This window comes from Cavia porcellus, unplaced genomic scaffold (assembly GCF_034190915.1).
Source record: "Cavia porcellus strain 051 isolate PalLab524CR breed Dunkin Hartley unplaced genomic scaffold, mCavPor4.1 scaffold_19, whole genome shotgun sequence".
Lineage (NCBI taxonomy): Eukaryota > Metazoa > Chordata > Mammalia > Rodentia > Caviidae > Cavia > Cavia porcellus.
In genome coordinates, this window is record NW_026947502.1 from 36,828,699 (window position 1) to 36,972,877 (window position 144,179).

A 144,179-nucleotide genomic window follows, 5' to 3' on the forward strand; every position below is an offset into this window, starting at 1 on the left:
CCTTAATGAACATAGATGTAAAAATTCTCAATAAAATACTAGTAAACAGAATGCAGCAAATTGTTGAGCAGATTACACATCATGACCAAATGGGATTAATCCCAGCAATGCAAGGATGGCTCAACATACGTAAATCAATAAATGTAATACACATCAACAGAACCAAAGGCAAAAATCACATGGTCATCCCAACAGATGCAGAAAAATCTTTTGATAAAGCCCAACACTCATTCATGATAAAATCTATAGAAAATTGGAATAGAGGGTCTCTGCTTCAATCTGATAAAAGCCATCTATAACAAACAAACAGCCAATATCATACTAAATGAATGAAAAAAAGAAAGCTTTCATTCTAAAATCAAGAACAAGAAAAAATAAAATAAAATCAGGAACAAGACAAGGATGTTCACTATCACCACTCCTATTCAATATAGTTCTGGAAATGTTAGCCAAAGCAGTGAGGCAAAAAAAAGAAATAAAAATAGGAAAGGAAGAAGTTAAATTATCATTATTTGCAGATGATGTGATACTCTACATAGAAGACCCCAAAATGCCACCAAAATACTACTAGAGTTAATAAGCAAATTCAGTATCAGAGCAGGAGATACAAAATCAACATTCAAAAATTAATAGCATTGCTGTACACAAACAACAAACTCACTGAGAGAGAAATAATGGAAGAGAGAATATGGAAATAATACCTTTCACAATAACAACCAAAAACAAATAAAATACTTAGGAATCAACCTAACAAAGGATGTAAAAGACCTAGATGTTAAAAACTATAGTACTCTGTAAAGAAGATTGAAGACAATGTCAGAAAATGGAAAGATAACCCTTGTGGAACATTGTGGAAAACATTGTGGAAATGACCATACTCTCAAAACTGTTATACAGATTTAATGCAATCCTGAGGAAAATACTATTAGTATACATCACAGAGCTACAGTTTTCTGCTCTGTGATATGCACTAATGGTATTTTCATGTAGTTCTGTGATGTATACTAATGGTATTTTCATCAGGATTACTCCCTAGATGTTTACAGCTGCACAGCTATATGTTTATAGCTGCACAATTTGTAGTATCCAGAGCTTGAAAGCAACCCACATGCCCATCAACTGTGGAATGGATGAAAAAGCTGTGGTATTTTTATACAATGGAGTATTACTTAGCTATAAAGAAGGATAAACTTGAGGCTTTTATGGGTAAATGCAACTAGATACCCTACTCATAAGTGAAATAAATCATATTTGCATGTGCAAATATTATATTGTCTCCCTCATGCAAAAAATATGAGTAAATAAGACCCAAAATGTACAATAGATACTGTGAAAACAAAGGGGAAAGAAAGTGCTCAAAAGGAAAGAATACCTAGGTTAGAGGAAAGGAGAAAAGAAAGAAGAGGGCTGGGGGATTTAGCTCAGCACCATAAGGGCCTGCTGGGCAAGTGCAAGGTTGTGAAATATATATATGTATGTATGTAAATGTATGTAAGAGAATTATATTAATAATCTGTTCATCAAAAAGAACAGATGTGTTTTCATTGTCTGATTGATCATTTTTTCATGCCTAAATCTTGTAATCTGAACAACTACTTTCAAGATAACAATATGCAATATGTTAACTAGTGTCAATTTCCTATTATTTTGAAATTGCATATTGTTTTTATCCTTTTGTTTTTAAAATAAAAAATTACTAAAAAAGGGGAACCAACAACAAGAAAATAACATGACAAAGAAAAGTCAATATATATCAGCTAGAACCATCTGTGTAAATGGTCTCAATTTTATCATTGAATTGTAAAAACTGTCTAATTTCTTCTTTAATTTCTTCTGTGACCCATTGATTGTTCAGTAGGGTGCCATTTAATTTCCATGTGTTGATGACGTTCTTGTGACTTCCTTTGACATGGATTTCCAATTTCATTGCACTGTGGTCTCTTAGTATGCATGGGATAATTTCAATTCCTTTACATTTACTTAAGCATTTTCTATGAGCCAGTACATGGCCTATTTTGGAGAATGTCCCATGTGCAGCTGAGAAGAATGTGTTTTCTGATGTTGTGTGGTGGAACACTCTATAGACATTCATGAAGTCCATTTGGTCAAAAGTTTGAGTTAATTCTAACTCATTACTGATTTTTATCTAATTGATCTGCCTTTTTGTGACAGCAGGGTACTGAGGTCTCCCAGTACAATTGTAGTATGGCTTATTTGGTATTTATGCCTATAAATAATTGTTTTATATAACTGGGTACACCAATATTTGTTGCATATTTATTTATGATTGTTATCTCCTCTTGGATTGTTCCCTTTACCAGAATGTAGTGACCTTCTTTATATCTCTTAGTCAGTCTTGGCTTGAAATTCACTTTATCTACAAATAGAATAGCAACCTCTGCTTTTTTTTTTCTGAATTCCTGGTGCACAAAATATTGTTTTCCAACTTTTGACTTTCAGTCTATGAATTTTTTTTTGGATCAAATGTGTTTCTTGTATACAACATATTGTTGGATTTTGATTCTTGATCCATTTTACCCGACTGTGTCTTTTGACTGGTGAATTGAGACCATTAATAGTTAAAACTGATATTCATTGATTTATCCTTGTCGTGTTTTTTTCCTATTATTGACTCCCCCCCGCCTTTTTTCTTTTTCCCTTCCCTCTAATTATTTGTTTCCTGGTGAATTCCTTCTGTTGGGTTTAACAAAGTTTTAGTCCTTTATTCTCTCTTTCTAGAATGTCCTTCAGAACATTTTGAAAGAATTTTTTTTTTTGTCTTTTTTGTTTTTATTGGTACCAGGGATCGAACTCACGACTGCCTGCTTGTAAGGCAAGCGCTTATGCCATTGAGCTAAATCCCCAGCCCTCTTCAGAACATTTTGGAGTGGACTGGGTGGTCACAAATTTCCTCAGATGTTCTTTGTCGTGGAAGTATCTTATTTCTCCAATTTTGAAAGAAATTTTGTGGGATATAGTAATCTGGGTTGAAAGTTATTTTCCTTTAGAACTTGAAGTATTGCACTCCAAGCTCTCCTTGACTTGAGAGTTTGTGCTGTGAAGTCAGCTGTAATTTTGATGGGCTTTCCTTTATAGGTGATGTTTCTTTTCCGTAACAGCTTTTAAAATTCTATTCTTGCGTTGAATTTCTGGGATCTTGTCTATGATATACTTGACTGTAAATGTTTTTGGATCATTGCTAACTGGAGTTCTATATACTTCACTTATTTATATATCAACTTATTTTTCTCTATCAGGAAAATTTTCTGTCATGACATCTGAACATGTTTTTAATGTCATTTGTGATATCTCCTGCTTGTTTATTCATGCCAATTAATCTTAAATTATTCTTCTTTGCCTCATCTAGCAGCTACTGGACTGATTTCTCATGTTCCCTTGCTAGTTTTGAGGAATCTTTCTTTTCCTGGTCACTAACTGCAAGCCTGTCTTCAATATCTGAGAGCCTGTCCTCACATTGGCCTAATCTGCTTTGAATACTTTTAATGGAGTTTTTATTCTCCTGGATATCTGCTTGAATCTGCTTTATGGATTCTGTTTCCTACATTGTGCTTTCATAATTTGCTTAAGCTCATCTATTATTTTTTTTGTCTCTGTCTGCTCTAACATCACTAAGCATGGTGTATAGTTTGGTAATCTCTGTAGTTATTTGAGAGATTATTTCTGATTTCATTTCTTCCAGAGCCTCAATTGCTTTGTTACCATTTTGCAGAGACCTGGTAGGGGCTTTCAGATCTTCCAGCCTCACTGCCCACTGGGTTTGCCTTTGGTGTACTGGGTGTCTGAGGTTGTGTCTTGTTTAAAGGTCTTCTCATATCTTTTCAACAAAATGCAAAACAATAATATACAATATGTAAGTCTGTAATGTATCAATTCTGTAATCAAGGGTTAAGATTCAAAATGGATTAAAGACAAAACAGAAAAGTGAGAAAAGGAAGAGATTATAAGTAGGTTGGAGAACAAAGCTGGATCCCACCAACTTGGGGAAACTGATGCAGAAGACTGAAGGAAAAGAGTGCTAGAAGAAATAAAAGTACAACAGAACAAAATCACACCTTCAAGGAGGTTAGAAATCTCACTCACACTCAAAAAAGAGAGAAAGAATAAAAGAGAAAGAGAAAAAACAAACTAAATAAAATGAACAAGAAGAAAAAACAACAAAACAAAACAGCCTACTTTCAGGATTCTCTCTGGACTCACTAGTAGACAGCTATGGAGACAGCATCTTGAATCATGCCACTGTATCCCTGCAAGCTAGCAGTTGCTTTATGACAGAGTAGAAGACAACCTTAGCAGGCCTGCCCTGAGATCAGACTCATTGGGTTTGCCACAGTCAAAGCTATTTCCACAGGTCTGTGCCCATCTAGGATCTGCTGGAGGAAGCCTGCAACAGTTCTGGCTCTGGGCTTATCTGGCCTGACTCCAAAATGGCTTCTGGCCAATCTCTCCCTCCCGCAGGAGGGAGAGTCCTCTGCACTCACTGCCAGCCAGTACAGTGTGCAATGTCTGCCCCTCCTCTCCACGGCCGAGTCTCTCTGCAGAGGCCGCTGCAGTAACCAGCCACCACCATCACCGTGACCGTGCATCCTCACGTTCCAACAGCTCCCCTCACACAGTGAGTCCAGCTCCAGGTGAAGGCACCACCAGCTACTGCCTTCTTCTTTGAAGTTTTCTCTTTACTCTCTCTGTGGGCTTTGATTCAGACTTGACTCTTCCTGGGTCCAGGGGACCCACTTCTTTCCTTCTTGTCTTCCTCACAATGGTATATTCTCACTTCTAGATGGCGTCTCTCGGAGAGGTTGCTTTCTCTGATGCTTACTATTTTACCATCTTCCCAGAAGTCCAACAAAGAAATATCAGAAATAAACCAAATTTTTGAAAAAATGGACTGAGTAGGTATTATAGTGTTCTATCCTACAACATACACTCTTCAGCTACACGTGGAACAGTATCCAAAATAAAACCCATCCTAGCTCATAGAACATGCTTAAGTAAATGTAAAAGAATTGAAATTACCCCATATGTCATCAGACCACAGTGCAATGAAATTGGAATTCAATGATAAAAATCTCTCAAAAATTTCATGATCACATAGAAATTAAACACCACCCTCCTGAACAACCAGTGATCCAAAGATGAAGTTAAATAAGAAGGGAGACTGTTTCTATAATTAAATGATAATACCAGTACAACATAGTGGAACTTATGAGACACAGTGAAAGCAGTTCTACCAGGAAAATATATAGCAGCAAATTCCCACATCAAAAAAACAGAGCAAGCTCAAATAAACAACATAATGTTGAACCTCAACCTTCTAGAAAAAGAAGAGCAAGTCAAGCCCAAAGCTTGTACAATTGAGGAAATTATAAAAAGATTAGAGCTGAAATTAATTCAACACAGAATAAGAAAACAATACAAAAATCAATAAATCAAAGAGGTGGTTCTTTGAAAGATTAAATAAAATGGACAAACTTTTAGCCAACCTTATTACAAAAAGAACGACTCAAGTCCATGCAATTAGGAATAAAAAAGGGTAAAATTACAATAAATCCTGCAGAAATCCAGAACATTAACAATATCTATTTTGAGAACCTGTATTCTAATAAGATGGAAAATACAAAATCACATCCTAGATACATATGAATTCAGATTCCTAGATACATATGAATTAGTCAAGATCAAGAAGATGTAAAATTCTAAATAAACCAATATCAATTATTAAAATTAAAGATGTAATTAAAAACCTACCAGTATGTCTCAGTATCACGGTGCACATCTGAAATCTCAGCACTCAGAAGGCTGTCAGGAGGATCACTGCAAGCTTGAGGCCACCCTGAGCTGCAAAATGAGTTTAAGACAAGCCTAAACTGCATAACAAAATTCTGTCTCAAAAACAACAACAAAACTACCAAGAAAGAAAGGCCCAAGTCCTGACACATTCACTGCTGAATTCTACAAGAAATTTAGAAGAGTCTTAATGCCACTACTCCTCAAACTCTTTAATGAAAAGGAAAAGGAGCAACAGTCTCACATTCATTCCTGAAAGTATGTATTACCTTGATATCAAAACCAGAGAAGTGTCCAATGAAAATAAAGAACTACAGGCCAAGCTCCCTAATGAATATACTATCCCTCAATATGATATTGACTAATAGAAGGCCACAAGTTATCAAGATCATACACCATAAACAACTAGCATTCACCCCAGGGATGTAGGAATGTGTTCAACATATACAAATCAATAAATGTAATATACAATATTAACAGAGGCAAGAACAAAAAACTATTATCTCAATAGATGCAGAAAAGGAATTGATAAGGTCTAAAACCCACATTTCACGATTTAAAACCCCTATAGAAAATTAAAGTAGATGTTTATCTTAACTTGATAAAAACCATCTATGATAAAACAATAGCCAAAATCATACTAAATGGACAAAAACTGAAAGCTTTCATTCTAAAATCAGAAAAAAGATAAGGATGTCCACTATCATAACTCCTATTAATACAGTTCTGGAAACATTAGCCAGCACAAGTAGACCCAAAAGGAAGAAATAAAAAGAACAAGGATAAAAAGGAAGAAGTTAAATTATCATGTTATTTGTGGGTGACAAACGTCTTACTTTTCTCATTGCGGAGACACTGTACCCAATGCCCAAAGCTAAAAAGAGGAAAGGTTTATTTAGCTCAGTTCATAGGGGGTTCAGTCCATACTCAGCTGGCTCTAAGCAGATGGCAGAGGGGCAACAGTTCATGGTGGCAGAAGACAGCAAAAGCAATGAGAGGGGACAGAAAACCCTTTTTAAAAAATCCCTTATAAATAGACTGCATCAAGTTTACCAGGATCAGAGTGGTGCCAATTAGTGAACTATTCCAGCAATTATCTACTCTTAATCCTAGCACCCTTATCCCAGCATTGTACTACAAATCAATTACATATTATAAATTTGGTCACCTCCAAATAACAAAACAAAACAAAACCTTATGATCACATTAGGCTTTGGGTGACATCAAATTCAACCAATGACATTTTGCCACTGGCCCTTTAAAGACTCATGCACATCCCTTTACACAAGACATTTAGTATATCTCCAAGATTTTCCAAAGTCCTGTGAAAAGTCTGGGTCAAATGTCTCCTCTCTTGTGAGCCCCTTTACAAATGCAAAGAAAATTAAACACTGTAACATTCAATGCCATAATATAATCATTTCCATCCCAAAAGTCACTAACCAGGGGACACAAAAGAATGAGATCAAAGCAAGTCTAAAATCTAGCAGGGCAAATGTTAAGTCCTCTAGTTCTACATGCAGTATCTGAGACAATCTATAGCAAAATGTGAACTCTAAAGGTATTGCGTGGCTCTGCCTTATGGAAATTGTGGTGGTTGTAGGCCCCATGCTTTCTCTCTTGGGGTCACTCTGCTCACTGCCATGTTTTCCTCACATACTCTACATTACTGGCTTCTCCAAACTTCTTGGGTCTCCAGTGCACCTCTGACTTAACACTCACAGCTTCACACACTGCCCTTTCTGAGGCACACTGCCTGGCTTCTCAGGCCTTCCTCCAAAATCTGAGTAGAAGCCTGCCTGATCCCACAACTCTTGCATTCTGCGTGCACTTCAAAACCAGTGTCACATGGATGAAGCCAAGATCTGCCGCCAGCTGGAACAGTAGCCAGGCTTCCCTCTCTCTTGGTTGTATGGGTCAAGTGCTTGGATAGCTGAGCACTCTGAATCCAATTCTGAGGAAGAATTAGGGTGCTACCATTCTGGAGTTCTGGGGCAGTCATCCCAAAGCAAAAATTCACTTTTGCAAACTTCAAGGTTAAAAGGGTGGAGTCCTCCTGTTTGTTGTGATGCCCTAAGGCCATGTTTTCTACCTTCCTGTTCTTTCTCAGCAATGAATAACTCCTCTGCTCTATTTTTACAGTCCACAGCTTTATTAGAGTTTTCTTTCTGGACAAACTTGCAACATTTTAAATCATTCTGCTGCATTGTTTGCTCTTGACTCACAACATAAATCTAGCTATAAGCCACCAACAGTAGTCATGCCACTCCTTCAATATTTGACTGCCTTGAAATGTTTCTGTCAGATTAGTCTGCCACCCTTAATCTTAGTCTCAAGCAAAGTCTCTGAACATGTGTAAAATGCAGGCCCACTTTCTTCCAAGCTGTAACAGACATCATCTGAAGTCCTACAACCTGGAAAGTAGTCCTTCTTTCCAGCAGAAACCTCTGGAGCCTTGTCTTTACTAGCAGGATTTCTACCAGCCTTCTGGTCTTCTGAGCTCTGACCAGAATTTCCATCCAGTACTGCCCAAGGCATACGGCTCTACTTTTTTAGCCAGCAGCTCTGAATCATTTCAGACTCTCCCCACAAACCATTCCCAAAGTCTTCTGCACCACATGGTCAATATAGTCACAGCAATGACCCCTACCTGGCTGCAAAGTTTGTCTGTTATTTTTCTTGTTGATAAAACAAAACACTCAACACCCAAAGTGAAAGGGAGGAAAGGTTTATTTAGCTCAGTCTGCAGAGGTTTCAATCCACAATTGGCTGATTCCAAGCCAAAGTGGCAGATGGCAGAGGGGCAACAATTAATGGCAGTGGAAAGCAGCAAAAGCTATGAGAAGAGAGAGACAAACTTCGTTCTGTCCTTTATACTACATCCAGTCTACCAGGATTAGGTTGGTGTGAATCCACTCAGTGGACTGATTCAGCAATCACCCATCCTTAATCCTAGCACCTTTAATCCCAGGACTGCATGACAAATCACACACTCTAGATTCAGAAACCTCCAAAAAACCGCCTATGACTGTGAGGCTTTGGGGGGACATCTAGACACAAACCATCACATGATATTCTAAATAAAAGACCCTAAAAACCCCATAAAAAGACCTCTAGATTTCATAACCAAAATTCAATAGTGCAGGTAGACACAAAGTCAACACTAAAAAATCATAGCCTTCCTGTACATATATAACTCACTGAAAGAGCTAGTAGGAAAACCACACCTTTCACAATAGCATACAAAAAAAAAAAGAGGAAAGAAGGAAGACTTAGGTTCTTAGTAATCAGTCTGGGGCTGAGGATATAGCTCAGTGGGCATAGCACCTGCCTGGCAAGTGCAAGGTCCTGAGTTCAATTTCTGGGGTGTGTATGTGTGTGTGGAATCTTGATGATTAATCAGTCTAACAAATAAAATAGAAGACCTTTTGGAGATCAAAAAGGTATCAGAAAATGGAAAGCTATCCCTTGCTCTTGGGTAGAAAGAAGTAACATAGTGAAAATGGCCATAATTCCAAATTTTTATATATGTTTCATGCAATCCCAATCAAAATACTAATAGCTTCACAGAATTAGAGCAAAGAATTCCAAAATTTATTTGGAATCAGAAGAGACCCTGAATGGCAAAAGCAATGTTGGGCAACAAGACAAAGCAAGGGATATCACAGCCCTTTACTTTAAATTATACTGTAAAGCTACTGTGATAAAAACAGCATTGTACTGACTCCTCTCTCCCTAAAAAAATCCAAGAATCATGGAAGCAGACTGGAAGATGCAGAAACAACTCCAAACACAGTCATCTTATCTTTGACAAAGGAACCAAAGACCTTCACTGGAGGGAAGATAGCCTCTTTACCAAATGGTCCTGGAAAAACTGGCTTTCTACATGCCACAAATTAAACCTAGACCCATGTCTTGCACCATACAGTAAATTAAAATTGAAAGGGACCAGATATCTATGTATCAAAACAGAAACACTGAGTCTGCTAAGTGATAGGTTAGGTAGAAACCTTGAAGATATTGGTGTAGGCAAAAAGATATTTTGTTATTTTTATTTATTTATTTATTTTTTATCAGTGCCCAGGATCGAACTCACGACTGCCTGCTTGCAAGGCAGGTGCTTATGCCGCTGAGCTAAATCTCCAGCCCAAAAGATACTTTGAAATGTGTGTACATTCACAAGAATTTGTAAACATACCTTTCACCAGGCTCTCCAATGAAGCATCTGCTATGACAGCAGATTATCAGTTTTGGAAATCCAATATACTTTCTTAATGGCAACTCTTACTTCACTTAGCAGTTTAATGAAAGGTTAATGGAATTAAACATCAGGAAATATGTGAAGAGGCAAGAGGATGGGAGGAATAAATACCTCAGTTACAGAAATTGTGTGGTATGAAATGGAGAACCCTGTCCTGGAGACAGAAAATGTGCACTTCAGCTGTTACGGATGATGTATGCATGTGCACACCTGTGTAAACACACATGGTAATGCACAGACCGAGTTGATACATAATTGTGGCACATATTTAAAAGCTGTGCAATGAACATTGAGGAATTAAGCTGTTAAAATATTTTCCGATGCCACAATTGTTACAAGTAGTGTTTCATTATCAAAAGATTAGTTTATATTTAAAGTCTCAGTTTCAAGATGCCCTATTACAACTGAAAAACAATTCACCAGAAGTTACTCAAATTTAAAATATGCACTTTTTGCCTCAATGATTACTATTTAGCATAAATAAACACAAATAGGCAATGACTAATTTTCAAGGCTCTTATAGCTACATACTTGTCACTGTGAAAAGGCACTGTGTATAACTTCAGCAGTGTGATACTGTTAATACTGTCTTAATAACTTAAAAAGTATGGATATTAAAAGGCATTTGTAACATATTGTTAGAGAAACATTACCTTATCGAATCCATCTATGTAGTACGCATATGTACACATATGTGCATACCTCTCTAAGTATGGAGGTGAGCAATGTACAAATACAGTCACAGATGTATTTTATGTAGTGATGGCGGTCACCTCTAGGTCAAGATGTGAGTAGGGAGTAGGGAGAGGAGAACACGAGAACACTATCACTTTCTATTTTTAAATTATAAAATATCCAGTACAAAAATCAAAAATTCAAAACAAATAAAGTTATACATTTAAAAATATGGGAATATCTGAATAAGCAGTAGACATCCCCAAAAGTACTTAGTTAAAAGTTCATTTTCTCACTGATTTGAGGTGTTACCTTTATTGTATTTTAACATGCCACTGAGACTACTGATGGAATTTTTCTGTTCCACTGGACTGCCTATTACTTACCAATACTAAACTTTTAACTCACTCAGCAATTTATCAATGTCTTTTTTGTTCATACCTTAATAATGCATAGAATTGCTATCATAAATGCAATCTCAATCAGTGCCTTTTAACAGCTTACAAAATTACAAGATCCTTGCAACTGTATCATTGCCTATTTGGAAATGTCAGCTAAATTTGTAGATATGAAATTGTTAGGAGAGAGTGCATATTTTAAATTGTGATGCTAAGGAAGATTTAGAGTATGTTGTAATGTTTGGTAGTTGGTCTTCACTCATTACGGCCAATTTTTCTCTTCAATGAAAATGTTATTAATTAGAATAGCATTAAAATTACAAATTAAAAAAAATTTAAAAGACTTTAAAAATTACAAATTAACTTAAGGAGAAAACCGCGCTTGGATGTTGTCTTCCATTCCAATATAATATATAGTTTTGCTTGTTTGAGTCTACTTTTTTTTATTAGGAGTTTTATTCTTTTTAAAAAAGTATTTTCTCATATAAAATTTAAACACGCTAAAAAAAAGATGTAGACATGCCAAAAAAATTTAGACATGCCTTAGTAAGTTTATATCTTTATATATATATTTTTTACCATCACAACGAGATCTTCTCTTGAAGTGCATCTTTTAATTATTTTAGGCTTGTATACAGACAGAAAGTCTTTTACTTTTTTTAACTAAATATTTTTATTGAAGTATAATTATAGAAGAGTGCACAAATCATAAGTGTACAGCTTGATGAATATTCATAAAATGAATGCACCTATGTAACCAGCACCTGGATCATGAAACAGAACATTACCAGCACCAGAGTCCCCTTGTATTGTTTTCCAGAGCCAAAGAAGCTAGGTTAAAAAATAATGGACACAATATACACTTACATAAAGTTCAAAAAAGGTAAAACTGATGATGAATTAAGTCATAATAGCACTTGCCTTGGGAAGGGAAGAGGTGAACAAGAGGCTGACTTCTGATAGCGTATGTAAACTCTGCCTACCCAATACTGTATTTCTACTAAATGGAATCAGAATATGTGCCCTTATTTGGTGAAGGCTAATGTCACTTGATCAACTAAGTTTTTAAAATAGTTTTTCAACAAATCCCTCTGGGATTTCCAGAAATATAATGTCTGCAGATAGTTTTTTTTTAAATTCCTGTTTGTTTTGTCTAATTTCCTTGGCTCAAACTCCCAACACAATGTTAAATAGTAAAGGATAGTGGGCTTAATGTTGTTCCTGACTTTAGTTGAAATGCCTCTTTTGTTTCAATATTAAGGTGCTGGCTTTTAAGCAGAGGTATAATGTTGATACATTACTCATCAATTTCTACTTACAGAGTATATTTACTAAGTTCTCAATTATATCAAATCTCTTATGTACAGAGATAATCACATAATTTAAAATCTCAATATGAATATTAAGATCATCTAATATCAAATTCTTGCATTCCTGTAATAAACTCAGCTTAGTCATGATTATTTTCCTTTGAAAGGGCTGCTGGGTTACTTGCTACTAAATCATTAGAACTTTTTTTTGGACTGGCCTATAATTTCTTTTGATACAATCTTTGTCAGATTTTTCAATCAACACTATTATATTCATTTTACAAAATGAATTTGGAATTCTTTCTTTTCTTGGCAATTTAAGGCTCGAGATTTTTTTCTAGTCTCCGGATTGTTTGAGCAACAGTAGGATTATTTAATCTTAAAAGTTTGCTAGATTTACAGTGTGGGACTGAATTATTGTTTTTTTTTTTTTTTTTTTGGCAATTTGGACTTTTGTTTAAAAAGTTAATATTCTAATTTCTTTCTTTTTCTTTTCTTTCCTTTCTTTCTGAGAAAAAGTGTTGCTATGCAGTTCAGGCTGGCCTTGAGCTCACTTTGTACCCCAGGCTGGTCTCAAACTTGCAATGCTCCTCATGCCTCAGCCTCCCAAGTGCTGAGATTACAGGAGTGAGCCACCATGCCCAGCTTGCTCTTGTTTACTGTATAAAATTTCTTAAAGTAGCCTACTCAAAAAATTTCCTGTTTTATGGTTAGGTCCTCCTTATCATTTAAGTTTTTCTGGTTGTGCTTCTCATTTTGTTCTTACATAGGTTAGGTGGCAGTTTGTCTCTGAGTTCCGCCCGCCAGCTCTACCAAAAAACCAGCTTTTGAATTACAGGTAGGTTCCACTTTTTTGATTTTTCTATTAATTCTTTTACTTTTGATCTGGACTAATTTCTGCTTGTTTTTTGTTACTGTTATTTCATACTGTAGGTTTTAAGGTTCCTGACAGCACAATAAATTACTATTAACTTCCTACTGTTAACTACTTTTGAAGTATTACATTTTCATCTGTCTTTTAGTCATGTCTCTGCAAGTGTTTTTTGTCTTTTGGGCGTGGGGAGCTACTTATTTTCTTCTTACACTAACTTTGAGAACTGCAATCCTGCTCATTTTTTTAAGTGGAAATGGATTTTTTTGTGCTTTTAGCATGAAGGGACACTCCAGTTTCTGTCTCTAGATACTGCCTCTTCTAGTTCCATGGAGCTAGAGCTACCTTTTTTTTTTCACAGTGATTTGCATGATTATGCATGTCCACATTAATGTGCCTACTGGCCTTCCTTCCAACATTTACCTTGGCCATTTCTTTCTTCCTTCTGTCATATTGCACTTGTCCTGTTCAATCTGGATTTTACTTGTAGCAATTTCTCCCCAGTTCTGGGCTCTCTCATGAATTTCAAGAGGAACATAGTATAGTATGAGGCTCAGACAGCTCTCATTTGTCATCAGATCTTACCGTACAGCTTTAACCCCTGAAGGTGGAAACCCTTCCCACTTTCAGCAGGGTTCTCAGACTGGCCTACTGTACTTTGCAGTGAGAAACTGGGTAATACAGTTCTACAGCTTGAGGCTTTACAAACCAGTTGTCTTCTACTTCCACAAAAATGCAGAAACGCTATGGGTATGGTTTGTTCTCATTTATTTGTATTTTAAGATTCATAATTTGTCATCCTGTTCTGTAGACAATGTCTGTGGCTGTCCTAGTTATTCTGTGTTTTTATAAGTAGATTAAATTACTGTACTGCTATCACGTTCCCTGAGTTTAAACTGTGAAGACCTTTATTGTAGAAAAGAGGTTTTACACTAACTTTATGAGAATTATGACAGAAAGCATGACTAGGCATTTGCTCTATTTCAGATACTCTGCTACCTGCTTCTTATGCACTGTCTCATTTAGTCCTCTATCAACCTGGTGAGCTGTTTTACTACTTTCCTGTTGAACTGGCACATGCGGGATGTAAAGCAGCTCGTCTGATTCCAGTGCTGCTGCTGCTTCCTCACTGTCTATTAACTATGTTCAGGTCCAACAGTTATCAAACTATGACCACTATCAGCACCATCTATTTGACTTTATTTTACTTATAAGTAAGAATCTAACAAATACCAAATATGTATCACTGGTCAACTCTAAAAACACTGTACATGATAAATAGGTTAACAGCAGCTTTTCTTGTTATAAAAAAAATACTGCTAAGCAGGAAGGGGAGAAGTTAGACTAGGGGACAGTTGTTTGAGATGGTGAGTCTTTTCTTATTATGTCACTACTGCTAAAGGATGGAGCATATATGTGGAATATTGCTTATAATTTATTAATAAATATTTTTCTTCTAAGTAACTATTTAGAAACAAGAAGAGCTTTTTCCACAATCCATAAAGTCCTAGTATTTTTTGGTCAATGTTTCTGTGAAACATGAACATTCACTGGTCCATAAAGTTTCCGAAGGGTCTGAATCCCAAGTATATCAACTAGAACAATTCTATCACTAATATTCCTTTGCTATTAAATTACTCAAGGAGTTAAAAAATATGTAATAGTTTTATGAATTACTTGAGCTAGAATTATTTTCTAACTTTCATTCATAAACATAATTAATATTATTTTATTACCTTTTAATCTCATAGGGTAACTCAGAAAAAACAATGTGGGCTTTATAAACTCCTAAAGTCATTATACACAAGTTGTTTTAACTCTCAGTGTCTAAAGGATGGCTTAGTTTGAGATACAGATGTAATAATCTGTGGAAAGATAACATATTGTTAATCCTACTTTTTCATCTTTGGAAGATTTGTAATTTTAAAAAAAATTGTTTTTAGTGGTGCTGAGGATTGAACCCAGGGCCTCACACATGCTAGTTAAGTGCTCTACCACTGAGCATCATCCCAGACCTATTAACATTTTTTAACATTAAAAGTTAAAAAAATAGTTGCCTTTACAATTCAGCATTAAACTAAGCATGCCAATAACAAGCACTTTTCTAAGTATATACTAGATTTCCCTTGGGAAGAATGATTATGTTAGGGTATTTTCCCTCTAATTTAGGAAATAAATTTAAAATGTTACAATCTGATATAATTTTTATATTGACATCCATAAAATAATTCAATTTTAATTTTACCAAGACTAACTTAAACCCAGTTCCTTCAGTGAGATTTCCTTCTCCTTTTCAGTATGAGACTCAAACTTCTGAATGCCATCACACAAAGGATGTGATCTGACAAGCTGGTTACTAATGAAGAGATTTTATACCATCTCTTTTATGATTAGCCAGTTCATAGAATTAAGAACAAAACAAACCAGTAAGCAAAGTGAAACCCTAGTTATTACCCTCTTAAAGGGTTACCTTTCCCTCCCACTGATCTGGAATTATAAAAATATGTGACTATGTGTGAAGTTGTACCACTGAATTTACTTGACTGGTTTTATTTTTGTATTTACATGTTTTTATTTACTTACTTTGAAAAAAATTATGCAATTATTACAGGCTGAGTATCTCTTATTCAAAATGATAGGGACCATTTCAGAAGTGTTTGAGATTTTAAATGGCTTTAAAATTTTAAAATATTTACTTACACACACCTGAAGATGAGACCCAAGTCTAAATACAGAATAAATTCATGTTTCATTCATTACTCACACACATGGCTGAAGGCAATTTTCTATAATCTATTTTGGGTCCCTCTGTTTTGACTATGACCCGTCACATAAGGTCAAATGTGGAATTTTCCACTTTTAGTGCCAAAGTTTGAATGTTGATCTTTTCAGATTTCGGATTTTTGTACTAGGGATGCTCAACCCAATAGTTTGAAATTAGACTGGCTGACAAACTGGTGGCAATGAAATAAAAAAAAAGAAATAACCCAAATGGCTAAAAATAACTCAGCTATAAAAGTACAGTTTATAGTATCACAAATCTCAGAAAAACAAACAGAAACACTAAATGTCTTTCCTGCTAGATAAGAAAGACTCACTTCTTTGTGTCCACAAAAGGCAACTAATGATTGAGATTTTAAAGAGTTAACTGATACTCACCCCAGCAATGTCTAATTAAGGACACTGACACAATAAAACTTTCTCATTCATAGTATCACAGATAATTCAATTACTTCCCCTATAATACATAATAGACTTCTCTCTAGAAAATTATCGTATTAGTTAAACCTATTTATTCTTACTACGAAGTTATTACTTTCATTTATATAAGTCACATAAGTTTAATTGGCACACTTTAGACAAAATACATCATTCTTTAAAAAAATTATATGATCATTTGTTTTCAATTAATAATGTTACATGATTAATTCATTAAAGCAAATTTTTACCATTATTAGTCAATATTTTTAAATATTCTCTAAGGGCTCACCTGAAGATTATCAATGCTATTTGAACTGTAAACTTGTTTTGAAGATTTGTGTTCATTTTATAAGATAAAATTTGTACTGAAGGGTTTTAAAAAAAGATAACCTACATATATAGTTTTGTTTTCCTCAAAGAACTTCTTAGAAATACAGTATAAACATTTATGAGCCATAATAGAATCCACTGTGGTTCAAACTTCACAAAGATTTTCTTGAAACCTAGTACAAAGGTTACTGGCTTGAGACCATATCAAGTGGTATCAGTACAAGCTTTGATTGTAACTCTACCCCTTAAAAAACAGAGCACACATGATTATACATGGCTTTTAACCTTGAGCTACAGTTATGCTACAAACCCCTACCACCCCTACCTCCCCATTTAAAGTAAGTCATTTGGAGTCATGGACATCCTCTGAGCTTTGTTTAGAGTCCTTGGATTCCCAGCTTTGATGGAGATCACGAAGGCGTTCAGAAGTTCGTGTGCTTACATTCAGAGCAGGATGAACTTTACAAATCCCACTTTCCTCCATTAGTGACAGGCCACAGATCCCGAAGTATGCATGCAAAGCATCTGTAAAAGGAGACATTTTTTCCCCTTAAACTAGGCATTCTTACTAATTATGCTACAAAATATTTTAGTTTCCAGACTATTAATACATTAAGAATAAATGTAGAAAAATGCTAAACACATTTTTGGAAACATTTAATTTCTCCAAGTCTTAAACTCTAATTAAAAAACAAACAAAACAAAAAATCCAAAAAACAGATAATCAGAATTAAAAATATGATGAAATCATTTTTTTTTCTTTGCTTTTTTTGAGACAGGGTCTCACTATGCAGTTCAGGCTGGCCTTGAGGTCACTTTGTAGCCCAGTCTGGTCTTGAACTCCCAACGATACCCCATCTCAGCCTCCCGAGTGCTGGGATTGCAGGCGTGAGCCACCACATCCGGCTCCAATGAAATCATTATTAACCAGTATCTCCTAACTGAAGAGATGACACTATTAGCATTCTCTTAAGGACAGAGAGGAAGAATAGCAATAACATGAAAGTCTTTTCTCACTTTAGTATGCCTTCTTTTTTGGTTACTGTAGAACACAGAAACAAGTGACTTTATAGTTTTTTCCCCCTTTAAGTGAAAATAAACCTACCTCTGAATTTAAGAGGTAATACATCCCATCCTTCTACGTCCTAGCTTTATTAATGACAGTTCCTGAACTATTTTAAGAAGCAAAAATAACCACCTTGAAATGCTATGTTATTTTTAACATTCTCCTATTTAAGATGTCAGTTATTCTAAAAATACTTGATCTGACAATAAAAACAAACTCATATTCTATTTGGTTATAATAACAATTTTTCTGCACTGGCCTCACTACAGTTTCCCTTTTTCCATGAGACAGCAACCCTCTTCTACTAAAGTGGTCACTGAATTCATGTGAGCACTGGCTGTCTCACAGCCTTATATAGACTTCTAAAGAGCTAAGAATCCTTAGCTATGGGAACACTAATAAAAAAAACAGCTTGGTAGCAGTTAAAATTTTTTTTTATTTTTGAATTAGGCAACATTTGTAATCTCAAGAGCTATTAAAGTTCAAAAGATTTTACCAAGTTAAACTTTGTCAAAAAAAGTTAACAATTAGACTTTTTCTGATTTACTTTTCTCTAATTTTTAGATTCCAAAACAAATTTGATTTTTTCTATACTACTGCATCATTTTATATAGCTATCCTAAAATGACAAAGGGCATTAAGAGACATTACACTTTGTTTATTTATTTATTTTTTGGTACTGGGGATTGAACTCTGGACCAGGGCAGGTGCTTATACTACTAAGCTAAACTCCCTGCCCCTAAACTTTACTTTTAGAAACTGAAAGCTTTCTCAGGAAATAATGCAATAGAAAGATGCATACTATATGTCCAGAATAACATCAAATAGAATCTTATGAAAATGAAAATCTCTCCAGATGAAGTGATGGTTCTATTTTTCATCAGAAGGAATTTTATTGAAGCTAGAGACCAGAACTTATTTGTTTCAAATTTCAGTAGTTTTAAAAAACACCTCCTTATCTGTAGTGACACACTGAAGTATTTAGAAATATGTATTTATTTTATAATATAATGTTACTCTTTTCAAATGTTTCTTCTATAAATGCATATTAAAATCTCTGCATCAAATCTGTTATTTGATTTACTAGAACTAAAACTTAATTTTAAAGAATATTATTAAAATGATTTTCTTAAAGGCTCTGAGAATAGTTCTTTCCATATTCAATTTATCACACAAAGATTTTCTATGCCTGCTAGTGTACAGAGTTCAAAGATGATCTACTATATCTGTGAAAATTGAGCATCCTATACGATTACTTACACAAATGTTAAAGTTCGTCACTGATCTCTCCGGGAACAAAGCTTCAAGTATTTTCTTTTGAAAATATATGACATTCTGTAAGTAAGCTTATTCAAGAGATACTTTCTGAGAGACTGTAATTTCAATTATTTAATTAAGATAGTATCATACACTGATTTTTAAAATATTAAAAGCAGATGGGTATGGTGGCACATGCCCGTAATTCTAGCATTTGGGAGGCTGAGACAGGAGTATTGCTGCAAGTTTGTGGCCAATCTGGGCTACAAAGTGAGTTTAAGACTAGAATGAACTGCAGAGTGAATATCTTATCTCAAAAAGACAAAACAAAAACCCAAAATAACCTTCAGCTTTCTTGAGGCATTTTTAAGCATGTAAAGCTATGTATTATTTTAGAGCGATGCACTGTACATACTAAAAATTAAAATATTTTGCTTTAGAAATTAATTTATGAGTGTGAGGAAATATTCCTGCTTCTTTAAGTACAAAAATATGATTTTATCCGTCTTTTATGTTTTGATTCAAGTACACATTCCCACCAGTATTATGACAGAAGATGAGCTGAAGAGGTAACTTTTTAGACTGAAAATAAAAACTGTAATTCTACTGCAATGCTTTAAAAACAATTATTCCTTGTATCTGGTTTATATATTGATTGTACTTCTTTGACAACTTGCTAGCAAAAGTATCAATGCTCTGAATTATTTTCACTCTTACACTGATTTTAATGGAAAGGTAAATGGACAGCTTAGCCTGTGTACATGGCTGGTCAGGTTGGAGAATAGCACTAGTGGTGGGAGAAGAGGCAGACTCTGGGTGTTGTTCACACTGTTTGAATGTATCTGGTTCTTGAGTTTTAGACAGTGAACAGTGCAAGTTGAGATATTAAGCACTCACCTAGAAAAGTTACCTGAATCTACTGAAACCTGGAGAACAACAACATGGGAAGTGAGATATAAAGCCCTTTTCCTGTCCATGTCATGGTCCAGGAAGTCTGTATTTATAACCCCATGGAAACATGATTGGAATTCTAGCAAATTAATTTCAAAGTACCACCTCCAGTGCAACCCATGGCGAGAATAAAAACACCAATACATATTTATAGTTAAGGGCAGCCAATGGGTCCTGAGTCTGGTCCAGGTGAGGGTTCATGGAACAAAGACCACGGTCCAGGGCCTAACCCAGATTTTATTCATTCCTAAAGAAGGGAGTGGCTAGAGAATGAGTGATTGTACGAAAGGTGGGAATTACCTGAGTACTGTGAGCTGGGATAGTTAGGAAGCCAGAAAGCACCTCTGCACTATGCAGAGAGAAGGGTATGCAGAAAGACCAACCTGCACAACACAATTGAGGTAGCATTTAATGTTTAGGAGGCTGTTGCTTCAGTTTCTGATATGTAAACTTTTCAGCCCTAAGAAGTCATAGCCTCTTATCTTGAGGCTTAAGCCCAGCTGCCAGCCCTGGAGCTGTGTGGCTCTGCCACATTGTTGGGCTCAACCATTTAGAGAGACTCTGAGGTGGGGAAACAGCGACTGTGAGCCGGCTTCAAAGCTTATGCATCATTACTTTGGCTGGCCCCATTTACATTGCTTAGAGCCAGCTGACGGGAAAAAGAAATGGCTTAGCCAGGTCTGTACGCATCAGTATGAGGAGACAGGGCCAGGTATAGCCAAAGTGGAGTTAACAGCTCTGTATTCAAGGAGAGCCATCCAGGTGGTCTTCTCCAGTGAGGAATACCTGTATTCAGAATTTGATACATTTTTCAATTAATGACTTATAAAATGAATAAGAATAGCTTTTCTTTAGAATTGCGAGCAGTTTGTCCTACTTAGCTCCAATAATGCCTAACAATTCTGAATGAGACAAATATTTTCCTATTTTGTAAAGGTCCCATTCAGGTCATCTGCCATACTATCACAAATGAAATAAGATATTGCTAAGAATTTTGAGGAAAATGCCCACCATACCTCTACATCTTGATAACCTTTTCCTTTATAATGGTCACTACCCTAAATCTATCTCAAATAATCTATCTTTTAAAAAATAGACTTAAGCTATCTTTTAAAAAATACACTATTTAATTTAACTTTAAAAATGTGATATTTTCTGACAAAGATGCTTAAAGATTTCAGGAAATAAAAGAAATATTATTCTGGATTCATAAAGAAAATAATTACCTGGATGACTGTCTGGCCATTTGGCAAAGCCTCCTACAAGGCGATCTTGAGTTGATAAGATGTAATTTCTATTTTTCTCAAAGTTAGTGTACTGGAAAATTTTCAGAAGCTGAAATGAAACATGAAAATGTTTATGCTGAACTTTGCCTTACATTTCAGATATGTATCATTTAAATATGTTTTTCTGTAGTTAAGGCCTCTCAAGAGCAAATCTGTGAGGATTTCAACATTTAAACTTCATCAGCTACAATGTCTTTTTTCTCTTCTTGCCAAGTCCACTCTCCTTTTCTTAACCAAAAGGGAACTTTAGCTCTTTGTATCACATTAAGCTAGATCAAACACAATTTCTCTAATCAGCTCAAAATAATCATTTAAAAGTATCACATTTTAACTTTTATTATAGGTTCTTAATACATGTGTTACAAACTGATATAACTGAAATTAAAAATATTTCAGAAAGGAGCACGAAAAATCATTATTAACCAAAAGCTAGAGATAATTTTATATAAGTATATTAAAAACTTACAGTGCTTTAAAAGATAAAGCTGATACAAGTATGATTAGAATATAAAAAACTGTAAACAGTCATGTAGGACATATATTTTATATTCTATCTCAAAATCTCATTAAGAAGATGAAAAAGACCTATGAAGAAAATGGAGTCAAGGAATAAAAGACAAAAGAGTTCAAGAAAGTTTTGAAGATAAGGTGGTATAAAGTGTGCTAATAGTCATAGGAAGATACTAGTGGTGATGAACAACATTTCTCCAAAAAACAAAACAAAATAAAACAAAACAAAAGAAAGATAAAGCTTAAAGAAAATTATGATAGAAATAAAGAACAAATTTGCTCATTTATTTTCACTTAACTAGTAGAATATAAAGAAAGAAACTTTTTGAAATCCTGACGTTAGGGACACTTCCCATCATGTAGCACATGTGCTGTCACATAAAAAACAATTATAACCTCAGTGCTCTACTTTCTAGATCAGTCTTGTGAAGGACATTCATAACCGCTAAACAACTTCAGGGCCCATTAGATTAGCTCTCTGGAGAAGGCCACTGACTGTGGTCTCTCCTGTACTGACCCTTATGGCTCAAAGCAGCTAGATGGAAACTGCTCCCCCTTTCCCCTAATTGCAGTTAGGGGTACCTTTTAGGGGTGGGGTGGGAATACTATGGACAGCTGAGTTAGGTAGAAATATTACAGGCAGTCAGACAGGGCTGGGCTTCAGGGGAGTCGAAGAGGATGAGAACACATGGGAACTGTGACTGGAGAGGAATCTGAAGACAGAAGTCACAATGGCCACATTTACACAAGATAAACACAAGTTCGAGATTATTGGTATCACCCTTTTGAAATTTCCCTTATAAATAAAGTGTTATCTCATTGGGGTGGGCCATCCTCTTCCACCCACTAAAACCAAGACTAAAATGAAGTCTGAAACTGAGACTACTAAACCTAAGACTAAACACAAGCTAATCTACAGATTGATGACTATGTCATCCACATGCACTTGCTACTGGTCAATCAATTATTATCCAATTGTTGACTCACGTTGTAGCTACCTCATGACTTTACTCTATAAAACCTAAGAAAGGTAGGCTGGCTGGCAACCCAATCAGGGCCCTTTCCTATCTCCCAGGAGCTAGTCCTATTTCCCATTATTTCTCAATAAATTTTCCTATTCTTAAAAAAGAATGATGTTTAATAAAATATTGTCAATAAATGCTAACTACTGATTTTCAAATTTCAGAACCCTTAGGCAAAAAATAAGATTTGATTATTGTTACCAAACAAAATATGAATGTTATCTAATGTAACATTTAGAAGTAAAAGCAAGCATACAGCTTTGAAAAGAAATAAAAGGGTCAAATTCAAAACTAATAATAAAATAATCATTAACATTTTGCTGGAAAAAAGTGAAGGTAAATCTAGTTAGGAATCAAAGATACCTAAAAATAAAGACATTTAAAAATAGACCAAGATGTCTAAAATGTTTCTATGGCTGGGAAGTCAAGAAATTGATACATCATTTAAAATTAAGGTAATGGTCATAAAAATGAAAATTAAAAAATGTTTAGAAGTGGTTTCCTTCAGGAATTGTCAAATGTTAAGACTGTATCAGTAAGATTCAAGGACCAAATACAGGTTAAAGATGGGACAATCTGATTATTGAAAAGAAACAAGTTCACAATGATACTCAAAAGAAAACCCCAACATTTCCCTGGGAATCTTGAGAGGATGCTTCAGAATCAACTCACTGTGCTGAACTGAACTAACATTGACAGAGAGAACTGTTTAACTGTTTTCTGTACAAATTATGCCTTAGGGCCAGTAAAGTTCTTAAATGAATGTTAGTGAATAAATTTAGCAGTAATGGTAGAATGTCACCATTTTTAATCCCTTAATAATATAAAGAATCATGCTGGATTTTATATGGTACAAAAATTAACTCAAGTCTAATGAAAAGACCTAAACACCATATGACTACACAACTATTAGAAGACAAATTTAGGGAAAGTCTTCATGTCACTGATTTGGCAATTATTTCATAAATGCGATACAAAAAGAACAAGAAAAAATTACTAAATTGCACTGCATCAAAACTAAAAACTTTTGTGCATCCAAGGACACTATGAACTGTTAGAAGGCAATTCAAGGGGCTGGGAATTTAGCTTAGTGGCATAAGTACCTGCCTGGCAAGTGCAAGGTCGTGAGTTCAATCCCCGGTACAACAAAAAAAACAAAACAAAACAAAACAAAACAAAAAAAACAAACCCAAAAAACAACTAAAAGGCAATTCAAGTAATGGGAGAAAAACATTTCCTATCCATGTACTGTTAAGGGACTAACATCCAGAATAAACGATAATATCCACAATAAACGAATATAATGAAAAACTCCTAAAATCCAACAAAATCTGACTAAAAAGGGAGGAAGAAAGTAAAACAGACATTTCTCCCTAAAAGATATACAAATCAACAATGAGCACATGAAAAGATGTTTGAGCATCACTACATATTAGGGAAATGCAAATCACAGCCATGATGAGATATCCTCCAAACTTATGAGGATAGCTATTTCCTAAAAACAAATGAACAAACAAACACACCAGAAAAAAAAAGTGTTGATGTGGATGTAAAGAAATTAGAACCCTTACACATTGTTGATAGAAATGTAAAATGGTGCAGTTGTTGTGGAAAAGTTCAGTAGTTCTTCAAAAAGTTAAAGATAAAGCTCTCATATGAGGAGCATTTTCACATCGGGGCATGTAAGTCCGGAAAGATAAAGGCAGGAATCTGTACATACCGTGTACATCACAACATTAGTCACAACAGTCAATAGGTGCAAACAACTCACTGACCACTGATAGAAGTATGAATAAGAAAAATGTAGCACATCCATGCAATAAAGTATTATTTAGCCATAAGAGGAATAACATTTTGATATGTATTACAACATAGGTGAACTATGAAAATAAGCTAAGTGAAATACAGTAGACAGAGAAGAAATATTTCACAATTCCACAAGGACCTAGAATAGGCAAACTCACACAGAGCAGTACAGAGGTTAGTTCCCAGGAGGTAGGCAAGGCGGCAATGGAGTGGCTGGGAAGTTAACATTTACCCATTAAAGAACTTTCATGTTTGGGGATGATAAAAAAGTGCACATAAATAGTGGAGGTGATTATACAACACTGTGAATACAACAAGTATCTGCATGTTAGGCTTACTTTACTACAATAAAAAAGTTTTTTAAAAAGCCAATAGCAACTTAATAAAGAAAAAAGCATGTTGACAATTCTGAAGCCCTTTGATCCAAAGGAGAGACAACCAAACATTAGGTGCTTCTTGATATGATTCATCACTGACTGGATGTTTAATAAGAAAAAATGAGTAATTTTTTAGATGTGATATGTACATATCCATGTTTTTCCATATATCCATATATATTTACATAGACGATATTTAAATGCACATATGTATTTATATACACACACAAATTTCTAAGTGACTCAGGTAGGACTCAAATTTGTAATCTTTCTGCCTTAGCTTCCTAGAGTGCTAAGATTACAGTTGTGTGTGTGCTACCATGCTCAGTTTAAGGTTGTCTTTAAAAAGTTATTGTCATTAAGAGATTACCTTATCTTGAAGAATTCTACATAGTATAAAAATTGTTTCTAGGATTTACCTTAAAATAACAAAATGAATACAAGAAAGTACTTTAAGAGTACAGATGATTGCTCTGAGCTGCTAACTACTGACATTGGTTGATGGATATATGGGAGCCATTACATCAGTCTCTCTCCGTTTGAATGAATGTTCTGATTACAGAAAAATCACATGCTGAGAAATGGCACTAGATGTCAGGAGAAACAGGAGTCTACTGCTATCATTTTTGTTTGAACTTATTTCAGTCACAGTGTTATGAGTCTTGTTTATGAGAGAAAATAAGGGTATCAATAGAAAATGAATAAAAATCCTTGTTGATTTTAGAATACATGAGCTACACAATATTTCTTAAAGGTGAAAAGGTATTTAGACAGAGAACTTGTGGGATTACTGCCTCAATAACTTTATGCAGTTAGTATATTAAAAGGTATTAAAAACAAGAAAATTCAAAAATATACAAAAAGATTTTTAAAAAATTAAGTAGTTTTTTTTCTAAATATCCTGTAATTCTTTCATTCTCTTGAATAGCTTCATACTGTCTTGATATGCTTGATGCTATAGTATACGAAGTTATGTCAAATAATTCAAGGAAAGAGGCACTATGGTGACTACTATTATGTTAAATTATCTGGTGGTGAAACACAAATGATGCTTAAATTGTTCGGTTCTGACCTGTGTTGTTCTGTTACAATGTCCTCTTTTATCTCAATCCCCCCCTTTTTAAATTAATCTATTTTTTTCTTATTTTTTTTTCAATTAAGGGAAAACTAAATTAAAAAATAGCGGGATATATTATAGTAACTTTTTTGTTTTCCTATTAGCCTGATTTGAACCCCAGTATTGCTCTCCCCATCTTGTTCTGTCTGATTTTACTATATTCTATTTTTTTGATAATACCAAGTTTGAGGGTATAGGCAACCACTTTGAAGGCAATAAGATTTACTATGATGCCCATTAGGGTTTGACTATTATCTTCTTCTGAAGTCCTGTAAGGTCTCCAGTGTAAGTTTATTGGTCTTGTTCTGTACTGTTTTGATCAATTCTATTATACCTGATGATATAGGCAACTCTTTTTAAAAATAGCAAGAGGCACAATGGTAACCATTTTTGATCACCTGGTATTCTATTTTGCATCATGTACTATGGCCATCCTTCTGTTCTAACTGACTCTGTTTTGTATAGTCACGTTTGGTTTTATTCTCTTCAAAAAAAAGTAATAAGAACTGTGGAAGTAATAAAACCCAAAAAGTGTAATTGTTATTGTAAAAAAGAGAGGAAAGGAAGGTGGTTTAAGGGATATAACTGCATGTATGTTTCAGTGTGTAGGATGGAAAACCATATTACTGAGCTTTTGTTGGATCATTGAACGGAACTGTCTGCAATCTCACTATATGAATGTCCACTTTATATGCCTTAATTTTATAATTTGGACAACTGTTTCTAAGATGACAATATGTAACCGATTAACTAGTGATTTCTTACTGTATATTTTTTTCTTGAAATTCTGTATTATTTGTACCCTTTTATTGCTTTATTTCTTTTTTCTCTTTAAATAAAAAAAATTAAGTAGTTTTTCAAGAAATGACCTATGATTACATTTAAGAATAATAACTTCCCATAAAATCTTTACTGGTATCACTTTCAGATGGACCCCTGTATTATATGGATTACTAGTCAGTTCCACTAACAGATTTTTGATATTAGATATATAAGAAAGTAGGCATATAACAAGTGTCAAAATATAAGTAGGTATAAAAAAACTTGAATTCTCAATCATTTTGAGTTTCGCAAGAAAGTTTTAATTAGTGCCACCAGACAAAATTTAGTAGCTTATTGCTAACAATATTTAACGTACAGTACAAATATCAAACCTTTAGCAGAATTTATACTAACAGAGTATAGGTTCCTCATTTTATTATTTCTCTTACCTTCAGAGTTGCGCCCACCCAAAATGAGTAACAGGTGTCCACTGGCTTATTAGGTCTTCCGTGATAACCATTTTGTTGCCTCATTATACACCACCTCTTTATCCTGTTCAGTTCTTTTTCTGAAAAAACTTCTTCTAGTTTACCCATTAGGCATAGGGATGCAATACCACAGAAGGTGGATCCTCCTGTTAATCAAAACCACACAGTGCTATAAACTTCAACTTAGATGACTCTGGAAACAGTACAAAATGGTTGGAGAAACAAATGGTTAAGTAATTCTACAAAACAATGAAATAAACAGCAATTTCACAATTACTAAACACTAAAATCTTCAATCTTAGTTTGCTGAGGATAGATTTTAAGATTGCTGAGGATAGATTTTAAGATAATTTAAAGCTAGAAAAAACATTTTACTCATGAAAAAGACTTGCAACAGATTTAAACAACTTGCTTAAAACTATATAGTTAATTAGGAGGTTTGGAACCAAATTCTATGACGAGCAAGTTCTTGTGCAGGACAGTCATGTGATTCTGGTTTTAGAGGAGGTGGTCCCTTATAACTTGTGAGTTCAGCAACTATGATATAATCAAATGAGGGTCAAAAATTTTTGGAAAAAAGCAGAGTACAGTGTTTGGTTCAGGAACACTTTGTTTGCAAACAATTTGGTTTACAGAAGTGTTCAGCAAAACTGTGTTTGCAAAATCTGCACTGAGTGACAAACACGATTGCAGTCAACTTTCTCAAATAAACACAAATGTGGCCATCTTTTCTACAATGATGGGACAAATTAAGCTAGTGAACTGAGGTACCACTGTATACTGAACAGACATTTTCCTTGTCATTATTCTCTAAACAATACAACATAACAAGTATTTATATGGCATTTACATTTTTAGATCTCATAATTTGTAAAGGATTTAAAGTTTACAGGAAGATGTACATAGATTATGTTCAAATACTGCATCATTTTATATGAGAGATTTAAGCACTTGAGTGCACAGAGGTCCTGAGATGAATACAAACTGTGAGACAAAATAAACCTTTCTTCATTTAACTCATGGATGTCAGGTATTTTTGTCTCAGCAACAAGAAAGTAATCAAGAGCTCTAAGGATTTTTATTAATTTCAGCAATTTAAATGGATTTTTTCTAATACATCTCATTCTCTATAATTTTCCTTCTAGTGTTCTACATGGTGTATGGATTCTTGGAGAATGGAAAAGTGACATCCTTTAAAAATTCATAGCAGCTATCATACTTCATATGTTCCTGCCTGTGAGAATTATTTAATCTTTAGAATTCTTGAGTGAACTAAAGTAGAAAAGTAAAACAAATTTATCCCATCCTTTTAGAGTAACTTCTATTAAGAAACTAACCACTGTATTTTCATGTCAATGACTCACTAGTTTCATTGTTTTGTTTTTTCTGGTTTTCTGAGGCAAGACTACTCATTAGATAGTCCAGGCTGGCCTTGAACTCCCAGTGATCCTTCTGTCCCAGGCTCCCAAGTACGTGGATTACAGGCATGTGCCCAACACTTGGCATGACTCACTAGTTTGAATTTCTCTTTCATGATGGGTATGGTTTTAGGTACTATTGTTATCATTACACATAATGTCTCTAATTGACATTATATCATTTTTAAAACCAACTACCCAAAAGAAAGCAAAGGTATTTAAGCATTACCATTTGAACTCCTTTTTAGGATTCTTGAAAGCAAACTGGTACAATTCAAACTAAAAACACTGAGCATTACATCAGCTTTTGAAAGTGGCTATTCCTGAAACAAAGTTGGGCTTTGCGTGGTCACAAATAACTTCATAGTACAGTCCATGCTTTAAACTAAAATTAATTTGCCAACAGTTAACCACTGTCCCTAAAAAAGTCCAGCTTTACAAAAAAATGTTAGAAGAGTGTTAAGAAAAGACATAAAACCAGAAAAAAAATTTAGCACATTTTGACAAGTAAGACATTAAGAGCTGGGCATGGTGGCACATACTTGTAAGGGAAACCACAAATCTGAATCCAACATAGGTAATTTAGCAATTGAGAGAGACTTTGTTTCAAAATTAAAAAAAAAAAGAAAAGAAAAAGAAAAAGAGGAAAAAAAAGAAAAAAAAAAAAAAAAAAAAAAAGAAAGGAAAGGGCTAGTGCAAAGGTCCTGGATTCAATACCCTACACAAGTAAAAAATACTAGGTTAGTAATACAACTAAAAGACAAGCATCAGAACTCAAACAGATCAATGAACCTTATAAGATTTAAAATACCTCAAGAGTACATATAAAGGAAAATGGTGAATTTTTTCTCATAATAATAACAGAATTTGACACTTGAGGAATCCAGACCCATAAGCACCAAATTGTGTTTATTTGCCTTAGCTGAAGAATGTTTGAAAAAACTTTAAGGCACAAAACAAATATTAAAGCTTAAAATAAGGATTTCCATGTGAATAATTAAATTTGTCAGCTAAAGCGATACACTGTAGTTAAATGGAGAATTAATGTACACAGAACACTTCAGGAAGGTAATACTACAGCAGGGAGACATCACAGGAATTCTTTCTAATAATCAAGGGAGTTGTTTCTACTTTTAGTTTTGAATGCTATATTCCATTTATATTTTACCAAGGAGAGAAGTTACAAGTTAATTTATCAACGCTATAAGATTTTACAGCTCAATTTTAAGATTTTACAGCTCTTTTAGCAGTTATACCTCAGTATTTATACCTGACAGGAACTATCTTCTCTGAGATGCATACTTTAATCAATAATCATACAGCTAGTGATAAAAAAGAAAATTAAACAAGTATGTAAATAAGCACATTATTTTGCATTTAACATAAAAAAGGTGAAATAATTTCAAGGGAACTGAATAGTTAGATGAAATTAAGGTTAAAACTTTACTATTCCTGATATGGACTAAGAAATAGAGATATTTAAAAATATCTAAAGTTTTATATTATGAATTTTGAAAGGAAAAACTTTTATGTCCGGCAAATTAGGAAAATCCAGTTCTTCAAGACACGTTAGCGTTTTACCTTAAATCTGTTCTACTAAGGAAACTCACTGGGATAAAGCAAATCACATTTGAGATCAAGGCCTAGAAGGCCTTGACACACTCATTTAGTTTTTGTGACAAGTTTGCTCTAGACTAAGTAACAGCTGGAAAAGTACAATACACCATTTTTGTTGTACTTATCTGTTTACCAGATCTTCTCTTGTTAGGTTGTAGGATGATCATGTATTCTCCCTTATCATTCCTCATATCCTGTATGTTGTAATGGTTCTATTAACATGTGATTGATCAGTTTCCCGGTATTTCACTTTGCATCTCTAGACTGGAAATTTGAATCTGTATTATTTCTGTCACAGTCTGATGATAATGTAATTCTTTTGTGTGCTTTTCTAATTCCCTAGTGTAAATACTATTAATGTATTGGTTTTTTGGTTTGGATTGTTTTCCTCTTTCCTCTAACTCCATGTATTTTTTTCCAACTCTTGCTTATCCCGTAGCCCCTTTGCCAGAAAAACTCATTCAGCCAGAGTGCTGTAATGGTGAGCACTAGATTCATCCTTCTCAGAAACTTTTAGAGCTGTCAGATTTTATCTGTACAACTAACTCTTGACCATGAGGATGACCAATGACATAATCTCCACTGAAACCAGTCAAGGTGTGGATGCATCTGGACATATGTTTCTTATGAAACCAACTGTTCAAGGTGTTTTACAGCAAAAGCCTCTGTAGCCACTCAAGGGCAAATGCAAGCTAATCAAAAAAGGATATGCAGACAGCCAGACCCAAGCCTCTTCCTGTGAGTCAGCACTATTTGTGGACTGGGGAGAAAGAACAAGGCCATACCAACAAAGAAGCCCAGTCTGGGAACCAGTGCCATGCATGGGCCGCCACCGGACTGAGAAAAGCCGGACTCCACCCCCTTCCAGCGCTCAGGCTGGCAATACAAGTACCAATCCCACCTCTCCCTTGTAAGTGATTGACTTATCCAGAGAAACACAGGCTGTGATGATGACTCCTAGATATAATAAACAAATTCAGCAATGCAGCTGGATACAAAATCAATACTCAAAATCAATAGCATTTCTATACACTAACAACAAAATTATGGCGAGAGAATTAAGAGAAGCCACACCCTTCACACTAGCATCCAAAAAAATGAAATACTTAGGAATTAATCCCACGAAAGAAGTACAAGATCTATACAGAGAAAACTATAACACCCTGAAAAAAGAAATCTAAGATAATCTCAGAAAATGGAAAGACATCCCTTGTTCATGGATAGGGAGAATAAATATTGTGAAAATGACCATTCTCTCAAAATTGTTATACAGATTCAATGCAATCCCAATGAAAATACCATCAACATACTTCATAGACCTAGAGAAATCACTCCTAAAATTCATTTGGAACCAGAAGAGACCTAGAATAGCAAAGGCTATTCTAAGCAGCAAAGGCAAGGCAGAAGGCATCACAATCTCTGACTTGAAATTATACTACAAAATTACTGTAATACAATCAACATAGTACTGGAATAAAAACAGATCTGAAGATCAATAGAGTAGACTAGAAGATACAACCACAACTACTAACACACTCAACCACCTTATCTTTGATAAAGGGGACAAATATGTTCACTGGAAAAACAATAGTCTATTTAATAAATGGTGCCGAAAATAACACTAGACCCATCACCATATACTAAACTAAAATATAAATAAAACAAAGATCTGAATATTAAAACAGAAACAGTAAATCTGTTGGAAGACAAAGTAGATAAACATCCTGAAGACATAGGGGTAGGTAGAGAATTCATGAACAAAAATCAAACCACATGGGAAATACTTCCCAGAATCAATAACTGGGATCACGTCTTAATAAAAAGTTTCTGCATGTCAAAAGAAATCTCCAGCATAGTGAAAAGAAAACCCACAAACTGGGAAACAATCTTAGTGAACTGTCCCTCAGACAAAGGACTTCTGTTTAAAACATATGAAGATTTAAAAAAAATCAGATCCCCGGAACTCAAGAACCCAATCCAAAAATGGGCATGAGATGAATACACAGCTCTCAGATGAAGAAATACAAATGGCAAATAAATACATGAAAAAATGTTCACCATCATTAGTCATTAGAGAAACGCAAATTAAAACAACACTGAGATTCCATCTCACTCCAGAAAGAATGGCCAGGATCAAGAAAACTACCAACAACAAATGCTGGTGAGGCTGTGGGGAAAAAGGAACTCTCCTGCACTATTGGTGGGAGTATAGACTGGTGCAACCACTGTGGAGGTCAGTCTGGAGATTTCTCACAAAGCTGGGATTGGAGGTCCCATTCGACCCAGCTATTTCTGGGCATATTCCCAGAAGAACTGAAAATATCATACCACAGTGATATATGTGCACCCATGTTTATAGCAGCACAATTTGTAATAGCCAGATCCTGGAAACAACCTAAGGGTCCATCAACTGAGGAATGGATAAAAAACATGTGGTATTTTACACAATGGAGTACTATTCAGCTATTAAGAATGATCACATTGGGGCTGGGGATTTAGCTCAGCGGCATAAGCACCTGCCTTGCAAGCAGGCGGCCGTGAGTTCGATCCCCGGTACCGATAAAAATGAAAAAGACAAAAAAAAAAAAAAAAAAAAAAGATCACATTGAGATATTTACTAATAAATGTGTGCAACTTGAGACCATACTCATAAGCAAAATAAATCAAACTCACATGTATAAATACCATATAGTCTGCCTAGTGTAAGAAATAGTAAGAGTACATAAGAGTTCATGGTAATTATGACTCCCCATTACATTGTTTTGAAGCCTTATAATGATTGCATTAGTTAGTTGTAATGGGTTCGCCCTTGTTTGTTTGATTTTATTAACTGCGATGGTATGAACAGCTAATTTGAGGGAAACAAGTCATTATAATAGGCAGTACTGATATAATATCATCTTACTCTGAAGTTGTACCATGCTTTTGCTCTTCTGTTTCCATTGGCTCTATCATGTTGTACCTTACTGGATTGTATTATGTGTGAAAGTATAAACAAATTTTCTAGGAAAATGAGATAATATAGTAGCCATTGTTTGTTTTCTGCTATTTGGTTCTGAATGCCCTGTAATACTCTCATTCTCTTGAATGTTTTTATACTATTATGCTATGTTTGATACTATTGTATAGGAAATTATACTCAACTATTTCACAGAAAGAAACACTGTGATAGTTACTGTTAATTACGGGTTGTCTTCTGGTGAAATTCTGTGTTGCTTACATAGTTCTGTTCTGCTCTGCTCTGTTATGTCCTGTTTTGTCTTAATCTCTTTAAAATGAAAAGAAAAGAGAAAGAAAAAAGAAAATGACCTGCTGTTTCTAACATCAGCCTAAGAAATAACCCTAAGACATTTTCATGTGGCTAATACTTGAACAAATTACTAGAACACACTGTACAAATACTCTGGCTTGAATACTCCCTTAATGATTACTGAACCAAGCAGCTTTAAATAGGTACTAAAGTGTCAAAAGACAAAAGTAGGACAGGGCCAAAATAATCTACTTACACTAGGAGTTAAGATAAATTTCTGAAATCTATACTGAAGAAGAGACCACGATGTTTAAAGAAACTAAAGAAACATTACATTTATTTAAGATGTCTTACCATGAGATTCAAGTCCAGCTCCCTGTGCCAGCCCATTGTCATAGGACTGAAAAAGAAAAATTTTGTTTAGTGTGATAAGAAACAGTAAGTTGCCACTATGCTCATGTTGTCTTTTATTCCCCTTTTATATCTTCCAAATATGCACTTTTCTCCACCAAGAAGCAGAGCCAGTCACTTTCAAAATCTTGTCTTATGCACTGACTACACACACTTGGTACATTCTAAGAGCAGACTGTTACCTCTACCTATTTAATTTCTCCCCAGTAAAAAGCTTTGACCCCCAATTTTTCCCATTTGCAAGTATACATAAAAATGTGAGGGTTTTACAGTCATAAAACCTTATAAACATGAAATATCTATTTTGAGAAAGTTTTGGTTTGCTGAGAATAGTGCCTAAATTTCAGTCTCCTCACATATTTTCTAAACTCAAAATCAAAAAAGAATACATGATCAAATTTCAAATTAGTTGAACATGGAAAAAGAAACATTAAATCTGACTAAACTACCTTTCATATCTCTGATCACGTTTGCAGAGAGCAAAGGCGATTTATGAAGAACTATGAGTAAGAAAGAGGACAAAAGTCAGAATGGTGGCAATGACTGTAATCCGAGCACTCTAGGAGGCTGAGGCAAGAAGACTTCAAGTCAAGCCCTGGGCAATTTAATGACTCAGTCCTGTCTCAAAAGAAAAAGGAAAAAAAAAAGGAAAGGAAAGGAAAGAGTAAAGAAGCTCATGAGCACGTCTGAGACTGATTTAAAATTATCGCCTAAAATAGAAAGCACACCCTAAGAGTGAAATCACAGGCAGACCTTGGTCCAATACGTATGAATTTCAATTACTGTGGTTTAAATAATGATTTAAAAAATGATTCTAATTGCAATACCAATAATAATATTAACTGTGTATAACTGCATAAAGTACAAATTCTATAGTCCACATCATTACATAATAGATATGCGTCATAATGAGTGACTAATGACATTCTCCTTTGCAGTCTGTAGTTAATGTATGTGCTAGTTAATTCATATAAAAGAGCAAAGGATGTGGCTATGCTGTTTCTTTATCTCGCAGTGATAAACTCACATGTAAAGAAATAAAAAGGACTAATACTGGAAGTGAAAATCAACTAGAAAAAATATCATGAAAATGTCAGCAATGCAGTCGTCTGAGAGACTCCAGACATGCAGCTGGATGGACAAGTAAAGGTGAAACATCCACGTGAGCAAGAGAAGGAGTTAACAGGAGAAGAGCAAAGACATGCCAGAGAAGGCTGCATGCTAAACACCTCACATAAAAGGAATTCTGAGGGAAGTGTCATTACACTGAACACACAAAGGAGAAAATGTTAAAAACTGATATAAACTTAGAAGAGATTATGATCATTAGAAATAGTGGTTGTTCCACATAGTAACTTATGTAACAATAAGAAGCCAAACATGGTTCGAGGGAAACAATTTCTTAGTATTTTTTTACATTTAAAATTATAACATATTAAATATTAATTTTACTATTAAAATACTCTCTAAACATTTGCAACTGATAGTAAAAGAGTTTTTACGTTTTGGCAAGAACTGTAAACATTATAGAATAATCAACATTTTCCCCACTGATAGTCAGAATCACTCTGCATCATTTCTGTCTACACGACTGTCATTTTGGTCTGGCACTGCTATGCAAAGTTAGCCTACAGAGGCGTGTGAGACAGCACTCAGTCTAAGGAATGGGCTTAAAAGAGCCACAAGTCAACACTGCAGTGCTCAAAGGGCATGACTTCTCACCCAAAGGAAGGGAGATGGGCTCTTGAGGATCAGCCAATAAAGGAAAGTTCAAAAGAACAAAACCTAGAAACCCAAGAAACAATACAGAACCTCCTTTCTGGCAAAGTCATGGAACACACAACCAATTTTTCTGCCACTAAAAAAGAATTAACCATTAAATCACTGCTGCATTTAAAGAAAAAAGATTATGAAATTAGTAAAAAAAAAAAAAAGGAAAAGATAAATCTATATACACAGTAACTTAGATAAAAAAACAGAAAATGGAATGAAAATGCCTCAGTATATGAAAATCCATCTGTCCCTATCAGTAAAAACAGCCACAAAGCAGACAGAATATTCTAAAGTGAATGACATATCCTCAAACAAGCATTTGGGAATAGGTAAAGGAAATTAAAAATTAATAACAGAAAATTGATAGGAAAAACTAATGAGTTAAATAATTTCAAGAAAAAAAAGAAGCATACAAGTAAGAAAGACTAAATGATAAGGTGCCTAAAAATAATTTTTTAAATTAAAATTGAATAGGGGAAACTGAAAACATGTAGAAAGCAGCCAAGGCAATAAAAATGAGAAGTAAAAGAAGTTCAGAGGGAAAATGGATAAAATGAAAGACAAGTGAGAAAGTGTACAAAAAACTGAAATACTTTCAGTGACTATTTTTCCCCCCTTTGCAAACGGGGATCAAACTCAATGACTGCACTCTTGCAAGGCAGGCACTCATGCCGCTAAGCTAAATCCCAGTCCCTGAAATACTTCAAGTAAAAAAAGAAACCTACAAGTAGTACAATAATCAATAAGAACAAAAGACTCCAAAACTTTTGGCCTACAACTTGGTTTTATACAGATTTTGAAGTAAGAAAATGGCCACTGTAACTCATAATAAAAGAAATGTGAATTAAAAATACACTGAGATAAAAATTTTTAATCACCAGGGGTTAAAAAAAAGTATAAATGGCAATAGTGGCTCATGTCTGAAGCTCCAGCTACTCAGGAGGCTGAGGTGGATGCCTGCAAATCTGAGGCAGCCCAGGCAAAAGGACACTACTGTCTCAGAACTTTTTTTTTTTCTAAAAGATGTGTAAAATTTTACTGAATTCCTTTGGAAAGGCTGCATGGAAACATGTATTCTCCTATATTGGTAGAAATACAAATTTCAAAAAATTTCATGTTTCTGAAAAGAAAATGGGATATAGCTAATAAAATTAATTACACATGGCATTTAGCCTTTGATCAAGCAATTCCACTACCAAGAATTTAACTTAAAAATATATCTTGAAAAATATATTAATATATATGCAGAAGGTTATTAATTATAGCATAATTTGTAACTGGAATTATATACACTACTCTATACATTGCTATTTGAGGGTCTAAATGAAGGGAATGGTTAAGACAGAACCCAAACAGAAATCCATAAACTGTATTTCAAATAAATAATACATGACCATATTAAAAAGAAAAATTAAATGAACCTGTGCAGTTAGATTGAAATCTCAGGTATCCACATGGATTCTGGGTTTTTAATAAATAGACTGGTAAAAAGATACAGAAACAGTGATTGGGTGTCAGGGGTATCTATTTGTATACACAAAAACACAAAATAATACATTTCCTACCACTGCCAGCCAAGAGCGCCGGAAGCAATGGTACCGTGACAGCAATAAGCACATCTAGTACCAAAACTCTGGTTTCTAAATAAGAAAAAAAAAAAATCAAAGCTTCTTGAAGAGATGGTTTCAGGACTAAGGCTGGAAAAGTAAAAGATGAACCTGAAATACTTGTGCCAGAAAGCAAGGAGATCCTTGAAGAATGAAGTGAACACATCAAAAGGACACTGAATATGCTTGGAAAGGTTCTCATTGGCTATATTTGAGACAACAAAGTAACATAATGATGTAAAAGATTATAATCCACTAAATAAAAGAAGAATCTAGAGTTATATTGACACAAACAAGTAAGTAAAGAAATGAAGGAGGAAAGCTTTTTTTTTTTAAACAGAATTTCAACTGACAGCTGCAGGATGGATGCTACTGCTGGAAAGTCTTCAATGCACGCCAACAATGCCAACAGGTAATGTATGATGAGAGGGTATTTACAGAGTTTCCAGGTATCTCACAAAGAGATACTAAATAATTACAGGAAAAATCCAGTAACTTTACAGAGAAAACTGGCATATACTACCTTAGCCAACTGAGCAGATCTGTATACTGCATTCTTCATATACAGCGCAATGAGTAAATATTATTTTTGTACTATTCATGGCAAATCATCCACTCCCTCACCTGGCAAAAATCTCATTTCTTCTTAATATTTAAGAGTCTCTTTCTGCATCTACAAGTGTTTAAAAATATGTGCTACTGTATATTCCTCAAAATCTGATCCAGTTATATACTTAGTTAAAACAAACATTTCTTTAGGAAATTACACTTTCATTTTGAGATACAATTCTGATTGAATTACAGCTTTATACATTCTAATATAAAAAACTGAAGGCTTCATATTTGTAAAGCAATAAATCTGGGAAGCAAAAGTTCTGTTTTCTCCAATTTTATATATGAAGTGAAACAGAGCAAAGGGTAATTGCAGCTAAGATTAAGTTTTCCTTACTATTGCCAATAAAAAAAGATAAAATTATGTGAAAGACTAATTTTCCACTATTATTCTTAAAATCGCAGCTTAAAAAAAAATATATATATATGAAAGTATTAAATTTTATGGCCAATGAGTCAATTTAGTCTCTAGCCCCCCAAAATTATTTCTGTATGGTGTTTTGATACATGATAAGCTATACTAAGAAAGCAATCTTACTGCCTTTATTTCAAAGTTCCTGGGGGAAGAGATGAGGCACACATTATACAGCAGCACCAGCAACAACAACCTAGCCAATTTTATTAACATAACTCACCATACTTCTTCTAATATAGCTGATGGCTTTTTTCACATCCATGCCTGACCAGTCGTTGAGCATATAGCAAATACAGGAAGCACAGTACACAAATCGCATGTCATTTTCACTGCCTTCAGGTACTGCACAGAAACTAAAACAGGTAACAGTAATATGATTTTCTATTCACACTAGACTGCAGGGAGGTTAGAAACAGCTATTTCATGTTACTCACAAAAATATCACTGATTTAAAAACCATACTCTAATTTTATTACATAATAGCAGAATTAACTTGGGTAATTGATCATCACTGTTTCAAAGTTCTGATTCCTGGGTATTGTTATAGGGACCATGCTACTTCCCCCAGATGCTGCCCTCAGAATGAGTTTACTCCTAAAGAAGGGAAGCTGTAATACTGGGTTGAGAATTAATGGCAGAAAACACTGCAGGGAAAACTGATACCTACTGAGTAATAAATAATTCCCGCCCATGTCTTTCTGTGTGGAATTTCTTTAAAATGTATTTGCTGTTAACAATTAATTGACCATACTGTGTCTTGCTACTTGTTTAGTTTTCAAGAGGTGTTCTGCTGGGCATGGTGGTGCACACTTCTAATCCCAGCACCCAAGAAACTGAGGTGGGAGGGTCACTGTGAGGAGTTCGAGATCATCCTAGGCTACTTAATAAGTTCAAAGCCAGCCTGCACTACAAAGTGAGGTGGCACTTCAGATCCCACCAAAAAATTAATCTGTGCTCCGTATCTGTTTACATCTAAAAACAAAGACGAGGTGGCAGTAATCAAGGACAATACCGACATGTAAGTCACATGTTCTGATGTACTAAATCCTTAGTTTTATAGTACCTTCAACTGTCAACTTATGTCTACACTATTTCTCCCTAATCGAGAACAGTGTTTTGCAAACACTGACAGAAACGTAGAGATTTAGATGAAGCACAAACACACAACATAGTGGAGATTGGCTTTGGTCCTTTCCTCAGCATCACTGTGACTTTATCATTTTTTGAATTTAAAAATAATAATAATAATGTTATTTGCAGTCATGAGGACTAACTAGGGCCTTTGCACTAAGCTATACCCTTAGTTCTCTATTTTTTATTTTGAGACAGGGTAGCCCTTAAGTTGCTCAGGTTGGGCTCAAATTTATGATTCTCCTGCTTTAGCTTCCCAGAGTTCTAAGACTAGAATGACTCCATGCCCAGCTTTAAAAATTATTACTATCTTTTGAGACAGGATCTCGTTATAAAAATGTGGCCTAGAACTCATAGTGGTCTTCATGCCTTAGCCACTCAAGAAAAAAACAAAACTTTTTTGGGGGGCTGTTTTGAGACAGTTTGATTATGAAGTTCAGGCTGGCCTTGAACTCACTTTGTAGCCTAGGCTGGCCTTAAACTCCCTACAATCCTCCTGCCTCAGCTTTTTGAGTCCTAGGGCCACAGGTATAAAAATTACTTTTAACTTAAAACCATTGGAAGATTCCTTAGACATACCATAAAACGATCAAATGTTAGCATATCAATTTCTTTTATCTCTTGAGTATCTCAAACTATCTATGTATAGAAACTTGACATTTAAAATTCATCTTCTTCTCCCCTATCAGTATCTTCAAGGAACAAAAGCTTAGACTAACTGTACCCTAATTTCAAAACAGCCTTTCTTTTTTTCATTTAGAAGATAAATTGACAATAATAAGGAAGGAGTTCTGCCACTGTAAAATTATTTTTATTTTCCCTCACACACACAAAAATCTTGGCCACTTTTTTGACTAAGCACTTAACTGTATAAACATTCAGCACTTCTAAAAGAGTATACAATTTTTAAAGATCTAATGTAGTACTATGTCCTTTATTTTTAATCTCTAAACAGTCTTATTTTTAAAAAAGTAACAATGAATGACTCATACCTTCCATCTTCCAGTTGAAGGGCTCGCAAACCCGCTAAACAAGCTTCTTTATTTACTCGGCTTAAATCATCTCCAAGAATAACTAAACATGAAAGGCCAGTGTAGGTCATTGCTATGTGACCACTATCATATGGATGAGCTGTGCCAGGACTCTAAATACAAACATGAATATTATGTTAATGAATCAAAATACAAAATTAGTTTCAGTAATTTCATATGAAGTTTTAATAAACAGAAAACTTAAATGTTGCTTACACTGAATTGTATAGACATCCAATAAAAAAAATAAACTTCCATTTTTATGTGTCTCAATAACATGTAACTATGACTAAATAAATTTTTTTTTTTTTTTTTGAGACACAGTCTTGCAGTTTTCCAGGCTGGCCTCAAACTTCCAATTTTCCTGCCCCAGTATCTTGGAGAGTAGCTGGGATAACAGCCATGCATCACCAAGTTAAATAATTTTTAAAATTCAGCTTCGAAACCTCAAAGTTTATGGGAATATTTATATTTGAATAAATCAAATTATTTGAACCTCAGAATTAACCAACTCTATCACTCATAATTTAAGTCCTATAAAATCAGAAAAAGCATAGTCTTTTGAAAAATGACTTATACAAGAAAAATTCTTCTATACAGTACAAATTTAAAATCCATATTAGTAATCAGCATATTAAAAATACACTGGAAAACTTTATTGTTCTGCTATCATATAAAGTTGAACTATGAGTCTCCCAATAGACACTAGGACTTACAATAGCAAAAAAAATTTTAAAAAGCAGAACTCAAAATACTAAAACTGAAAAATTATCTAGAAATAAAATACTGTAACTTTTGCTCTTTTGAGTTCAAATGGGTTATTATAGCTTTTTCTTTTTTTTTTTTTTTTTTTGTCTTTTTCCTTTTTATCGGTACCAGGGATCGAACTCACGACTGCCTGCTTACAAGGCAGGTGCTTATGCCGCTGAGCTAAATCCCCAGCCCCTATTATAGCTTTTTCAAAGAGCATTTTGTGAAGCCTATGTTCTTGCAGGGGCACTAACTACAAGACTGGCAACTCCAGAGATGGGAAATCAGACCAAAAACTCCTATTACTACAGTGTAAGTGGGATTAATTTAACTTGTACTGTTTGACTAAAAGATAACTGAAACTAGTTACCAAAGATTTCTGAAACTTTATAAAACACATGACTTCTGATAGAAATCCTATGAAGACCATGGAACATGGCACTGTCATACATAAAATTCAATCCACAAATGGCTTATTGTGCTAAATATAAAACTTAACTTTATAGTTAACTTCAAATAATCAGCTGATTCTATTGGTTATTTTAAAAAAGACTTCATTTGAAAAATGTAGAGGCACAGTATACAGCTGATTCATCAGTTTAGGTAGTTTTATTTTTGATAGAGTAAGTATTTATGTACACTTATTTTGTATTCTCATAGGCTTCTCTTCTTCAGTTTGACTTTACCAATAATGGACTCAAGTACTAAAATAACTGCTCAACATACTAGGTAATTACAATAAAATTCATATCAAGATTTTGATTAAAATAGATTTCTCCACTTCCTGTAAGTAAATGTTAATTTCTACAATCACTGTGAGACACTAAATTCTGACTCTACTACTTACTGGCTTGCCTCATTTTTCTCACTGTGGAAAAGGGATATAACAGTAAACACCTCATAGGGTTATTGTGAGGATTAAATGATTAACTGTCTGAAAGATGTTATTTAATAATGATATACTTCTTATATGGCCTCATAAATTTACCAAACAAGTTTTCTTTCTTTTTTTTTTTTATTTTAAAGAGGGTAAGATCAAACATAACAAAACAGATCGTAAGGAAACAATTTTAAGAAACATGGATTTCAAAGCAAGTCCACTGGAGAACTTCACTGTCTCTAGTTTTCTTCCAAACAGTTGTCCCCATCTTCACACACAGTGAATACATACTGAACATTATAGTAGTGATCTGATCAGAACAGAATGATGAAGGCTTTTTAGGTCTTCAAGATCTGACATTAGGGAAGTCAAAAATGGCTGCCATAATGTCTCTCATTTTCTTTGTAGTAGTTGTCCTTATCTTTACGTATGCTGAAATTAAACATGAGACTAGACTAGTATCATTCTGAACAGTGAATAACAGTATTGCTAGATTTTATATCATAATGCTACAGAATTAGCACTGGGTATCTTAGTGTCTCTTCAGAGTATGTGCTCATTACATCATGCATTATAATCTGTTCCTGTAAACTGTTTAGAAATTCTCCACATGTGTGAATCTCTACATGTATACCTACCCTTTCTGTATTATAGGGAAAAACAGATCAAAACAAAACAAAACAAAACAAATTCTTAGAAAAACATGAAATGAAAAAGACATATAAAACCACAATATTAGGTAATCTACAGTAGTTACTATGCTTTCTCTTGTTATTTTCAATAGAATTGTCCACATGGTCAGACATCATATAAGTGAACATAGCACTACATAGCAGTTTTATTAAAAAGTTCCATATGCCTCATTTATCTGGATATCATTTGTTTTCCTATGCTTGGGAAGTTTTCCTTAATTATTTCTGTGAATAGCTTTTGTAATTCATTTGTGGTTATCCTTCTTTGCTCACATTTTTTATCCTTAAATTATAGATCCTCTTGTCATCTTCTAGCCTTTGAATTGTTACTTCTTGGCTCCTTACTATTTTTAAGAGATCTTTTCTTTCACAATCACACATTGCAAATCTATCTTCATGTTTTGAAAGGCTAACTTTAGTTTCTATCAGGGCATTTTGCCAGCTTTCAATGGACTTTAAATTTTCTGGTAATCGGGGCTGGGGATTTAGCTCAGCGGCACAAGCACCTGCCTTGTAAGCAGGCAGTCGTGAGTTCGATCCCCGGTACCGATAAAAAGGAAAAAGGCAAAAAAAAAAAAAAAAAAAAAAAAAAAATTTTCTGCTAATCTCTTTGGATCTGTTTCATGCATTCTAGATTTTGTTTATATTTTTACCAAAGGTTTCTTTTCCTTTTCTGGGTTCCTCCATTCTTCCATCTGTGTCTTCTTCAGAGGGGCTTAGCATTTCTTTTATTAATCTTTTTATATCTTGCCTTACTTGGATTAGAATTTCAGTTTTAAGTTCATCTATGAGGTCATGAAGGTTATTTCTTTATGTCTGCTGTTGTTGTGGCCAATATTGCATGCTTGCTGCACTGGATCTCTTCTGTATTTACCTCTTGGACTTATTTTCCCAGGGTGAGCAGCTGGAGGTTTTTTCGTATTTCTTTCTCTTGTCATGTTTCTGGTTTCCTTCAGACAGGTGTGTGTGGGAAGTCTCAGGCCCTCTCCATATTGCCTACAGTTTTTCTATGCTGGCTGGGGGCTTGCTGCCCTCTCCAGTTTGCTGTTATCCGAAGTACATGCAGGGACTGTGGGCTGGCCCCTCTCCTCTCAGCCAGCCAATCACCAAGTGTCTTTAGTACCTTAGCCTGTGCTATGCGGACATCACAGCATCAGGACAGTTTTGTCCCTGGCTACTGGGTCCCAACGAGGAGTGTGATTCAGCCCAAGCAGATCCCACCAGTCCTCTGTGGGTCAGGGGCTGCTAACTGATGTCACTGCCGCGCTGGACTCAGGCCTATCCTGCCCAACTGCAATATGTCTTCCAGCTGGCCAAACCTGCCACAGGACCTAATTTCCAGCACTCACCGTGAATTAATGCAGCTCTCCACCTTGGCTCCACTCCACACTGCGCTGCGTCCTCCTGCCAGGGGTCTGGGACTCACCAACTCCCGTTATTGGCAGCTGCGGCTTCAGCGTGACCTTGAATCATCTGACTCCACAGTGCGGGACTGTTCTCAATGAGCGTGTCGGGCTCCAGCCCTCCACCTGCGTTTTTCCTTCCTCTTCCCCTTTTCCTCAGTTTCCTCCTGGATTGTGAGAATCCTTCTCCACTCATCCAGCCTCCTCCATGTTGTCAAATTCCAGTGTCTGAGCTGTTTTTCCCAGAGAGGCTCTCCACCCAGCTATAGATAGCAAGCCACCATCTTCTTTCTACCCCCAAATAAGTTTTCATCAAGGAATTTTTCATCCTAAGTCCTTTCTTGGAAACTCAAGTTTTAATTCTCTTGGCTATTCTATTCCACATGTATAACAGACTTCTTAGGACTCTTTTAACATATTTCATTTTTTGGTATGTAAATCAAACTATTATTATATATACAATAAAAAAATCTATAGGGAATCCAAACATGAATCAAATGTAGAACTCAATCTTCAGGGCAAAAGAGAGACCTGATCAAATAACTGTAGCACAAAGGAGACTACTGTGAATAGGAAGGAGATATAATAACACATGAGGATTACAGCGATTGTTTATTGCAGCAGAAAAGCAGCTGGACAAGATCTACACGTAGAAGTTAAAATATAAAAGCAAAGCAGAAAAGGAAAAGTCTACAGTACACATTAAAAGACCATGAAGAATTTTGGTATTTATGAACAAAATCAGCAAGAAAAGTGGGCTGGAGGAGCTGTCAGTGATTCTCCACCAGTGCTCTGTGGCCACTAACTGCCAGGCACTCATCAAGTCAAGTCAATAGTCAGCAAGGTGTGTGGTGGCTTGTAAAGAAAGCCCCATCTGTTTCCTAGACTCTAGGCTACCACATTAAGTGACAACGCCTTGCTGCCCTGTGTGAATCCACCTTGAGTTTTTAGCTCTTCCTCCCACTGAGAATTCAGATGAACAACAGCATGAGAGAGAGATAGCTAGCATCCCCAGATGCTGACAGGGTTCAGGTAAGTCAAGGGCCCAAAATGGGTTTCATGTGAATCTGTGAACCAAGGGAAAAACTGTCTAATTTTAGTTACTGTTTTTAGGGGTTGAGCACAGTGGATGCCTCTCTAGTCTCAGGTATTCAGGTAGCAACAAGGATCACTTGAGCTCAGGAGTTTGGGACCAACTTAGCAAAACAGAAAGACACTCACCTGAAAACAAACAAACAAACAAACAGCAAGATGTGTACTCTGAGCAGTTGAAGCAGGAGGATTATAAGGCAGAGCCCAGATTGAGCAATTTAGTGAATTAGTGAGACTCTATATCTGAACAAACAAATGAGTAAACAAACTACTAACAAGGCTGGAGATGTGCTCAGTGTGAAAGAACTGAGTTTAATTCCCAGAACCTTCTATACCAAGAAAAAAGAGAAACATTAAAAAACCCAACCAAATAAATAAAATTTCCTGGTGGTAGAGATTATTCTTTAAAGGCAATGATTTTACTTTAAGTATTAGTATCCATACACACATGGTCTAGTATTATATAACCGTCATCATTAACAATGTCATGACACTGATATCCTGTTCATTACAACTAACCAAAAAGACCACTTTTCTTCAGTACTGGCTAAAGTTAGTAAATCTATGTATAAAAAAAGAAATATTTAATGAGTCTGTTGTTTTTACATTCCCTGCAAATCACAAAAGATTCACATTTCCTGTGACGACATCTTGGTGAACTCATGGCTTTGACATAGGTAAGCTGGTCTGTAGCTTCAGGCAAAGACAGCAAACTGAAGCAACTCCTCTATCATGCCATGCCTTCTCCAAAACACTATTTATTCCAAAAAATTAAAGTATAGAGAAACCAGCAGCACTTTGTCTTTAAATGAATACAAATCTTGGGATATACAGTGAAATCAGACACTGGCTTATAATCAGTAAATTAGAGAAAGACTCCATCAAGAAGTAAGCTTCCATTTTGTGGAGACTTTTTTTTTTAATTTTATTTTGAAAGTATACAACAGAACAAGACAGAATAAAGCCAACTAAGATCGTACAGTGAAATTGGTACAGAACTTCACAGCAGGTTACCGGGATAACAGTAATAGGTATCACAGTATATTTTGTTATCTTTGTAATAGTTGTTCTTTCAATCACGTATATCAAAATGAGATGAAATATAGAACACTATAGAACTTATTAAAACAGAATATTGAATAGAGCAGTACTATTAATCAGAAAAGAGCAAAACAGTAATAAAAATATTTGCCTTCAAAGAGATGGTAGAAGGAAGTCCCCCTTATTTGCTATGTCAGCCTCCCAGGAGATGCTCAGATTTCTGGTTCCCATTTGCTAATGGGCGGGGGGGGGGGGGGGGGGGCGGAAATAGGGGAATGGGATATTTGGCTCTAGGCCGTGCATCAGCATCAGTAGGTTCACTATTACTTAGCAAGGAGGCAGGCTGGTTGTTTGGTTTCACAGCATCCTAAGTTCCAACATGGTGCAGATCTCAGGAGCTGCTGCTGGTTCGACCCCTGGAAGGGCCGCAGTTTGCCACACCACCACTTCTTACCAGGGAGGGGAGGTGCTTGCTTGGCTTCGGCTTCCCAGCGTCCTAAGTTCCAACATAGCACGGATCTCAGGAGCTGCTGCTGGTTCTCCCCCTGGAAGGGCTGCAGTCTGCCACACTGCTACCGCTTACTAGGGAGGGGAGGTGCCTGCTTGGCTTCCCAGTGTCCCAAGTTCCAACATGGCATGGATCTCAGGAGCTGCTGCTGCTGGTTCTCCCCCTGGAAGGGTCACAGTTTGCCAGACCAACACAGTTTACCAGGGAGGAGAGGTGCTTGCTTGGCTCCCCAGCTTTTAAATTAAAAAAATGAAGTTTTTCTCCACTTTCTATGGTAGAAAAACACTGGTGATTTTGTACACAACCGGAATACCTAAAGTCCTGGGTCTGTTTCTTTGCAGAAGAAATAAGCTTCACTGTGGTAGGACTCTGCGCTTGACACTGGCTCAGGCTGATTCCAAAGCCGCTGGCTGCCATACTGAGGAAGGGCATAATTGCCATAATGTCAAAAAATTCATCACCGTCTGGATCTGCAACCACTGCCTTGAGAACAGTGTCTTCTTTTGTTCCTGAGTCACGAGAACGGATGGTGAAGTCCGATACAAGGCATGCAAGTTTACTGGTTTTCTTAGAAAGCAGGCATCACAGTACTTGAGTGCTTTACTTTTCATTTCTCCAGGAAGTCACTAAAAATTTTTGCACATACATGTGCAAGTATTTAACAGTGAGTTTTGGTAACAACTGATGTAAGTTTCTGCATATGTGTACTGTAAATCTTCCAGAGGAGGTCTAGGATTCTCTTCAGAGGCTTCAGTTTACACAGTAATTAGCCATATGAAAACCTCAAAGTATACTTTTTTTTTAGTAATTTCTTCAGTTCTTTTTTCTCACTAAAACCTACCTACATTCTTTTTTCTACAGACCCAAAGAGAACTAACCTTTGATGGGTTGAATGGAATACCCAGATACGAAGAGCCTCGGAAGCCACAGCGATTTAGATTTGATCCTAGAAAATAAAACACGTGCTTATTTAAAAATCTTTTTTGGGTGTAGACTGTAAAGCAGTTTAACATACAACCTTTCAGAGACAAGTGTTTAGTAATGAACCTCTGCTTTCTGTTCCATTTTCTATCAGCAAAAGCTGATACTTACCAAGTGTCAGGTCCATTCTCGGCACTTTCTGGGAATCTACTTAATCTTCATATCAGTCACAGACAAAACAGATATCACCTACAATGTACTTTTTATCTGTAGCCCATCTCTATGCATACAAAATACTTTCACATTTTTTCTATATGTCGTTGTTTTTTTTTTTTTTTGGTCTTTTTCGTTTTTTTATCAGTACCAGGGATTGAACTCATGACTGCCTGCTTGCAAGGCAGGCACTGATGCTGCTGAGCTAAATCCCCAGCCCCATTTTTTTCTATATGTCATTTTTCATGTGATCAACATGTTTAATCCCTCATTCTATAGAAGAGAAAACAGAAGTTAAGAGACATGTTCAAGCTAAGGTGGTGGTGCATGCCTGTGACCCCAGCACTCAGGAAGCTGAGACGGGAGGATAGCTATGAGTTTGAGGCCAGCCTGCATTACATAGTGAGACCTGTCTCAAATAAACAAAGACATGGTCAATCAAATGCTTAATGACAGAACAAGGTCTAGAATCCCAATTTCCCATCCAGTATCTTTAACTTTAACCCACTGCTTCTTTACGTACAAATAAGATAAAGCTGCAAACTGCCCTACAGCCACAGAGAAAATACGGACTTTGTATTTCAGTATTATATAAATCTTTGTTCTGAATTCTTGGCTTGAAGTGCACAGAATACCAAAAGTTAGCCTTTATTTTCCACTTATCCAAAGTGTACTTATTTGCCCTCTTTTTTCCATTTCAAAATTTTCACTTTTCATTATACTAAAGGAGTTATGTTGTAAAGTTAAGAAAATTACAACCATATAATTACACTCATAAAATTACACCCATATAATTTTATAGCTATTAGACTCAGCATGATAGATATAGAGGGTAAGAACATATCAGTAGAATAATACATTGCTAATAAAAATCAAGTTGGTGTAAAAATAGTTTTATTGTGAGGAAACTACTTTCATTTCTCCAAGATGGCTAATTTATAACTTTCTTACTTTCCTCTTTCTTCAAATTAAGCATTATGCTTTATTCAGCTATTTCCTCTTGAAATATTTAACAGTTGCTTATACATCCTCTCAATCATTTAGGAACTCTAAATTTAAAACTGCCCACCAATCATATTGGGACACAGATTTATTGAACATGGTGCTCTTAACTTTGTTAAAAATTTTAAACTGGTAAACACACACCTACAATCCGGCTACCAGTGAGGCAAAGGCAAGAAGGACATCAAGTTTAAGGCCAGCCTAGTGTGTTCTTGTCTCAAAATACAGTGACATAGAGCATTTTTCCAGTGTATACAAGGTCCTGGGTTCAATCCCAGTACTAGTGAAAACAAACAAAAAACTGATCTTATTTCTACTTTTGATGCATATAAAACTCTAACTTTCTCTGTTGACAATTCTTTCAGGTATAAGGGATCCAAAGAAAATCTGTTCAGTGGAAAATTTCTTTAGAGGTAATAATGGCATCTGTTTGCTCATTTCTAAGTACTGGGTTGGTTAATTTAATAACATCAGAAAAAGCAGAAATGTTGACTTAAAAGCATACCATATGAATAGTGCATACCTCTAACACTAGTATTCTAAGGTGCCAAGGCAGGATGACTGTGAGTTTCAATCTAGCCTGGGATACTTAGCAACTTACTGAGACCCTGTCTCAAGATACATTAGGGCTCGGGATGTAGCTCAGTGTATAAATGCTGAATTCAATCCCCAGTACCATAAACAACCTCTGCTACCACCACTACCACCAAACATAGAAGGGCAGGAGACTTGGGTATGGACAGTTCCTAACACTGTCCTATAGGTGAGCAACAACCTCCTGAACCAGTGCTCTTCCAGTGCTGAACTAAGAATAGTACTATATCATAAGTATTATTTTCTAAGACTCCTGTATGGGTTAAAGGATAGGCTTTGATTGTCAGATTGTACTTTAGTCTTTGGGCTTAATAAGCAGTAACCACTTAAAATCAATTATATTTTATCAAAAGTGAAAGCAAGATTAACAGCTGTTATTCTAATTTACTATGAAAGTTCCTTTAAAGTAAAAAATGTTTCTTCTTCTTTTTCAAAAAGCAGAATGTATACTGTCACCATGGAGAAAGCATTTACAATCTTACACCAGTGACAGTACATACAAAAGACAATGTAATATTTCTTCCCTGCTTCTGAATTGCCAGTAGATTATGAAGCTGGATAAAGTAAATAGTTTATTTCAGCATAAACAACAACAAAAGCAACAAAAAGAGATGTTAACATTTTTTTAATGAAAGTTGAACATTAAATGCCAGATAACTCAAGAAAAAATGTTTACTCATTAGACTGAATTATCAGTCACACACTTGGATGCTGGTTTTTAAAAATGATGTTCATTTCCTACTTGTAAGTTTGTTAGGCACTCCTTTTTGGTTCCTGTCAGGATTTGCTTGCTATTTGCATTTTCCTTTATAATTTTAGTAAGCCTACTTTTTTCATAATATTTAAGTATAAATGCAATTCATTTTAAATTTAAGCTGCATACATACATGATGCATGCCCTCCCAGGGAGCTTAAACTTCTTGGAAGTTATTAAATAGCACCATCTAGTGTTTCTACTCACCAGATGCAAAACAAACTGAAAGGTCCTTCCTTGCCTGTAGTTTACCTATCAGAATCAAAAAACGCATAGACATCTCTGTGTTTCTTTACAGCCCGCACAGAAATCAGGACTTTAGAACCCAGACAATCGTATTTTAAAAAGAGAAACAATCAACAACCACTGAGCTGATGAATGCATCCTCTACTTTTGTACAGCAATAAAGGCAAACTACTTTGCCACATGAAGTAGTTCAGATAGCAATATACCATAAAAATTCAAATTTAAGAAAAATGAAATTGTTTTATAGAGTGGATAACCAACAAAAATGAGAATTTCTGAAAAGATGTATTACATGTGTATAGGTTTATGTACAAGCATGTAGAGGTATATTATTTGAGAATTTATAATTAGCTATGCTGTCTCCACAAAAGATAGTTACGAAGCTGACTCTTGCCTGATGATTGTGTTATATCTACATTAAAACTGTTACCATTAAGCTCATAATAACAATATGTCAAGAACTGTGAGAGGATATCTAGATACTCTTTAAAAATGTTTATAAACTTATAGAGTAAGTTTCAAAATATTTAAATCAAGGGAGTTACTTTTCATAAGAAATAGTATATTCCCTCTATGTAAAGGGATAAATGTATTATGAACGAACTAAAGATAAATTTAAAATTTTATTCATGTTCTCTAATAAGAGATAACTTTTGAGTTGATATATCACTACATTCTTAATGGTAGTCATACTGCTTAAATATAATTCAAAACCTGATCTGATCATGTTTTAACTTTAACAACTCCATTTTACAAGTTAGGTTTCTGCATTAAACAAGAAAAATGCAAGTGAGGTTAAGAGATGATTTTATTTTAAAATGGACATTTGTATTCCATAAATTTAGAAATAATTCTTTACAGTCTCAGGAAATACAAGGCTTATCCAACTCATTTAAGGTTGTTAAGACCAACCCATACAAGGTAATCAAAAACTCTATAGCTATGTTTTTGACATATTTGGTTTTTTTTAAAGGCACAATTATTCAGCATCACATCCAACTGTGACATTCAACAATCAACACAGGGGTGGAAAAAGAAAAAGTCCACACTGATATCCTTTATTGGAATGCATTGCACTTTCCACAGAATAGAAACTAAACAATTTGTTTTATGGCCAGTCACCGATACAGTCCTTAGGGTTTTGCCCAGATACAAGTACTGCCTAAAACACATCTTTGTTGCAGCCATATCCTGCTGTGCCTGTGCTTGGCCAAATTCATAGGACTGCTGTCACCTGTAACTTCCCTGTCATTTCTCTGGCTCTCCTCCCCTGCTGAGCTTTGTGTCCTGACAGTAATTAAAACCTGCCACTGCCACAGCTACTGCTGCTGATGGAAATACCACAGCCACCCTGGTTTAAAAATGTGGCAAAGTGCTGGGCTCCACCACAGTTTCCTCCCTTCACTGGTCCAAATCTGAAAACTGATCATTGTAACTGTCAAAATCATCAGTCTCCACCACCTCCAGAATGGTTTTGTTACCACACTGACTGTAGCCATTCCCACCATATCCACCACCACTAAGGAAACTGCCAGAGCCATCGCGACCTCTTCCATGACTAAAACTGTCACTGCCACTTTCCTAGGTGCCAAAGGTACAAATGTTTCCATTCTTTTGGCTAGAGAAGCCCTAGCCACCTCCTCCTTTGACCGGGCTCTCCTTTCTTCATAGTTGTGCCATACGGTATTTTTGGATAACAATCTTACCCATTGAGTCAAAGGCCACTAACTGTCAGTCACAATTCCAATCACTTCTATTTTCCTAGACTGTTCAAAATAACCTCAGAGGTGATGTTCCTCAGTGTTTCTCCAATGTCCCCAACAAAGGCCTTTTTCAGTTAGTGGCATCTGGTCTTTGAGGATCCTTTGAAAAAAGCTTCACTGGCCACCACATGTGCCCACCCACTCATAACTGTGTCCACCTCTGCCACAGTGGTTCAAGAGTCTTTGCCATTCCTTACCTGGTTCCTGGACTCTCATCCATAGTTTCAAAGCTCACCACTCCAATGAAGAGCTTCTGCAACTGTCTGTGCTCTTAGGACACTGACTTGGATACTACAGTAATGGGAAAGGACACTAACAAAAGCTTCCTCCATGGCATAAACAAACAAATGCAGTCGTTTTTTTTTTTTTTTAAATTTCAAAGAGTAGTTTTTAAATCAGGTGGGTCAATTAAAAAAAGCAAATGGCATAGAGATTGGAGATTTTAAATGTATTTCCACCAACAAAATAACACATTGAGAATTTAGAATTGCATCTGTACTGTCAAAGGTCTGTACAATGTCTCACCAGAAATGATTAAGAATGGGTGGAGAACATAAACAAACACTGGGGGACTGCTTCTGCAAAAACTTCTGATGGTTCAAAAACTGAGCTGTAATTTTTAAAAATGTGCAGCATGCCCGAGCAATCACATGAAATCTTATTTACTACATTTAAGCCTATTATTTAAAAATGAGGCATTTGAAAAATGTACAAAACTTAAAATCATTAATTTCTAATATACAATCTTTTCATCTTCAAATGCCTAATCCTAGTACTTTATGAAATTTACTTAGAAAAAGGTATCAAATTTATTTTCCTTTAACACCATAAGAACTTCAGTTATCATGACAAAACCTGTATCTCAGAAAAAACATACATGATAAGCAGCACCTGTTGTATCAAATCAGTATCATGTAAGAAAAATATCACAGGACTAAAAAGCAGAAAACTTCATTCCAGTGTTGGCTCTAACAATAACTAGCTGTATTACTGTGAACAAGTATTAACACCTCTTGACCTCAATGTCTTATGTGTAAAATGATGGACTATAATATTCTCATTAGTGATCAGAGCAGGCAACCACAATTCCCAGTCTGACCCTGTGCTTCCTAAATACATCCTCAAGGAGGAGGAAGAGGACTCAATGCTCCAATGATTTAACAACACACTTAATTACAACAATGCCACTCGGGTCTTTATAATGTTAGCTAACTGCAGGCCAGGGATAATTCTGATTAAATATTCACCATGTCCCTAAATGCCACACGTGACAGCTTACCCTAGGGACCTATATACTTACACAGTAGAGTAGCACTGGGACTTGGAGGCAGATCCTGGCATTTCATCACAACTTTCTTTACCATCTGTATGAGTCCTGAGGCAGGTGTCTCTTAATCATCTTGCCTCTATGTTTCATTTTAAGGATAAGGTGAAGAACAAATCTGATGATTTATTCAGCAGGAATTGGAAAGTGAGAAGATATTAATATGTCTGTCATTAGCAAAATAATATTTATATATAATTACATGTTAATTTTAGTTTTTACTGTTTATATTTTGTTTTTTGTTTATATTATGTTTTAAAGAGAGGTCAAGCTAAGGCCTTTTCTAATTTAAAGAATTACATAAATATTTATCATACACATTCAAACAATATAAATATCTAAAAAATTTAAAATTATCTTTTCCTGTTATCTCCTATCTCTGCTCCCATCTTCCACGAAGATTTTCTATGTAGCCTCTCGGAGTTTTCCTACACATGTATAGTATACTCATTATCTATTAACACATCAGTGTGTATTACTGAGACAGGGTCTTGATATATTATCTAGGCTGGCCTTGAACCTCTGGATCCAATCCTGCCTCAGTCTGGCGAGTAGCTGGGATAAGAGGTGCACGCCTTGATGCCCAATTCTCTGTATATGTTCCTAATTCAACATTTAATCCTGTACGGCAGATAGAATTTCCCATGAGTTCACATAGGGCTATCTCAATTACTTTAATACTGTAAAATATTATTTGCTAAATCATAGTTTAACTGTTTTACTTTTGATAAACATTTATTTTGCTTCTAATTTGTTACTGTAACAAACATCACACAAATATTCTTCTAGTGCAGCAGCTCTTACTGGCACCAGGGCTGGACTCATAGAAGTTAACTTTTCCATAGTTCTATAGCACTGGCTGACAACAAAAATACATATATCCTTGGGAACATCCTCCTAAAAAATACATTACACAAAATAAAGCATTGCTGCCTTGCTAAATCAGAAGACTCATCAACCTGGATTGTGACCTATGGTGACTCACTAATCCTACCTAACATCTGTGCCTTAACATCCTTTGCTATTTCATCAGTTCATCTAGTTCTGGTGCTAGCCACAAGAGGAACAGGTGACATCTTTTGAACTGCAGCCTCTCCTACAAGTTCCCGACAAACCTTCTAAACAGTGGGCAGAATCAACTGCTTTGCCAATGTCTGGTCTCAGACAGATGATGGTCTCAGTACAGACACATCTGAGGAAATGGTGGCCTTCAATAATCACTCTGCTCTTCCACGTTCCAGTTTTTGTCTTTTGAAAAACTCCAGAGGCTTATCTTTTAATACAAAGTGGGCAGTCTCCATGTGGTGAAGCAGTTTTACATATGATACAAAGTGGACTTATAGAAAGAATGTGAATCACCTCTTGCAAAGGACCCATAATTTAAGTAGGACTTTTGGTGTATTCTGTTAAATGCAAATTTATTTTTGTTGTTAGTCTGTTGTCTCATCATTGGATCTTCCCCATTTTTGAAGAAGTGACATTTATTTTTTACTCATTTTGTTGAGGGTTAATTATAGGCTTTCTGCAACTGTGACTAACACAACTGCACTGCATGGGGAAAAGGTAGATAAAAGAGGTAAATAAAACAGCAGGGAGGTCACATGTGGACCAAAATAAGCACTCCATTCCGACTTACAGCCTGCTCTGGGATATAACGGTACAACTGAAGCACCGCACATCCACTCACTTGTCAGCGTAAAGCCTGCCACCGGACGCAGCTAGTCAGCGGCTGCTCACTGGCAGAGTTCTCACATGAGTGTGCAGGCAACTGGCTCTCAATCCATGCTCACTGCCAATGCTAATCTGTATCTGCCACTGCTTGCTAACACAAGCATTCTCACCTAGGAACAGTAGGCCTCAGCCTGTCTTACGGAGCTGCAACCTGGACCCCTTGTATACTGAGTTCACAGGAGGGCTTCTGCTCCTGTGAGGACCTGACAACACTGCGAATCTGCAGGAGGCAGTGGCGAGAAGGGCTGGAAATAAAGCAGAAGTTCCGCCCTTTTCCAACATTCATCCCTTGCTGTGTGGGTGAGTTCCTAACTCCCAGGGTTTGGGGATGCTCGCTCTAAAAGCTTCCTGCAGTTAAGCAAAGTAACCACAAATTTGTTGATTTAAAACAATAAAAATCTTTCTCTCACAATCTCTAGAGCACAGAAATTCAAAATCCAAGTGTTTACAGTGATTCTCTGCTCTGGAGAGTATAAGAGAACATGTTTTATTTGTTTTTTTCTCCAAAATCCATTTTATTTCAAAGAGAAAAAATAACATTCAAAACATATCAATCAGAGGGCAACAGTGGTACATACATTGCACAATATCATCCTCAAATTATTCACTCAGAGCACAAGACATCCACTTACAGCTGTCCAAACAATGCCAACACAAATATTTCTCTTTAATGAACTCAGAGAAATCAGTAGTGCAACTATTTTAACTATCTTTTTTAATATCCATATACATGCATATACATATATTGTTTCTTTCAACGTCTTACACTAGTGAGACAATATGATGTTTACCCATGTGAATCTTATTTATTTCACTTATGAGTATGGTCTCAAGTTGCATCCATTTATCTATAAAAGCCTCCAGTTTATCATTCTTTATGGCTGAGTAGTACTCCATTGTACAAAATATCACATCTTTATATTCATTCCTCAGTCCACGGACAGTTAGGTTGTTTCCAAGATCTGGCTATTACAAATTGTGCTGCTATAAACAGCTAAATCAGTGTTATTAAGTAAAAAATAATGTAACATTGTTTCACTTGCAATCCCAATTCCTAGCAAAATTAATCTCTTTTTCATGTAGTGGCCATCTCCACTTCTTTTTTTAAACTATCTTTTTCATAAATTTTTAAAATTTTCTAAAGAGTGTTGTGTTTTTTTCTCTTAATTTTTTAAGAACTCACAGTCTGTATATTAATATTGTTCATTATTCACACAATCACAATTCTGTCCAAGTCTATCATCAATATAACTTTTTTGTAAGTCTCTTATTAATGCATTTTCTTTTTTTTTAAATTTTATTTAAAGAAAAACTAAAGAAAACACAAAATGGGTAGAAATAATATATACTTTCAAAGAAAAAAAACAGTAAGAAATCGCTAGTTGATGTTTACATATTGTCCTCTTACAAATAGTTGTTCAAAATACAAAAGTGGAGCATATAAAGTGGGAATTCAAATAGCAAGACTGTAAACAGTTCTGTTCAACTATCCAACAAAAACTTAGTAATATGGTTATCAATCCTATACACTTAAACATACATGCAGTTATCCATATCTTCATTTATGCTGAGATTAAACAAACCAAAGCAGGCTAAAATCACTCTCAACAAAGAATAATAGTATAGCTGGATTTCACATCATGATACTCTGGGATCAGCACTGGGTACTGTAGTGTCTTTTTTTTTCTTCGAAGTATTTGTTTATTTCATCATGTGTCATAAGATCAGTTCTCGTAAACTGTTTATAGGTTCTATGCATACATGAGTCTTAACATGTATTTCTATTCTTTCTATGTTAGAGGGAGAAACAAAACAAAGCAGGACAAAATAAAACATATTCCTATAAACACATAAAACAAAAAAGACATATAAAACCGCTGTACAAGGAGTTCTACCATGGTTACTGTGTTGTCTCTTGTTATCTTCAATAGAATTGGCTACATCATCAGACATAGTATAATTGAATATATGAGTACATAACAGTATTGATAGAAACATGACTTTGTAGATAGTGTAAACCTGCAAAAACCGATAGCAATCAAACCAGAATGGGTATCGTAGTGAATCTCATCATTTTCATTGTAGTTGCCTATACTCTCAGACTTGATACTATCAATCATAACAGCTTTGAATAAAATCTGTTGATAACAAACAGCAATCAAACAAACCAGACCTAACTAAGATCAGTCATGATAAAACAATGTAAGTTACTCTGGGCTCCAGATTAAGCTAATAGGAAATTAAAGATGATTATTGTGCTATATCCTGATATTTTGGGGATGGCTGTCTGTGCCCTCAGATCTAGTGCATGTACACAAACTGGGACAGAATAAATTCTATCTAAGCAGAGCAGTGCGAGTAATACGGGTTTTAATTTCTGACACACTATTAACAGTATCTTCTGCTGTCTTTTTTAAGACCACTCTTCCCCTTTCACTCCCCCAGGGTAGTGTCTTTTATTTCTATGCATTTTTGAGTCTCACCAACACCCTCGGTTTTAAACTGGGGAGGGGGGGGGCCTTCTAAATGCATTCTAGATATACATGATGATCACATTAATCAGAGGGAATTTGTACGGGAACATAATATATCTTAACTTTTCTTTACCCATTTCCCCAAAATCCCTTCAACCCACCTCGTCTCCCCATCTACAAAAGCCTTGTTTCCATTTCTTCCTACTTTTTTCCCCCCTTTCTTTCTCCCCGTTTACGTCTACTCTAGTTGTGTAATCCACTTGATCATTTTTTTCCTGTTTCACAATATCCAGTAAACATTTTGGTATCCTTACTTACATTTCAGTTTCTCGATCAGAGAAACAATGTGGTATTTACACATATGTGTTCCATTTGTTTCATGTAAGAGTACGGTCTCAAAACACTTTATCTTTCATTGACTTACCTTTTAGTTATTTCACTTATCTAAAAATTTCACAAATTTATCCTTCTTTATGGCTGAGTAGTTCTCCACCATGAAAGAAAAAACGCTGCATCTTCTTTATTCATTCAAGTGAGGGGCATTTGGGCTGTTTCTGAGATTTAGCTATTATAAACTGTGCCACAATAAACCTGGGTGAACACATATCATTGTGGCATGATGTTTTTAATTCTTTTGGGAAATGCCAAGAAGGGGAATAGCTGGATCAAAATAGAGCATTCAGTTTTAGCTGTTTGAGGAATGTCCACACTGCCTTCCACAGTGTTGTACTGGTCTATACCTCCACAGAGTGGAGGAAAGTTCTCCCCCCACTCCCCGACATCCTTGCCAGTATTTGTTATTGGTTGGTTTCTTGATAATAGCCATTGTTCCTGGAGACAAAATCTCAGTGTCTCTTTGTGTATCTTGAATAATCAGTGATGTTGAATATCTTTTCATATATTTACTTGCTGTTGTACTTCTTCTGAGAAGTGCCTACCAATACCCATTTTTGAATGGGGTCATTAAATTTGGGGGGGGTCTGATTTTTTTTGAATTCTTTATATATTCCACAAATTAGTTTTGTCTGAGAATAGTAGCTAAAGATTCCCAGCACCATTTAATAAAGAGGCTATCTTACTTCTAGGTGTTTGGAACCTTTATTGAAAATATTGTGGCTAAGTATATTGGAGTTGTTACTGTATCTTTTAGTCTGTTCCACTGATCTTGGGTGTGTTTTCCTTTTTTGTCAATACCATGCTGTTTTTACCACAGTAACTTTGTAGCATAATTTTAAGTCAAGGATTGTGATGCTTCTTGCCTTGGCTTTGTTGCCCAGAATTCTTTTTGCTATTCTATGCCTCCTGTGGTTCCAGACAAATTTTAGGATTGTCTTCTCTAATTCTGTGAGATATGCTATTGGTGTTCTGATCATGATTGCATTAAAACTGTGTAAAACTTTCAGAAGTAGGGCTATATGCACTATATTTGTTCTCTCTACCCAAGAACAACAAATAACCTTCCATTTTCTGAGATCCTCTTTGATCTTTTTCAGAGTACTATAGTTTTCAATGTAAATATCTTTTATTTGCTTTGTTAAACTGCTCCCTAAATACTTTTTTATTTTTTGTATGCTACTGTGAAAGGTGTGGTTTCCCTATCTTCTCTTTTAGTGAATTTCTTATTTGTATACTGGAATGGTATTGATTTTTGACTGTTGACTTTATATCTAGCTATGCAACTGAATCTCGTTATTAAATCCAGAAATCTTTAGGTAAAAAATTTGGGTCTTTATCATAGAGTATCATAACACCTGCAAATAAAGACATCCCTGGGGAATAGACATTTATTAAGGAATTTATTAAATGAAGACTTGTCTTCCTTTCCTATCCTGATTCCTCTTCTCTTATCTAATTGCTACAGCTAATGTTTCCAGAAGTATACTGACTAGGAATAGGGATAGTGGACATTCTTGTCTCTGATTTAGAGAGAAAGCTTACAGCTTTGACCAGTTAGTATGATGCTGGCTGTTGGTTTGTTGTAGATGGCTTTTATGATATTGAAATAAAGACCATCCATTCCAATTTTTTGTAGGTATTTTACCATGAATGAATGTTGGATTTTGTGAAGTGCTTTTTCTGCATCTATTAAGATAATAATATGATTTTTGTCCTTGGTTCTGTTAATCTGTTGTATTATATTTATTGATTTATGTATGATGATCCATCCCTGCATCTTTGCTATGAATCCTACTTGGTCATGGTATATACTTTTCATGATTTGTAGCATTCTGCTTGCCAATATCTTATTGAGGATTTGTATGTCATGTTCATTAGACAGATTAGACTTGACTTGGTCTTCTCTTTTCTAGAAGTTTGATGTTTAATATTAGCTCATTTATTTGAGCTCATTCTGTTTTCTTTATTGCTATAAATTTTCCTTCTAGGAATGCTTCCAGTGCATCCCGTAAGTTCTGGTATGTTGTATCAGCATTATCAATTGATCATAGACACTGTTTAATTTCTTCTCTATTTCCTCTGTGATTCCTCACTGATTGCCTAGAAGAGTATTGTTTAACCTTCATATATTTATGACTATTTGTGGTTTCTTGTCACTGATTTCCAATTTCATTGCATTACAGTCTGACATGGGATAATTTCAATTACTTTGCATTTACTTAAGCATGTTCTATGAGTTAATATGTGGTCTGTTTTGGAGAACTATCTATGTACAGCTGAGGAAATTGTGTATTCTGATGTTATGGGGCAAAACACTCTATAGATATTCACTAAGTCCATTTGTTTTGTTCCGTTTTTGTCTGGTAGATCTATTTGTGGCAGTGGGGCATTGAAGTCCTCCATTACAATTGTGTTAGTGCTTATTTGATTTTTCATGTCCATTAATATTTATTTTATATGGTTGAGTGTGCAGGTATTTGGTGCATATATATTAATAACTATTATCTCTCACCCCTAGAGTTTTCTGTTAGCAAGTATGCAGTGACCTTCTTTGTCTGTGATTAGACTTGGTTTGAAATTCACTTTGTTTACAAATAGAATGGCTGCCTCTTCTTTTGGGTTTTTTTTTGTCACATTGAGTATTATTTTCTATCCTCTGACTCCACTCTATGAATTCTTGAGTGACATGTTTTTTGTATGCACTATATTGTTGGATCCTGTTTCTTGACGTGTTCTGCCAGTCTGTTTCTTTTTATTGTAAAGTGAGACCATTTACACTGGTTATAACTGACATGTATTGTCTTAGCCTTATCATGTTATTTTCCGGCTGCTGGTTCCCTTTCTTTTTTTCTGTTTGACTGACTGCCTTGCCTGGTGCCTTTTTTCTACTGGTGTTCTTGGAATTTTGGTCTTTGCTATTACTTTCTAAAATATCCTTCAGAATGTTGTAGAGTTGGTTTGGTGGTCACGAATTTCTTCAGCTGCTGTCATGGAAAGATCTTATTTTTCCATTGATTTTGAAAGATATTTTTCAGGGTACATCAACCTAGTTTGGGGGCTGTTTTCTTTCAGGACTTGAAATATTTCATTCCATGCTCTCCTGACTTTAGGGTCTGTGTTGGGAAGTCTGCTCTAATTCAGCTCTCTTTCACTGGTAATTTGTTTCTTTTCTCTAACAGCTTTTATTATTCTGTTTCTCTGCTGAATTTTGATAATCTTTAACTATTACATGCCTTGATGTAGATTTATTTTGTTTATGGCTCACTGGAGTTCCATAAGCCATACTTATTTGTATGTCAAATTCTTTTTCCAAGCTTGGGAAGTTTTCTGCCACTATTTCTATAAATCGTTTTTTAGTTTTTTTGTTTCGTTTTTACCGTCTCCTGCTTTTTTTAGTGACTCCAATTAATCTTATACTGATCTTGTTTGCATCATTTTGCAGTTGTTGAGACTGTCTTTATGTGGTCTCCTGCTACTTTTAAGAAATCTTTTTTTTACTGATAACTAATCACAATCCCATCTGCTAGATCTGCTATTCTATCCTCATCTTGGTTCAAGTGCCTGCATATATTTTCAGTGCAATTTCTTATCTGCTGGATATCTATTTGAATCTGTTTCACCGATTTCATGTCTTTCCTATGCTGGCCATCCATGGTTTTTGTCATTTTTCTAAACTCCTCTATGTTTTTTAGTGTGTCTACTTTAGATTCACTGAGCAAGTTCTTCATTTTGATTGGCATCTCTTTTTATGTATGAGAGAGTATTTCAGTTCTGATTTTCTCTATAACCTCATTCATCTCTTTTTTTTACTTCTACTGCTACCATTTCAGAAAATTCAGGTGAGTGACTTTGAATTTCTGCTTTTTGTCCCAGGGATGGGATGGAATTCTGGGGTTTCATTTTGCTTTTGTGTCTTGTCATTTTCTATTTCTTCATTTAATTTGTTTTCTGCATTGATGCTTCTAAATTTTTTACAGCAGATAGCTTTATCTTAGTATTGAGGCTTCCTTAATAAATGTCTATTCCCCAGGGATGTCTTATATGTATAACTGGTTCTTAGTCTCTGTGTCTATCCCACCTCTCCAATTTATTAAGGATGAGAGGCTGCTTTCTATTTGGCTCAGCAGCCAGTCTTCAGTTCTGGACTATGGTGGATAGTTATGATCCTATATAGTCACAGTATGGTAACACAAGAAAGAAACAAGTACAACAGGCACGGCATCCCGGTACATGACAAAACAGTACAATCAGCAACAACAACAGCATTGAGTATGGCCTAGAAACTGATAAATTTGGTAACTATGAATTTTATACCTTAATCACAGGAACAAAATCTGTTAGTATGTAACAAAATCCAATATAAACCAAGGAAAAACCAATATAAACCAAGGAACTTGTATGCAATGACTTTCCCCTTAGTTGAGTGATTTTACCCTGTGTGTGTATGTGGGTATTTAAGAAGGGACAAAACAGATAAATGAAGAGAAATATAGTACAAGCAAAGCTGAAGGACAATGATCACACAGGCTTTGGCAAACTGAGGATGGGCAAGAAAGAATGAAGGAGAAAGCAAAAGAATATGGAAGTGAACCAGACACACTGGAGAATATGTTCATTCACATATCAAAAAATCAACAAACACAGCTGAGGAAAGTGAGAAAAAGGCCAACAACAACAAAAAAATCCAAAACAGAAAACTCAAAACAACCAATATAAGCCAAAACCAACACCAAAAAAACACACACCAAGGAGGGGGTAGTGTACTAAAAAAATGAAAATGAAATGAACAAACGAACAAACAATAATAAAACTCTTCTGGTGTCCACAGATCTGTGGAAGTGTGCTAAGGTAACCTTGCCAGTCTGCAGTAGGATCAATGCTGGGTGCACAGCTGATCTTGGTCTCTGGATGTCAGGGCTGGGGACAGAGTACGATGCACCTCCACAACTTGCCCACATCTCCTTACACTGTCTGTGTCACTCACCCCATTGCTACACAGCCCTCGCAGAGACAGCCTGAGGCTGCTCTCAAGTTCCACTGCAGTTGGCCCCACCCAAGCCTTGTACAGCATTCTCTGTCCCACTTCTCTTCTCACACTGCCAGAAGCAGGGATCAGTTCAATTTCTCTCTCCTCTAGCAGAAGTGCTTACCTTCCACTCATTGCCCCATCGCGGTCTAAGTCTGCTTCACTAATCCTACATCCACCTCCCTCTCTTACTACATCGGTTGCAGGGCAGATGGGGTCATGCTGTTTCACTCATCAGCTTCATCACTGCTGCTGTGGTCCCTAGCTTTTCAGTTAGCCCCTACAATGCATTAAAAAAACAAAACAGAACAACTGCTGGCCCATCAGGGAAGGAGCAGCTTCCTGGTCACCGGCCTCATGTGAAATTTGCTGCCAAGCTGCAGCATCCTCTGGAGGAAGGCAAAAAAAGGTGAGGGACCTTGTATCCTAAATCTATCGTGTGTGGCTAGAGTTTGTCACCCCACTGCAGTCCATCCGTTTGTTGGCAACATCCTCGAATGGAACCTCTCAGGCAGCAGTCACACTGGGAGATCTGCAGGTTACTTTTTTTTTTTTTTTTTTTTTTTTTTGTGATGCCACAAATCAAACTCAGGACCTCGTGTTTGCCAGGCAGGGGTTATACTGCTGAGCCATATCCTCAACCCCTTCCCTATTTTATAAAGTTATCTATATTGTTTAATCTAAAAGTCTATTTCAGATTGATTTTATCCGGATATAGTGCCTTTTTTTCCCTAATTATCTGTATTTTAGTGAGTTGATTTTCTCTGAGTAGCTTCAATGTGGCTCCTCCTCTATTCAGCCATGCTGAATCTTTCCCACTAATATAACTTTGTTATCTTCAATCATATAAAAATTTTAAACAGTCAGATGTATCAATTATTTTCTTTATGATACTCAGGTTTTATTTAACATTTAGAACGATGAATTGCAGAAGATATATTATGTCTACAATAGCTTTATGAATGAGAAAATATGTGAGGAACCAGATAATGCTCTAGACTACATGTGAAAATATGGGGAAGAAAAATCTGCAAGAGGTTTAGATGACTTAACAGTCTAACAATTATTAGTACACGTCTTAGGCAGTAAAAGAGAAGACATACCTCTCCCCTCTAGAAGGTTATAATTTAAATGGAAATAAAAAATATTTTAAGGAGCAAAGACAAAAAAAATTATTACTAGTATACTTCAAACCAACGAAGTCCACTGAACTGATAGCACAATAAGAAAGAGAATTCTGATGAATCTCATATATATGATGGAATGCAATTCTTAATTCCAAAACACTTTTAAGCTTTCACCAAAGTATATATAGCTAACAAGAGTATGTTTACCAAACTTATACAGCTTTATGAACTTTTTCAAAAAAAGTATAGTCAGTACTCACTTAAAAAATACCTGACCAGTAAGTACTTCCAGAGCCTCCCACTTCTAGTTATACTCCAAACCCTGACATGATTACACTATTTAAGGGGAGAGGGCAACAGGAATCTCACTTTGTATTCAGGTTGGCCTTGAACCCACTATTATCCCCCATTTTGGTCTTGAACTCACAGTGATCCTCCTTCCTTCCTCAGCTTCCCCAGTGCTGGGATTACAGGCATGTGCCTCAAAGGCTGGCTTTAACTATTTTGTATTATAAAAAGGATACACTGTATATTTCTCTCAAAACATGTTCCTGATACTTATTCAAATACCTGCATGTAATTGTATGTCTTTTATTCCCATTACTGCATAGTATTCCACTGTCTGAATATTCTGGCTCATTTATTCATCACATCAATGATGGATTTTTGTACAGTTCCTGATTCCGAACTCTCATGAAAAAATACAGCTATGATTATTCCAGTGTTATCCCTTTGGTAATCATGTTTTCATTTCTGTTGAGAATACACTAGGAGCAGAACTACATATTCAGAATGTACATTTAGTAGATACTGCTAAATAGTTCTCCAAAGCAGATAGAAAAGTATCTCAGCAATACAAGAGTTCCAGTTTGCTTTGTTCTTGTCAATATTTATTTTCCATGTTTTTCGTTTTTAGTCATTCTGGTGGGTAGGAGGTAGCAAATAATCATGGATAATGTGAAACTTCAGATAATAGATACAGATAATAACACTCTTAAAAAAATTAAATAATGGGAAAAAGGCTTTAAGAAGTGTTGGGAGCCGCGTCTGTGATAGCTCGCCTTGCGCGGCGGACGTGCGGCCTGTGGTAAAGAGCAAAGCCTGAGGTAGATTACCCCTCCCATCGAATATGTTAGTTTCCTGCTTACCGCGTAAACAACCCGCTCAACAATATAGTCTGCCTGGCAACTGATGATGTTAGCCAATCAGCTTGCCTTGCTTACTTTAACATGATTGGACACTGTACCCGTATATATACCGGTGCCACCCCTGGGCGGAAGAAGAAGCCAGGTAGAAGCCCGGAAGTAGAAGCCCAAAAGGAGCCGCGGAGAGCGGACCGGTAGAGGCTTTGGGGCAGACTGAAGCACAAAAGGAGCCGCGGGGAGCGGACCAGAGGAGGCTTCAGCTGGGAGAACCCAGGGCAGGCTGTACGGAGAAGGAAAATAAAAAGAAAAGGTTGTCCACTACCAGACTTTGTCGTGTGTCCTTCCTGCCGGCCGGGAGCGGACATCGACATTTGGAGGCCCGCCCGGGGACTGATCACCCCCGAGACGTGGAAGTGGACAACGCTCCAGTACAGAGCTGCGAGACAGGTGAGTTGGGGATAAGCCTGGGCTCTGGGTGGCGCGCACCTACAGGGCTTTTAGACTCCCCTCAGGCTCACGCGTAAGTGGCGGATTCCTTGGGCCTCACGCGGTGAGTAACATATTAAAAGATGGGAAACATGTTAGGTAGCAACACTAAGAGCGAGGGTGGTTGTGGAGAAAGCTCTCAAGAGCTTACAAAAGTACGCAGGGTATCTGAGCAGGCCCAGTCAGGGAGCTCCCGAGAGGGGTCCGTCAAGGGGAACAAGGATGCTAAGGAGGAGGACGGGGCTCTAGCCTCGGAGTCGTCTGACTCCGAGGACGAGGGAAAGTTGAATGGCAAGGAGGCCAAAGAGACCAGCTGTCAGGAGCCCAAGTCGCTCGATAAGGAGTCACAGGGTTCTTTTCCAGTGTTGCGCCGCGAATTGCGCTCTGCTCAACCTGGTCTGCGGAGGAGTAGAGAGCTCCTGAGCGCTCCCCGGCGCGAGAGGGAGGCGATCCCTCGCCACGAGGCGGCCGCCCGGGAGCTCCCTCCCCTTTCGCCAGAACAGGAAGTGATGCACGGGCCCCCATTTTCCGCCCAATCACGGCCGCTGTCTTATGCTCCGCCGCCGGCGGGTCGGTATTTTTACAGGCGGCTTTGGCAGGGGGGACGCTTGTCTCATGAGGTACATCCACCTGGGATAGATAGTGGCCCCTACGGGATATTTCCTGTACAAGTAGCTATGGGCCAGGGACGCAATGTATGGGAGCCTTTTGAGATAAAGCAGATTAGAGAACTTAAAAATGCAGTTACAACCTTTGGGCCGACTGCGCCTTACACCATTGCCATGCTGGAGAATCTGTCTTCTGGGCCCCTCACCCCCGCGGACTGGATTCAGCTGGCAAAGGCGTGTCTGCCCTCGGGCAGTTACCTGGATTGGCGAGCCTGGTACGCAGAGTTCTCTGCAGAGCAGGCTGAGAGAAACGCCAATCGGGGAAACCGGGGGTGGAACAAGGAAATGCTTATGGGAGAAGGTTGGCACGCTGATGACCAGACCCAGTTCCCCGGCGCTGTCTATGAACAAATCAATGCCATAGGGCTCCGCGCCTGGAAACAGGTAAGTGGTGCCGGAACAGCCTCCTTGTGTCTTTCAAAAATAATTCAGGGTACCACAGAGCCATTTGTTGACTTTGTGGCCAGAATGCAAGATGCTGCCGATAAGATATTTCCTGATCCGGGAGTGGCTCAACCGCTGGTAAGACAGCTGATTTTTGAGCAATGTACAAAGGAGTGCAAGGCAGCGATAGCTCCTCATAAGAACAAGGACCTCAACGCCTGGATTAGGATATGCAGAGAGATAGGGGGGCCGCTCTCCAACTCGGGAGTGGCTGCTCTCCTGGCCGCGGCTGTACAGCAGAGGGGACCTCGCGGGTTAGAAGGGGAATGTAAGGCTAAAGGGTGTTTTGCCTGCGGGGAGCCAGGACACATTAAACGTCATTGCCCAAACAATGCAGATGCTAGGCCTCGCCCTAGGAATAAAGAACCATATGTTTGTGGGCGATGCAAAAAGGGATCACACAAAGCTGAGGAGTGTAGGTCGGTCTTTGATGCTCAGGGCAACCGTATTTGTGGACGAGATGCTAGAGAGCCAAAAAACGGCCAGAGGGGGCCCCCTTCACAGGCGGGCCCCCGCCCCAGAGACAGGACAGCTCAGGGTGGCAGCCTTCAACAAGGGCCACCCCTGGGTCAGCAGGTGTGGACCTCAGTGTCGCCTCCAGACTTATACAGAAGGTCACCATTAGGATGGATGGCGTTAGGACCCTAAATGACATGCAAAAGCTATTGGGAGACATTAATTGGATTAGGCCATATTTACATATACCAAATTCAGATCTCAAACCCCTGTTCGACCTTCTGAAGGGAGACCCAGATATAGCCTCCCACAGGAGGCTCACTCCTGAGGCAAGAGCTGCCTTACAGAGAGTGGAAAAAGCCTTAGGTGGGGCTACCTTACACAGAATTGAACCAGGGCGACCCTTTGATGTCTGTTTGCTACAGACTAGTCTACAGCCCACAGCGGTGATTTGGCAGAAAGGACCATTACTGTGGATACACCCTAAGGTCTCACCTGCAAAAGTCATAGAGCATTACCCGGAGGCAGTCGCTTCATTGGCCCTTGAAGCGCATGATAGAGCTGTCCAACATTTTGGCTCAGGACCACAAGCCATCCGAGTACCCTATACCGCCAGCCAGATCAAGACCCTGGCTGCCTGCATAGATACCTGGGCCATTCTGAGATGTGTTTTCCATGGGGATATAAACAATCAATACCCTAAAGACCCTATCTTGTCATTTGTCACTCAGCACCCTATAATTTTTCCAAAGGTTACTGCCTCTGAGCCATTAGTCCCAGCAACTACAATATACACAGATGGCTCCAAGACGGGGATAGGCGCCTATGTGATCCTAGGCAAGCCCCCGGTTACCATACAATTTAAACCAGATCAGCCTCAGGTGGTAGAACTGCAGATCGTTAAAATGATTCTTGAACGGTTCTCAGAAGCCATTAACATTGTCTCCGATTCTAGATATGTGGTCAATGCTATGCAAGTGCTTGAGACTGCCAGTTTAATTAGATCCACTTCCACAGTGGCTGGACTGTTCCTGTCTATCCAGACATTGCTTCAGAACAGACACCATAAGGTCTTCACCACCCACATAAGAGCACATACATCCCTGCCAGGGCCCATGGCACAGGGGAATGCGGCTGCTGACACTGCCACTCGCCCGTTATGGATTTTTACCTTACTAACACCAATCGAGCGAGCCCGTGCCTTCCATGATAAATTTCATGTTAATGCCAGGACACTAGCAAACCATTTCCATGTTTCTAGAGCAGATGCACGAGATATCGTGCGACTATGTGACTCCTGTGCCACATACAAACCTGCCATACCGATGGGAGTAAACCCTCGAGGTTTGATCCCTGGTGATGTTTGGCAGATGGACATCACACATATACAGGAGTTTGGGACTCTTAAATATGTTCATGTTTCCACAGACACCTGTTCTCACGTCATATTTGCAACAGCAGAAACAGGTGAAAAAGTGTCTAATGTGATCAATCATTGCCTGGCAGCTTGGGCCGCATGGGGCAAACCAAAAATATTAAAAACTGATAATGGACCAGCCTATATAGGCAAAGCCTTCAATGAGTTCTGCAAAATGATGGAGGTTCAATTAAAACATGGTATCCCATACAATCCCCAAGGTCAAGGAATCATTGAGAGGGCTCATAGAAGCCTCAAAGAAATTTTACAAAAACAAAAAGGGGGAGTAGGCCAAGGCCTGGCCCCAAAGGCACGATTATCCATGGCACTATTCACACACAATTTTTTAAATTTAAATAATGATAATCGCTCCCCAGCTGTGGAGCACTGCAACCCTTCCCCCAACCATAAAGGGTGGGTGAAGTGGAAAGATGTCCTGACAGGACAATGGATGGGCCCGGATCCAGTGGTCAGCTGGAACCGAGGCGCGGTTTGTGTTTTCCCACAGGAACCGGGACGAGAACCACTGTGGATACCGGAGAGACTGACACGGGCAACAAAGCCCTCGACTGAAGATCAGACCTGCCCTACTGGAGATCCATCACAGACCAACCAATAAGATGAATAGAAATAGCGGTAGCCCGAAATGGACAAGAAGATCCTCAGGCATATGCATGGCTTGCTCAATTGGCCCACGACCGAGTCTAGATATGGCGGGCATCCCTCATTCTCCTCCATAAGGTGACAATACACAGCAGGGTAGGTGAGTCAATGACGGGTAAGAGCGTGCCTCCCCAGCACGACTCGACCTAAGCCAGGCCCTACCCCATCCTGCACGTAAGCCGCTGGACTGTTAGATGCTGCCCAGGTCTAAATTTCTCTCCGAGGGGATTTCTTTACGGAGAGGAAATGAGTGCAAGCTTGTGTGCATCCAGGTTCCGTCCAGTTTGTGCCTGGCCCTAGAAAAAGGACGAGGGCCTCAGGGCCTTGGCAGACCATGGCATGGCCAACCAGGGTCTAAGCCAAGGACCTACGGTGGGCCTACACATAGGGCATAAGCCTCTGCACCCAGTCCAGGAAGGGCTACGATGCGCACATTCATAAAAAATAAAATAGGGGGAGATGTTGGGAGCCGCGTCTGTGATAGCTCGCCTTGCGCGGCGGACGTGCGGCCTGTGGTAAAGAGCAAAGCCTGAGGTAGATTACCCCTCCCATCGAATATGTTAGTTTCCTGCTTACCGCGTAAACAACCCGCTCAACAATATAGTCTGCCTGGCAACTGATGATGTTAGCCAATCAGCTTGCCTTGCTTACTTTAACATGATTGGACACTGTACCCGTATATATACCGGTGCCACCCCTGGGCGGAAGAAGAAGCCAGGTAGAAGCCCGGAAGTAGAAGCCCAAAAGGAGCCGCGGAGAGCGGACCGGTAGAGGCTTTGGGGCAGACTGAAGCACAAAAGGAGCCGCGGGGAGCGGACCAGAGGAGGCTTCAGCTGGGAGAACCCAGGGCAGGCTGTACGGAGAAGGAAAATAAAAAGAAAAGGTTGTCCACTACCAGACTTTGTCGTGTGTCCTTCCTGCCGGCCGGGAGCGGACATCGACAAAGAAGAATATGAATATTAAAGTTATTAAAATGTATTTTACCAATAAATGATAGAGGAAAGTAAAAACATTAAAGAACAGCTCAATCAAGGAGCCAATGAACAGTTCTTGAAAGTAGAACACATAAAAAAAAGGCAAAGTAGAAAAAATAGCAAATAAATAATATGCTAGAAGCTTAACCTATAGAATGTGTTCTCTCACTATAATGTTATGGACTATATTTTTCTATAGAGACAAAGGTTATTTTATGTCAGGAGAATGAACATTGGTAACATTTTATCAAAATAGTATTAGATATATTTCAACCAGAACTTTTTCCTGTATGCTAAGTGTACAGAACTGCCTATCTGTAAAACTTTTCTTTAAGAAACTGCAGTATTTTATCACAGCATATATTTTTAGCAAAAAAAAAAAAAAAAAACCCAAACAAAAGTAGAACCTGTAATAATACTACATCTGTCTAGCACTTAAAGTTTAAAAGAAATTCCAGATTTTCACATAACATCATTAAAAAAAGTTCTGACCAAAAGAGACAACCCTAAACTACTTCTATTTTGTAAATGACTTGGAGTGTGGCCTGCGTTAGCTGTGGGCTCCTAGACATGGAGAGTCACAAGTCATGACTTACCGCAAAACCCTTTCCCAGGTTTAGCCAAGTACTCTTAGGAAAAATTCAATATATCCTACTCATCAATATGTTAGACTTTAAAGCTACTGACCAAATTTTTATATAGCTGACGGAAAATTATTAGATAAATACATATGAAATTCTGTTAGAGGTAGTTTGAAATGCTTAATCATTTAACAGGAATTTGTAAAACTGTACAGATTTTTAAACATGATACAAAGACAAAACTATAAGCTTTAAGAACATAGAAGGCAGTGAAGGATATAGCTCAGTGGCACAATGCCTACCTGGCAAGTGTGAGGTTGTGAGTTGGATCCCTGGCACCAAAACAAACAAACAAACAACAAAAAATCAACAAAGTTAAAAGTAGAAAGCCACAAATGACACCTAAGTTCATCTGTTAATAAACAAAGCTTTCATCTTTTAAAATAAACATTTTACTTATTAAGTCACCAAAATTTATTAGATGAAGATTTATACATGGTCACTCTAATTTATTAATTTATCAATACTGACTTTTATAAGGCAAGTAGATTGTAAGCACTGACAGAAACTACATGATCTCTTAGCCTCATTTTAAAAAAAAATTTTTGGTGGTGATGGAAATTAAATCCAGGGCCTCACGTAAGCTAAGGATATGTTCTACCAGTGAGCTACATCCCCAACTCTGCTTGATTTCTTTAGGGTTAGAATTTCTAACATGGATATTTATGTTAGGTATTTCACACTTAGCAGAGTAACAGTTTATAAAACATGTATGTTTAGTTGATTATTAATTTATGTATTTTGAAACTACAGCTAATGAAAAATTTAAGTTTTAAGAAGTATAAAATGCCATTAGAATACGAGCTTAAACTATTAAAACGTTAATTAAACATGACAGGAGATTGAAATGAAATTTTTTGATGGCACAGAATTTTTACTAAAGAGACAAAAAGAGAGCTGTGAATGAAAGACAGAATGGGATGCTATAGAACTAATCATACAAAAATAATGAAAACAAATAACCAACAAGTAGTCATCAGTTTTAAGAGTATACAACACAGTATGATGCTACAATTGTGAACCTATAATCCCAGACAACACTAAACTGTTCTCTAAGTAGACTGACGTTAGACTCAAAATGTTGTATCTAAACACAATAGGAGTGCCACATTACAAGGAGAATAATTTAATAGCACAAATATCTTAACATAATAAAATATGTCAACAGTATATACATGTACTCTAAGATCTGTTAATGCAACACTTGTTATGCCAGATATAATCAGTCACACTAAAAATAAAATGATAAAAACTCACTCACTGTCTTCTGTGGGAAGAACCTGCAGGGAGTAAATCCATTCTATTATATCATCTTTGTTCACCACATCTAAGGAGTCCAACATATCTAGTCCAGAGAGCGCAAAAAATGCAATTGTCAACCTAAAAGAAAAAAAAAAAAAAAAAGTAAAAGTCACCTTAAATACCAAACTCCTTTTTGCTCAGAATAGTAGTAAATACACTCTGCTTTTACAATAATTTGTAAAATAATTTAAACAAACTCCCACCTTGATCCTATTCTTTTCTATCTCCATTTCTCTCTTGGAATGGGAATATTTATCTTGTACCACTGCATATTGGGATTAAATAAGTAACTTGTGTTTTGAATCTTTCAGAGGTTCAATACTAAAAGTTTGCCTTAAGTCTCAAAGGATGTTTTACCTTGGACTTTTGAGCAATACTGGAACTCTTAAGAATTTTAGGAGGAATTATGCATTTTTTTTACTGTATGCAGGATATTTATATCATGTAAAATCATGAACTTGCTATTTTCTTTATTTGGAAATGGTTTAAGGAGATGCAATTGGATGTCAACTCAACAAGGAGTAGAATGAGATGATTAACCTTGTTGATTTCACTGACTTGGAGGTGTCCTGCAGGATTAGTAAAGCATACAGTATGTCTGGGTGCATCAAGGAGGACCCTGGTCCCTGGTCCTTCCTCTCTGGCACTGCTTTCCCGCTCTCTTTCCTACTGGCTCGAACTAAGCATCTTTCCTTTGCCAGGTCTTTCTGCCACAAGGTTCCTACCTTGGACCCTGGCACTCATGGACTGACTCCTCTGAAACCAGGGCCAAATAAACCTCTCCTCCTTTAAGTTGTAGGTGTGAGGTTAATTGTCCCAGCAACAGTAAAGCTAACTAATACAGCAACCTTTTGCCCTAGGAGAACATTCTCTAGAATCTTGAAGAAAAACTCTGTAACACTCACCAAATTTGAAATCAATCAATTATATGTCGTGAGAAAATGTCTACTCTGAGGGATGTATTAAAAAATTTACTGAATTAATTAACAAATAAAAGATGTTCCATACTACATCGAATTTTCCTGAAGAGCTTTACATGGTTTTCAGATTTGGTATAACCCACAAAATGAATGATTATATTTACAGTCAGATAAAATTAAGTAATAAGCCATAGAAATAGGAATTTTAGGCTTTTTTACATGGCTGACAGTAATACTGAGTTAATGGTACTCTAATGTCTGCTTGTTATTGGGATATAAACTGCTGAGTAACCTATCTCACACGCATATACGGGGTTGATCTTTCCAACAGACGTACCCCCAGTTAGGTCAATGAAGTCATTTTTACTTTAATACTTCTTTTTTTATTGGTCTTTTTCCTTTTTATCGGTACCAGGAATTGAACTCAGGACTGCCTGCTTGCAAGGCAGGTGCTTATGCCGCTGAGCTAAATCCCTAGCCCCCTTTAATACTTCTTTTAAATAACATGTGTCTACTCTCTGCCTTTTTCAGAATTAAGTCTCTTGAGTTTGCAGTCTAAAAGTTAAAGCAAGTAAACCTTGTATTTCTACTCTCCTCCTCCTTCTTGGATAGAAAGTAACATTTTCTACCTTAAATAAAGCTGTTTACTCACACGGATGGGTAAATTAAATACTTCCACAAGACCTCATTTTCCAGGTTTAAGCCATAAAAATAAATCAATTAATTTAAAAGAAAAAAGATTAAGAACATGATTGACAGAATCGAAAATAAGACAAATAACAGTCTGGTAATGGGAAAAGAATTTAGTGATGTGGCTATGATACGTGTAAGTACAGTACTGCCAGGCTACAGCCGCAAGTGGTAATTTGGGAATACTGTTGGAGACCACTACAAAGGGCTCTGAGCAGGATTTAAATTTAACTAATTGGCTTTCTATGTTTATTTGTGAGTGTCCTAGGCCTCAGCCCCTTGCCTGATGACGAAAGTTGATTCATAGTAAGTGAACCTCTATGAATCACTGGTCCTGCTGAGGCCTGCAGTGGCCTGTGAGGCCAGAGATAACTCAAAGGGCAATATAAGGCCACAGCTGTGGACAGTTGGCTCACACATTAATTAAGTAGATAGAGACTGCAGCTGCAGGAATTACTCCTATAGTCTCACTCCTACAATGTCTTCATGATAAGACAGTGCTACTAAATTGACTTGATTCATTATTTGGAGACATCCTTGAAGTGACTCCCAAGGTCCTGCTCATTGCCTGCACTTTCCTTAGTTTCCCCGGCCCTTGTTTGACCTAATAAATAAAGGGGGCAGTCCAGAGAAGTCTTTGTCTTAGCCCTTGAGCTTAATTAAAGGGTTTTGACCCTCCTGAAGGCCCCCCCCCCCAAATCATACAATTTGTCTGTTTTTATTTACCTCTGCCATACAACCATTTGGGAGATGAGGTATCTAGGTCAGGACCTGATGGAATTTATTGGAACATTTATTTATAAAAGATGACTATATTCCCAATTTTGGATCACTTGCTTTGCATTTTTCTGGTATACCGCCTTCTTTTACTGACACCAGCAAGTGCCTCTAACAATGGATGGCAAGCCTATGCAGATTTCAGTTGGGACTATGATACTGTAGAGTTCTAAAATTATAATAAGCAAGCAGTTTAATAAGAAATAGAAATACAGCTAGAGATTTAGCTCAGAGGCATAAGTACCTGCCTGGCAAGCGCAAGGTCATGCGTTCGATCCCCAGTACAAAGAAAAACAAAAGAAATACAGCTAACCAATTTTTGGATTCCAGATGCTGGAATACAGCAACATGAAGAAGAGAAAGAGGAGGGAAGTGGGTTGCTGGAACCCAGAAAGGATCTGAAATGGAAATTAGAGCCCGCAGGGAGAGCAAAGAGATGGATCACAATGTAGAAGAGGGAGGTGACTAAGGCACTTCCACCCTGAGCCCCTGCTTATGGTGTGGGAGGGTGGCCTGGACCTGCAGAAACACTGCAGCAACTACTAGGACCACAGAGGACTCCATGGAGACATTCATCAGTAGAACAGAGCAGTGGATGTTGTAGACTGCAGAGCCTGCTAAGTTATTTGGGTTCAGATCCCCAACCTCACCCCTGCAGAGGCTGATTGGCTAATAGCCATTTTGGAAAGGGAACAAAGGAAACTAGAACTTAGAGAAGCTGCAAGTTGACTCTACTTAATTGGCCCCAAGTGTTAGGGCGAAGCACAGATGAGTTCCAGCAGGTAAGGAGCCATGTTCAAGCCAGCAGGAAGCACTTAAACAGTATTATAAGCTGAAAAACTCAGGTTCCACCCTCACAACTATAAATCAGAAGCAACCTGAATTTCAGTGGAACTAATGGCTCAAGTGTGCTGCGATTATTCACCATTTCTGTGATTCTATTGTTGGCTTGTTGGGATCAATCAACACAGATCTGAATTCTATCTGCCACCTGTGTCAACTAGTAATAGCAGAGATACAACTTGCTGGTTTTTGTCAAAAAACACTTGTTTTTTTTACTTTCTTTGCTTTTAAGTCTTTTTTTGTTTTCTTTTTTTGTCTTTTTCGTTTTTATCGGTACCAGGGATCCAACTCACGACTGCCTGCTTGCAAGGCAGGTACTTATGCCGCTGAGCTAAATCCCCAGCCCTGCTTTTTAAGTTTTTAATTTTCATTTTTTTTTATACAGGTGAAAAAACTGTTTCAAAATTTTTGTTGTTGTTTTGTTCTGTTCTTGTTTCTTTCTTCTTTCTTTCCATCAGTTTTCCTTATCAGTTCCTAAAGCCTGCATTATCTTCCTTTGTCTTCAAGCCTGGCTTCTAATCCCTTTCACTTCTAGTTTTCTAATTTTCTCCTCAGCCTCCCATTTAAATTTTCTCCCTGAGGGTAAAATCTCCATATTGAGGGGATATTAACTACACACAGTTTTCTGGTTTGTTTCAGACTTGGTTACATAACCACAAATAAACCCTGTTCATAAGGTAAAGGTGCATTTTAAGAGGTATCACGGCTTGTCATTTTCTAGTGTTTGTTTAACGCTATTGTTATTACAGAGTGTACCACTTTACCCAAGGTGATATAGCTGTTTTAATTATTTGTTCTTCCTTCTATGCAAAGACAGACTGCCTGAGAGTCATAAGCAATACATCACTGTCAAAGAACCAGGGGTTAGTTCAAAAGGCAGCAATTTCTCACCCCAATAGATTGAAGAGCTAGGATCCCAAAACAGACTCAAGACCCAAAAGTCAGTTACAATCAGAAGATATCTCTGACTAGTCATTTCCTTACCATTCTAAATACCATTAAAGACACCTACTATAAACAATTATAAGCAACAAAGCACAAATTAAAAAAGAAAGAAAATAAGAAGACAGAGAAGCAACACCAGATTTCCAGTTCACCAAAGGCAAACCTAAAGGGCAATAAGGAGGAACGATTAGAAACCTAACTGGACTATTTAAAATGGAAGAGCGGAAGTAACAAAGCAGATGGACAAGGCTCTAGGAAAATCAAATCAGAAATAAATTTTCAGATAACTCAGAGATAAAGACCATGATAAAAGACATGATTAGTTGAAAGGATTTTGGCCCAGACAGGACACTGTAGCCCGTAAAGCCTTAGAGGCAAAACCAAGGAGCTCCATCTCCCCCACCCCTAGGAATTTACCTCTGGTGCCAAAAGAATACCAATGGGCTACCTGTGCATCCCTAATACCCCCTCAGGCTCCACCCCAAACCTAAGCTATATGTATGCCTCCACTTCACGTGTCCCACGGAGAGATCGGAGAGATTGCCGACCCCGGGGAAATGCCACATCCCAGGGAGTCGGAGGTCTCTCCCTGCATTCTTAAAATAAAGGTTATTTATATTTCATACTTTTATCTTTTCAGCCACCGCCCCACAATTCTATCAAGTGAATCAAAGACACATTTTAAAAAATACAGGGGCCTAGGACAATAACGGAAACCATGAATGCTTCAAACAGGAAACTACAGAATTCATGAAACAGATATAGAAATTTCACTGCAAGTGTAAGTGGAAGAATGAACCAATGTGAAGACAGAATATCACATCTCTACAACATGATGATCATGAAAAGAAAGATTTCTTTAAAATGACAAGGGAGGGCTGAGGATATAGCTCAGTGGTATAGTGCCTGACTGGCGAGCATGAGGTCCTGAGTTCAATTCCTGGTACAAAAAACAAAAACAAGAGAACACAAGAAACCAACTCAATAGTTCCTAGACAATGCAACAAAGAATAGTTTAAGTCTGATTGGTGTCAATAAAAATTAGGAGTTAGTACAAACCACATAAACCCTGGAAGTAATGGCAGAAAACTTCTCAAGCAAGGAAAAAGTATTTGACATATACACAAGTGAAGCATACGTAACTTCAAGTAGCACTGTTAAAAAAAAATCTACCCCAAGCCATATAATTGTCAGGATTCCAGAAAATCTGCCTAAGAATAGAATATTACACGCTGGTGGAGAAAAAGAAACAAATTTCTTACAAAGGAAAGCCCATCAGAATCATAGCAGACTTTGCAACACAAACCCTTAAGTCAAGAAGAGCTTGAAGCATTTCAAGCCTAAAAAGAAAACAACTCCTAACCCAGACTGACTTACCCTACAAAACTATCTTTCAAAACTGATAGAGAAATAAGATAATTCCATGATAAAGAACACATAAGGAGATTCATTACTACCAAACCAAAATGTTCTGAAGGACATTCTAAAAAGAGACAATAAAGACTCCAACTCTATGAATCCTAACTCAATGAATGCACCAGGCAAGGTAAGTAATTTAACAGAGGGGAAAGAAGGGGAAGCAACAACAGGAAAATAACATGTAAGAATAAGTCAATACACATCAGTTATTACCATAAATAAAATGGTCTCAATTCACCATTCAAAAGAAAAATATTTATGAACAAAACCTTGATTGCACAGGCATTATCACACACACACACAAAAAATCAACAGCTGGGATCTCATCCTATTGAAAAACTTTTCACAGCAAAGGAAACCACCAATAGAGTGAAGAGACAGTTTGCCAGCTGTTTATCAGACAAAGGATTATTGTCAAAACCATAAAAAGAACTCAAAAAAAAAAAAATCAGTCCTCCCAGATTTAAAGACCCAATCCAAAACTGGGCATCTGAGACGAATACACACTTCACAAAAGATGAAATACAAACAGCAAATAATTATGTGAAAAAAATGTTAAACATCACTGGTCATTCAAGAGATGCAAATTAAAATGACACTGAGATTCCACCTCACCCCAGAAAGAATGGCTAGTATCAAGAAATCAAGCAGTAACAAATGCTAGAGAGGCTATGGGGAAAAAGGAACCCCTCTCCACTATTGGTGGGAGCATAGATTGCTACAACCACTGTGGAAACCAGTGTGGAGATTCCTAAAAAAACTAGGACCCATTTGACCCAGCTATTCTCCTTCTGGGTATCCTCCCAAAAGAATTACAAACATCATATCACAGCAATATATGTGTACACATGTTTACAGCAGCACAATTTGTAATAACCAGATCTTGGAAACAACCTAAATGCCCATGGACTGAGGACTGGATAAAAAAGATGTGAATTTTTCTACAATGGAGTACTACTCAGCCATAAAGAGGGATAAACTGGAGGCTTTTATAGGTAAATGGATGCAACGTGAGACCATACTCATAAGTGAAATTAAGACACACATGTGTAAACATCGTACTGTCTCATTAGTATAAGAAGCTGAAAGAAACAATATGTGTATATATGCATATATATGTATATAAAAAAGATAGTTAAGATAGTTATACTATTAATTTCTCTGAGTTCATTAAAGAGAAATATTTGTGTTGGCATTGTTTGGACAACTGTAAGCAGATGTCTTGTGCTCTAAGCGAATGATTTAGGGATGACAATGTGCAATGTACGTAACAGTGTTGCCCCTGATTGATGTTTTGAAATTTTTAGTTTCTTTCCTTTTTTCTTTGTAATACAGTGGATTAAAAAAAATACTGGCAGAACGGATCAAGAAATAGAATTCAATGATGTACTGCATACACATTTTACTCAAAAAGAAATTCATAGAGTAAAATTATAGGATGGAGAACAATACTTTATGTGACAGGAACCCAGAAAAAAGTAGCTAATTTATTTGCAGACAAGTTAGATTTCAAACCAAGACCAATCAACAGAGCCAAAGATCACTACATTCTTAAGGGAATAAACCAAGAGGAAGCAATAACAATTAATTATAAATGTATGTGCATCAAATACCTGAGCATTCAGCGACATAAGAGAAATATTAAGAGACACGAAAAATCAAGCACTAATACAACTGCAGTGGGGAAGCTCAATAGTCCATTGTCACAAATAGATCATGTAGACAGAGCATCAATGAAGAAATATCAAAACTGAACCTAACCTGTGAATAAATGGACTATGTCTACAGTGTTCCATTTACATTACAATGCACATTCTTCTCAGCTGTCCACAGAAAGTTCCCAAAACATACTACACAATAGCTCACAGAACATGTTTAAATAAAGGCAAAGAAATTGAAATTATTTCACATGTATTATCAGAAATGAAGCTGGAAATCAATGGCAAAAGAACCCCCACAAAAACATGGAAATTAAACAACATTCCCCTGAACAACTAGTGGACCAAAGATGAATAATAAGAAATTAGAGGGTTTCTACAATTAAGTAATAATGAAAACACAACATCAGAATTTAAGGAACACAAAGCAGCTTTACAAGGGAAATTTATAGAGGCAAATACCATATCTGAAAAACAGAGCGAGCACAAATAAACAACCTAATGTTGATCTCAACCTTCTAGAAAAAGAAGAGCAAGTCAAGCCCACAGCTCATACAACTGATGAAATTGTAAAGACCAGAGTTGAAATTAATGCAACACAGACTAAGAAAACAATGAATCAAAGAGTTGGTTCTTTGAAAGGTTAAATAAAATTGACAAACCTTTAGTTAACCTTTAAAAAAAAAAAGGGAAAGATTCAAATCCATGCAGTTAGGAATGAAAAGGTTGAACTCACAAGGAAACCTGCAGGTAGATCAATACCTAATTTGTGAACCTGTATTGTAATAAGATGGAAAACATGGAAGAAATGGGGCAGAGTCTTGGATACATAAGAATTACCAAAACCGAATTGAGAAGATACAGATTCTAAATAAACCAGTATCAGTCAATGGAATTAAAGATGTAATCAAAAACTCACCAGCAAAGAAAAGTCCAGGTCTAAATATTAAAACAGAAACACTACATCTGCTGGAAAATAGAGCAGGCAGAACTTTTGAAGACACAAGTTTAGACAAAGAGTTTATGAACAAAACTCGTATCATATAGAAAATACTAGAAGGCATCAAAAACTGGGATCTCACCTTATTAAAAAGCGTTTGCAGGGCCGAGGATTTAGCACAGAGGCATAAGCACCTCTCTGGCAAGCGCTGGGTCCTGAGTTTGATCCCCGGCACAAAAAAATATATACTCCGATGATCTACTTCATTTTGGCAACCCGAGGTCATGAATTCAATCTCCGGTAAACCCCCCCCCCCAAAAAAAAGCTTTGGTACAGAAAAAAACAAATCAAAAATCACTGACAAAGTGAAGGAACAAATCACAGAGTGGGATAATACTTTTGCCAGCTGTTCCTTAGACAAGGGACTAATATCTTATGTATATAAACAACACTCAGAAAAAAATCATAGCCCCCAAACTTAAATATCCAATCCTAAAAAATGAAACTGAAATAGACTCTTCTCTGATGAAGACGTAGAAATGTTAAATAAATATATGAAAAAATTCTCATTATCACTGGTCATTCAAGATACACAAATTAAAACAACACTGAGATTCCTTAGCATTCCAGAAAGAATGGCAATTATCAACAAAGCAACCAATAACAAATCTGGCAGGCTGCTGGGAAAAAGAAATCTTTCTTCTGCACTGTTGGTGGGAGTGTAGACTGGTACAACCACTGTGGAAATTAGTGTGGATATTTCCTCTAAAAATCAAATCTAGAGGTTCCATTTAAGCTACCTATTCCCCTTCTTGGTATCTTTCTGAAAGAAGTCAGAGCAGCATACCACAGTAATTCATGTTCACTAGTGTTTACAGTGGCACAGTTTATAATAGATATATCTCAGAAACAGCCTAAATGCTCATCAACCGATAAATGGATAAAGATGTGTTTTTTTCATAAAATGGAGTACTATTCTGTCATAAAGAAGGATAAACTTCAGACATTTCTAGATAAACAGGTGTACCTTGGGACCATATTCTTAAATTAAAAAAAAAATCAGACAAACATTTAAATACTGCATGGTTTATCTGGTGTGAGAAACCAAAAGGATAAATAAGGACCCAATGCATAATAGTATGAAATAGGAAGAAAATGTTCAAATGGAAAAGGGATCTAGGGAGGGAGCAGGGGAAAACAAGGGAAAAGGGAAAAAAGAATAGAAAGAAATTATAAACAAAGATTTTGTAAATAAGGAGGCAAAGAAGGCTTGAAGGGAGGTGAAGGGGAAAAAAGAATCAAGGCATATCATGTGTAGACACAAATTCCATATGTTGAATGTTATCATTAAATATCTAAAATGTACCAATAAAATTTTTAAAAAGATGAAAAAATACTGATAAAACTACTAACAGTATCAGTACAGTCTTTAGATGACACATCAGAATTAACTACTAAGTTAAAGTATTATTTAGTAGATGTCAATACTTTGAAATGAATGAACGAAATAATACATGAATCTTCTATTTTGAAGCAATACTCATTCATACTTTCCAATGGCTGACGCATCTGATAAATATTTTCAAGCATAGTCACACATTTTTAAAAATTATTTAACGTGTAGCTTTTCTACTACCATAATTACTCAAGAAGAAATGTACTGAACATCTAGTACAGAATGAAAGTTTACCACAAACATGTATACAACTTTCTAACCTCAAGAAGATTATACAGTAAGCATAATCAGAGAAACTGTCGACCTTTCTAAATCGATCCTAAACTTTGTCCTCTTGTTCACCATATCACATAGTAGTTCCACTTCTGGAATTCTGAGACTCCTTTTTTCTAGCCCTACTTCTACAGCTCCAACTATCCTTTCCCAAACTGCTGCAACAGCCTCCTAATTGGTCTTCCTGATTCTGGTCCTACTTCACACAACACAATGATCATTCTTAAAACCACTGATCACTCTGAAATGCCCAATGAACCATGAAGATCCAATATCTGAGGTCTCTATAAGCTATATTACGATATGAAATTCAAATTTCTTGAAAACCAGACAAGGCCTTCAATAATCTGGCTTACATTTATCTCATTTGACTAAATTTTACCTGCTTTGCATTCTGAATCACTGTTAGAGAACTTCTTATTCACCTGCCTTTATTTGTATAGACCAGGGCAAACCTATGGCACGTTTCTGTGTTTTACATTTAAGACAAAAGATTTTAATATAGCTTTTTCCCCCCCTAAACTAAAACCTAAGTGTTCAGGTTTTACTGCAGAGCTGCTACTTTTCAGTAAGTATGAGTGGGTTCTGAGTTGCAGTTTGGCACTTGGTCTCTAAAAGGTTTGCCATCCCTGGTGTAGAACATTTGCCAACAAAACAAAACTCAAAACAAAAACTACTGAAAAACTCTACAACATTTAGCTCTGGGGCTCCTTCTTCCAAAAAGAGTTCTTTTTCAGGCTGAACTAGGTGAGTCAGGTGCTTTCACAAGGTCTTGTCCTGTATCACTGTCACCAGGTAGGCACAGAGTATGGCCCTGGCCTAGCAGTGCCGGCACCTCCCAGAAAGCTGTGAGTACTGCAGCATCTCAGGCCCATCTGGAGTTGCTCAATAAAATCTATTTTCTTGCTCTCTCTATACTGGGGATTGAACTGGATTTTTTCTTTTTTTTTTTTTTTGTATTTTTAATTTTGAGATAGTGTCTAAATCACTAAATTGTGTGGGCTGGGTTCAAACTTGTGAGCCTCCTGCCTCAGCATCCAAAAGTACTGGGACAGCAGGCACATCTCACCACACCCAGTTCAGTCTGCATTTTAACAAAATGCCAGACAACTAACATATATACCTTACAGTTAGGAAGCACTGTTGTAATAATCTATTGGCATATTTATGTCCATCAAGCAAACAGTCTCAAATTCTACAATACTGGTTATGATGCAGACTCTCAGGTCCATGCAAAGTCCAAAACAGATCTGGAGGGGAGTCCAGGAATGTGCATTTGTATAAGTGCTTCACGTCATATTAAAAATCTCCCACAATCAGCATGTATACTGGAGATAAAGTAGGGAACCAATACACACAAATACACTTTCATAAATAAAAACTAAATGCCTAATCCCTTTTAGAACAGCTAGGTCAGTGGAAACAGTGCATTAGAAAACGGTCAGTATTGTGTTCCTCAATTTAAAAAGGCCTTCTAATTTTCATTACCACAATAAGAATGACAATATCATAAGCACAAAAAAATTCTCTTAAATGACACGTTCATTAAAAGTAAACCCTGTTACTTGGCAAAACTCACAGTCTAAGGTTGAATAGTCAGTTGAATTAACTAGTAACTACCACTTTTCGGAAGTTAATATAAAGGAAAAACCTCAGATGGAACAGCAATTAATTATTTTCATGAAGTCATTGTCAATGGAAAAGTAAAAATCATTTATTCCTATTAAAAATTTAAAAAATAAATGGAATAATTTTGCCAAGATACTGAATTTAAAAAAAATAACTAACTATCCAGTCCAATATGAGTCTTAAGAGCCAGCTGTTTCATATTTATCAACAAAAAAGAAATGAACAGAGTACCTCAATGCCTGGCAGGCATTCAATAAATATTTGTGGAAGTGAACTGCAATGCTGGGTAAGAATTGACTAAACTGATGCACTGTTTTGTCTTAGAACATTAATACCAAAGAAGTGTTGTAACCAGTCTCTTTTGCTTCACAAGCAAAGTATATGTCATGATATGTATTTTAAAAATTAAAATAAGTACCTAATGCTAAACCAAAAAAATAAAGACTGCGAATTGGGCAAGAAATAACCGAGAGAGTACCTTAAAAATCTGAGACACTGTTATCATTAAGGTGTGGTCCTAAATCATAGGATTGGTGTAAATCATATGATGGTACTAAAGTTACATTACTGTAGTAGATAACTGAAATACTGCTGACAGCAGCAGCTTCACTAGCATTCGATGCTAATATGCAAGTAAAACTGCTGAACTTGTTCAACTGTATTCCGGTACCTATCGCAGTAGTTATTCTTGATTGCGTGAGCAGGAATAATCTATACTTCTCAAAATTGACCCAATCGGGCAGTGTCCAAAACATACTCGCACAGAGTTTAGAAACTGTGAGGAGACATCAGAGCAAAATAATTTGAGCTACCCGTCCAGTCTCACAATTCTGGAGCCTCACTTCAAAACACAGCAGTGCGGAGCAAGTAACACTTCTTCTTTTTGTTTATGTATTCCCAGATTTTTACAATGTAAAAGTTTTTGCCTTCAGGCATATCAGATTCCTTAGCCAGCTCCAACTTTACGAAAATACTGCAAATCTAAAACAGGCTGCTTCATGCTACACTTCATCTCTTTTTGCTTACCATGATTTACAAATCCTGGAAAATAACTACTCAGATTCTTCGCCGCTCCTACATACGAATACCCTACTGATTTTCAATAACGAGTTAGTAACTAGGGAAGAAAGGAAACACGGAAGTGACAATTTAAAATACGACTACCAACACTTTTCCTTTTGCGTTTAGTAAATATCCCCGGCTCTAAGACAGTAAGAAGGAAGCTCAGAGTACACATGAAAATGACAGAGAAGTGGCAGAAGGTGAACACTGCTCAAACTGAAAGCCCTCGACATGCAGCATTCCAAACCCTGCCGCCTCGGTCAGAGGAGCGAGAGTGACCGCAGGCCCGTCAACGCCGGGGACCCGAGCAGAGATGAGGTGGGCGGCGCCCCGCCAGCCCTGCTCCGCCTTACACAAGGGGCTAGGCCCGCTGGCTGTGGCCACGAGTTACCTGCTGGTCTCGAGCGAAGAATAACGCTCTGGCAGAACCTGAAGGCAGCGCTGGAAAAACCGCACGTGTCGGTCCCGCAAGAAGTCTAGTCGCTCTCCCTCGCCGCTCCCCACCAGCCGCTCATCCTCAGTGGCCGCCATGCTGCTCCGGAAGTTACTTCCGCCGTTACCCGGAAGCACTCGGCGAGGGGCGTGCACGCTCGCCCACCCGAGATTCCGAGGAGCTGGGTAGGCGTGGGCTACAACCACCTGGTTGATGACTGAAACTGTGCGGCCCACTGAAAACCTCGTCACGGTTCTTCATCTTGCTTATTTTTGCGTAGGCAGTGTATGATCCCATCCTTTTATACATTAACCCCCAAAAGTTTGGAACACTTTCCAGGTTTTATGAAGCCCAGCCCACAGATTCCCAGGTCCGAATGTTTGTCTTCGTCTATTTGAAAGGAGCAAGAACAAGAGCTTTAAATTTGGTCTGAGAAAATACTGGCCTTATACAATGAAAGGGGTAGCTATGAAAACAGTAACAGTTCAGTATAAGTTCGCTGATAGACTCATTTTTGAAGGACAATAGTTGTAAACTGCAGACAGGGTAATTAAACCTACAAATTAAAACTGCGGAGATGTCAGATATTTATTAAGTTATCAACACCTCAAAAGTTCTGAAATTTTCCTGGTCCTGCCAGGAATCGTTTAAAAGTATATGCACAGACAGCCACAACTTAAAGGCGCAATTTGAGTTCAGCCGTAATCATACTTTAATCTTTTCCTGGGATAGACGGTAGGTCCTTCCTCCCAACGCTCCAGTCGGCTCCACTACAGTCTGGGGTATTCAGTGTGTTGCACTGACCAGGTGTATTAAAAGCACCTCTGACTTACAGTGTTTTCACTTTGGTGTTTAATAAGATGTAAACTTGTTAGGGGTTGGGGAACATCTGCAATACGCAGTATACAAACGTTACAAACATACAAACTTAGCCGTGTGTAACTACTTGCAACATTTTTTACAAATCTGACAGATTTTACTGAGTCCAGGTGTCATGAGTCATCAGTGTCACAACAATTCACAGCAACAAACAACATACTCTCCAATCACCTATACAGGAAAAATTGAAACATCATGATTCTTTACAAAAATGAACATTTGTCTTGGCCATATACCATTCTCTTTTAAGGTTTCTGACACATTCTTGAGGAAGAGGAACCCAAGTATCAAGCGGTTCTTTAAAATTAACCGAGCTAATGGAAACTTGAGTATACTTTTGTTAGGGTTCTTAGAAAATGAATTAAAAAAAAAAGCCAGGCATGGTAGCACACACCTGCAATTCCAGCACTTGGGAAGCTGAGACAGGAGAATCGTTGTGAGTTTGAGCCTGGGCTACAAAGTCAGCTCGAGGCAAGCCTGAACTGCGTAGTAAACACCAACTCAAACACACACACACACAAACTAAATAAATAAATGCGCTCCATGGAGTGGTACACTTATTCAACAATCCAAAGCACCTTTATTTTTGGTACTAGCAACTACTTATTCAAGGCATTCCTGAATTCCTTAATAAATACTCTTCCAACAGCCTGCATTATCTAAGCGCTGACCTTAGGGCTTTCCTACAAATATCAATGGTGCCTTGGTTCACAAAATCAGTTCTCTCCATGACTAGTCACAAACAGAACTGGACAAGAAAAGAATCAATAGTCAACATTGAACTTGACCACTGCATTTTATTTGTTTCTCATTCAACTCCGTTTGTGACTACAATGTGGAAAGAATGAAGTCCATTAATGAGTACCACTACTAAGCACACAGTCCTTGCTCTTCGGGCATGCTTACTCTGGAGTTTTCCCTATTCCATTAAGGGACCTCTCTCACGCATATTCTCAAGTGCCTCAAGATAGTCAAAATTGAGTCTTACTACATTCATTTGTTAAAATCAGCTGTGCAGGTCCCATACACATTTGACAGTTCTCATCAACAGACTACTTAAATTAAATGTAATTTTTCAGCTCAAGGGTGAGCAATTTGATTCAAAGCTGAAGGAAAAACCTGTTTTGGATTCATTGAGAGATAATTCCTAGATAAGTAAAAGGCTTTTTTTTTTTTTAGTGATTTTGACCATATAAATTGTTTGATATATGCATGCCAGAATCTAATGCCCACATAAAATACCACCCCACATTATTAGCTAAGAAACATAAAAAGTTGTTTTCAAAGCATAAAAATGAAAGAACACCTATAAATATTAACCATTAAATGACAATGAATTATGGAGAAACACTGGAAAATGTGTAAAATAATGTAAAGTAATAATATAGTAACTAATGTACTCTGTACCATTTTAAAATATGCAGTTATATTTTAGAAAATGTTATGTGGGAATTACAGATGTTTTATAATGTTTTTCAAAATTTCTTATTAATGCACTAATTAAACCAGTGTAAGAAATGTTTATTTGATATTTCTCCTATGAATCCATCACTAAAAACATTTTCAATTATGTTTATGCTATATGCTTAAGGGATGCCTATAATAAATTCCTTATTTATTTCAGATTCAGTTAGAAATTTTTTCAGAGAAAATTCCATATTTACCTTCATTAAAAAAGAAAATGGGGCTTGAGTGTGTATAGTGGAGGAGTATATCCTTATTATGTTTATTTAAAACTATGGGTTCAATCTCTTACTGAAAAAGAAACTCTTGAAATAAGTCATGAGAATTACAACAACCAGCATGCTTAGCTTAGATACAGAAAACTGAAAGGTGAATCTATATGCAATAAAAGTAACATGTAAAAAGCAATTTAAGAAAAATGTACTTTCTGAATTGTAGCCGTTTAGTTCTATTGTTGAATTCCTTTGTCTTGTATATTTTATTTCTGAACTGCTTCAAATAATTTTAAAAAGTTATAGAGAACAAATAACATAAATACAATAAGCATTCCCAATTAAAGATCTTTTTGAGTCAACTTTCTCATGCTACACCAAAAATCGAACAATTAAAATTCAGTTCTCAAAGAATGGAATTACATACTTGGAATATTAACTGTTAAGTTAGAAAAGATTAGGGGCTGGGGATTTAGCTCAGCGGCATAAGCGCCTGCCTTGCAAGCAGGCAGTCGTGGGTTCGATCCCTGGTACCGATAAAAAGGAAAAAAAAAAAAAAAAAAAAAAATTAAGAAAAGATTTTGGCCTCTATTCAGTGAATTTCTGGTCTGCCAATATAAATATAAAATTATAAATAAAGGTCTAACATAAAAACTATAACAAATTTCCTATAGTTTTATATGTATAATACCCTTCCTAGAAGAACTAAAGACCTAGAATTTTATAAAAATGAAATTTTGAATTAAGCTAAATTGTGTTTTAATGTACAAAAGTTTGGAAATTTAAAAATTCTTTTGATCAAATATGTTTATCTACCAATTTTAAAATATTTGAAATGCCACTAAGAATAAAAAAATCAGCTTCTGTGGCAAACACAAGCAAAAACTGCATTAACCAGTAAGATGTGAAAGACACAAATATATTATAAATGTATGAAGTGCAAAGGACTGAAAGAATATTTAGACTAGCTCAAGGAAATTTAAAAAGATGACAGCAATAATAAAATTAATAGGATATTTGAGGTGTATTTTTAAAATAAATATTTGCTATTTAAAACAAGCATGCTTCAGATACAAAATATTTATTACATGAAAATGTAATAATTGACAAACTACCAATTTTTTAAACTTAGAAAAAGTACTAAGTTATTTTGTAATTCCTTAAAAAAAAAGACATATTTTTGTTATTCAAGTTAATTTACTTCCAAGTTACAAAAGTTATAAAATTTTGGTTTAAAAAATGCCTATGAGTGCCTCTATTTATTTTGCTATGCCATGACAAAAACAAAGTATCTTTGAAATGCTTTGAGTTTTTAAATGGATAATGTTTGCACAACATTAAATGGATAATGTTTGCACAACAATTTCTATAAGTAACTTTTGTATCAATAATAGGCCAACATATACCCTAAATACCATCAGTAGAAACAGGACCCATTAATGATACAGCATGGAACTTAAAGTATTTCTCAATTTACGCACAATAATCCATCTGACTAGGCTAGTGATATTTAAAAGAATATGGTTAGTCACACTCTCCTGGTATTACTGAATATGCTAGAACTCTCATCAAATGAATAGCAATTCCATTATCTCATTTTTTCTCTAAATTCCTTGTCTCCAGGTTGGAATAGCCCTAAGGAGAAAAACAGAAAAACAATTATAAATATGTGGGAAAATTTTTTACAAGACTCAAACCTATCTGATTAAATATTAACTGTTAAAATGTGTGTATGTGTACATATATAAACACACGTGTGTATGTATTAGCATTTTCAGTCTGTTATTATAAAATCCACAAGTTGCATAGAATAACATCCAATTATTAAGTTTCTGAAAAGTGCACATCCCTCTTCTAACTCCTTTTTACCTGTGTGGGATATGTAGAAGTGGCCCAGAGCCTGCTGGTCCGATGCTTTTAGTCCGTTCTTCCCAGCCTTTGGTAGGTTTGTAAAGCCTGGAAGGATCTCTACTAACATTATTTTCAACCTGCAATTAGAAAGCAATTTTTAAAAGCCTACAGTAATAAAACTGCCAATCTATTCAGTAAACTACTAGTTATATAGCTAAAATAAAATTTGTGGACTACATCAATCTATTAATAAATGATTATTTTTTCTGGTTCTATTATTTTATTTTATGTCTACTATGAGAGAAATTTAATATAGCTAAGTATAATAGCCAGACAATACATTTAGGATATATAACCACCAGTAAACCCTGGGCCTTTTACTTCAGGGCATTACTAGTGAGATTAAACAGTATATGTATAAAATGTATATGTATAAAATGAAGTATATGTATAAAATGAAGGTTTATATAGAAAGAAGGAAAGGAAATGATAAATAGAAGAGACAGAGAAATCATGGTCAACAAAAAGGGTGCTTAGAATGTAAAATGGTAGAATTCAAACAATAGTCCCTTAAATTATACTGTTATGCTCCCCAACATATAAATAAATATCAAATATAAAGTAGATATAGAAATGAGAGAACACATTTCATGTCCGTATCCTTACAAATCAAAGGATTATGATAACTAGGAGAGAGATAAAGAAACACTGATTATTAGTTACTATTATGGTTTATACCCCATAGCTTTCCCTTCAAAGCTTCTGAGCAGGACTTCCGAAGGCAACTGGATTAGGGGGTTACTGCTGGCTTTCTGTTATGAGGTGTGGTCCTGTCTGAAAAGGTGGCTGCTGGGGTGTGGCCTTTAGGGTTTATCTCTGTTTTCCTCAACCATGCCCTGCAGCCAGTGGACTATGGGCTGAAACCTCTGCACATACTAGGAGCCAAAATAAACCTCTCCTGTGGGGCAGAAGTGTCTCAGCAAAGAGGGAAGTGACTGAGATAGTCCTGTTACAGTCAGAAATAAGAAGTTCTGGGGGCTGTTGTATAGTAGGGTGAGAACAGATAAAAATTATGTTCTGTACATTTCAAAAATCTTTAAGAAACACTTTTTAATGTTTTTGTAATAAAGAAATGATAGCCATTTGAGAAGTACATATTCTTAACCCGATCTAAACATTACACTTTTTATATATATTGAAATATCAAATAGTATTCCATTAATATATACAACTTTTTTTAAGTTAAAGAATAAACTTAAAAGACAAAAATAAATTCATCTCAGTGCAGAGTACCTTTTCCTTTAATTTTGCCAATCTTCTTTCTTTTTTTGCCTTTTCCTCTTCCTTTGCCTGTCTATCTAGGATTTTCAACTCAAGTTTATATAAATCCTAAAAAAAAAACCCAAAAAATTATATTAAGAAAATAAAACTAGAATTTGTTTCAATGTTTGTTTCAATGCAAATAAAGTAAAATGAATGATTAGTACTCTTCTTCACTATTAATCTTTTCTAACAAAGGCTAACATTTTTGTTTTCTCTAAATATAACTAACATGTTATCTTTTCAGGTATCACATGTTTCACTTTAAAGTTTAATCTGACTTTAACTCTTTTACCAGATGAAGTATGTCCATTTTCATTTATCAATACAGACAGGCATAGATCTAGATCTCTCAAGTTACTTTATATTATCTATTTTATTTGTTTTCTGTTTTCTAAGTCTTTTATTATATAGTCTGCCTTCATTTTGTGTGGTGAGGTAGCATGTAATCTTTTGTTTTTTGGGGTGTTTTTATCTATACAATAAAAGAAATGAACTAAACTTTCCACCACTGGAGTATTTTTTCTTGAAATCTCTCTTATTTTTTGCTTTATGAATGTTACTGACATCCATTTTGATGCATACAACAGTTCATAACAGTTATATCTTACTTGCACCCTTTTGCAATTTAAAATATCCTTCTTTGCCTTTTTAATACTTTTGGACCCTGTTTCATTGTGTTTATTAACATTTTTCTTGTACACATTTCCTTCTACTTAATGAAGTATACATCAAGTAAGTACACTGCACCTGACAGGAATAAACAAAAACCACAAAACCTCTGTCTTCATGAGCTTCCATTACAGTGGGGACATAAACAGTGAAGAAATAAGCAATTTCTGTATCACATAAAGCCAGCCACTGTCAGGTATGACATTTGGCAGAGAAGACATTTGGCCTGGCTTGTGGCTACCTTTTCAGCTGTGTCTCTTGCTAGTTCCCACCTCCCCCTTGGTGCTCCAAGAATATTTAAAAGTATATAGTTTCCCCCAAAACCATTGTGTTACACTCCTCCGAGCAGTTATTCATGTTGTTGCATCCATTAGGAAAGACCTCCTTCCCTTCCCCTTTTTCTCCTTCAAAAATCAACTCATTCCCTTCTACCTTAGAGCTGTGTTAAGCATCCCTCTCGGTAGATCCACCTCTTAGTGGTCCACACCTCAAACATCATACTATCTATCACTTTCTTCTGAGATCTCTACTTCCATGTATCTTTTTCACTAGATTAGAACTGACTAGAAGTTAGGGAGCGTGGCTTACTCAATTTGGTATAGTAATGCTATTCTGCACAGGTCTAATGTATATATAAGATGCCTTCAATTCACTTTTGCTGACTTGAATCTGGAAATAATATCTCCATATGTAGCATTTAAAATTTATTTAGGAAGTGTATTTACTCACTCTTTCTTGAAACCTGGCAATTTCATCAGCCACAGTTTTCCTTTTGTCAGCCTTTTCTATCTTTTCCCTTATCTCCTTTTCAAGCTTCAGAAATTCTTCCTGTTCTTTCTTCTGCTGGGTGTAACTTTCTAGTAGTAATTTTAGTTTAAGCTGGCTTTGGCGCTCTTTCTGCTGCTTCTTCTCTTTCTCTTCCTCTTCTTTTAACTTAGAAGCATATTTCATGGACAGCTGTATATGTTTCTGTTTTTTCCAAGCTTCGATTGCTAGCTTCTGTTTCTTCCTTTCTTCCTCTTTTTGCTTTTGATTACCTTCTGGTTTATTATGAAAAAGCACAGGAATGTTGTCTGACTTCTCTTTTAACTTGAAAATTTCCTCCTTCTTTTGCTGCTTCTTAGTTTTCCAATCTTGAATAGACTAAAATTTTTTTAAAAAGATAGCAAAAGAAAGTTTTTAAATAAACTCAAACCATTTTTCTAAAACTGATTAGAGGATGCTGCATTCTTAGGTTTTTAAGTTTTGTTTTGAACGAATACAACTGTTTTTTTATTTCTGTTCTTACAAAGTTTCTTCTCCTTACCTGCTTTGTTTTCATGGGCAACATCCCTCTAATCATTTCGCTTTACCGTCCATATTCCCTGTCGAGGCTTGGAATACTTTCTGAGTGATCTTTTTCTGGTCACATACCAGAAAAGGAATTAAAAATGGATCAGTTAAGAGCAAAACCCCTGAAGCCACTCTATTGGGGACCAAATCCTGGCTTTGCCATTTACTGAGTCTGACCACTGATGAGTTACTAACCTACTTTTGTCTCATTTTGGTTGGCTGCCAGTGGTAGGTAGAACTTCATGTTCACAAATGTATTTAAAATAGCGCAGGAACTGTATATAAAATATATAAAGATTATTTAACATTAGAATAGCCTTCTTATTGTCTACGCAACAACAGATGTATTACCTTTCCCAAATTAAAAAATGTTTCCACATCTTTGCTTATGGGGTATCATTCATTCATTCAGTAAATCCATATGTATTCAAGGCAACGTGATAGGATGCATAGGTAATTAAATAATGTCAAATGCCATGTAGTAGAGGGCTACTCAAAACACCAATCCCTAAAAACCAGGACTGCATATCAAAATGTGAATCAGTACACTCTTTACTTCAACAAATTTTTTATGAAAAAGCCAAAAGAACTAACAACATGCTCACTGGATCGTTGCCATGCGATTACTTCATTTCACTGTCGACCAGTAACAGTCTACAAAACAATATCCAGTCCATGGACCATGTTTGAGCAACACTGTTTGCAGGTAAGATAAGGACATAGATACTCCATAGCACATCTATTAAAAACTACTTATGAGAGAGAAAGGGGACTACTTATGGGGGGCTGGGCAAGAAGAAGGTAGGATCTATTCGGGGAAGATTTTGATTAAGGAAGTAGGAGAAGAAGAAAGTGGTATAGGAGGACAGAACAAGTCAAAGGCACTTGGCAAGTTCAGGTAAGTATCTTATTTGGTATTTTCATTTATACAAAATAGAGGATATTTGAAAGGAAAGACAAACATGGTAAATTTCAAATCCAACATCTTAAACTCAGTAGATTGAAAACTGAATTTTTGCTATTTTTCTCTAAATTTCCCTCTTTATCTCTAATATGTCCCATTTAGTAAGGGGCAGCTCTTTTTCATACCTGCTTCTACCTCAGTCCTATATCAGGTGTCAAGTTTCTTTTTTTTTTTTTTAAATTTTATTTAAAAGGAAAAAGAGAAAAACACAAAGCAAAACGAAGCGGTGTAAGGGTACAAGTAATACAGAACTACAAAAAAAAAAAAAAAACAGTAAGAAATCACCAGTTAATAGATTACATATTATCATCTTAGAAATAGTTGCTCAAATCACAGTATCAAAGAATACAAAGTGGACATTCAAACAGTGAGACTGCAAACAGTTGTGTTCAACGATCCAACCAAAAACATTAATACGGTCAGCTATTTAACACCCCTAAACACACTTGCTGTTGTATCCTTTAGAGCTCTTTTTTTCCCTCTCTTTTTTTACAACAAAATTTACACATTTTGGATTTTATTACTCTTTAGTTCTTATTACTTTTTGGGGGGGCGAGAATAAAGTCAAATATGGCAAAACAAAGCTGTCAGTCAAAACCAAGGATAGACATAGCACATGATGTAAAACAGAGTACAAGGTTATTAACAATGGTTATCAACAATGTCTCTTGTTTCCTTAAAAAGAACTGTCTATCTCATTAGATATTATAAAGTTGAACAAAACAGTAGAGAACAAGACCAATAAAACTTAAGCATTGTAAACATTATAGGACTTCCAAAGGAGACAATAGTCAAACCAGAATGGGCATCTTAGTGAATCTTATTGCCTTCAAAGTAGTTGCCTATACCCTCAAACTTGATGCTATCATACAGAATGGAACAGAGTCTAATCAGTCAAAACAAGATCGTGGGAGTATTACAAGACTTCAAAACAAGTTAATAGGAAATCAAAAAAAGTTACTATTATATATCCTGCTAATTTTTAAAATTTTTCCCCTTAATTAAAACAAACATAAGAAATAACTAAATAATTTTTTTAAAGAATAAGGGATAGATTGAGATAAAACAGGACATAACAATATAACAATATAGGTCAAAGCATGACTGTTTCAGCAACCTAGTGCTTCCCCACCAAATAACCCGACTTAATAGTAGTTACCATAGTGTTTTTTTCCTTGAAATATTTGAATAAAACTTCATATACTATAGCTTCAAATATTTCCATATCAAGAAGCCCAGAATAAAGCCTTTCCAATTAATAAGTGAAAACTTTATAAGGCTTCAAGGCCACCTAATGGGGAATCATGATTACCACACACTTTTATACATTTGAATCATTACTTATATTAGGGAAACTATTCAGTATTCACACATGCGAGATGGATTTATTTCACTTATGAGTATGGTCTCAAGCTGCGCCCATTTATTGATAAATATCTCAATGTGATCCTTCTTTATAGCTGAATAATACTCCATTGTATAGAAATACCACAACTTTTTTAGCCATTCCTCAGTTGATGGACACTTGGGTTGTTTCCAAGATCTGGCGATTATAAATTGTGCTGCTATAAACTGAGGTGCACATATATCACTGTGGTATGATGCTTTCAGTTCTTCTGGGAATATGCCTAGATGTGGAATAGCTGGAATAAATGGGACCTCCCATGCCAACTTTTTGAGAAATCTCCAGACTGACCTCCACAAAGGCTGCACCAGTCTACACTCCCACCAACAGTGCAGGAGAGTTCCTTTTTCCCCACAGCCTCTCCAGCATTTGTTGTTGTTGGTTTTCTTGAAACTGGCCATTCTTTCAGGAGTGAGATGGTATCTCAGTGTGGTTTTAATTTGCATTTCTCTAATGACCAATGATGATGAACATATTTTCATGTTTTTATTTGCCATTTGCATTTCTTCATCTGAGAAGTGCGTATTCATCTCAGATGCCTGTTTTTGGATTGGGTCTTTGAATTTTGGGGGTCTGAGTTTTTTTAATTCTTTATATGTTTTAGACAAGAGTCCCTTGTCTGAGAGAGAGAGTTCACTAAAATATTTTCCCAGTTTGTGGGTTTTCTTTTCACTATGCTGGAGATTTCTTTTGACATGCAGAAACTTTTTAATAAGAAGTAGTCCCAGTTATTGATTCTGGGAAGTATTTCCTGTGCGGTTTGAGTCCTGTTCATGAATTCTCTACCTACTCCTATGTCTTCAAGGTTTCTACCCAATTTGTCTTCCAATAGATTTAGTGTTTTTGTTTTAATATTCAGATCTTTGACCCATTTAGATTTTAATTTAGTACATGGTGATAGACATGGGTCTAGCTTTAGTTTTCGGCAAATGGAAAGCCAGTTTTTCCAACACCATTTATTAAAGAGACTGTCGTTCTTCCAGTGAACCTGCTTGGCTCCTTTATCAAAGATAAGGTGGTTGAGTGTGTTTGTAGTTGTGGTTGTATCTTCTAATCTATTCCACTGATCTTTGGTTCTGTTTTGATTCCAATACCATGTTGATTTTACTACTGTTGCTTTGTAGTATAACTTCAAGTCAGGGATTGTGATGCCTCCTGCTTTGTCTTTGCTGCTTAGAATTGCCTTTGCTATTCTAGGTCTCTTCTGGTTCCAGATGAAATTTAGGAGTGATTTCTCTAGATCTATAAGGTATGTTGACGGTATCTCTATTGGGATTGCATTGAATCTGTACAACAGTTTTGGGTGAATGGCCATCTTCACAATGTTTGTTCTTCCTATCCATGAGCAAGGGATGTCTTTCCATTTTCTGAGATCATCCTCAATTTCCTTTTTCAGTGTATTATAATTTTCACTGTAAAAGTCTTTCACTTCTTTCATAAGAGTAATTCCTAAATATTTCATTTTTTTGCTTGCTATGTGAAGAGTGCAGTTTCTCTTATTTCCCTCTCTGTGATTTTGTTGTTCGTGTATAGGAATGCTATTGATTTCTGAGTATTGATTTTGTATCCAGCCACATTACTGAATTTATTTATTGTATCTAAGAGTCTTTCAATGGAGTTTAGGGGGTCTTCTGTTTAGAGTATCATGTCATCTGCAAACAATGATAATTTAACTTCTTCTTTTCCTATCTTTACCCCTTTTATTTCTCTCTCTTGCCTAATTGCTCTGGCTAGTACTTCCAGTACTATATTAAATAGGAGTGGTGATAAAGGACATCCTTGTCTTGTGCCTGATTTTCAAGTAAAGGCTTTCAATTTTTGGCGATTTAGTATGATGCTGGCTGTTGGTTTGTCATAAATGGCCTTTATTATATTGAGGTAAAGACCATCTATTCCAATTTTCTGTAAAGTTCTTATCATGAATAAATGTTGGACCTTATCGAAGGCTTTTTCTGCATCTATAGAAATGATCACGTGATTCTTATTTTTGGCTTTATTGATATGGTGGATTACATTTATTGATTTGCGTATGTTGAACCATCCTTGCATTCCTGGGATGAATCCCACTTGGTCATCTTCTGGATGATTTGCTGCATCCTATTTGCCAATATTTTATTGAGGATTTTTGCATCTGTGTTCATTAGGGATATCGGTCTATAGTTCTCTTTTTCAGTTGGGTCTTTCTCAGGTTTTGGTACTAGAGTAATATTTGCTTCCAGGAATGACTTAGGAAGGATTGCTTCCCTTTCAATTTCATTGACTAGTTTGAGGAGTGTCGGCATTAGGTCTTCTTTGTATTTCTTGTAGAATTCTGCAGTGAATCCATCTGGGCCTGGGCTCTTCTTGGTGGGCAAGGACTTAATTACATTTTCAATTTCATTAACAGAGATTGGGTTATTCAACAGTTTTACATCCTCTTGATCTAGCTTTGGTACTTCGTATGTTTCTAAGAATCTGTCTATTTCTTTTGTGTTATCAAACTTTTGAGAGCAGAGGTTTTCGAAATAGGTGTTGATGATCTTCTGTATTTCTATTGGGTCTGTAGTGATTTCACCTTTCTCATTTCTTATTGAATGAATTTGACCTTTTTCTTCCCTTTTTTAAAATAAGGTTGGCTAGGGGCTTATCGATTTTATTTATTCTTTCAAAGAACCAACTCTTTGATTCGTTGATTCTTTGGATTGTTTTCTTAGTCTCTATTGCATTGATTTCTGTTCTGATTTTTATAATTTCCTCTCTTCTTTTGGCTTTGGGCTTGACTTGCTCTTCTTTTTCTAGCTGTTTGAGATGTAGCATCAAGTTATTTATTTGTATTCATTCTGTTTTCCTGATGTGGGAACTCAGTGCAATAAATTTTCCTCTCAGGACGGCTTTCATTGCATCCCACAAATTCCAGTAAGTTGTATCTGCATTTTCATTTTCTTTTAGGTATTGTTTAATTTCTTCTGTAATTTCTTCTGTGACCCACTGATTACTCAAGAGTGTGTTATTCAGTTCCCATGTGTTTGCGGGATTTTTGCAGTGTCTTTTATCATTAATTTCTAATTTCAGAGCGCTATGATCCGATAACATGCAAGGGATGATTTCAACTTTTTTGCATTTGCTTAAATATGTTCTGTGAGCTAATATATGGTTAATTTTAGAGAATGATCCATGTACTGCTGAGAAGAATGTGTATTCTGATGTTGTTGGGTGGAACATTCTGTATATGTCTATCAAACCCATTTGTTTGCAGGTGTGATTCAGTTCTGTTATTTCTTTGCTCATTTTCTGTCTGGTTGATCTGCCCCTTGGTGTCAATGGCGTATTAAGGCCTCCTCTTACAATTGTGTTACTGATAATTTGAGTTTTCATTTCTGTTAATAGTTGTTTTATATAACTGGGTGCTCTGGAGTTTGGTGCATATATATTTAAGATAGTTATCTCTTCCTCTTGGAGTTTTCCCCTTACGAGTATGTAGTGACCTTCTTTGTCCTTTACGGTCATTGTTGATTTAAAGTTCACATTGTCTGCAAACAGAATGGCTACTCCTGCCTTTTTTTGGATTCCTGCTGCATGAAGTATTGTTTTCCGTCCTTTGACTTTCAGTCTGTGAGTATCCTTCTGGGTTAGATGGGTTTCCTGTAAACAGCATATGGTTGGATTTTGTTTCTTGATCCATTCTGCTAGTCTGTTTCTTTTGATTGGTGCATTGAGACCATTTACATTAATGTTTATTACTGTTAAATGCCGGTTTATTGTTGGAATGTTATCTCTCTGCTGTTGCATCTTTATCTTTCTGTTCTGTTTATTTGCTTTGCTTAGTGGTTTTTTCCTTTTTGTATCTAAACTGTCTTTCAATATTTTTTGCAGGGTTGGTTTGGTGTTCATGAAGTTCTTCAGCTGTTCTTTGTCATGGAAGTATCGTATTTCACCATCAATTTTGAATGATAGTTTTGCAGGATATATCAGTCTAGGTTGGAAATCATTTTGCTTTAGGATCTGGAATACTTCACTCCATGCTCTTCTTGACTTTATTGTTTGTGCTGAGAAGTCTGCTGTGATTCTGATAGGTTTTCCTTTATAAGTGATCTATCTTTTCTCTCTGACAGCTTTTAATAATCTATTCTTGTGTTGGATTTCTGGGATGGTGATTATTATATGTCTGGGTGTAGTTTTATTTTGTTTATGACTATTTGGAGTTCTATATGCTTCACTGATCCTGATGTCGATTTCTGATCTCATGCTTGGGAAATTTTCAGCTATCACTTCTCTAAATATCCTCTTGACATCCTTTATGTTGTCTCTTTTTCATTAATCCCTATCATTCTTATGTTATTCTTCTTTGCATCATCTTGCAGTTGTTGAATTGTTGTTTCCTGATTCCTTGTTATGTTTAAAAGATCTTTCATTTCCTGTTCACTAGCTGCAATCCTGTCTTCAAGGTCTGAAATTCCATCTTCACTTTCATTATGGCAGTTTTTACAACTTTCAGTGGAGTTTTTTATTTCCTGTATATCTCTGTGCATCTGCATTATGTATTCTGTTTGTTTCTTATATTGCTCGTCTAGGGATTCTATCTTTTTGTTGAGTTCCTCCAATTTTTTATCTGTGTTTTCTTTAGATATTTTCAGAATCTCTTTCATTTCTTCTTTTATCTGGGGGATTATTTCGAGTTTGAATTTCTTTAAAGCTTCCTGGAGTTGCTTGTTAATTTCAGTAGCTATTGTGTCTGATATTTGAGGTGAATGGCATATATTTTCTTCTATATACATTGCTCCTAGGGTTTCTTGAGATGGACTGGAGGTTTGAGGTTGTAATTTGGTCTTTCGTTTTATCATTTTCCTATATTTCTGCGTTTCAAGTGTTATTTGAAAGCTTCCTCAGGATCTGTTGGATATCCCCTTCTATGTTTGCAGCTACTGAGACTCTGGCACCACGCTACCCCAAGCCACTGGGCCCGCAGAACCAATGGTCCTCCTCTCCCCGCTCAGAACTCCGCAGTTCCAGACAAGCTGTGCCTCAGGGACACTGTGCGCCCACCTACCCCTTGGAAGCTCCAGAGCTCTCCAATCGCAGCCGGGATGTTGAGGCAGAGGTAGACGCCTCAAGCCCACCTCTCCACTCCACTGCACCTGGAAGCCTCGAGGGACCCAAACAGTCTGGGCTCTGGGCAGAGTGCGCAGAGCACTCACCACAGGCCGCAGGGCCCCCGGAACCCGCTATGCTCCACCGCTTGCCAAGACATCCCCAGTCCTTCAGACACACAGTGAGGCCGATGCAGGTGCCCCAGATCCGCCCAGTTCCTCCTCTGCACACCCATGGCTAGGTGCGGGAGGCCCAAACAGGCTGGGCTCTGGGGATAGTGTGGGCCCGCCCACCCGTTGGAAGCTCAGCAGTTCTCCAAGTGCAGCCAGGATGGGGAGGCAGATGTAGAGGCTACAAACCCACTTCTCCACTTCATTGCACCCGGAAGCCTGGAGGGTATGGAACATTCTGGGATTTGGGCAGAGTGCGCTGAGCACTCACCACAGGCCGCGGTGCCTCAGGAACCTGCGATCCCTCCCTGCTTGCTGAGATATCCACAGTCCTCCAGATACACGGGGAGGCCGATGCAGGCGCCCCAGATCTGCCCAGCCCCTCCACTGCACACCGATGGCTAGGCGCCGCAGTCCGAAACAGGCTGGGCCCGGGGTTAGTGTGGGCCCGCCCACCCGTCGGAAGCTCAGCAGTTCTCAGTTGTCAAGTTTCAAGAAAGGAGTTGAGAAAGAATAATTAAGAATTGATATGGTCTCCTCTTCTAGAGAAGGAGTTCTCAAATGTAAGCTTGGAAAAGTAACCCCTAAGTTCTGATTAGATCTGTAAGTCTGAGTCTGGTAGCTTTTAACAATTTCCCTAGCACTAGTGATTTTACTGGTTTACAGGGCCAAATGAAAAGAAACCCATGTTTTTTATATCCTAGAAAACTCAACTCTTAATAGCTTATTACTTTAAGCCTTTAAAAATCTCTCAAAAATCCCCCAAAACCTCCCCCAATCAAGTTATTACAGAGGATGGAAAACAATGATGACAATGACAAAAAACAAGCTGCTTTTTCTAAAACTCTAAACACAGAATCAGTTCTTCCTTCATGCTCTAGGTATGTCACCTGCTGACCAGGTAAGTACATAGTTAAACAGATTCAGACTGTCTGTGTTTGGGGATTCTGGTAATCAGAGGGAGTACGAAGAGCATCTGGTGGTTGCCAGTCAGGCGTACAGTTAACCATACTATGATGTACAGAACTCTCCACCAAAACAGTTGTCTAATCCACAATGTCCACGGTGCCAAGGCTGAGAAACCCTAACCTAAAACAAGACACACTAGTATTTTTGTGAAAATTAAACTTTGGAGATATTTGCTATAAGGATTATGTCTTCTATGTGGTAGCCAAAAGTTTGTATCTTTAAACAATAAAAGCTGAGCTAAAAAATCTCACAGAAACTTTTTTTGGGGCATGGGGTGGGTTGTGCTGGGAATGGAACCCCACACCATGTGCTTGGTAGGCAAATGCTCCACCTCTGAGGATACAACCCCAGCCCCATCAAAAAAACTTAATAGTCAAAGTTTTTAATTGCCTCTTTTCTAATCAAAATAGCGAAGCTTTTGCTGTTAAAATAAATTTTTCCCAAAATCTGTTTAGATCTGAGTTCACCACAGTCATAGAAAGTGACCACAGAAGGTTTTGCCCACAGTTTTACAGCCTATTCTATAATTTTTTGGGCTAGAAATGTCTGGCCTCAAGGAAGTCCAACTACAGTTCTCTCTTCTGGATTATTTAAATTCTCAAAATCTTAGTTTTATCTTCTGTAAGACGTGGAGAAACAACTACATATGTAAGTCACGGGATTGCTGCAAAATCAGTGGTTCTGAGAGTTTATCATAGTGCCTAGAACAAAAACATAATAGTAAATTATTACCTCTTTCTTTCTTTCTTCTAGAGCCAGAAATTTTTGATACCATTTTTCGTGCTGTTGAACTTCATCCTCTGTCCTTCCTGGAAGGTGTTCTAGGACTTCTCTCATAAATGCAGGCTTCCCTTTATGTTTGTTTCTCACCTTTACAAAGTTCTCGTGGTCATAAGAGTCCCAGCCTCCCTGTCGCCCTCCTGTTTGCTGAAGGAATTTTTCAAAATCTACTACTGCTTCTGGAAGAGTATTTGGTCTCATTTTGTCTACAGGAACTTTGCTTGAGATTGCTTTGAAAGCTTTCTCTGTTTCTGAATTACCCAAAGCCCATGAGTCAATTTTTCTTGATATGGCACTCAATTCATTATTTGTTGTTTTCTCTTCCTTAATAAGTTCATTGTATCTACAATTAAAAAAAAGTTTAAAAACATTTTAGCCAATCCATAATAATCCTTCATTTTCTTTCAATTTACTTCTGATTCGTCACTGCATCTTCTTCAGTTGACATTACTAATATTTATAAATTGAAGCCTTGAGAGGGGCTCTCTGAAATCAAAACAATCTTTAAAATTCTTATTATAAATTTGGATTTTATAGCATCCAAATATGAATGAAAATTTACTTTAAGCATTAAAAAGCCACATAAACCTTAAGACAACAATAGTCATTATACTGGTTTTATGTAAGACTCAAACACATAATAAAATGCTTGCATAAAACAACCTAGTGGTGAGTTATCAGGAAATAAAATTTAATTTTATATTAAAATGAGTTTAAAACATACATCAGTCTTTGCTCTTCTTTAAAAGTGTTAATTGCATTTTCAATTTCTTCCATCATTTCTCTGAGCTTTTCAACAACTGTAAAAAGAAAAAAAAAAACAATTATGCCACATGTCAGTGTAACAGTTAATACATGGGTCAACATGAGAACGTGAGCAGTTTAGAAGTTTAGTAGAGGCCAGGGTCCTCACTTTGTAAACGTTCTCATCCTATGCAAGAGGAAGGCATAGAGGTGGTGTAAGAGCTATACCCACCCTAGGCAGTGGTAGACTGTCGCCCAATGTAAGGAAAGAAAACAGGCTTGCTCTTTCCCCACTTTGCTCCTGCTGCTTTAGCTGTTTTCTGCCATCTTGAAGTGTTGCCCCTGTGCCATGCCACCCTGCCATACAGAGAACAGGCTTGGGAAGTTTCTGCTGGGAAGCAGGATGACATTAGGTTGTTGACTTCAGACAATGTGTTATGGCTTGGGAGAAAGTGAGTCTGCATTTTGCTCTTGTTCAGAGACTCTGCCTGAGACTGAGATTAAGGACATCAGACTAATTAATCTGGCAGAAGAAATCTCAAGGCAGTCGAATGTTGAGGAGGTGGCATGGCTATTGTTGGAGACTTCTGGCCAGATCTATGTTGGAGAATCAAGACCAAGGAGTGCAGCAGGTGATTTAAAATGTGAGTTTGGCCAGAAAGGAAGCTCCAGTAAAGTTGTGGACTACAAAGATAGAGCTGAGATCTCAATTGCTGAGAAGAAACAGTAAACTATAAAACACAGCCTCAAGCATTAAAAGAAGCAGCAAGTCTCCACTCATTTTAGCAAAACTGCTAAAATGAAAGACCTTGTTTTGAAGAGCACCATGGTCCAGAATGGTGGCAATACAAACAATTTGTTCCTTAGAACTGGGTTCAGAATGCCCAGTAATCCAGGCACTCGACATAAAGGCAACAGAGAAGAAACCCTGGCTACTGCATCAGCTGGCAGTAGACCTTGATATCATCCACATGGTGTTGGTTTTAAGTGTATGCAGAATGTAAAAGTTTCAGGGTTAAGAAGGCTTCCACCCAGGAGGCCAGGCAGTGTGTCCAGAAAGGGCAGTGTGAAGCTGCCAGGGTAAAGCTGAAGGTACAGTGGAGACCCAGAAGTTTGGTAATGCCAGGAATATGGATGATTTAAGGAGAGCTGTAAGGAGAGAGCAAAACAGGCCTAAGACAGAAGCTGTGGGAGCTATAGCTACCATAAATACCATAGGGGTGTAGTCACACAAGACACACAACATGTCACAGATTGCCTCAGATGTTTATATAGAACAATATTTAATGATTGCCCTGCTGGATTTTGGACTTGCTTTGGTTCCAATCCTCTGTATCCCTGTTTGTAACTTTCGAAATGAAAATGTTTATCATGTGTTATTGCATGCTGGAAGTGTTTAACTTTTCATTTGTATACAGGCTTGCAGCTAAGTTTGCCTTACATCTTGGAGGACATTTGGGACTTGGACTTTTCCGCAATGCTAAAACTGTTAGGACTATGGTAACTCTTGCAGATGAACTAAACACCTTTTGCATAAAGGGATATGCAAGAGTCTTTGGGGAGCCAGGGTGGAATATTATGATTCTAACATAACATAATGTTAATAGACTTAATACTGGCTCTTAAGGATTGTTAAACCTGTGCTATAATGTTCAAGTTGCAAAGTGTTAAAAATAAGTTTGTCTTTGTATCTGGAAACAGTTTAAAGAAACAGGTCTTGTTGTCAAGTTGAGAAAGGGTGGACTATAATAGTTGTGTCAAATTGAGAAGTTTAGAAGTTTAATGAAGTGACTAAGTAGGGGGCCAGGGCCCTCACTTTGTAAATATTCTTATACTGCACAGCAGGAGGGCAGGGAGATTCTGTGAGTGGCATACCTGTCCTATAGAGTGATAGCCTACTTACAATAAACAGGAGGAAAAGACCCTTGCTCCTCCATCCCCTTTTGGCTCCTGCTGCTTTTGCTGTCTTCTGTCACCTTGAAATATTGCCCCTGTGCCATGCCACCCTGACTTGCGGCCAGCTGATTATGAACTGAAACTTTCACAAACCATGAGCTAAAAAACCTTTCCTTCCTTAATTTTGGGAATCAGTTATTCTGTCTTAGCAATGAGAGAAAAGTAAACAAGGCAATCAGTATGGCTGAGTTAAAAATTAAGAAAGATACATGGAATGTTCCTCTAAAATTTAAAAATATTTCTTAGCCTGCGGAATTAAGATTAACTGTGCACAAAATTGTATTTTTTTCTTTGTGGTATTAGGGATTGAATCCAGGATCTTGGTGCTGAACCATACCCCTTGTGCTTTTTATTTTGTGCCAGTGTGCCCAAACTGGGCTCAAACTTTCATCCTCCTGCCCCAACCTCTCAGAGTATTGTGATATCAGGCACACATTTAGCCAATTGGGCTAAATGTAAATTTTGTGATATCGGGCACACATTTAGCCAACGGGGCTAAATGTAAATTTTTATAACTGCAATTTTTTATGATTAGAGATTTTTTTCTTATGTATGCATTCTAATTAAATATAATTAATATTTGTACTAAAATTATTTTGTACTAAACATTAACGTTCAACTTGCAGCTTTTATTTAACAAGACATGGTTAGATATAAACAGAGCATTTCCTTTTCCAACAGCTATATATGTTATTTCATTGTTTAAATTTATGCTAATTCATTTAATCACTTCGATGATGAGCCTTTAAATATACAAAGTGCAAGAGTAAAAATCCTTTATATATATTTTAACATGCTCAAAGGAGCATTTTTAGAGACTAACTAGTAAACTTAAAATGTTAAATAAAAAAAGTATGTCCACTTTACCACGTTAGATACTGTCATATTGCCTTTGAAAGACTCTCCCAACTCTCATGATTTCCCCAGAGCAACACTTCCTATGTACTTTTACTCATTTCCAAAATGAGATACAAAAATTTATCATCCTTAAGTTGATATTTCTGTGATCATTAATAAGCCTGAGCATTTTTCATATATGTTTTATATTTCTTTTGTACACTTGCACACCTTACAATTTTCTTATTCTTTTACTATTAGATCATTTATGTTGGTCACTCAAACTTGTAGGCCATATATTTATATTTTCAAATATTTACATAAATATAGCTAACATTTTTTAAATTTGTCTTTCAACCTTGCTTATGGGTTTAAGCATTAGAGTCCAATATGTGCACTTTTTTGTCCTATTTTCTAATTTTATCCATCCTATAAGATAATGTACTATTATAAAAATAGTAATCTACCTTCTCTTCTAGTATTTTTATGGTTTCACTTAATTTAGTGAGTATAATATTCACATTTACATTTTCAATATGCCCTGTGTTATAAGCATACAGAAATGCTTTAGTGTATGTTTCATTTTCTCTTTGACAGGCCTAAGTTTTACCTAAGTTTTATGATCTCTATTTTATTTATTTTTGGTTTAAAGAGAAAAAGAAACAGAAAAATCAAGAAGCAAAGAAACAAACAACAACAAAGCAAAATGACAACAACAACAAAAATAGTGATACAGGATTTCAAAACAAAATGATAGGAACTTAACAATGGTTGTAATGTATATTGTTCTCTTCATAATAGTTGCTCAGGTCACTAGATACAAGAATAAAACAGAACAAAACACTGGATTTCAAAACAGGACAGAAGGAATTCCCCCACAGTTGCTATAATACATATTGTTATCCTCCAAACAGATGCTTTGTAGGCTTTGGGCCTACAAAGTCAGTCAAACAACACAAGCATTAAGGTTTTTTTGTTTGTTTGTTTTTACTTCAGTTGCTATCATCTCAGCTGAGTTCCTCTAAATCAGCTTACTAGGGCCATGGGGGTTGGGGGAAGGCACACTGGCATTGTTCTTCCTTTCTCCAGCCCACATGAGTTTTCAGTAACAAATTTAGTATAAGCAAAGAGGTAAAGATAGTTTTGTCTGTCTCCAAAAATTAGCACTTGCCTCAATACATACAACTGAAACTTTCCTTATGTAATTGAAATGTGTCTGAAAAGTAACTATTTCAAAAACAGAATGACAGGAAAAGCATTGGACTATGAATCAGTAATTTTAATGCTTAATTAGCCAAATCAAATGTTTCTGTACTAGAGTCTCCATCTTAAAAACGACACTAATATCTGTTCTGTCTGCCTTACAGTTTTTAAGGATTTGATAGTACTTTAAAGGTTAATAAAACACATAAACATCTGATACTACAGTACTCCAATGTAACTTTATTAATCCTTAGTCAGTAGCATTGCGCTTCATTAATGCCAAGTAGAAAAACAGATATGTTTCATATGAGCTCCACTGATGCCAAATAAAAAACCAGATATGTCTCATACTGGAAAAGCATAAATTCTTCTAATTAGCAACAGAAAATACTAATTTATACAAGAAAGACGCTTAACATTTAAATTTACTTACAATCAGGTGTAGGCTTCACATCCTTTAACTGATGCTGAAGTTTCTTTACATTGTTATGTATTTTGGCTAATTGTTGTTGGATTTTTGCTCCTATAAGGAAGAAGTATATCCTTCAATTCTGTGACAAATATGGTTATAATTAAGATTATATAAGTAAGACTGATTATAATTACTTAGCAAAAGATAACCAAGAACAATTAAAGAAAAAAGTAGTCAAAAACAATTCAACATTGTTAGTCTAAAGCATCTTTCATTTCAAGATTGGAAAGCACAACGAATTCAATCTTACTATAAATCTGTGGCAAGGAATTTTCTTTTTCTCTGTGGGTACAGATACAGTTTTAAATATATGGCCAGTAGCTTATTTTTAGCATGTTTTATTCTTTAAAATCATTTTTTAAATTTGTTGTTTATAAGAATAAAATTTGATCTTATCTTTATGGTAAGAATATCAAGACTGTCTAAGCAGTATTAATTCTAGAATACTGACAAACTTAACTTTTCCTAAACACATCCTCCTCTAAGACAGGAGTGGGTGATATCTCTTGATATCAGCAACAAGGTTTCTCAGGTGCCATTTAGAGTTTCTATTCCAAAAGTGGCAAACCCCAACCAGGGGGCCAACCTGAAATAAAATGTTGATGCCAGAATAAAAGCTTGAAAACAAATAAAGGTTTCAGACATTTTCAGGTATTTTTTTCTATAGTAAAAAAGACTAGATTCTTCTCTTATTTTTTTTCTGTCATAATAAGTTTAATACTTATTTTTAAATCAGTATGTTAGAAATATTTATCCATATATACTCATATAATAGTAGTATTATTTTATTACCATTGGATACTTTATGCATCCTAATCTTTTTTGATTTTGCAACACTTTATAAACAGTTTTTAAAGATTTCAGTGATGTTTAAGGATCGAACACAAGGGCTATATACATGTTATGGCAAGAGCTCAAACACTGAGCTATGTCCAAATGAAATCTTGCTCACTGCTGGAACTTCAGGCAATAAACTTATTCAGAGAAGTTTAATAATTAGAAAACATTTTATCTTTGCTATAGCTTCATAAGCTACAGCAATATCGATACAGGGCAAAATAGTCTTATGTATTTATGTGGAACTGAAACTTCCCTTATCTGGAAAAAGAAAGAGTACGGCATAATCAAGCCACTGAAGCATAACATGGTATAAATTCAGGCTAAAACTGAGACACAGCATTTGATGTAAGAAATAGGTATTCACTATTTCTGAACTGAAAGGAAAGGATAGCTTCTATATCTATTATATTAGATAATATAGTCCTCTTAAACAAAAAACCTCCAGTTGTATACTGAGGGATATTAAAATGCTGCTTGTCATATGATAAGAGATCACTTCTTAAAAATAGTATAATCTTATATTCTGAAAGAAAAAACTAGGAATTTCTTTTGGTTGGCAGTATAAGGTACCATGAGCAATCTAATCTTTACATACAAGTCAATGTTACAAAGTTTAGTTAATTGATAACCATTATTTTCCTGTAAGCAATGCTAACTAGCTTTTTCTTACAAGGATTTTGCAGCATATAGAATCTAGTAATCTCTCTCGGGGTGTGGGGTTTGAGGCAGTCTCACTCTGTAGCTCAGACTGCCCTTGACCTTGCTTAGGTAGCTCAGGCTGGCCTCAAACTCCTGGCAATCCTCCTACCTCTGCCTCCGAGTGCTGGGAATACAGGTACGCCTCACCGTGGCTGGCAGAATCTAGTACTCTTAAAGGGTTACAACTTAGTACTCTCTCAGATGCAGAAGACAGCTCTGCTGAGGTAGAAACTGCTAAGTATCTGAGGAAAGTAGGATTTAAGCAACTATGTGTTGCGACCACTTCACATAGCTACTGGTTGTAGAGTAAGTCTCCTGATGCTTAGAGTACAGAGCTCAGTCAACAACGCTAGGTTGATGAGCTAAGATTAGATTGCTCAGGAATCAATTTGCTTTTCTGTTAAGAAATTCTAACAACATTTAGTGATTTGTCAATCAAAGAACCCCAAACTGTTTTTCATATTAAATTGGAGCAAGTAGAAAGCAATCCAGTTAGGCTGAGTAAACAGTAACCTGAAATAATAAACACAAATTGTGTCCTAAAAAGACAAAATTATTACCAACTAAAATATCTTCATAGAGGATGTAACATAGTCACTATGCGAAGACAAAGACAGGGCAAAATTACAACTTTATATCACTCAGCAGTTTTTAGTTCATGAACTCAACTTACTTTCTATTTTCCTGCTGTTAATCAACTTATTTTCCAATTCTTCCAGCACACTATGCTCAATCCTGAAGTCATTTTTTTGGTTGTAGAAATGACTGTGTTTATCTTTCTCTATAATAATAACTCTTGAGGAAAAGAAACAAATGGTATATTTTTAGTTACTTAAAATGTGAAGGAACTCATAAGAATCAGTATTTCATATTACTTCATTTAAAGAGATAGAATATAATTATTTAGATTAAAGAGGCTATGGACAAAAATATTAGTTAAAATAATAGGGAAGAGTTAAACTCACCTAAAATCAAACGCAATTTTAGCTATTAAATTATAAAATGTTAATTTAAGAAAATGTGGTAATTTCCTTCTTTTGAAACTACACAGGCCTGTGGGTGTGGATTCCACTGTACTCTTCTTGGGGTCTGAAAAGGACTGTCACGGCTGATGACTACTTTCCTTACACTGTTTACTTTGTAACCTTAGCAAAGATGTTAACCTCTCCTCTTGTGACCTTCTTCATTACCCACACAGATAATAACAGGTCTCCATTACCTAGGAGGGCACAGATAGCATCAAAGGAGATGACATACGTGAGGGATCCTTGAACAACATGTATATTTCTATTAGGGAAATGCAAGTTAATATTATCTGCGGTACAGGGATCGAATCTAGGGCCTTTGTGCTCATCTACATGCCCAGCCCCCAACCCTGTTTCTGTTTTTATTTTTGAAGATAGTATTGTTAAGTTGCTAAATTGCCCAAACTGGGCCTGAATTTGTAGACCTTCTGTCTCAGCACTGATAATTCTAATACAAAAACTTCAAGAGGCAAACAGATTGTTTATTTAAGGGATGTTGCCTACATTTAATTCAAAGCTTCTTTTATTTTATAGTTGTTTCTTGGATACAGACCATTTACCAGTAATGAATTCTAACTGCTAGTTTGATCCTTCTGTAAAATAAAACAAAAAATACACTAATAAGAACTTTTTCTGTTGTTTGGGCAAAGAAATTAATGTTCTCAACAGTTATTTTATTTCTCTCACCAGCAAAACTTGACAGAATATTTTCCTCAACCCTGAGGGGAATGATGGGGGAGTGTCTCTAGCTACAGATTTAATTTCACACGACCCGAGGGGTGACTATTTAAGATAGTTTCCTAGTCTTTTTCACCTTGCTGCATAGAGAAAAATTTATGATTAGGCATCCTGGAGGAAATGGATGCAAGTGTTCCAAGCCCTACAAGCTGATGGTTTTTATCTTAGCTGAAGCTTAAATAAGAAAACTTGTATGGTTTGAAAGGTGGCAAGAGATATACTGCCAACTGGAGCAGATTTAAGATGGCCACTGAAATCTTGTGTTAAGGACTGAAAAGTCAATCTAGGCTCTGGCTGGTGGTGGGGAGATAATTTTTTTTTTAATTTTATTTAAGGAAAAAAAGAAAAAAAGCAGAGAAATGGTACAAGTTATACAGATTTACAGAAAAAAAAACAGTAGGAAATCACTAGTTGATGGATTATATATTGTCATCTTAGAAATAATTGTTCAAGTTACAAAATTAAAGCTTATAAAGTGGACATTCCAACAGTGAGACTGTAAACAGTTCTGTTCAATGATCCAACAAAACTCAGTAAAATCATTATCTATCTTACACACTTAAATATACATGCAGTTATATCATTTAGAGCACTTTCTTTTCCTCTCTTTTGTACAATGACAGTTACTCATTTTGGGTTTTGTTGGTCGTGGGGAGATAATTATAATTAAATAGAAATGTTTGTCAGGGGCACAGAATATGCTAGGATAGTAATTGTTGCTATTCCTGGACTAGGAATATTAACCTTTGAAGACATTCAAACAATAATGGAGAAAACTGCCTAACGTCATCTCACTTGTAACAGGAAAAATGCAAATCCAAACTATACATTGTACACCTTTCAGACTGGCAAAAACAAAAAGAAATAACAAATTTAAATAAAATTATATGTAATACATTCATAATATATTCTGTTGAAACTGTGAGAACAGGAATACTCTCGTATGTTGTGGGCGGAATTGTAAATCACCTATAAAAGGCAACTCTCATACTCTCGTATGATGTCCTTCTCATATCCAACAATTTTATTACTCCTTTACTCTATCATTTCCTTTTTTCCTTTGCTTAAATACTTTAAAGTGATTCCCAACTTCTTTGTTTAAATATTTTGCAACAATTTTTGCAATAAAATAAGTGTTTTAATTACCACTTTTGTGTTTGCTTTCCTTATAATCACAAATAGCTGTGAAAGAATACAAAAGAAACTAATACTGTCAGTTATTTGAGGCAAGACAAACTATAGACTGAGATTTGGGTGAAACTGAGATCTTCTATTATGTACCCTTTGATATGCTTAGATGTTTTAGTAATATATTATCTACTCTCAAAATAAAACAGAATAATATTACAAAATGCTTTATCTTTTGCCATATGAATTGACAGAAACACTCAGTAAGTTTTTCTAAAGCCTAATCATAATCAGTATGGTAAAACAAACACAATGAGTTGCTCTATAAATGGATCTTAACTATGTAGTGGGTATCATGCCATCTACAGAGAAACATATAAGCCAGAATCTCCATCCTAGAGTTCAATGTTATCTAGAGTAATGCATTTTGGAAATAAAAAAATAAATCAAATAGTATATTCTCAAATTCTGGATATTAGAGATAACCATTATCAAATTTCAGGTATAAAACATACCTAAAATTATTATTAACCATGCTGTACGTTAGGTCTCTAGAATTTATCTCGTAACTCGTATCCTTTGGCAACATTTCCCCATTTTTCTCACTCTTAATCCTCATTGCTAACCAGTGTAATCAAAGCTGTCTCTGAAGTCCAACTTTTTCAGATTTCACATGTAATATAATGAAAATGCTTGGCTAAGAGAATAGAACTTTATTCACATTACACATGCACATATATGGTAACTATGTCAGGTGATGACATATTAATTAGCTTTTCATACATATATCAAAATATTACTTGACACACCCTAAATATATGTAATTTTTATTTGTCACTTATACCTCAATAAAGTTCGAAAGAAAAGGTACAAGTATTGAATACCTGCAATAGAACTCAATCTCCAAAAGCTATAACATGGCAAAACTTACCAAAATTCAAACAGTATACTTTTTCATTGGTAGAACTTCTAAAAGAGAACTGCCATTAATTCTGCTCCAGAATCCATTACTCACATTGGCCTCCTTTTCTCAAGTTCTTTGGTAAATTTACAGGATATAAATTCACAGTATTTTTATAGAGGTCTCATCTCAATGGTAGGATGAAGAATACTCTAAGTTCTAATCATTGTCATTTTTCATGATATTTATCATCATGACACTGTTGACAACAATGAACAAATATTGCTGACTGTTTAAGAAATTCATATACTATATACTACAATTTTAAGATAAATGTAAACTTCTCAATTACTGTCATCATAATGTACACATTGGATCTGAAAGGCAGAGATCAAAGGAAGACCGATTAAAAGACCATTCAAGGAAAAAAAGCCTCAAAAATACAGCCTTTTCACCAAAACTACTTACTATTTACTACTTTTCTTAGTGAGATCGTATCCACATACTCAACCAGGCTTTATTGAAGAAATCACTGGTTACAACAGCAACTATAGCTTTCAGGACGGCTGGAGTTGGCCTATACAATTAAACACTTCCTGACCATGTTAACTTCTGGGAATATGTTTATTCTCTATAGTCCTTAATATCCTCATTTGTAAAATATGCAGAATAGCAATGTTACTAACACATAATGTTACTTATAAAGCACTTTATACATACATATTTTAAAGCCCAAAAAGACTTTTCACTGAAAAATATCTTAGTACTAACCTTTAGCCATAAAATACAACAAAAGTACTCAATTTTTTGATATAAAAAACAGCTGTTTTGTTCTCCTTGAAATATACTGATTAAAAGTGGTAAAACAGATAAAATTGAAAGTAGTTTACTTAAAATTAACTTTCTATTAAATAGCTTATTATCATTTGTCCATTCCATACTTGCTACATTTTTTTCTGTTGTGTCTTGTTACATACTAGCTGTTTTTTGTTTTTGTTTTTGTTTTGTACTGGGAATTGAACTTAGGACTTGCACTTGCTGGGCAGGCGCTGTGCTGCTGAGCTATATCTAGCCCTAGAACTTTCTAACAATGTGGGATTGGGTGGAGTGGAAATGAATTAATTTTAAATTATTCATTACAAAACTTACACTTACTGATTTTTAAGTTTTTCTGCTGTGCGTATGAATTCTGCTTGCTTTGTTCTACTAGCTTTCTGCTTCCAGTTATGAAGTTGAAAAGGATGAATTCCACTTGAAGTACCAAAGCAGCTATCATTCTGCATTAAGAACAAAATATTATCATCAATAAGCAAAGTGGTATAAAATAAATGTGGCATTTTTTCAGGGAGATGAAACATCAATAGTGGAGTTTCTAGAGCCAAATGAATAAAAATACACTTCGTGGAAGAAGGGATTTCTGTCTTAAAAATGCTAAATTCAGAAAGAGATGTGTCCAAGATTTACAAAAATACCTATTTATTTCATCATTTATCATCTATGGCAGTGGTAGTGAACCTATGCCACATGTGTTATTGTATTTTTCTTTTAAGACAAAAGATGTTAATGTAGGAGATATTTTCTCTAAACCAAAACCTCAGTATGTATTTAGCTTTAACTGCAATGTTGACACATTGCAATAAGTAGGGTTTGCTTTGCAATTTGGCACTTGGTCCCTAAAAGGTTAACCATCACTGTTACGGGCTGAATGCAACGACCTAACAGGTGCAGCATTTAGACACTAGGGAAGCAATAATGATCCACACTAGTATGGCACATCTTAAAAGTCTAGTGAGGAAAAGAGATTTAAAGATAAAACAAGAAACAAGCAATAAAACTAAACAATGCACCGGGATAAGTGCCATTAAGAAAATAAATAGTGCTGAGATACAGAATATGAGGATCTGGTTTGTTTCACCAGTTAGAATAGTCACAGGGTGTCTGTTGAGAGGGTGACATTTAAGAAAAAATGGAACCAGCCATGCCAAAAACAACAGAGAAGGGTGTTTCAGGGAACACCTGGTTCAAGCAGGGAAAAGCCGAGAGCTGCATAAGATTAGTAAAGCTGGGTGAAAGGTAACAGTAAGCAGACATGTGTCAGACACACAGACATTTCAGGTCACTGAGTAGATTTTATTGAAGGGATTTGAGCAGAGGAATGTACAGCAAACTTCATTCTTGAAGAAAATGGTACTTTTTGAGAATCAGTTGAATTGAGTTCTAGGGATGAGGGAGGCTTGACTGTAAGTGTGAGGATCACTGAAAGAGCTGGTATGGCATGACAGTCCAGACTGCCTGGGGATGTAAATTTAAAAAGAATGTTAAAACATCATGCAAACAAACAACAACAGCAACAGAATACCTATACCCATTAGTAATCTTCCTCATCCCCTTTTCCCCAACTCCTGTAAACTGTGAATCTATTTTATAACTATGAATTTGTCTATTCTGGATAAATGGGCTTCTTTCAATTCACATAAGGTTTTGAAGATTTACCCATAGTGTACCATGGATTTGTATTTCACTCCTTTTTATGGCTGTATAACACTATATTGCATTGATCTATCACACTCATCAGTCACCAGGTAATGGATAAGTGGGTTACATCTACCATTTAAGCAATATAAATAATGCTACTGTGAACATCTCTATACATGTTTTAATGTGAATATACGTTTTCAATTCTTTGGGGTATATATCTAGCAGTAGAATTTCTGGGTCATAGGTAACTATTTTTACTCCTCTGCTAAAAAAACCCAGATTACTCTTTTATTACGTTGGAAGCATTCTTCAAATATTCTGAAAATTAGTCCCTTCTCAGAAATACGATTGTCAAGTCATTTCCCTGTGCTGAGTTGTCTTTCCACTTCATTGCTAATGCCTTTGAAGCACAAGTTCATAAGTTTTTGAGGAACTACCACTTTTTTCCACAGTGGTTGCACCATTTTACATTTCCATTAGCAAAGTATGAGAGTTCTAATTTCTCCCCATCTTCATTACACCTGTTACTAACTTTCTTTCATTACTTAATGGCTGTGAAATGGTATCTCACAGTGGTTCTGATTAGTACATAATGACTAATGATGTTGACTATCCTTTCATATGCTTATTCATTTCTTTTGAGGAATGTCTACTGAAATTCTTTCTCATTTTATATTTTTGGAAGGAAATCAGTTTATTCTAATTAATTCACCAACAGTAACATCACAACAGCTGGTTTGAGCCCATGAAAATATTTGCCCAGTCCCCAGTTCTATACCATCTCAGTGAACTTCTATATAGTTTGAAAGGTGTGCTTTCCACCGATCTTTGGACCCAAGGAAGCTATTAAAGGAAGACCATTTTAACTTAGTTTCCTTACCAGTTATAGTCTATAGTCATCAGAGCCAGTTTTCCAGTTCTTCAACCTGACTTTCTTGCTTACACTACCCACCTGCAAGTCTGCCCTGCTTCAGCACCTCATTGAAACTTGCAGAGTTCAGTGTCACCCTGGATCCGGGAACACTCCAAAAACTGTATTATCTCATAAAATGAAGGGCCACCAAACTGCTGTTGCTATGCCTGCTGTGTTCCCTGAGGCGCATGGTAAGTGATTTTAGGCTTAAGACACTCAGCATTTCTTCCTCTACTGAAGACCCCAGAGATGGCATGAACCAGTATGTGCCCAACAATAGAGGTTGATAGCCATTTCTGCTACAGTGGTTGCCATCTAGGCCAGTCAGTGGTGGTGAACCTATGGACATGTGTTATTGTATCTTTCTTTTAAAACAAAAGCTGTTAATGTATGAGTTGTTTTTTCTAAATAAAAACCTCACCATTTTGGTTTAATTGTAGTGTTGGAATTTTGTGATAAATAAGTAGATTCTGGGTTTCAGTTTGGCCGGCAGTCTCTAAAAGGTTCGCCATCACTGATCTAATCCGCCAGACTTGGCAGCCTAGGTGCAGCAGTGTGCCCAATGCAAGTGTGTGTATATCGGTGTGTGTATGTGGTGGTGGTGGGGACTGCTGTGAGAGGCTCAGCTGCTGTGACTGATCCGCTCGCTACCCTCGGTGCTGTTCTCATCTCAATGGTTAGCTGATTAGAAGAATCAGGCAGAAAGTGCTGTTCCATTTCTACAGGCATCCTAAGTGCACTGCAGATTGGTGTCTTGAAATTCAAAACTGCTGGGGCTGGGGATTTAGCTCAGCGGCATAAGCGCCTGCCTTGCAAGCAGGCAGTCATGAGTTCGATCCCCAGTACCGGTAAAAAGGAAATTCAAAACTGCTCACAGCCTGGAGGCTATTGCCCTTTTCTATTTTAAAAAAAAAAACAAAAACAAAAAAACTGGGTTATTTGTCTTTTTTTTTATTGTTGAGCTGTTGTATTTACTTCAATTTGTAGTATTTGAATAGGGAAACTCTAGCAGACCCTTGTAATATCACGAGATTGTCATCAGAAAAATTATCTCAGGAAAACATTTGTTGGTTTCAGTATCTGTCAGCAAGAAAATTAATCACACCTAATATGTCATTCAGTGTTTGGCTATAAAACATTTATGTATAAATGGGGAGGGCTATAGTGGGAAGAACAAAGATGTATAACATATATACTTGTTAAAAATATCACAACATAGTACACAGTGATCTTTTAAGGCCAAAGGCTTCTGAGTAAATTTAATTACTGCTATGATTCTTTAACATGAAATTCTGCCTTTCCCACTGAAGTGCTAAATATAAATTAGGGTTTCTCGACCTCAGTCCTACTGATGCTTTGGTCCAGATAACTGTAGTGGGCTCTCCTCTGGTCTTTCCATATTAGATGTTACCAGTATCTCAATATTCCTTTTCTTTTGCACCAACTAAAAATATCTCCAGACACTGCTAAATGTCTTCTGAGGACTGATACAATGTCCGAAGCAACTTCATAAGTGATTTTGATATAATTCCCAGGAAAAGGCTTATAGTATTATTCTACTATACCATTATAGTAGTAGTGATAAACGTATGTTCAATGACAATATGAGGCAGCTTGTAAGTGAAAACAAAGAGGATAATTACGGCTGTAAGAATTTGGAGAACAAATCACATTGAACTAGAGTAAGCCAGAAGGCTAACACTGAAGGCCAGGGTTAGACAAATGGAGGCTTACGTTTAAGTATATACTTCAAAATATGTGCATTATGTATTATTTATTTATTTTATATTTTCTCCTGATATACTTGGAGCCAGTTAGGATAATAAAGAGAATTATAGAAGATGTATGTGAAAAACTGCCTGAGATTGAATTTCCTAACCTACACAACCAGTAAAGATATTGCATTTCCTCAGAGCAGTGGTGGTAAAACTATCAGGCAGGGAGAGGCCTCTCTATGTAGGAGAGGCAACAGCATTGCCCAGCAGCAGAGCATTGGACAACAGCGCACACAGGGGCCATGCAGACGCTTGGAAAGGAGTAGCAACACCAGGTGTCATGAACAGATGATCTGAGTGCTGCAGATGCTCCTCTCAAACTAATGAAGTAGTGTATGAGCCAAGGCTGGCAAACTATCATCATGCCTACAACAGCAACGATCACATTGTGCAAAAGCATGCTAAATGCAAACTTTCACCTTTCAATAAGCTGTTTGTATCACTGAAAGCTCTGTTACTGTGTTTAAGAAAATGATGTTAATGTATGAGGTTTTTCTAAATTAAAATCTCAGTATGTGGTTTTAATTGTAGTGCTGGGACTTTGCAATAAATAAGTGGATTTTGGGTTGCAGTCTGGGTGTTCAGTCTCTGAGTCTGCCATCACTGCTTAGATGGTGGAAACGATGGAGCTTCTCTAGTCACAGTGCTTTCCTCGGGTTAGACTGACCCACAAGAGTGTACTATGTTCTAGGTTCAATACAGGCACAATTCTTGGTGGGGGGAACATAACAATGAAGAAAGCTTCCAAAAATTCCTGCCCTCATGGATCTTACATTCTCACAGAGGCAAGAAAGGACCAAAACAATAGGTATAAAATATGTAATCTACCATACGGTAAGTACTACTGAAACAATACAATTAGAAAAAGGGGCTAAGTGTGAGGCTGAGTTAGTCCTGAGAGATCTGGGCAAGCCTTACTGAGTGGATGGCACCGAACAAAGACGTGTGGTCGCAGAGAAACTGTTAATCCAGACTTAGCAAACACCTCTGCCTCTGACCATCTATCTCATGGTTTTTCCTCCTTTTTTCCCAGCACCGGTAAAACAACAGAGCTACCACCAAATACTGGGCACCTAGTCTCTCTCCCTCTAAGCCCGAGCAGGGGCTCCCGACACAATACCCAGAGGCTGGGAGAAACCGACCATCGAGATAACAATGCTCCCAGCGGCCGATGCAGGGCTCCCCCAATCCTGCCTCGAGCCCGACCGCTCGGAGGCCGCTCTGAAAGGCTGCTAACTCGCAGGCCGACAGCACAGCGCCGGCAGCGCCAGGCCCAGCAGCGACAGCCACCGCGGACCCGCAGGAACACCTGTTCCGCCCGCCACCGCCACCAACCCCCGCCCTCGCACATTTACCTGTGGCAGCGCCGGCGCTGCTCCCGCGCCGCTGCCCGCTCCCGTCCCGGGCACCGCCCCGGTTACCGCGGTGGCTGCGGCCGCCACCACGACCGTCGTCAGGGCGGCCATGTTTGCTCCCTGAGTCGCTCGGGTGTAGAGACCCGGCAGGTTCGGGGGTTCGGGTCCGTGGGTTCCTGTACAGAAAACACCCACCGGCCTCTGCAGAAGGTTCAAGAGCGTAGCCGGGCAGCACTGGGCGAGGGGCAGGGCCCAGGCGAGGGGCGGGGCCGGGCTGTGGGGCGGGGCCGCGGCGCAGGGTGGGGCGGCAGAAGGGCGGGTGAGTTGAGGGGCGGGGCCATGAGGGGCGGGGCGGGGCGGGAACGCAAAGGGGCGGGGTGGGCGGGGCCGCGGTGCAGGGAGGGGATGCAAAAGGGCGGGAACGCAGAGGGGCGGGGCAGGGAGGAGCGGGGTGGGAGGGGACGGGGCGGGGCGGAGAGGGGCGGGACAGGGCTAGGCCAGGGCGCGGTCTTTCTGTCCAGAGGTAGGTTTGCACATCTGGTTTGCCCACCCAACTCAAGCTAAAAAAACAGTCTTACATTGCCTTGTTTAAATTTTCTTCTTGTCATGCGCATTTGTATATATTTTTCACTTGATGATTCTTGTTTTATGCTACACTATGTGCTGGTGAGATGGAATCTAAGTAGAACAGAATTGTCGATGGGTTCTAACAATAAATTATATTTTACATTTTTATAGCAGGGGCTGGGGGACGAGCATGCCTCCTAGAAGCAGATATCAGAGCCATGATTGCCATAATTGCATGTCTAGGACTTAGTCATGAGACGAGAGATCCCAAAGATGCTGTGTTGGGAAATTAAAATTAAATCCCATTTAATCTTCACAAATAACCCAGTGATACAGGTACAACTGTCATCTCCATTCTAAGGAAAAAGTTAAGGAAGACGAGGACCATAGCAGTCGGCTAGGATACAAACCTAGCAAGACTGACTCCAGAGAACCGCAGTAGAAATGTGAAACACGCAAGTGAATACATGTTTATGGATCTCAGAGGAGAGACTGGAGATGTGAATTTGGCTGTCATGTCCCTACATAACATATTTAAAATAAGATTAAATTAGAATACCCAAGTGGAATATAAACACTACAGAAGAAAGTGTCTCAAGGAGAGAATGATCAATCAGTGGTCCACAGCCTAGAAGCTGAGTGAGCAGAGAACACAAAAGGGATGATTGGATTTGACAGTAAGAAGCATGGTTGCCAGCGATTTAGCTCAGTAGCATAAGTGCCTGCCTGGCAAGAAGGTGCAAGTGGTGTGTCCTAACAACTATTTGGGTAGATTTGAGGGTGCAGGTGAAGGGAGAGCTGAGATGCTACCTGGAGGAAGATGTGTGATCAGAGAGGGTCTCTGATGTGTTGTGCTTCAAGGTGGATCTAATAGAGGATGCTTGTATGTTGCTGGGAGCAACCCAATGGGGAGTAGATAGTAGATACTACAGAAAAGAGAAGCAACCAACCTTTCCTGAGGGCGAGACTGAGTCCAGCACATGAGTGGAAGGTTTGGTCTTTGATAGGGCATGGACATAGATTCTTCCTAATGGGGGTGGGAAGAAAGTCTTGCACAATGGTTGATAATACGAATAGAAAAGTTGGCTGAGTGAGGGAGGAAGAAATTACTTGGGTATTAAGAAGGTAAAAATCTACTTGATATATTTACTTTTCAGCCAAAATAAGGCCTGTTGTTATAACATCATCCGAATGCCTCTAATTCTTAGTTCAGAAGAAGCTTGCAGCTCTCAGGAAAATAAGTTAACAATCTCAACTGAGTGATTAAAGAAATGATTCCCAAGATGCCCACTGTGTTTAAGTTTATTTTTAATGATTCATTAGACTAGAAAGCTTCAAAAGATAACGAGTGTCATAAACAGAAACCAAAGCAGGCTCTTGTGACAAATGCAGACAAGGTAGCACTGTGTGCTCATCTTAGAGGAACTGTGTTCCTCTCAGTGGGCACAGTTAGAAATATATGTTTGTTTTTAGTTTTATTTTTTACATTTTTAAATCACTTCTAATTTAATATGACATGTTTGTCTTTCCCTAGCTTTTATATTTATATTTGCGTATGTATTTGCATTGTAACTGAAAATCTTGGTTACTGAGAGTATCAACATATTTACCTGTTTCCTTTATGTTGCATGAATCATGTGGTTTCAAATTAAAATTCTAATATTGGGGCTGGGGGATTTAGCTCAGTGGCATAAGTGCTTGCCTTGCAAGCACATGGTCGTGAGTTCGATCCCCCATACCGATTTTTAAAAAATTTCTAATATTACCATTAACAATAAGTCTGCTAAACGAAGTTTAAGATTCTTCTTTTCATAGCTCTTTTGGTCATTAGGATATAGCCTAGGCAGTCTGTCCAGAGTGCTACATTCAGAAGTTTTCTGACATTCTCCCTTTCTCCATATGGCTATGGAATCAAGTTGCTATACATAGTTTAGTTCTTTTGGTTCTGATTATGTTCAATTGAAGTATTCCTAGTTTTGTTGTTTTTTTATTTGCTCTAAAATGTATGTGGTTCGTATAACATACACTATAAACATAAACATAAGCTATGTTTAAAGAAAGCTTGCTTTCAAACATATCCTTTCCACTCATTTCAGTTGATCTTCCGTAAGTGACCACATCCACTGATTACTTCGTCTTCCATATTTCTTTTAGCAAAAATGCAAATGTTACATGTGTGAACAGAGAGATTCCCGTTTTTCTGTTTCTTATAAAACATGAAGGATGTTGTATTATTGCCCTATGGCTGCTGTAACAAAGTAACATAGCCTGGGTGCCTTAAAAATATATTGTTCTATATCTCAAAGAGGCCAGAAGTCCAAAACCAAGGTGTCAGCCGATTTGGTTGCTTGGAAGAGTGGAGGAAAAATTTGTCTCTGTCTGCTTCTGATGATTGTCAACAATCTTGAATGCTCCTTGGCTTGTGGAAGTATTCCTGCAGTGTGTCTCCATTTCTCCCTGAAATTGGGTCATAGAACAGGGGTTTGAACGGAGGGTGATCTCAGGAAGCCAAGTGAGAGAGAAGGAAAGCAAAACAGGCCCTGGAGAAACGCCAATCAGGTGTGCTGCGGGCAAGTAGGGTGCACTCTAGCTGGGACCTTCTGAGCGAGCTTACAGAGCACTCCTTAGAAAGGTCCCATGAAGGGGCAGAGGTGCTAAAGATTTGCCTACCAAGTCCCAAATCTCACTGGCTGAGGGGTTCTGTGAGGGCAGAACTCACAGGCTGTGCCACAAAATGACTAACCAGGCTCTGAGAGAAAGCTGTTAGGTCAACACAAGGAGGGGAGCGGCTCAGGTGCAGGCTGTCAGTGGGGATAGCAAACTCAGAGACAGGACACCGGCAGTACCTGTTATGAAAGCAGATGAAAACAAGCGAGAAGTCCCCGTTTAAAAAGCTTTCCTCAAAGACTTCACCAATGGCTTCCAGTCATCTGTCATTACCTACAGTCAAGTCACAAGGCCGCCCAAACCACAAGGCATTCTGAAGAGGAATTTCCCTGGGCTGCTCTGCGATGAGTGGCCTAGTGCTAGAGCTGCCTGCACAGCAGTCTGTCTGTCTTTTTAATTGTCCTAGGTCTCTTTTTTTTCTGTTACTAAAACTTAGCTTTCCTCTAAAATAAGAAAGAGATATAAGAAATAAGATCTTCACTAAAATCTTATTTGGTAGGTTATTTTATAGTCCATTTTACTCCATATCAATGTATTCCCTACCGATTCTTATTTTAGTTTCTTCATCTGTCATAGATATTTTCCCAAACAAGAAAATCTCCGAGTCTATTTTTTGAAAAGAAATCGAAGAAAGAAATCAATTGTGTTCAAATGGTTGTTGATTATTATTCTGCTGTTCCGTTGTATCCTTCAGACCAGCCTTTGGGAAATAAAAATCTTCAGTGTAGATGACAGTTTTATGTCTGCATTACTTAGAGCCAATAGAATACTTTTCCCTGAGAACTCTAGTCAATATGATGAACACAAACCTATCATTTCAAAATTAATTTCAGGAAAGTTATTGTTGGGTCATTTATTTTATGGTTAGGAAATTAAACTCGTATATCACCTCTATAGTTCCTTAGATTTGGAGAAAATTTCTCAGAGACATCTAACTTATAGGTTCAATTTTTTATTAAATATTTATTTATGTTTGAGAATTTTAAATCAAAGCCAGATCCCAAGATATAACCACAGAAATTAAGAAATCGTACAACAAGGAAACAATGAAACATTATTAAGTGGTCGGGTCTTCAGTAATGCTGGATTTTTAAAATAATTTTTGTATATTAGTATGACCAGCTATGCGTGGTTCCTCTGAGCTGCTGCTACTTTTTCTTTTTTTTAGAAACTTGTGTTTAACTTTGTTTTAATTTTGCTTAAGAGCCTGTGACAGAACAGTTTAAGCCCAGTCATGGGTTATTCCTACTTATTCAGTGGTCTGAGTAATGGGAGATTCAGATTGGTCTTCGGTAGGGGACTGCTGGATAGGCACAGTGGCTACCTGGCCACTTTTAGACATTTTGGGTGGCAAATATTTGGTCTCAGCAAGGAAAATAAAGTAACCAAAACAGAGGTGCATCTTTGTATATTGCCATGAGAAAACTTTCAAGACACTAGAAATATAAACAGTTGCAGAATATGATAAAAAATATGTTACAGTTTGTGACCAGGTATCCCCCAAAGCCTCTGTGGTCGGAGGTGGTGCTTTTTCAGAGGTGGCTGGACCTAGAATGTGTGACATTGGGATTAAGGTGTGTGATTACTAAATCAGCCCACTGATTGACGTGTCATTGCCCTGATCCTGGCAGCTGAAATACCATATAAAAGGGTCAGGAAGATGCTATATCGTCCCTTGCTGCTCTGCTACATTCTGCCCACCATGAACTGTTCTTCTCTGGCAAGCCATCCTGCCTTAGAGCCAGCCAATTATGGACTGAAACCTCTATAAACTGTGAGCTAAATAAACTTTCTTCTGTTAAATTTGGACACTGCATACTTCGAGCAACAAGAAAAGTAATTAAGACAGAATTTGGTAACAAAAGTAGAGTCAATTCTGAGATTCTATCTGACCATGTGGTTTAGGACCCTTTGGAGCTTTCTTATGGGAAGAGTTTGAAACATTTTGGAGATGCCAGTTGAAAAAGTTAAGCTGGAATGCTTTACATTATACTTGACAAGAGATTCTGGTCAGAGCTCAGAACAGAATGGCAACATCAATAATGCTAATAAAGACTCAGCTTAGGAGGTTTCTGTTGGGAATAAGGACTACAGTGGTTGTTGGATTCCAGATGACTATGGCTAGGCAGAAAGTTTGTCTGCATTTTACTCACATCCAGAGACTTTGCCTGAGACTGAGATTTAGGGTGATAGACTAATTAATGTTGTGGAAGAAATTTCAAGGCAGTCTAATGTTAAGGCAGTGACATGGCCACTGTTGGGAGCTTTTAGCCAAATTTACATTGAGAATAAAAGAACAAAGAGCCTAGCAGAATGATTTAAAACACTTTTGAGTTTGGCCAAAACAGGAAGTACCGGTAAAGCTGTGGACTGCAAACACAGAGCAGAAGGATTTTTTTTTTTTTTTTTTTTTTGTCTTTTTCATTTTTATCGATACCAGGGATTGAACTCACAACCACCTGCTTGCAAGGCAGGTGCTTATGCCACTGAGCTAAATCCCCAGCCCCAGCAGAAGGATCTTGATAGCTGAGAACGAACAGGAAAACATAAAAGATGGTCTGACGGCATCATAAGAAACAGCAGGACTTCAACCCTTGTAGCCTCAGAGTTGCAAAAATGAAAGACTTTGCTTTGAGAAGTCCCAAAGCACATGTTTCTCACTGGTGGCAGCCTAGGGAAGCTATTCCTCTGGATTTGGTTCATAGACACTGGACATCTACAACCAAGAGAGAAGCCTGGATATTGTTCCAGCTTGCAGCAGACCTTTGCATTATCCATATGGTGCTGGTTTTAGGTGTGTACGGAATGTAAGAGTTGTGGGCTTACGAAAGCTTCCACACAGATTTCAGAAGAAGACCTGAGAGAGACCGGGCAGTGTGCCCCTGAGAGGACAGTGTGTGAAGCTTTGAATGTGAAGCTAAAGGTTCAATGGAGACTCCGGAAGTTTGGAGAAGCAGGGAATGGATTGTTTGGAGAAAACTGCAAGAGAGAACAGAGATAGCCCAAGAGAGAATCCATGGAAGCTACTACCAACCCCTTGGCACCCTGTGCCAGAGGAGTGGAGCCACCCAAGTCCTTTGGAGTTCACATCTTGCCACAGATTGTTTCAGATGCTGCAACAGAACTGAAAGACTTAATGTTTGCCCTGCTGGAGTTTGGTCTTGCTTTGGTCCCAATCCTTTGTGTCCTCTATTTGTACCTTTTCAATGGTAATGTTTATCTCATGCTATTGTATGTTGGAATACAACATTTGTATAGGAGCTCATAGGTAACATTTTGCCTTAAATCTGAGACAAGACTTAGAACTGGAACTTTGCAGCAATACTGAAACTGTTAGGACTTTGGCAACTCTTAGAGATGGACTAAATGCCTTTTATATAAAAGAATGTACACAAGTCATTGGGCAGCCAGTGATAAAATGTTACAGTCTACATATCCTCCTGAAGCCTCATGCAGTCATAGGTGGCGCTATTTCAGAGGTGGCTGGATTTAGAGTGTGTGACACTGATTAAGGGTGTATGATTACTAAATCAGTCCCTTGATTGGTTTGGCTCTAATCTGGCACGCTAGATGCAGTATAAAAAAATGCAGAAAGATGCTATAAGGTTCCCTGTTGCTTTACCACATTCTGCCTGCCGTGAACTGTTCTCCTCTTGGCAGCCACCCTGCCTTAGGGCCAGGGAATTATGGACTGAAACCCTACATGTTGTGAGCTAAATAAATCTTTTCTCTCTTAACTATGGAAGGGAAACAATGAGAAAAGTAACTGACACAGGGCTTCTCAACCTAATTCTATGAAATCTTTATGAAATAAATAGGCTCTAAAGCTTTTAGAATTGTTCTTAGAACAACACAAAAGTTTCTGAAATTTAAGAAAAGTAGCCTATCCTTGTTATCAAACACTGGTAGCAACAGCAAAAAAAAAAAAAAAAAAAAAAAAAAAAAAAAAAAAAAAAATCAAGCAAATAAAAAAATGAAAAAGAAAAAGAAAGTTACAGATTAAGACTATTTATGAATACTGATGCAAAAAATATTTACCATGGTTTTAGCAAACTAAATCAAGCAGCATCTTGAAAGACTTAAGAGAAAACGTTTTCTCCTTAAGGTCTCCAGGATGATTCTGCATTGTCCTTTAGGTCAGGGGATGGCTGGTAGAGTCAGCTGACTCACTCAGGTTCTGTTCCATTTTTTCAGTCTTCTGTCTCATAGAGTAGAGGTGGGGATGCTCAGAATCTTTATTTTCCTGGCTGACCTACTGGTAGGGTTCTCTGTGTGAATTATGTTTGCCATTTGATGGAGAGCTTGTGTAAAAAGTTATTTTAGAATTTAACAGGGCAAGAAGTAGCTCCTGAGGTTTCTATTTTTCTGGGGTAGTGTATAGCAAGCACAGAGAGACTCTGGAGATGACAGGTCTTGTGCCAATTTCCCAATCCAGAGGTGAAAGAAAAGCAGGTGTGCTTCTTGTCTGAGAAATTCAAAGTGTAAATAATTTTAAGAGTACAAAATAAATGATAGATAATAGGAAACAGGAAGAGAGATCTTTTTCAAATGGAAAGGGGACTTAAAGATGGAGAGAGCAGAAAGGAGGGGAAGGGAAGCAGAATAAAATGAATTAGGAAGCCAGGCATTTTGGCACACACCTGCAATCCCGGTACTCAAAATCCTGAGTCAGGAGGGTCCTCATGAGTTCAAAGCTATATAGTGTACCTTGGGCTACATAGTGTGTTCAAGACAAACCTGAACTACAAAAGGCAGCTCTTTCTTTAGAAAGAAAGAAAGAAAGAGGAGAATTAAGATGTTATTAGCATATTTACCTATTCTCTACAATGAATGTAATCATTATCTACTGCAAACATGTACTAATATTTGAAAACAGCATATTCCCAAAGCTAAGCATAGTAGTGGTGGATTCTAGTTCTCAGAGCCCAGGAAGATGATGTGCTCAGAAGCTACTGGATGGAAGCAAGACTTCCTAACACTGCCAACAGAGGGAGCAGGTCCTGCGTGAGCCAGGTCTGCAGTGTGGCTCTCAGTCATCCCTGGCCAGCCTGCTTCCAGCCCATAATTGATTCAGAGTTACTTCCCTTCCTTAAATCCTTTCCCCTTTTCTGCAACTGAATCTGCCTGATAAAATTGATTAAAAGAGAAAAATGCATGTATGATTTCCTCCAAATATGCTGAAAGATACCTGATAAATTTCAACATCCATATTTGTATTTTTAAGAATCTTAATAAAATTGGAAAGACCCATATTTATCAAGACCAACATTATGCTCAATGAAAAAATGCTGAGAAGACTTGTGTTAAAATCAGTACCCTAGCAGGGCGTGGAGGCACACTCCTGTAATCCCAGCACTCAGGAGGCTGAAGAAGGCGGATTGTTGCAAGTTTGAGACCAGCCTGGGTTACAAAGTGAGCCCAAGGTCAGCCTGAACCTCATAGCGAGGCTCTGTCTCAAAAAGGACAAAAAATAAAAATAAAATAAAAAATAAAAAAATAAAATTAACAGTCGGACAGTTATGTCTACAGTCGCCATTATTTAGCAGAGTTCTAGAGATGTAATCAATGCAATCAGACAAGAGAAAGACATAACTGAGGAGTTAACATTGGAAGACAGCTATGGATGCTTGATATTCACAGATAATTATATACCTGGAAGATTCAAGAAACTAATTATAAATTTATAGCAAATATGAGAACTTGTGACATGAATGAGTACAAAATTGGTGTGCAAAAGCCAGTTGCCTATTAGTTGGCTGCTGGGGCAAATGCCTACTCCCAGCTACCTGGGAGGCCAAGGCAGAATTGTGAGTTCAAAGCCAGCCTTGTCAATTTAGTGAGAGCAGCCCCGGGGGAAAAGAGACTCAATCACTCTCGTCCAGACAAACACCAAAGGGGAGGAAACAGTGAGAATAGAGCCCAAGAGAAAATACCCAAAAGTGGATGGAAATTATCATTGTTCTAGAAAATACTTGGCCTACCTGTTCACTGTTATGATTTTTGAATATGTAAAATAATATAAGAAAAATGTGAATATGAATCTATTATTTATTTTTTGTGATGTTGTAATCAAATCCAAGAGCTCTTACCTGCTATCCAAGCACTCTGTCATTGACTTACATTCCAAGCATGAAATAGAAACTTTAAATAGACAAGCTGGTCTATAGTTTGTAAACAAACAAAATTATTCAGAAATTTAAAGATAAAAATGGTGGAAATTTAAAGACAACAATGATGAAGAATATGTGCTATCAATTTTGGGGGGAGGGGTTGAGACAGGGTTTTGCGTTTATGCAGGTTGGTCAACTCACTGTGTAGTCCAAACTGGCCTTGAACTTGCAGCACTCCTCCTGGCTCAGCCTCCCAAATTCTGGGATTACAGGACTATCAAATACTTATTACAATACATACACATATTCCATTAATGGAAACATATAGAATTTGGTTTATGACAAAGATGATATGATAAAGAATTATTCTTTCAGAAAGTACTCTTGCAAAGTTAACTTTCAAACCCATGCATATCTGAAAATGTTTTTATTTGGTTTAGACCAGAAGGACAGTTTGACTGCATCTAGGCAGGAAGAAAATTCCTGTTGTAACATTGAAGATATTATTTGCTTATTTAGTATCACTGCTAGCCTGAATCTGATTCTCGTTCACCTGCTGCTAAAGTGTTTCTTTGTCTTGAAAGCTATTCATTCACTCATCATTCATGCATTCAGTCAGGCATGCATTCATGCCTGGGGAATCCAGGGCTTCACAAATGCCACACAAGCTTTCTACCCCTGGTAGGTAGAGAAAGCCCTGGAAACTCTTAAAAAACAAAACAAAATCAAGTCATTTAGCTGCTTACTTCCATAAGTTTGAGCAAGATTTAAAGGCTGTCAAATCTACTTGAATACTAGGATGTTCTCTCTGTTAAACATCATAGCATTATGCCTACTTGCTATGAATAAAATAGTGCCAAAGACATAAGTGACATTAATCTTCAATCAGTTCAGCCCTACTTCCTACCAATGGAATCTGAGAATCCCACCTTTTAAAAACTACACATATAAACCTGCATTTCAGTTTTTATCCATCAGATGTCACCTGAGAAACAGTTTTAAAAACTATAGACTACAGTTGCTTTTTTTCAAATGAAAACTTTTTCATCTTTTACGCATGAAAATTTGAATGTTCTTATTATGATACATCAGTAATACTAGAAACAGGAATGCCAGTTAAGACCCCAGCAGATAAATAAAAATATTTATTGTTGTATTTAGAATTCAAATATAGTCAACTGGCATTTAGGCTGTTAAGCAGAATCAGTCTCCAAAATTTTACCCTAAATGTAAGAATTCTTTTCAGTCAAAACTATTAAGATAGTTTTTAATACTGTGAATTTCAAGTGGCACAAACAGTTTAAAACCAAGCCAAACCAAACAAAATAAAAACCCTCAATTGCTTATACCAGAAGGTAAACTAAAATAGGCTGGCAATTCAATATTCTGCAATCAATTACTCCCTACAGTGTGTGAACGCCCGTAATACCTGGAACAGTCTGCTCCTTGCTCGCACTTCCTGCTTAACTCTTCTCTTCTGGTTCTCCAGCTACTAGAGCTTCTTTCAGCTCCCAGAAGGTATAGCGCCTCTTTGCATATGTCAGTGGCTTTCCTGAGAATGAACCTCTACCTTTTCCTTTCCTTCTTAGTGGGATCCTTCTAGAGACAGTTCAAAGGCCACTTCCTGGGGAAGCTTTCTTTGGTTTCCTCTACCCTGGCTGGATTTGGATCCCTTCTAATTGTTCGTCACACTCATCACCACTTGTCACCTATTTGTTGATGATTGTATTAATGTCCTTTCTCTTTTAGAGAGTAACCTCCATGGCCAGCCCTGTGTCTCTGCGATCCAGCATCATGTCCATAGCAGCACACTATATATGTTTGATGAAGGAATTACTGGATCCAGATTATAATATTTATACTCCTTTCCTTACTAGAATGCAAGCTCAACATGGGATGATCTTCATTTGCTTCACTATTGCATCCTCAACCCCCAAAACACACTTATTGCAGGCATTGGCAAATATTTGTTAGATGGATTCCTAAATAGATACATGAAAATGTATTTTCCAATCCAAAAGTTAGAACATGTTTGGATAAGAGTTTGAAACGAGGACTAACTTTAGATGTATAGGATAGAAGACAGCCAAACATGGAAGCAATTATACATCTCACCTATCTTTTTCCACTGATGGACTAGGGCTGACAAATTTACTGGTTTTTCAGGCAAGTCCAAGGTGAAATTACATTTCATTTAGTTTTTTTTTTTTTTTTTTAATCTTTTTCTCGGTACCGGGGATCGAATTCACGACCATCTGCTTGCAAGGCAGGTGCTTATGCCGCTGAGCTAAATCCCCAGCCCTCATTTAGTTTTTTAAGGCAGGAATTTCTCATTAGCCAAAATTATTTCTTAGGAACCAATCAAAAACTGTGACACCTTCATCCTTCTTAGGAACATAAAGGAATATTTATCAGTGGGGATGACACAGAGCAGTTATTGAGAGTCCCTCACAAGTATATAAAAGCATGGAACAGTTCTTCCGTGTGGTAAAGGGTTTAGATAGAGGTCCTGTACTTCCACGTACAGCCACAACATGGTCCAGGGGCCAATTTGGGATGGTTCAGTTATTCCACATCATTTACTTATCTGATAGGTTTTTACTGAATGATTTTTCAGTGCCAGTTAGAATGCTTAATGCTAGGGCTACAAAACCAAAAGACACTTGGTCCTTAATCTTAGGAAACTTACTATCTTTCTTGGGGAAAACAGGCAAATAGGTCATAGCTGAAGTCTGTGTGGCCCAGATATACATGATACACAGGGTATTATAGCAATATATAAGCTTGTACAACTTGGCATAAATTAGAATTGAGGTAAAGGGTTCCTAAGAAGGGTTCCTTAAAGAGATGACATCAACACTTAGTATTCCAGAAGAAGATACAATTCATTACAGTGATAAGGGAAGAGAAAATAGCTTAGTAGAGGAGAAAATAACCCAAGGGAGAGTATAGAGAAACAAGGCAGGATGGCTTATTGAGGGAACCAGAGAAATTTCACATAGGTAGCTACAGAACTATTTGATGTGGAAGCAGAGACTTGCAGTGAATCTGGCGGAGCTGACAGGTGAATTCATCCACCCCCCAATCTCACAATCCAGTCCCCCAGTGAATAATTCCTTCATTGCACAGAAGGTAAAATATAAATTAGAGACAATAGAAAAATTGCTTCCAACACAAACAACTGTTACGTCAAATGCAGGCTTCCAAATCAGCATGAGCTGCCATTACTAAGTATCGGAGGGGAAATAAGCGGTGCTGGCCACAATGACCAGCATTCTCCTGTGAACACCTGGCATCTGTAAGGGGTACCTTTGCAGCCTTGGTTCCCTCAAAACCAGACAGGGTCCTAGGGAAGCCAGAGTGAGGAGAAGGCGATCACTGAGGTAGGGCCAACATGAGGGAGGCTTGTGCCATCCTCCTGCTGATAGCAGGTGGAACAGTAGTGCTTGATCTCATGGATGAGTTCAGCAAGGCCAAATGAACTACTGAATTTCAAGGCAGCCCAGCTGCAGAAAGGAAGGGAAAACAGTTATCTGCCCTCCCCCTCTCATTCTCTATATCTCACATTTCAGAGTCTGCCAATGGGGCATGAACTCCCCTGGAGAGAGTGACCCAAATTCCCCAGGGGAACCTGAGATCATAGCACTTCACTAAGGCAGATACTGTCCTGTGCTTTACCACTTATTACACGTGAACTCATTTTATATTTGGAGGATGTTCTGATGCCTCAGTTTGCTCTCCAAAGAGGAGGTAAAAAAAAAAAAAAATCTCTGGACATTTTAGATTTGAGGATCTAGGGTCCAGGGTCTGTGTATCCATGCCATGTTAGTGAGTGTTACTTATTTATGTATTATTTATTTAGAGTACTGGGAGTTGGACTGTGGACCTTGTGCTTGCCAGGCAGGTACTGTGCCATTGATTTATATCCCTGGCCCACAACTTTAGGCTCATGGGAGGGCACAGCTTGGCCTCTTTGTTCTCTTCCTGGTCCACGTGGCTGCCAGTGGCTCACACTCCTACTTAAAGCCATCTTTACTCTCTCACTCAGCTACCCTTGGTGGATAGTCTTAGATGACTATTTAAATGCAACTGGTGGCCCTTTAGGCCATTATAACCTTGCACTCAGGAGGGAAATCCCACCAAATCAGAGGAAAGTTTCTCCAGATCTTTTTTTTTTTTTTTTTTGCTAGTGTTGATATCTTTATTTTTAAATTAATTTTTTAAATTTTAGTAGATTCTTTTTTTGCATGCTAAAAGGAAGAACAATTACTATAACTGTTGTAGTAATTTGAGGTTTTGGTGTAATACAGTTGTGATATACCAGGGACATAACTGAACCCTTTATAGAGTGACACTTTCCAAATTCCTATAGGTTTTGAATTAAATTTCTGGGTTTTCCTACAAGTTCACTAATCAACCTTGTCAAAAGAAAATCACTAATGCTAAGAGATCAGAGGACAAAATAAAGGCTGGAAATAGTGACCTGATTTCCCTAGAAATTTCAGGAAAGTATTCGTTTATAGGTCACTTTTTTTTTTTTTTTTTTTTTGGTACCAGAAGTGTCTGAATAAATTAGGTTATAGCCTGCAGGCTTTTACCTGTCTCTCACATAAATAACATTTCTCAAGTGTACCCTTGCAGCCCTACTCATGAAACAACTGACACAAAGACGTTTAAACCCACATAAACTTGTTTTAAATTAATCTAGCCTCTTCACAACAGAATATAAGCCAAACATGTTTGTAAAGATATGTTTAATTGTTTTATAAGAATGTGTTTCTCTACAGCTTACCATTCATGATTATGTTTCTGGGAATGTTCTGTTCCTCCTCGTCACACATCCCATGCTTCTCTGTCAGTGTGCCCTTGAGAAAAGCCTAGGTACCTTTTCCTGACCCTACAGCAGGGATGTGGCCACCCAGTGGGAGAATCACCTTCAGAAAACAGGGCTGTTCTACAAATGGGCTAGAATGCATTGTTCAGCATGTTGGGTCAGCGCTTCAAAAGAGTTAATTTTGAAAATGATAAGTGGTAGATCTCCTAATAGCTGGCTTTCCTTTTCCTTTAACTTCAAGTGATAATTACCAAGTACCCGTTCACTAGATTCTAATCATTAACATGAAACTATTCTCAGCAGGTGGGGACTAAATGACTATTGTAACTTTCTCTTTCTCACAGGAAAACACAAACACACAAATACACAAATTCACACACCCACAGGTACATTCCTGCAGGAAATTCAAACCTGGAAGGGTATATGTGGTGAGTTATTTTGCCTTTTGTATCCATTCTTGATCCTTTATCCCTCCTCTGTAGAAACTACTCTAACTATTATTACCTGTTTCTTATTGTAAAGAAATGCTTTCCTAAACAAGCAGGTGTGTGTGTACAGACATCCTCTTATTACATAAATAGTTACATATTACATACACTATTTACAAATACATTTTTAAAATTTAACAAATATCAAAGATAATTCTATGTCAACATACATGATTATTACTTTTGAAGAGTACATATTTGACCATAATAGAGGAAGTGATAATCTCGCAACTAAATTTCAATTACTTTCCCCTAGTCTAATATTATTGTCAACTATAAAGTAATTTCAAAATGACAGAATTTGATATTACCACAAAAGCTTTACCTATCTACAGAAATCTCTTAGATGATTGATGTTACTCTGCTAAAAGTGAAATTTCAAGGGGTACACCTTGCCTTTTTTTCTTAAAGAGGCACAAGAAAGATTTATTATAAGTAAATTTGGGATGCACTCAAGAGTACAGAGTACAGGTAATCAGAGAAATGAGACATCTTCCCCACATTCTTAAATCTTTTTTTTTAAAGAAAACACTTATTTTTCCCAATACTGTTTCTCCTCTTCGCACTGGTGTTTACTTCTTCTCAATATGCATAGTTTCAGTTTCATGGCATTCTCAAATCCTTTCGATGGAATTTTATTCCCCATTTTATCCGAGGTTAGATGAGTGGAGAGGACATGATTGATGGCAGTGTGTGTCCCTCCACATTGCTGGTAAGCAGTGAGTCACTGTGGTTTTCTTGCATTATATCACCAGACATGATGGCAAGAAAGAGAAGCCAGCAGCAAGTCTATGCACTTTTGCTGCTGCCAAATCTCACAAGCCAGTAACACTGTCCTTAGCATAAGAAGAATCTAAAGAATAAAAATTTTGACATTGCATAACTCGACTTTGAAAGAACCAGTGATATAGGGCGTGTAGATGTCAGATATGCCAATTTAGAGTTCCCTGAAGTTGAATAATGAAATCTCAGGAACAACGGAGGTTAAGAGTAGGAAAACTGGGACCTGGAATGTAGCTCAGCACAGTGGCTCAGCATCTGCCTGGCAAGTGTGAGGTCATGCATTCAATTCCCAGTAGCAAACAACAACAGCAACAACAAGCAAAACAAAGCAAAATGAAAGTGGAAAACTTATTAGAGAAAAGGAATGGGGAGCAGGAATAGCTACTGAGAGACAGGAGGGGTCCCAAAGGGGTTGCCAACGAACGCACTTCTCAAAGGAAATTTTTATAGAGTAAAATCACAAAGCAGGGACTTCCGGGAGAACATGGCGGACAGATAACAGCAACTACCGGAGGCTCTCTGAAAACTAGGCTCAGAAACCAGGTATGGTGCGGACTAAAGAGACATAAGCAGGTGGAGTTATGCTCTGCTGACTCAGGAACGAACTCGGCTGAGAGAAACCAACTTGGAATGCAGTCCTGGTGCTAAAACAGGAACAGAAAAGCCTCGCTGCTGAGGCTGGACCCCACGCCATTTGGGTTTCCCGCCGCGCGGTGGCTGGCTGCCTCTACGTCGGCTCGGCAAGGAGAGAGACGCACGGAAACTCTGAGAACGGGAGTCTGTGAACAGAGTCGAAAACAGGACAGGCAGGGAGGCATGTTCTGACTTGTGGCGAGGTGAGTGAGAGAAACTGACACTCCACCACAGTTTGACTCCAGCGGACTTTCTGGGCCCGGGCAGTCCTGTGGGAGCAGGGCGCGCTGGCGACTCCAGCCACACATTCCCCTGTCGGGCGGGATTGGTGAAAAGTGCCTGGCCTGCGTGACGCTGCCGGCGGACCCCGTAGGCTGGCCCAATCCAGATCCCAGAGCCTGACGGAGGCCGGGAGGGGCGAGCCCCCGCGTAGGCTGCCTGGTGTGCAGCAGTGAGTGGAAACACCTAACCGGCGCAATTCGATCAGGCTGTGGCTGACAGAGAGAGAAGCTAGGCCTCTCATATAAGCTTGCATATATAAGGAACAGAGAATATGGGAAGAGGCAGCAACAAGAAAGGCTCCTCGGCCCCCAATTCTGAGAAACAGGCAATAACAGACACCGCACCATTACACATAAGGCGCCATATAGAGAGCCTCATAGACCAATTCAGGAATGAAGTTATCAACGACCTGAAGCTAGAAGTATGCAAAATAGTTAGAGAAATACTAAGCACCACCCAAGAAAAAACAGATGGTGGAATGGAAGAACAGAAAAAGAGGGGAGAAGTGTTTGATGGAGAAAACAGGGAAAACATAGAATACGTGAAGCAGGTTCAAAGGGACTACCAAGAAACTAAGAAGTCTATCGAAGACTGGCATAACAGCTTGAAAGAAACTAAGGACAGACTATCTGAACTGGAGGGCAGAATTGTAATATGGGAGAATGAAATGAAAAACTTCTTAAAAATAACAAAGAAACAAACAGCAATAATACAAAGACAAGAAGATGATAAGAGGAGCCATAACTTAAGGATTAAGAACATAAAAGAAGAAGTAGGGACACAAACAAATGAACTACAAAAGCTACTCACAGAAATAATCCAGGAGAATTTTCCTAATTTAGCAAAAGGTAAAGATACTCAGATGTATGAGGCATATAGGACCCCAGCTACCTACAACCCAAACAGAGCAACACCCAGGCATATAATAATAAAAATTCCAGAAATTCAATACAAGAACAGAATATTAAAAGCTGTCAGAGACAAGAAGCAGACCACTTACAAGGGAGCACCCATCAGAATTACAGCAGATTTCTCTGCACAAACCATCAAATCACGAAGAGCGTGGGGGGAAATAATTCAAGCTTTGAAAGATAATAATCTCCAGCCAAGATTGAGATATCCTGCACAACTGTCCCTCGAAATTGATGGAAAAACAAGGTGCTTCCAGGATAAAGAGGAACTGGGGGAATTTGCAACCACCAATTCAACTCTACAGAGAGTATTGCAGGATATTCTAAAAAAAGAAAAATACAAAGAATCCAGAAATAATGGAGGCCACAACGAATGGAGCAGAGAACAAAGTGAAGAAGACAAACTGACAGCTACTGACAGAATAAGAGCTCAACAGAAATGAGGCAGAGAAGATTGGATGATAGGAACAGCTATTTTGGAGAAAATGACATCTTAATAGGTAATACTGATTTAGTATCATCTTGTTTTGAAGTCTCATCTAGCTTTTGTCCTTCTGTCTCCAATGGTCCAAATAGGTTGTATCTTACTGGATTTTATTATGTATGATAGTATAAGCAAAAACCTTTTAAAGACAAGGAGATAATACAGAAACCATTGTTCATTTTCTGTTAGTCGATTCTAAATACTCTGTAATGCTGTCATTCTCTTGAATGGTTTTACATTGTTTTGATATACTTAATGCTACAGTATACGAAGTTGTACTCAAGGATTTCAAGGAAAGAGATAATATGGTAACTACTTTTAGGTCAGGATTATCTGGTGGTGAAACACTATTCTGCTTAAATGGTTATGTTTTGATCTGTGCTGTTTCGTTGTTATGCCCTCTTTTATCTCAATCTCCACTCCATTATTTACTTTTTTATTTTTATCCTTTTAATTAAAGGAAAAAAATAGCAGGATATATTATAGTAACCCACTTTGACTTTCCATTACCTCGATTTAAAGCCCTGTATTACTCTCACCATCTGGTTTTTAACTGATGTTCCCCCATTCTGTTTTGCTGGATAGTATCAGGTTCGAAAATTTAGGCATCAGCTGTGAAGATAATGAGATTCATTATAACGCCCATTCTCATTGACTTTTATCTATTTTTGAAGACCTACAATGTCTCCAATGTTTTGGTTTTGTCGGTTTTATTCTTTACAGTTTTGTTCAATTGTATTGTAACTAACAATATAGGCAATTCTATTAGAGATAGCGGGAGGCATTATGGTAACCATTGTTGATCACCTTGTATTATGTTTTCACATTATCTATTATGTCCACCCTTTTGACTTGACCGATTCTGTTCTGTTATGTCACATTTGGTTTTACTCTCTTCCAAAAAAGTAATAAGAACCATGGGAGCAATGAAACCCAAAATGTGTAATAGTCATTGTACAAAAGAGAGGAAAAGAAAGTGCTCTGTACTATATAACTGCATGTATATTTAAGTGTATAAGATAGAAAATGATATCACAGAGTTCTATTGGATCATTGAACAGAACTGTTTGCAGTATCATTGATGGAATGTCCACGTTACAAGCTTTAATTTTGTGACTTGAACAATTATTTCTAAGATGACAATATGTAATCCATTAACTAGTAATTTCCTACTGTTCATTTTTTTTCTGCAAATCTGTATAACTTGTACCCTTTCTCTGCTTTTTTTTCTTTTCTCCTTAAATAAAATTTAAAAAAAAAATTAAAAAAAAAAAAAAAAAAAAAAAATCACAAAGCAGGTACAACATAGGCCAAAATTATCATCATCCAATAAGATTACAAGTATAATCACTTAGATAGTATTGGTCCACTGGGGCCAGGGATATAGCTCAGTGGCACAAGCGCCTGCCTAGCAAGCTCAAGGTTGTGAGTTCAATCCGTGGTACCAATACATACATAAATAAATAAATAAGATCCAGAGGTAGCAAGGGCACATGGATGACATCATTAACCTTAGTGAATAATTTATGGTCTTGTCTTTAGTCTTAGTTAGCACACCCCTAATGAGATAATGGGACATCTCAAAAGGATGATACCAATAATCCCAAGCTTCTGGTTATCCCTTAGGGAAGGATGCAAATCTGGCCATTGTGACTTTATTTTTCTTCAGATGCGCCTCCAGCCACAGTCTTGAGGTGTTCTCATCTTCTGCACTGACTTGTTCCAGACCTCAGCCTTCTGTGCCTACATTGTTTCCACCTAATGTAGCTGTCTATAATCCAGCAATGCCACAGTTAGGCACCACATCAGAGACTGTCAGCAGTTTCGTAAAAGTGTATGTTCTTCTTCCATGGGTAGTTTGCGGGGGATGAAGCTGCCTAATTAGCTGGCTTGTCTTTAGGTGTACTGGCTCTCCCCAGTGAAAGTGAAGGGGAATGGGTAGAACTGGTGTGTGTAATTTCCTTATTAGAGGATTAAGAGGGTGTTGTATCTTCTTTGGTCTTTCTCTTTCTCCGTCATCTTGGTAGAGGCCGATAAATAAGCTTATCTGAAAAACAGGCAGATCCTTCTTTAATTTGGTGCCATTTAGGGGCCCAAGGGAGATTTTTGTGCATGAGGTCCCAAGGTTAAAGAACTCACGTGTGCAAGACATTAGCAAAGACAGCAGACAGCATGGAGCAGACCAGAGCACAACAGTGCAAGAGCACAAGAACTGCCTGTGTCTTTATTGTATAAATCTCATACAGAGAATTATGTTATGTTTACATTCTTACACAGCGTCATAACCAGCGCGTGCATGTTTACCTGTGCTAAATCATGGTTACATAACTGTATCCCACTGTGCACTCGTGCTAGAAAGGGGGGTCACATCCTCAAGTGTCCTTAGACAGCCCTGAGCTTTGAGGCAGTCTGAGTGGTTCCCCATACCTTGCTGTTTTTCCTCCCCCATCTTTTGAAATTTTACATAAGGAGAAACAAACTTTCAGTATATGAACTCATTGAAGTTTCAGTAGTTATCTATAATATCAGGTAGAAAATTTTAAATTTAAATAGACCTCTATTATAGAAAAACTCTGGAACAAAGCAATGTACACAAGAAAATCAATTACAATATTGTTCAATCTGAGAAAAAGATGGAATATGGCTTATTCATATAATGAAATACTGTACAATAGTTAAAAATAGGGCTTCAAATGTATCAATATGGAAAAATCTCAAAAACAATATTGAGTGGAATCGGTGAGATGTGCATAGACTGATGCTATTTTTTAAAAATTAAAACACCTAAATACTATTTATAGTTAGCTGTGTAATGAAATTATCAAAACATGTACAGAAGGATTCATTCAGCTCCATGCTTAACAATAGGGAAGGAGAAGAAAATGAGGTGGGAGGTAAGGTCCAGTTTTAGCTATAACTGCAAATTTGATTGGTTTTTAAGAGATGGGCTCTGGGCCTGGTTAAATTGTACTTTTTTTTTTTTTTTGAGACAGGGTTTTGCTAGTTATGAGTATGTATGTATGGCTGGCCTTGAACTCAAAGCAATCCTCTTGCCTCAGCCTCCTGAATGCGGGGATTACAGGGGTATATTACCATTTCTGGCTTGGTTAAATTTTAACTATTGGGTTTAAGGAGTTTCTCAAAAGAGTACCCTTCTTCTCACCTATGTTCTGGACTAAATTAAACAAAGTCAGAATCAAACAGATGGACAAAAATGACCACATTTATTACCATTTATATAGATGATGGAAATGTGGCTCGGATCTGGACTTATGACACTGGCTGTGCAAAAACAGACAGGCGTGTTCATTCCATCACCAGCAGGGCAGGAACTCCCATGGGAATCTCATTCATAGCTCTTTGGAACTTAGTTTTGTGTATGGCAAAAACCAGTGGGAAGGGTATGCGGGGTGGGAGGGGGTGGGGAGCATATTCTTAAAGCAGATCCCGGGGGACAGCCCTGAGCCTAGTAGATTCTGTCCCTGTACTTGCCACTGAGGGAAGACCCTTCATCTCTCCCCTGAACAGTACTGCCTGAGACATGGGCAGAAACCTGGACCATATCAATAGTGAGGTCCCTCTGCAGAGAAGGACAGCTCAGCAGTGCATAAAAATAGGCCCTTAACTCCACCCCCACAGGTAGCATCTCTTTCTTAACCTTGGAGGTGGTTATGTTAGCATCTATTATGTTTTAAATACAAATGCTTATTTATTAACTTATTAATTTATCTGCCATTTAGGATTTCAAATTAGAAGATTCCTTAATGTAAATTCCTTACAACTCTGCTGAAAATTCGTATCTGACGTAGAAAACATTTGTCAGTGGCAATCCTTCATTTCTATTAGTATCACTGTGAAAAATAAAAGCACCAAGACCAAATATCTCTGCTTAAGCATTATCAAATAAGCTCTTTAAATGTTCTGGAGTTTATCTAATGGGTCCAAGCACTTGCCTTTAGGGAAAGAACCAGAGGGATCATACCATTTTCTTGATTCTGATTTAAATTTAAATGACATTTCTCACCCCAAAGTGGCTCTGGTGAAGTGGTTGAGTGATTGTGGACTCCAGAGACAGACTAAATTCAAGATGAAGTTCTCCCACGGGTCTGCTCTGGTAGCCGTGTGATCTTGGGTGAATTACTTAACTCTGAATTTCTGTCTGCTTTCTCACCTGCTTGATCAGGATGTTCAATCATAAGATTTAAATTAGTTAATAGGTACAAAGTCCTCAACAAAGTCCCTGGCATGTGCTCAAGGCTCAGAACTTTCCATGTGGGGGACCAGTCAAGGAGAATTGATGCTTATTGGCTTCCTGTGTAAGCACAAAGGAGAAAGTCAATACAGCTGAGATTAAGTTGTTTGCCTGAGCGTGCATTAATGGATAATATGAAGCAGATGAATTTTGTGTTTCTTTAATCGCTTGTACCTTTGTCTGGGGGAATAAAAGGAAGATGAGTCAGAGGCAAGAGCCCCTGGCTGCCTATGTGTTAAGCTGACTCTCTCTCTGTCATTCATTCTCATTTGTCTCTGATCAGGGGGACAAAGTAGCAGGACTAGCACCCCGCAAGTGGCCCCTTGGGTGGGGAAAGCACAGAGGAGTGATCTGGTTTCCCATGGTGACACTTGGGAAAGGGACCTGGGATGGGCGGCTTAGGCTGGTCTCTGACAGTCACTTCTGTGTGTCTTCAGAGGTCATCTCAGGGCACTTTCTCACACCTGTGTAGAATGACAAAAACATGCTCCATGAATGCTATTCTTCTAATCCACCAAAGTGATAAAAAGCTACACCATAAATTCCATTTAGACAATGTACTTTGCTAATGATTACAAAAAACTGTCTAATGTTTAATCTGTTTCAGTAAAATCTGGGCCCAATCTTCTTTCAGCTCAATAAAAGTGTAATGTACAGGAAGACACACGTTTCATTGCCTAACATTAGTCAGAGACCACTGTAAGAACAGAAGATAGGGGCTGGGGATTTAGCTCAGTGGCATAAGCACCTGCCAGCAGGCGGTCGTGAGTTCGATACCTGGTACCAATAAAAATGAAAAAGACAAAAAAAAAAAAAAAGAAGATAAAAAAAAAACTCCTGGGCCCTTAATCTGTTATCATTAAAAACATGATTTGTGTTTTCTTCTAAAATAGGAACTTAAAAAGTAGTTTTTGTTTTGCTAGAGATCATGGCTCTTCACATGGGCAAATTATAACAGATAGCTAAAAATAAAATAAATTCACCTTTCTTTATTTGTATCTTTTATTACCTTGAAACTTTGGATGTAGGTATGTTAATAATTTAGGAAAAGTTACAAAGCTTAGCTTTGAATTTACCTAGACTATCTCATCTTTTTTCAAGCCTGAGAACACCAAGAAAAGCAACCTACAGGGACATTCAGCTATAGCCAGTAACCTCCGTTCCCCTGCACCAGGGTCACCTTGGATTCCAGTACAGCCTCACTGACGCACTGCCCCAAGCAGAAGTAATCATCTTATAAGAACAGATTGTCCCTCAACAAATTGTTAAAACTTGGCTTCCTGGCTTCGTCTTATCTTCTTTATCAGTGTGCTCTCCTATTCACACTGGAATCTTTCATTTTTCTCTTCCCTTTCCGATTAAAACCTTTGCCCGTAATTCATACTATCACTTTAGTTTTGATTTCCATTATCACTGAAGCAAAGACCCGCATTAGCTGGTGACATATCCCATTTTGAAAGCCTTACTCAAATCTCTTGTTTGTATGAAATTCTGAATTCTTGCTACGATCAGCATTTTCTAGATCAATCCAAATAGGTGTTAGACAGTCTACATGAAGATTAGAGATTGTTCAAGAGTATTATTACTTGAGATATTTTGCTTGGTTTGGAACTTTTAGATTTGAATCTGGAATTAAATTTATTTGTTTATAGCTGGGGTTGGTGGCACACTCCTGTAATCTCAGCACTTGGGAAACTGAGGCAGGAGGACTGCTGTTAGTTTGAGGCCAGCCTGGGCTACATAATGAGTTCAAGGCTAGCAGAACTACATAGTAAGACCCTGAAAACAAAACTTTATTTGTTGATAATTATCTTCCTCCATTAAATTCTGAGAGAACTTGGAATGCCTTCTCATAAAAGGTGCATTTTAAGTCATTGTGAGATGAATTAACAAATTTCTACCACACAACCAAATGTTAATGGTAGCAATGATATCTGAGCTACAAATAAAGTTTGTGTTCAGGTTAAGCTTCTTTCACCTGGTATTGAATATTATATATAGTTTTTCCTCTAAATTTAGTTAGAATTTTAATTTTCCTCTTTTGCATTTCTAAAGTTAATGTAGGACTTTTCATATATGTGAA

At 37.1% G+C, this 144,179-nt stretch overlaps 2 protein-coding genes across 4 annotated transcripts; both read right to left on the minus strand.

The window, feature by feature from the left end:
• Positions 1–11,809: 11,809 nt before the first annotated feature.
• Pggt1b (protein geranylgeranyltransferase type I subunit beta) lies at positions 11,810–86,602 on the minus strand. Of its 3 annotated transcripts, XM_063230950.1 has the most exons (10): positions 85,895–86,602; positions 72,851–72,969; positions 48,003–48,070; positions 40,720–40,871; positions 38,817–38,949; positions 34,133–34,178; positions 27,455–27,639; positions 21,352–21,460; positions 20,426–20,508; positions 17,166–17,376 (listed from the first exon to the last, which is right to left on the minus strand). In XM_063230950.1, exons 1-10 carry the CDS (start codon positions 86,032–86,034, stop codon positions 17,335–17,337), a joined length of 1,077 nt encoding a protein of 358 aa, XP_063087020.1. In that variant the 5' UTR covers positions 86,035–86,602; the 3' UTR covers positions 17,166–17,334. The 3 variants fall into 3 exon arrangements, with proteins under 3 accessions (XP_003473230.1, XP_063087021.1, XP_063087020.1); XM_003473182.5 differs by lacking the exon at positions 20,426–20,508 and having other exon boundaries at positions 11,810–17,376; XM_063230951.1 differs by lacking the exons at positions 20,426–20,508; positions 85,895–86,602 and having other exon boundaries at positions 11,810–17,376; positions 72,847–72,913.
• A 990-nt stretch (positions 86,603–87,592) lies between these two features.
• On the minus strand, positions 87,593–120,377 carry Ccdc112 (coiled-coil domain containing 112). The gene is made up of 10 exons (XM_003473273.5): positions 120,086–120,377; positions 114,720–114,841; positions 110,446–110,567; positions 108,195–108,284; positions 103,746–103,821; positions 102,974–103,364; positions 93,064–93,477; positions 91,636–91,731; positions 90,361–90,479; positions 87,593–90,126 (listed from the first exon to the last, which is right to left on the minus strand). The coding sequence occupies exons 1-10, from the start codon at positions 120,194–120,196 to the stop codon at positions 90,096–90,098; spliced, it is 1,572 nt and encodes a 523-aa protein (XP_003473321.1). The 5' UTR covers positions 120,197–120,377; the 3' UTR covers positions 87,593–90,095.
• Between the last annotated feature and the right edge of the window lie 23,802 nt (positions 120,378–144,179).

What these genes read in the sequence shown, in the direction of transcription:
- Pggt1b (XM_003473182.5), bottom strand. Translation starts at nt 86,034, where the DNA reads ATGGCGGCCACTGAGGATGAGCGGCTGGTGGGGAGCGGCGAGGGAGAG. An exon ending in GGTTCTTCCCACAGAAGACA is followed by an intron (nt 48,071 to 72,850) that starts GTGAGTGAGTTT and finishes TTTATTTTCTAG; the next exon opens with GATCAAATCTAAATCGCTGT. An exon ending in GCTATATTAGAAGAAGTATG is followed by an intron (nt 34,179 to 38,816) that starts GTGAGTTATGTT and finishes TTTCTTTTTCAG; the next exon opens with TCCTATGACAATGGGCTGGC.
- Ccdc112 (XM_003473273.5), bottom strand. Translation starts at nt 120,196, where the DNA reads ATGGCCGCCCTGACGACGGTCGTGGTGGCGGCCGCAGCCACCGCGGTA. An exon ending in CAGCGCCGGCGCTGCCACAG is followed by an intron (nt 114,842 to 120,085) that starts GTAAATGTGCGA and finishes TTCTTAATGCAG; the next exon opens with AATGATAGCTGCTTTGGTAC. An exon ending in CTTCTACATATCCCACACAG is followed by an intron (nt 90,127 to 90,360) that starts GTAAAAAGGAGT and finishes TTTTCTCCTTAG; the next exon opens with GGCTATTCCAACCTGGAGAC.